The sequence below is a fragment of the Scyliorhinus canicula genome, chromosome 3 (genome assembly GCF_902713615.1).
Source record: "Scyliorhinus canicula chromosome 3, sScyCan1.1, whole genome shotgun sequence".
In the NCBI taxonomy this organism is placed as follows: Eukaryota; Metazoa; Chordata; class Chondrichthyes; order Carcharhiniformes; family Scyliorhinidae; genus Scyliorhinus; species Scyliorhinus canicula.
The window spans coordinates 261,353,569-261,497,747 of record NC_052148.1 but is presented as its reverse complement, the minus strand read 5'-3'; the positions used below and the strand labels follow the sequence as shown (position 1 = coordinate 261,497,747).

Genomic DNA, 144,179 nt, shown 5'->3' with positions numbered 1-144,179 from the left:
TTCTATAGAATGGTTGAATCTTTTATTTTTTTAAAATATTTTTACTCAAGACATTTTACATTTTACACAACAAACACTCAACTTGATACAACTCGTGTCATAAAAAATCCCACCAACCCATCCCATAATCCCATATGTCCCTCCTCTATGCAAACCACACCCCTGTCTACTTTCTCCCCCCCCCCCCCCCCCCCCCCCCCACCCCCAACCTGCCATTTGCTGACAACTGCCAATTCTTAAAGAAGGGGATAAACAGCCTCCACCTCGAATAGAACCTCTCCTCCAGCCCCCTAACTTAATTTTCACCAGGTACAAAGATTCCAATAGGTGCCCCCTCCCAAACCGTCGTCCTATCAGAATCCTCCTCCGGCCTGTCAGGGAGGCAAAGGCCAATACAACAGCCCTTGTCCCCTCCTGCAGCCCCGACTCACCCAATACCCTAAAGATCACCACTCACAGGCACAGTGTCACCGCAACCCCCAAAATCTCCAACATAAACTTGCAAAGGGAAGCTCAGAACTTCTTCCATTTAGGGCAGGACCAAAACATGTGCAAATGGTTCGCTGTCCCCGCTCCACCCCCCAGAACAACATTCGCATCTATCCTCCACCCCCGGAAAGAACGCAGTCACAGAACATACAGTGCAGAAGGAGGCCATTCGGCCCATCGAGTCTGCACCGACCCACTTAAGCCCTCACTTCCACCCTATCCCCGTAACCCAATAACCCCTTTTTTGGACACTAAGGGCAATTTATCATGGCCAATCCACCTAACCTGCACGTCTTTGGACTGTGGGAGGAAACCGGAGCACCCGGAGGAAACCCACGCAGACGCGTGGAGACCGTGCGGACTCCGCACAGACAGTGACTCAAGCCGGGAATACAACCTGGGACCCTGGTGCTGTGAAGCCACAGTGTTAATCACTTGCGCTACCGTGCTGCCTCAAAACACTCATGCATGTCTGAGTCATGTGCGCTGTGTGCACCACTTTAAACTGGATCAGGCTCAGTCTCGCACACGGGGGATAGAGTTTACCCTGTGTAGGGCCTCACTCCACATCTTCCCCTCAAATGCGCAACCCAACTCTTCCTCCCATTTTCTCCTCCAGCCAAGCCCCCCCCCCCCCCTCCATCAGGCTGCACAGTGGCACAGTGGTTAGCACTGCTGCCTCACAGCGCCAAAGGACCTGAGTTCAATTCCAGCCTTGGGTGACTGTCTGTGTGGAGTTTGCACATTCTCCTCGTGTCTGTGTGGGTTTCCTCCGGGTGCTCCGGTTTCTTCCCGCAGTCCAAATATGTGCAGCTTAGGTGGACCGGACATGCTAAATTGTCCCTTAGTGTCCAGGGATGAGCAGGTTAGGTGGGATCACGGGGACAGGCGGAGGAGTTGATCTAGGTAGGGTGCTCTTTCAGAGGGTCAGTGCGGACCCAATGGGCCGAATGGCCTCCTTCTGCACTGTAACGATTCTACAATTCTATAACTCTATGATTCTAAGCTGCCTATAAATATCAGAGACCTCCCCCTATCTCATCCAAAGGGACTATCTTATCTATCAGAGAGGGGGGGGGGGGGCGGGGGGCCGGAGCCGGGGGGGGGGGGGGGGGGGATGAGGGGGGGGGGGGGGCAGCAACCAAGGAAACATAGAAAACTCCTGCCAAACCTAGTTCCTCGCATGTAAATACCTAAACCTATTTCCGCCTGGAAGCTGGAAACTCTCCACCAGCTCCTCCAGCTCCGCAAACCTACCCTCCACGAACAAACCCCTAAACCTCTCTACCCCTCCTGTTCCCCAGCCCTGTACGACGAGTCCATTCCCACCAGGATAAATCTATGGTTCCTTCATGTTGGCGCCATTAACGACATTGACTCCAGCTTAAAATGTTGCCTAAACTGGTTTCATGTTCTTAAGGAAGCTATTACCACCGGGCTCGTGGATTACCTGGCCAGTGAGAATGGAGGAGGATCCGTCACCAATGCTCCAAAACAGGCCCCTGTACAAGAGTCCACCTCCTTCCGCCTCCCACATCGACCTTTCCTCCACTCTAAGCCTTCTCAATATTCACCGCCCAGCAGTAATTCATGAAGTTAGACAAGGCCAACGCCCCTGACTGCCTATCTCTGTGTAAAAACAGCCTCCAGATACGAAGGATCTTGCCTGCCCGTACAAAGGTCGAAACCAGCTTGTTAATCCTCCCAAAAAATTACTTGGGTATAAAGATTGGAAGGTTTTTTAAATACAAATAGGAATTTTGATAGGACTATTATTTTCATCATCTGGACCCTTCTCACCAATGATAATGGGAGGCCATCCCACCTTTTCAAATCCCCCTTCACCCCATCTATCAGATTGGCCCAAATGAGCCACCTGTATTCCCAAATATCTAAAACTCGACCTGAACAGCTGAAAGGGCAATTTCTCCAGATCCGCACCCTTTCCCGGAGGGTTCACCGGGAATACCTCACTCTTGCCCACATTGAGGTTATAACCCGAGAAATAACCAAACTTACTTAATAACTCCAGAATCTTTCTCACACTAGAGAGAGGGTCCATTACATACAACAATAAGGTTTATATATGGAGCCGATACAGTTTCTCTATATTAACAGATCATGTAAGTTATGCCATGTCCTTTTAGTCCGTGTTGTAAAAATCACTAGAAATACTTTGCTTTTTAAAATCACATCAACGTACAGTTACTGCAGGGATAAGAAGTATGCATCTCTGCATCAGAGTCCGAACAATAATTTAAAGTATATTGCTTGGCTCCTTGAATGGAGGAACTCAGGAAGAGATCATAAATTGCAAGAACAAAGGCAGAATGGTTTATTCATGACATCTGAATCCCGAGATTCTATTAAAGCCTTGTAGCAGATTCTCAACCATCTGTTCTTTATAATATATATAAAATACAAAAAGTGTATTTATACTTTTCTTTGGAGAACACTTTTATTGTGTCTGCAATCTCCATTTATATTAACTCTTCAGTTTTCTTCCTCCCTGTCCTGATCAGGGGGTGTATTCTGTGGTACTGATCCATTGTGGTCAGTTGACATAATCTCAGAGTAAGGGGTCGCCCCTTTAAGACACAGATGAGGGCGAATTTCTTGTCTCAGAGGGTAGTGAATCTGTGGAATTCTTCACCTCAGAGAGGTGCAGAGGCTGGGTCGTTAAGTCTGTTCAAGGCTGAGATAGACAGATTTTTAAGGGAATCAAGGGTTATGGGGATAAGATGGGAAAGTGAGGTTGAGGATTATCGCATCAGATCAGTCATGACCTCGTTGAATGGCAGAGCAGACTCAATGGGCCGAATGGCCTACTTCTGCTCCCACATGTTATGGTCTTTGACCTTGTGCAACTCACGTGACCCAACACAATTTAGGTTTAAGCTCAGTCAGCTGAAATCCGCAGTCTAATCAAAGGCAGACATTGTCACAGTCAATACATTGCACAGTGGTTAGCACTGTTGCTTCACAGCACCAGGGATCTGGGTTCGATTCCCAGCTTGGGTCATCGTCTGTGCGGAGCGTGCTTGGTAGGTGAATTGGACATTTTTTATTCCCTCTCAGTGTACCCGAACGGGCACCTGAGTGTGGCGACTAGAGGATTTTCACAGCAACCTCATTGAATTGTTCATGTAAGTCTACTTGTGACACTAATAATAATCGCTTATTGTCACAAGTAGGCTTCAATGAAGTTACTGTGAAAAGCCCCGAGTCGCCACATTCCAGCACCTGTTTGGGGAGGCCTGTACAGGAATTGAACCCGCGCTGCTGGCATTACAAGTCAGCTGCTTAGCCCACTGTGCTAAACCATCCCTTAATAATCGCTTATTGTCACAAGTAGGCTTCATTGAAGTTACTGTGAAAAGCCTCTAGTTGCCACATTCCGGCGCCTGTTCATATATAAAGATGATTATTATTGCCATTACCTAACTGCTTTCCATGCAAGGATGAAGAAAATGCTATCGAGACACTCTGTAGCTCTCCTCGAAGTGCAGTAGCTTCGACAATAATGCCTGGGTGGAGCTGGCTACCAATCTTTCAAAATGGTGGCGACTTGTCCATCAAGCTGCCTAACGCTCTTAGCCACATCTTAATGATGGGGCGGAGTGGCGGCAGAGAAGGAAAGAAAAGGAAGCAAATCCTGGACTCTGGATCCCACTGCCTGATGGAACACCCTGCCCCATGTGACCAAAAGTCTGCGGCCGAGGAATCGCCAGGTCTGTGGCCGCGCATGCGTATGGCAGCGGCCTACAGCGGCCGCGCCGTGCAACATGGCACCGGCCGTGCATGAACCCGGCCTGCCCCTTTTGGCTAGGCTTGCCACCCCAGACCACACCCCGCCAGTGCCCCCTGCCAAAGCTCCCCTGCCCGCGGAACGGCTCCCACCTATAGAGCAGGTGGAAATTTGTGGCCATCATTGAATTTATCCAAAACTTCATCAAACCAATAAACTTGCCGAAAGAACATTCAATGAAAATTGCTTGGCAGTAGCATATATCGGGTTGTCGGTAAAGTTTAAAGTGGTGGTTTGGGGTGCAGTGGTTGGGATAAAAGTGGTATTAGAATTGGCCTTTAAGTGCCAGCAGCAGTCAAAGTAAACATATAGACAGGATGTGGTGTCCATGGGGAGGTTTCTGAGCTGCACAGCCAACTCGATGCAGACCGATGAAGTGATTTCCCTGTGTGCCCAAGATTTGGTATTCTAGCCTCCCCAAAGCGCAGTAAGGGTAATAGCTCCAGAGATAATCACCTTATTTTACTTTTACATTCTTCCTGTCATAATCCAGCTGCTCTCCAAGTTTTTTACATTCATATTCAAGACAGATTGCAATTCCTGTCGGACAAGCTGTGTTGAACACGAGCTGAAACTTACAATTTAAAGGCAAAGGTGAAAAAACAGTCACATGCTTCAGGTTTAACAATATACCTCTATGCGCAGAAAGTTGTTTAGGATGCCTGCCATGTGGTCGTGGTCTCTCTTCTAGGTGGAAAAACCTCCGTCTGCCATGCCATGAATTTCAGGCTAAACCAACAAATGCACTTTATTACAAAAAATAAATTTACGCCGAAGCCAAGTGAACTAGCAGATAAACTTTAATATCACACTGATAGCAACTGAAGAAAATACATGTGAATCCATGTCTCCAGTGGAAGGAGCCCTTGATAGTGGTGTAGGAAGATGGTGGAGGGGGGTTGGGGGCGGAAACTGATGATAGGCGAGGAAATAATTGGGCAATAGCAGCATTTCCTGCAGTTGTACTGCAAAGTGCCGGATAAGAACAGTTGCAAAATAGGGATTGTGGGAACAAAATAGGGAATACAGAGCAAACAATATCCCACTAGTTATCAGGGAGCAAAAAGCGGTGTAATTGTTAGGAATAGTGGAATGTCTTGGTGGCAGGATTGCATAGGAAATAGAAATGGTGGCGGATAATCGAGTGAGTATGGAGGTTGGTGGGGTTGACAAACAAGAGGCTTTTTTTTGCAATTGTCATCCAAATTCCATCTACTATATACAGTTGCCGCTCAATGTACCAATTTAGCTTGGAGGTAAAAGAGACCAGTGAAGATTATTCATCTGATGCTGTTGTAAATATTAGACTGCTGGAGGTTAATACCTGCAGACCAAACCAAGGCCTTTTCTCTATCATTGGGCTGGATTCTTCCGCCCCAGCCACCGCAAGAACGCCAAGGGCGAACTGCGGACAAAGGAGAAGTCTATTGACCCTGGGCAGGATTCTCTGGCCGCGTCCGCCCGGCGACCGGAGAATCCCGCCCATTGCCTCCCGACTGCAGCTTCCCCATTCCCTTCTCTCCGGCACATGGCCTTTTGTTCACCTCACATTGGCTGTGGCCTATTTTCTGCTCTGGAATGCATTGGTAGGTGGAAGGAACTAGATGAAGACAGCTAGATCGAAGGACTGATGTTGGAAGTAACAGGTCCCAACTGGCATGCACTGGGAGCAATCAAAGCGGCTGGGAAATCCAACAGGAAATCAGTTGGCACCAGATTTTTCAGCCGGTCTTTGCCGCGGCTGGTTGTGATTTACTGGAAAAAGTTGGCTTGCGAACGGGGTGAAGTCCGCAAACACTGTTCTCCATCCCTGTGCGTGGGTTCTGAGTTTGGACAGTTTGCATCATCTTGCCCGTGTGCTGGTCACAAATTGTGCCAAGTAACTTGTGGGTTCAGATTGTGCATGGGCTCTGCCAACTGTTCATGCTTGTCGCTCCTCCAGAGACCTGTCGCCCAAGCAGATGCCTCGTGGGTTTGCTGCCCTTACCAGCATTGGTGGTCCGGTTAAGACCCAGAGAATAAGGGAGGTAGTGAACAATGGGAAGTCTGAGGACTGTGTAACTGGAAGTAACTTTTCCTCCTGGTTCCAACCTCACTAAAAATGTAAGCTGCGTCATTAGGCAGATCTTTAACATATGTAAGGGGTCAAACAGCTGTATTAGGTGACCACCAGGGATGGCTAGCTTGAGAGACAGAACCATAAAACCACAACTTTAGGATTGTTATGGGCCAGGGTATAGAGAACCCCAAAGTGTATCATGGAGTTCACCTGACCCACAACTTTTAATAGATTGTTGTATGGGGAGCACACGGCCCACTTTACAGCTGTGGTACAGCAGAAATGGAAAAGTAATTTTTAAAGCAAAAAAATGTTTATTCTATGAACTCAAGTTAACCGTTTTAAAACATACAGTGAACATCTTAGCAACCATCAATTCAAATACAACCCCCAAAGAATACAACACTAAGTAATGCTTAATAACTTCCCAAACAACATCCAGAAGACAGAAGAAACACCTTTTAACAGAAGCACATTAGGTTTACATTCACTACTGAGAACATTTATAACTCTGAATTCACCAAATGATCAAGAGATAGTCTTTTCATGGCAGAGAGATCAACAGTGCACCTGCTCCGTCTGGCTTCAGCTCCAACACTGAAAACAAAACTAAAACACACCCTCCAGCAAACAGCCTAAAACGAAAGTATAAAAGCTGACAGACAGCCCAGCTCCACCCACTCTCTGATGTCACTGCAGTAATAAACACCCATTTCTTAAGGGTACTCTCACTACAGATATTTATATACACACCCATTTATAAACACCCATTTCTTAAAGGTACTCTCACATGACAGGATCTTGTTCTGCACCCGAGAAAACATTCCAATTTTCACCCTTCATTTTTTACAAGTTTCTCTCCTCCTCTTCATCTTCCACTTTCAATCTCCAGCTTTCCCCCCCCTGCTTGTGCATAGTACCCAGGATTATATGTGTCCATTTAAATTAAATGTACTGCTGTGTAAGAAGCCAAGCGATTGATGGAGCCTCATGGACTCCCCAAGGTTAATTTTTCAGGCCTTTGGTCAGAAAGCTGTCTTCTGCATAGGTTCTTTTACGAGGTAGCCTGTAGAGAAAAGATTTGAATTTTTATTGCACCTTACATGAACTCAGAATGGTCCAGCCTGCTTTACAACCAATAACATATTTTTGAAGTGTAGTCTCTATTGTAATATACCATATCCAACAGGCCTGTCTCAGTTGGCAGCTCTCTCAGCTCCAGAGTCAGACTTTTGTCGGTTTAAGTACCACCCCAGATACTTTAGCACTTGTCCAGGCTGCCACTCCGATGCAGTACTGGGGGAATGCCGCACTGTCAGAGGTAACCTCTTTTGGATGGAATATTAAACCAAGATCCTGCCTGTTCTCTCAAGTGGACGCCAAATGTCCGAGAGCACCATTTCGAAGATGAGCAGGTGAATTCTCTCCAGTGTCCTGGACAATATTTCTCCTGCAATCATCATCACTAGAATGTTTGTGGAAGCTTGCTGTGCACAAATTGGCTGCCGCATTTCCTACATTATAACAGCGACTGCACTTCAGAAAAATGTACTTATTTGACCGCAAAGCACTTTGCGACATCCTGGGGTTGTGAAGTGCCCGTCTTTCGCTCTCTTTTCACATAAATCTCCCACAAAAAGTAATGACATAATTAGACGGGATAAATGTGGTTTTTAGTGATTATTGGTTGAGGGATAAATATTGGTCAGAGCATGAGGGAACATCTTTTCAAAATGAGTCCCATGTTTGATTATATTTATGTTTCAGGCCATTGAAAATTATGGAGAGTGTTCCATCTGCCAGTCGAAATTTCACTGGTGTCTAATTATTTCCACTTTTCTTTCGAGAGCAGGCAAGCGCTCAACATAAATCTTAAAAGCTGTTTTCCAAGTATGAAACTTTGGAAGAGATCTGACAATTTTGAACCACTCCAGAGTACACTCACAGCAGTTTTTTGATCTATGCGCGAATGGCCAGGGTTAATTCTTCGGTTCCACTTTTATTCGTTGTTAATGCAGCCGCCAGCCTCGGCAGCTTCTTATGTGTACGCCTATTCGTAGGCAGCCTTCAAATGGCTGATAATGCTCCTGGCAACCACCTTGGGATGTCGTACTACATTAAAGGCACTAAGGTAAGGTAAAATCGCCATAGTCCCAGATGACCATGGGCTGCTTTCCTCTTCGGGGGGGGGGGGGGGGGGGGGGGGGGGGTGCTGACTGGTGGTGATTCAACCTGAGGGTCGCCGCACCTCAGGCGAGGTTGAGAAAGCAGGGCCTTCATGTATAATCTCAGCCAGTACGGGAATTGAACCCACGCTGTTGGCATCGCTCTGCATCAGCTGTCCAGTTCGCCGAGCTAAACCGGCACTATGTGAAAGTAAATTGTTGTTACGCTAATTCATATTATTTGGGAGTAAAAAGCCCTTTGAGCGAATTTCTCGGAAAAGCCTTGACTTTTCAAATCCATCCTTGATTTTCTCTTGTCCATCATTTTCAATTGGCTCCAGAAAAGAAATGTTTGAAACATTTGTGGATGGCCTGGCATCATCATCATTATCACCAACATTAATACCGGAACCTCCGGTGGGGTGATGTCATGGGAGGACGCACACGAGGTGGCTCCCACTGAAAGGCTGATCTTTTTGCCTTTTTTTTCTCGTGCCACAGACCGTTTGCTTTTATAAAAACGCTTGTAATAATAATAATCTTTATTAGTGTCACAAGTAGGCTTACATTAACACTGCAATGAAGTTACTTTGAAAAGCCCCTAGTCGCCACATTCTGGCGCCTGTTCGGGTACACCAAGGGGAATTCAGAATGTCCAATTCACCTAGCAAGCACGTCTTTTGGGAATTGTGGGAGGAATCCGGAGCACCCAGAGGAAACCCACGCAGGCACAGGGAGAAGGTGCAGACTCAGCACAAACAGTGACCCAAGCCTGGATTTGAACCTGGGACCCTGGCGCTATGAAGCAACTGTGCTAACCACTGCTACAGTGCAGCTCTGGTCATTTAGTGGAATAGAGTTTTCACCTTTCAGATATGCCCAGGAGAGACAAAACTAAGAAGGATTGGAGTCAAAATCTGTCAACGGGTTCTGAAACCTCACAGGATTCTTCTGGAAGTAAGATGGCGGGGGTACGTACTCCCTTTCCGACCACTCCAATAAGGGCCGAGGATCGTGTTAGCATTTTGGCAAGTAAGCTAGATTAACGCCGGCAAAGTTTGGCGGTAGACCTTAAAAGATCGATTGAAGAGGCCTTGGCCTCCATTTCGTTTGGCCTTCGAAAGCACTCGCAAGACCATTGGAGCTACAATTAAAGGCATCAAGGCAGCATTAAGAGGTCTTAGTGATTGGACCACCTCTCTGGAGACCGATCTTATATCGATGGCCGAAAGTAATACGTCATTAAAGGCCAAACTGAGTGACCTGGAGAATAGATCCAGGAGGCAGAACATTTGCATTGTGGAATTGCCAGAGAGGACGGAAGGCCACACCCCTATTGAATATTTTCTGAACATGTTTTACAAGGTGGTGGATGAGGGTGTATTTACATCCCCCACCTTCCCCCAGAGTCCATCGTTCACTGTGACTGAAACCTTGATCTGGAGCTCTGCCTCGCGCAGTGAGTGTAAGGTTTCATAGCTTTAAGGAAAAGAAACAGGTTCTTCACTGGGCTAGGGAACATCAGGATATCAACTGTGAGGGCCACACCATTAGGTCGAACCAAGATCTGAGTGCGGACCTAACAAGACAAAGAGCTGCTTCCAATGGAGTGAAAGCCATCTTGTATAGAATTGGAGTCAGAATTGGAATGGCCGACCCAGCTCGCCTTCGGGTGATTGTTGGGGGAAAGGGCCGCTTTTCCGATATGCCGGAAGATGCAAACTCCTTTGTTCGAAAGCTCAAATTGGGCACTGGTTAATTTATGGTTGAACTATTTTATGGTGCGGTGGGCGGGCACTTCATATTTTATGCATTTTCATGTTCGGGGTTTGAGTGTCCTCACAACATCTTTGGTTAAATTTGGAGGTTTCCTGCTATTCGGTCCTTTTTTAAAAAATTAATGTATTCTTCTCTTCCTGTTTTCATGGTTGTTTTTGGGCATGATAACTTAACGCTAATGTGGCAGGGTAAGCTAGACAAGGTTTTATTTTCCAATTGGGAGTCTCCGTGCTAATAAAGGGGTTAGTTAACAGGAGCGGGGTCAAAGGGTTTTCTGCAACTCTTCACAATAGGCTGTGAGAATGAGTTTAGAGCGTGGTAGTTAGTTTTGTTTCTTTAACTGTAGGTATTGTTTTTTACTAATTCAATAAGGCATGGTTGAAGTGGGGGGAGGGGGAAGGGAGGGGCTTTAGTGGTTGTTATGCTTCTTGAAAGAATGCTCGAAGTCGTCTTTAGGTTAAGGATGATTTATTGTGTCCCACAATAAATTACAGATTACACTTGAGAAAAGGCTGCTCTTCAATGTTCTGCAACTAGGCCCCAAACAGACTAGCACCCTTCAGTTTCTTGCACCTCTTGCCACTCCAACCCCTCCGGTTTCAAGTGGCGGAGGCGGGCCTTCGGCGTTCCTTTTATGGGTGTCCCCGCGCTGCCCCCTGGTGACTCAGGCGAGGATCACCACATCCCCCTTCTTCACTTTTTTTTTTTTTTTTTTTCGTAGTTGCAGAGCTGTAGTAAAACACAAAGGTAAAGAGTTAGGTTTATATATATATATACACAGAACAGGGCAGGGCGATGCATTTGTCAGTCCATGTTCACAGGTTCAGACGGTCAGGTGCACGTCTGATCCGTGTAGACCTCCTGAGTGGGCTTGGAGATCCAGGGTCGTTTGTGTCCGTGCGGACATCTGCTGCTGGGGTGTCAGGAAGATGTATGACCGTGTCCTGTGGATCCAGTGTGTCCTGCAGATCGAGTGTCGGAAGGACCCGTGGACGAGGTGTGACCTTCAGAAGGTCTCGCCGATTTCGTCGAACCATTGTTCCATCATCCGACTGCACGACGTAGGACCGTGGCGATGTTAGGCGGAGGACCACCGCCATTTTGGACCAACCCCCAGCTGGGTTTCGCAGCCTCACTGTGTCGCCGATGGCCAACGGTGGCAGTACCTTGGCCTGCTTGTCATAGTGCTGCTTTTGCGCTTGGCGCTGTTGACGCATTTGATCCAGGACAGGCGAGTGATCAGGATTGGTGAAGTGTAGCGCTGGTAAAGTTGTCCGCACATCCCTGTTGAAAAGCATCTGAGCTGGTGATAGTCCCGAGCTCAAAGGTGACGAACGGTACGATAGGAGGGCCAAGTGTACGTCAGATTTTGAGTCCGCAGCCTTGCTGATGAGTTGCTTGACTATGTGGACACCTTTCTCCACCCTGCCATTCGATTGCGGAAAGTGGGGACTCGACGTTATGTGCTGGAAATTGTAAATCTTGGCGAAGTCCGTCCACTCCCAGCTGGCAAAACAAGGACCATTGTCGGACATGACCGTCCGTGGGATGCCATGCCTGGAGAAAGTTTCTTTGCAGGCCTTGATGACGGCTGCTGCTGTGAGATCCGGGAGTTGCAGGACTTCCGGGAAGTTGGAGAAGTAGTCAATGATCAGGACATAGTTGCGGCCCATGGAGTGGAACAAATCAATGCCCACTTTGTCCCATGGTGACGTGGCCATCTCATGCTGCTGCAGTGGCTCCTTGCATTGTGCCGGTCGATGTCTTTGGCACGTGTCACAGGAGAGCACCATGTTGGTGATGTCCTCGTTAATCCCTGGCCAGTAAACAGATTGGCGCGCTCTCCTTTTGCATTTTTCGGCACCAAGGTGCCCTTCGTGAATCCTGTGGAGGATGTCCGCCCGGAGAGCCATTGGAATGACAATCCTGTCGTTCCGCAGTATAATGCCATCGACCACGGATAGTTCAGTCTTGACATTCTGGAACTGTGGGCACCGCCCCTTTGGCCAGCCATGCTGCAGGTTGTGTAGGACTTGAAGGAGGGTGGCGTCCTCCTGTGTCGCCTGACGAATTTGCTGCAGCCTCTCGTCCGTTGCCGGGAGCGTCTCCTTGCACCACTGTGCATGAGCTTCCACATCATTGATGGACGCCAGTGGCGGGTTGTCAGCGTCCATGGCTCGTGATAACGTGTCAGCTATCACAAGGTCCTTGCCAGGGGTGTAGACCAGCGTGAAGTCGTACCTGCGCAACTTCATCATCATGCGCTGTAGGCGCGGCGTCATATCATTGAGGTCCTTGTCAATGATATTGACCAGCGGCCTATGATCCGTTTCCACGATGAAAGTGGGGAGACCGTACACATAGTGGTGGAATTTGGTCACTCCTGTTATTAGCCCTAGGCACTCCTTTTCTATCTGTGCATACCTGCACTCTGTGGCGGTCATCGCCCGTGAAGCGTAAGCCACTGGAACCCAGTCCAACTGGTCATCCTGTTGCAGTAGCACAGCACCAATCCCATGTTGACTGGCGTCAGTGGAGATCTTGGTAGGTTTCACCGGGTCAAAAAATGCAAGCGTTGGAGCTGCCATCAGCTGGTATCTTAGATCATCCCATTCAGCCTGGTGAGCCTGGGTCCAGGCAAACTCCGTGTCCTTCCTTGTCACGTTCCTCAACGCCTTTGTCCGTGCTGCCAGGTTGGGTATGAATTTACCAAGGAAGTTGACGAATCCCAGGAACCTTAGAACCGCTTTCTTGTCCTGTGGTCGCTGCATGCTCTGAATTGCAGCGATCTTCTCAGCGTCCGGCTTCACCCCGTGCTCTGAGATTGTGTCGCCCAGGAATGTCAGAGAGGACTGTGCGAAAGTGCACTTGGCCCGGTTGAGCTTGAGTCCAAAGTGGTGTATCCTCTGGAAGACTTGCTTCACCCTCGCAATATGGTCTTTCTCCGTCGCCGACCATATGATGATGTCATCCACATAGACACGTACGCCTTCGATGCCTTCTACCATCTGCTCCATGATTCTGTGGAATATTTCGGATGCAGATATAATGCCGAAGGGCATCCGATTATAGCAGTACCTTCCAAACGGCGTGTTGAAGGTGCATAGCAGGCGGCTGGACTCATCGAGCTGCATTTGCCAGAAACCCTGTGAGGCATCAAGCTTGGTGAAGATGCGAGCTTTTGCCATTTCGCTCGTGATTTCCTCGCGCTTGGGGATCGGGTAGTGTTCCCTGCGAATGTTCTTATTCAGGTCTTTGGGATCTAGACAGATCCGAAGTTCACCAGACGGCTTCTTGACGCACACCAGCGAGCTGACCCAGTCAGTCGGCTGTGTGACTCTTGAGATGACGCCTTGAGTCTGGAGACGCTGAAGTTCGGCTTTTAGCTTGTCCCGCAATGGAGCCGGGACCCTCCGTGGGGCATGAACAACCGGTATGGCTGTCTCTTTGAGCAAGATTCTGTACGTGTAGGGCAGTGTACCCATGCCCGAGAAAACGTCGGGGTAGTCGGTGAGTAGCAGCTGTATGTCCTCGTAAATGCGTGATGATGCAGCCGTGTGCATGAAAATCCGCTGAATGAGCTGCAAATCCTTGCAGGCTTGAGCGCCGAGCAGCGAGGACCTGTTGTCTTCCACAATCTCAAAGCGTAGGCCTGTTACGACAGTTTTGTTGGCAACTTGTAGGTGGCAGGATCCCTTGGAGATGATCGGGTTGCCGTTGTAGTCAGTGAGCTTGCATGCTGCAGGTAATACCTCGTGCGTCCCTGGGACCGATGCGAGATCTTTGCTCGTTAGCAAGTTTGCTGAGGCTCCCGTGTCCAGTTTGAACGTGATGGGGAAGTCCTGTACGTGCACCGTGGCAGTCCATTCACTTGCAGAGTTGATGGCATGCACGTGTCGAGGTTGTGTCGTCAGCTCCTGTGGTCCCGCTGTGGCATTAATAATGCCAATGCTGTACGTGTGCTCCCAGGAGTTGAATTCTTCATGGTCGGAAAAATTGTCGTCGGGAGCCTGAGTGTTCGTGACATCAACTGTGCGGACTTTCAGGTTGCCATGCCGTTGAGTGGACGAGTGAAATTTAGCTGTGGATTGACATTGGGAGGCGAAGTGATTCATTTTTGAACACTTTCTGCACCTTTTTCCTTGGGCAGGACATTGCCCTTTTAAGTGGGAGGAGCCGCAGTAATGACACGTCATGACGTCATGCGTATGCTGCGTTCGCGCATGCGCATTGCGGTTTTCAGACCAGGGCCGGTATTGCGAGTAGTGCGCATGCGCGGACCGATCACTTCCGGGATCGCGTCTTTCAGGACGGTGCGCATGCGCAGACGGGCCAGAGAACGGAAGAGACGGCCTGGAAAACGGAAGAGACGACCTGTGAGGGGAATTCACCATCTTTATATCGTCCTCGTGGTGGATGTTTTGTAAGGAATGTTTTTCAAATAGCTCCTGTACCTGCTGCATTTTCTGCTCCTGTAACAAGCATTTTTCTATGGTAGTTTTTAGTGTTAAATCGTTTTGCAGTAATAGTGAGCCTCTTAGTTTTTTGTCAGCAAGACCATAGATTAGCTGATCTCTGATGAGTGAGTTTGTTAAATCACCAAAGTTGCAGCCTTGTGCCAGCAAGCGTAACTCTGTGACCAAGTGGGTGATAGTCTCCCCTTGTTTTTGGAGTCTGTGACGGAGGGTGAATCTTTCAATGATTTCATTGGATTGAGACTTATAGTGTTCATCCAATTTTGCCATTATCACTTGAAACTTAGTTTTGTCTTCAGTATCCGCATATGTGAACGAGTTATATGTGTCTACCAGTTGCTGGCCACACGATGTGATTAAAAGTGCAATTTTCTTTCCATCGGTGGCTGTATGTAAGTCCTGAGCTAACAAGTACATTTCAAATTGTTGTTTGAACATTTTCCAATTATAATTTAAATTACCTGTAGCTCTCATTGGCGCTGGAAGTACCGTGTGTTCCATTGTTGCAGAAAGTCGTCTGAAGTTGAGAGGCTGCAAAGTCTGGTGGCCTGCCTGTTGCTGGTGCTTCTTCTTTGTCTGCTGTCTTTTTCTTTCTTTGTCTTGCTGGTAGCGCTGGTTCCCTCTGTTCAGAGAATCCACTCCTGTACCATGTTATGCTTCTTGAAAGAATGCTCGAAGTCGTCTTTAGGTTAAGGATGATTTATTGTGTCCCACAATAAATTACAGATTACACTTGAGAAAAGGCTGCTCTTCAATGTTCTGCAACTAGGCCCCAAACAGACTAGCACCCTCCAGCTTCTTGCACCTCTTGCCACTCCAACCCCTCCGGTTTCAAGTGGCGGAGGCGGGCCTTCGGCGTTCCTTTTATGGGTGTCCCCGCGCTGCCCCCTGGTGACTCAGGCGAGGATCACCACAGTGGTAGTTCGTTGACTGGGTCTGTGGGTTTTTCTTTCTCGAATCATCTGACTTGGCCCAGGGGTCAGCTTGGGTGAATTTCTTAACTTTACCTATTCAGTGTCCCTTGGTTGGTATCTCTCTTTGGGAATGGCTGACTCCGGATTAAGGACTGATGGGAGACTTCCTATCTGATTGGTTACCTGGAATGTTAGGGATTTGAATGGCCCAGTAAACCGGTTGAGGGCATTCGCCCATCTTAAGAGCCTAAACTCCGATGTTTGTCTTCTTGCAGGAAAGCCACTTGCGTGTCAAGGACTGGCCAGGTTAGGCAAGGGTTGGGTTGGGCAGGTTTTTCACTCCAGTTTCAATGGCAGGGCCGGGGGGGGGGGGAGGGGGGGGGGGGGGGGGGGGCGGGGTGGCAACTTTAATGAATAAGAGAGTTAGGTTCTCCTCCTCTCAGATTATAGCCGACCCCAATGGTTGTTTGGGGTTGAACACACCCCAGTAGGCATGGTTAACATTAATGCCCCTAACTGGGATGACATGAATTTTATCAATTCTCTCTTAACCTCTCTCCCTAACCTTGGCTGGCACCAGCTGATTTTAGGAGGCGAACTGAACTGTGTTTTGGACCTTAAATTGGATTGTTCCAAACCTCGTGAGCCATCAGGGGTGCTAGGCTTTTGTCCTCTTTTATGGCACAGATGGGTGGGGTGGATCCCTGCTGCTTTTTGCACCCAAACGATAGGGACTTTCCCTTTTTTTTCACATGTCCATCATGCGTATTCCTGCATTGATCTTTTGTATTTTTGATAGCATTCTCCTACCTTCAGTAGTTGTGGCTGAGTGTTCCGCAATTGTTATCTTCGACCACGCCCCACATTTTGTTGATCTACCGTTAAGAGTCCAGTCCTGCGCAACACCCACCCTGGAGACTAGATACCACTTTGTTGGCAGATAATAAATTTTGTGAGTGTCTGTCCACCTCCACAGAGGATTATATTAAACAAAACAAGTCAGACTCAATCTCTCCCTCCTCATCATGGGAGGCTCTTAAGGTCATCATTGGTGGGGAAATTATTTCTTGTCGAAGGCAATGAGGTTGGAGCAGCCGAGGCTGGTGGATTCCATCTTAGAGGTGGATCACCAATACTTTCTCGATCCTACTCCGGAGCTATAGGCAAGCAGAAAAAAACTTACAGACCCAGTTCGAGCTAATGTCCGCTAGTTAGGCTCTATGTCGGTTACAGCGCTCCGGGGGTAGGTTTTATGAGCACAGGGAGAAGGCCAGTCATCTTCTGGCTCACCAACTCAAACGGCACGTGTACTCACGTGAGATCCTTCAGGTACGCAATAAGGCTCCTCTCCAGGTCAACGCAGCTTTTAGATCCTATAAGTCCAAGCCCCCTGCAGATAATTCGATCATGGCTAACTTTTTGGATGGTCAGCACAGCCCAACAGTTGGTGTGGGCAAGTGCTGCGAGTTTGATTCCCTGTTACGCCCCGACGAGATTTAGAAATCATAGAATTTACAGTGCAGCAGGAGGCCATTCGGCCCATCGGGTCTGCACCAGCTCTTGGAAAGAGCACCATGCTAAAGCCCACGCCTCCACCCTGTGCCTGTAACCCAATAACCCCCCCACCCTTTTTTGGATGCTAAAGGCAATTTACCATGGCCAATCCACCTAACCTACACGTCTTTGGACTGTGGGAGGAAACCGGAGCACCCGGAGGAAACCCACGCACACACGGGGAGAACGTGCAGACTCCGCACAGACAGTGACCCAAGCCGGGAATTGAACCTGGGACCCTGGAGCTGTGAAGCAACGGTGCTAACCACTGTGCTACCATGCTGCCCTATGTATTGGGCTGATGCAGCCTGGCAAGGCCCCAGGCCCCAATGGCTTACCGGTTGAGTTTTACAAATAGTTCTCGGAACAGATCATATTGGATATGTTCAATGACGTTCTGTCTCGGGGTTCAGTGCCTCCAACCTTCACTCAAGCCTCTACTTCCTTGCTCCTTAAGGGGGACAGGGATCCTGCCGAGTGCGGATCATACCGACCCATTGCACTTTTATACACGGCCGTTAAGCTGCTGGCTAAGGTTGGCGCTCCGACTGGAGCCTTGCCTTCCAGGTATAATTTTGGAGGGTCAAACAGGCTTTATGAAGGGCCGACAATGGCCAGCCAATATGCGGCGCCTTTTAAACGTTATTCCTTTCCCCTCCACAGCACCCGGGCCTGAGGTGATAGTTTCTCTTGATGCTGAAAAAGCGTTTGATAGGGTGGAATGGGAATGCCTATTCCAGTTTTGGATTCACCATAAATTTGCCCCTTTGGATTTGTTTGGTGTATAATGCGCCCATGTGCAGCGTTTGCACGAACACTCTACACTCCGTCTACTTACCCTTAAATAGGGGCACGAGACAGGGCTGCCTCTTTCCCCTCTTTTGCCAATAGAGCATCTCTCTATGGCATCGAGGGCCTCAGAGATGGAGCAACCTCCCTCTGTCTCAGGCGGGTAGGATCCAAACAATTAAAATCAATGTACTTCTTAGGTTTTTCTTTTTCTTTCAATGTATCCCGTTTTTTTGCCCAAATCCTTTTTTTGAATTAAGGTTAACAAATTTATTTTTGCTTTTATTTGTGTGGGTAAGAATCCCAGAATCCGCAGTGTTCTCCTGGAAAGAGATAGGCGGGCGGGAGGCTTGGTTCTCCCAAAGTATTATTTTATTATTGGGCTGCTGACATCCAGACGATTTGGCTGTGGATTAGTGAGCCTAATTCTATTGGCAGAATGGAAGCTGGCTCATGAACTGCCTGTACTCTTGATGCCAAAATTAATGCACCACTTCCCCTCCTGCTCGGTTTTCCTCAAACCCTGTATCGCTTTCCTGTCTCAGGGTTTGGAACCAGTTTCGGCCGCACTTTAAGCTCCTTCCCCTGTCTTCTTCAGCACCCGTTTGTAACAATCCCCTCTTCATACCTTCTGGTTTGGAAGGCAAAGGGGCTTGAGCATTTTGGGGACCTATTTGTGGAGGGGAGGTTTGCTAGTTTTAGGGAGCTGGCTGACAAATTTCAGTTGCCCAAATCTAGGGCGGAATTCTCCGACCCTCCGCAGGGTCGGGGAATCGCCCGGGGCCTGTGTAAATCCCGCCCCCGCCGTGGCCGGAATTCTCCGCCACCCGGGAATCGGCGGGGGCGGGAATCGCGCCGTGCTGGTCGGTGGGCGATTCTCCGGCCCGCGATGGGCCGAAGTCCCGCCGCTGTCAGGCCTCTCCCGCCGACGTGGTTTAAACCACCTCTGTGCCAGCGGGAGCAGGCGGCGCGAGCGGGCCTCGGGGTCCTGGGGGGGGTGCGGGGCGATAGGACCCCGGGGGTGCCCACACGGTGGCCTGGCCCGCGATCGGGGCCCACCGATCGGCGAGTGGGGGCACTCTTTTTCTTCTGCCGCTGCCACGGCCTCCACCATGGCGGAGGCGGAAGAGACCCCCTCCACTGTGGATGCGCCGGTGGTGATGTCAGCGGCCGCCAGAATGGTTGGCGCCACTCCGCTATGCCGGGACCCCTCGCTCCGCCGAGTAGGGGAGAATTTTGCCCCTAGTCTCGTTCATTATTTTCAGATTTGTGACCTTTCCCAGAAGGTTTTTCCTTCTTTTCCTCCTTGCGGAAGAAGGTTTTATCCCGGGCACAACCTGGCGGGCGTCAATTTCAGATCTATGTGGCTATATTCTCTCGTCTGATCCTGCCCCATTGGATGAGGTGCAGGCGAGATGGGAGCTAGGTCCGGTTCTTACTGAAAAGACCTGGAGAGAGGTCCTCGACAGGGTCCACTCCACATCCTCTTGTGGCCGGTGAGTTGAATTCAGTTTGAGGCGTTACACTGGATGTAGTTGACCAAGGCAGGATGAGTGTTTTTTTTTCCAAACGTGGAGAACAGGCGTGATCATTGTTCGCTTGCCCCACCTAACTCCACGCATGCGTTTTGGTCATTCCGAAGCTTGCCAGCTTCCGGGTTTCCTTCATCAACACTACATCGGAGAACCTTCAGGTTGCTTCCAGAGCCATGTCCATTGGTAGCCATATTTAAGGTCTCAGATTCACCGGCATTTCACGCTGAGGTAGGGGCAGATGTTTGCCTCATTGGTGGCTCGGAGGCGGATATTGCTTATCTGAAAGTCTCCCATCCTGCCCATTGCTTCTGGCTGGTTGGGCAATTTAGTAACATTCCTGCACTTAGAGAAACTTAAACATACCATCAGTGTGTCGGTGGGGAAGTTCTACCTGAGATGGAAACCTTTTATTTCCTTTTTAAAGAGGGTGGCGCAGTGGTTAGCACTGCTGCCAGTGTGTAGTTTGCACATTCACGCCGTGTGTGCGTGGGTCTCACCCCCACAACCCGAAGATTTTTAAAAATATATTTAGAGTACCCTATTCATTTTTTTCCAATTAAAGGGCAATTTAACGTGGCCAATCCACCTACCCTGCACATCTTTGGGTTGTAGGGGTGAAACCCACAGAAACACAGGGCGAATGTGCAAACTCCACGAGGAGAGTGACCCAGAGCCGGGATCGGACCTCGGCGCCGTGAGGCAGCAGCGCTAACCCACTGCGCTACCGTGCCGCCCCTCCCACAACCCAAAGGTGTGCAGAGTCGGTGAATTGGCCAGTCTAAATCCCCCCTCAATTGGAAATAAATAATTTGGCACTTTTAATTTTTTTTTAAATTCCTTTTAAGGATTTAGACATCACCAGCTGTAAGGGGGTGTAGTTTTTTGGGCGCAATCCTATTGGCACTCTGCGCCGGAAAAGCAGCCCACCACGGCGCAGCGTGGCCATTGAAAACCAGGAGACCCTGTCCCTGGGATCTATCCTGCTCGCAACGCCTCGAAAGATTCAACACGATCGCGCGAGGCGTTTTTGGCAAATCTGCATATTAAAGTGAGAAAGCTAGCCTCACTAATGTGCAGATTCCTGAGGTACCTGAGACCATGGGATTCAACCCCTTCACCTCAGAGACCTCGGGCGAGTGCCATTTGGTACTGGTCCCCACAATAGTGAACCAGATGGACTGGCACTCGTGCCGGTCTCCATTTGTAGGGTGATGCCTTGACACTCCTGATGCCACCTGGGTACCCTTAAGGTGCCACCCTGGCAGTGCCACCTGGGTGCCAGTCTGGCCCTGCCAAGATGCAAAGTTGGCATTCATTATGCATGTGCAATCAGGCTGGCATTTGGGCTGCGGGGGAGGGAGGCCGGGGATGGTTTTGTGGGCCTCGGAGATCAGGACACCAAATGGCGTCCCGACCTCTCTCTACAACGGGGAGTTCTGGCCAGCAGAGCTTCCCATTGTAAAAAATGGGGCTAAGTGTGGCCTTGGCTGTGTGTTCCCGTCAGGCCCCTTATTCAACGTAAGCCGCGTGGCTAAACGCGCTTGCTCGGGTACTTTGTTCACTTTTTGTTTAAGTTTCAGTTTGTGTTTTTATCGGGGTTTTGTTTACACTTTTTAACTTTTCACTCTTGCTTCTCCGTTGGTTAATTGTTCGTTATTTTGCTATTATGTAAAACTTCAATAAATATCCTTTTAAAATAACACTAATACCAACAAGGAACATGTATTTATGGAGACCTGATTGAAGAGTATTTTAAAATTCTGTAGGTTGAAAGGCTGGGAAGTTGATAAACTTGTCACTAAGAGTTGAAGGTGAGAGATTTGGAAGAATTACTTTATGTTGAGGTTTGCCAAGGCATGAAATTTAAAAATTGTTAAGGCAAAGATCAACGATGGTGTTGCCATCGCCGAATCCCCACAATCAACATTCGACAAATTACCATTGACCAGAAACTGAACTGGAGCAGTCATTTAAATACTGTGGCTACAAGAGTAGGTCAGAGGTTGGGAATTCTGCAGCAAATAATAATAATCTTTATTAGTGTCACAAGTAGGCTTACATTAATACTGCAATGAGGTTATTGTGAAAATCCCCTAGTCGCCACATTCCGGCGCCTGTTCGGGTACACAGAGGGAGAATTCAGAATGTCCAATTCACCTAACAAGCACATCTGTCTGGACGTTTGTGGGCGGAAACTGGAGCACCCGTAGGAAACCCACGCAGACGCAGGGAGAACGTGCTGACTCCGCACAGACAGTGACCCAAGACGGCAATCGAACCCAGGTCCCTGGCGATGTGAAGCAACAGTGCTAGCCACGGTGCTACCGTGCCGCTAACTCCCCGCCTGACTCCCCAAAGCCTACCTACTTTCTACGCAGCACAAGTCAGAAGTGTGATGGAATACTCTCCATTTTCCTGGATGTGTGAAGCTCCAGCAACACTGAAGAAGTTCGGCACCATCCAGAACGAAGTAACCGCTTAAGCGACAACTCATCCACAAACATTCAGTCCCTCCACTACTGCAGTACCATGGCTGCAGTGTGCACCATTTACAAGATGGACTGCTGCAACTTGTCAAAGCTCCTTTGATAGCATCCTCCAAACCCACAGCATCCATCACATGGAACAGTAGTGGGCAACCTGGAGCCCAGGCGTCACACGCGGCCCACAGGACATTTCTTGACTGTTACCCATGTGCAGTGTTGCCAGATTCCACTGATTTAATCCGTGTAGTTTTGTTCCTCCCGGTATGGCTGAAGTGATACACACAAATAGCACGGGAAAGTGAAGTGAGGTGCGTGCTGGTTGCTCACAACATTGACTGTGAGAGGCGTGCGTCCAAAATGGAAATATTTATTTTGATTTTATCATTTGAAGTTGATGAAAGTTCTATTAATATATGATTGTATAAGCATTTTCTGTAACTTGTTATGAAATATTCAGCGTGTATTAAATGTATTTAATTTTATTCATGGAGTCATGGTCAGTGAACAAGCTTGTGGCCCATTGAGGGGAAGGAGGGCCACTTATGCGGCCCACTCACAGCCTAGGCTGCCCATCACTGACCTGGAACAACAAGGGGAGCCCAAGCATCGGAACACCACCAACTGCAAGTTCCCTCCAAGCCACACACCTCCCTGACTTGGAAATATATCGCCGTTCCTTCACTGTCGCTGGGTCAAAATCCTGGAACTCCCTCCCTAACAGCACCGTGGGTGTACCTACACCAAATGGACTGCGGTTGAAGAAGGTTGCTCATCATCATCTTCTCAAGGGCAATAAATGCTGCCCTAGCCAGTGATGCTCACGTCCCGTGAATGAATGAAAAAATGTGGGTTTTTTTTACACCAAAATCATTTAAAGTAAATGAGAGAAAATAAATGCAGGAAAGGAAGATACAAGCCCATAGAAAGAAAAGAAGGCATTGGGATTATTTTTGGTTTGCTCTGGCAAAGAACCAGTACAGACACAATGAGTTGAATGGCCCCCTTTCATTCGCTAATCATCTGTGATTCTATCATCTTGATACCTTGGGAAAGCAAGGAGCTCTAAATTAAACACAAGACAATAACCGCAGCCTAACCGATGGTTTTTATATTTAGAATTATTTTAACTCTTGCATTACAGTGGTTAGCACTGTTGCTTCAAAGCTCCAGGGTCCCGAGTTTGATTCCCCACTGGGTCACTGTCTGTGATGTTCTCCCTCGTGGCTGCGTGGGTTTCCTCCGGGTGCTCCGGTTTCCTCCCACAAGTCCCGAAAGACGTGCTATTAGGTAATTTGGATATTCTGAATTCTCCCTCTGTGTACCCGAACAGGTGCCAGAATGTGGTGGCTAGGGGCTTTTCACAGTAACTTCATTGCACTGTTAATGTAAGCCTACTTGTGACAATAAAGATTATTATTATTATTATCTGTGTCATGTTTTAAAGTTACAATCTCAGGCGAGATCTTCCAGCTCTTCACACTGACAGGATCATCTGGTCCCACCCACAGCGCACCCCCACCGTGCTTTTCCTGGCAGCATAGGGGAGAATTAATCGACCAGAGCTCCCGGAGGAAACCCACGCATAAGGGGAACATACAAATTCAACACAGTCACCCAAGACCAGAATTGAACCAGGGTTGGATTGGATTCGTTTATTGTCACGGGTACCAAGGTACAGTGAAAAGTATTATTCTGCGAGCAGATCAACAGATCATTAAGTACATGGGAAGAAAAAGGAATAAAAGAAAATACATAATTGGGCAACACAAGGTATACAATGTAACTACATAAGCACCGGATGAAGCATACAGGATGTGGGGTTAATGAGGTCAGTCCGAAGAGGGTCATTTAGTAGTTTGGTAACAGTGGGGAAGAAGCTGTTTTTGAGTCTGTTCGTGCGTGTTCTCAGATTTCTGTATCTCCTGCCCGATGGAAGAAGTTGAAAGAGTGAGTAAGCCAGGTGGGAGGGGTCTTTGATTATGCTGCCCGCTTTCCCCAGGCAGCGGGAGGTATAGATGGAGTCAATGGATGGGAGGCAGGTTCTTGTGATGGACTGGGCGGTGTTCACGACTCTCTGAAGTTTCTTGCGGTCCTGGGCCGAGCAGTTGCCATACCAGGCTGTGATGCAGCCAGATAGGCAGCGCCGGCCCTAGGGTTGCTGGCGCCCCGGGCAAGCTGAACTTCAGCGCCCTTCGGGGGGGGGCGGGGCCGAGGCGGGGGGGGGGGGGGCCGAGGCGGGGGGGCGGGGCCGAGGCGGGGGGGGTTGAGGGGGGGGGGGCCGAGGCGGGGCCGAGGCGGGGGGGGCCGAGGCGGGGGGGGGGCCGAGGTGGGGGGGGCCGAGGCGGGGGGGCGGGGCCGAGGCGGGGGGGCGAGGGCGAGGGGGGGGCCGAGGGCGAGGGGGGGGCGAGGGCGAGGGGGGGGCGGGGGCTATGGGGGGGGGCGGGGGCGGGGCCGAGGGGGGCGGACGGAGGGGGGGCGGACGGAGGGGAGGACGGAGGGGGGGGCGGCCGGAGGGGGGGGCGGCCGGAGGGGGGGCGGCCGGAGGGGGGTCGGCGGGAGGGGTGGCGGAGGGGGCCGCCCTGGGGGAGGGCGGCCACCGCGCATGCGCTGGTTGGCACCGGCCCAACTGCGCATGCGCGGGACCCGAGTCTCTGGCGCCCCCTAGCACATGGCGCCCCGGCCGACTGCCCGAGTTGCCGGTACCTTGGGCTGGCCCTGCAGATAGGATGCTTTCTATGGTGCATCTGTAAAATTGATAAGGTTAATGTGGACATGCCAAATTTCCTTAGTTTCCTGAGGAAGTATAGGCGCTGTTGTGCTTTCTTGGTGGTAGCATCGACGTGGGTGGACTAGGACAGATGTTTGGAGATGTGCACCCCTAGGAATTTGAAACTGCTCACCATCTCCATCTCAGCTCCGTTGATGCTGACAGTGATGTGTACAGTACTTTGCTTCCCGAAGTCAATGACCAGTTCTTTAGTTTTGCTGGCATTGAGGGAGAGATTGTTCTCACAGCACCACTCCATTTGGTTCTCAATCTCCCTCCTGTATTCTGACTCATCGTTATTCGAGATCCGGCCCACTATGGTCGTATCGTCAGCAAACTTGTAGATGGAGTTGGAACCAAATTTTGCACGACACTCCCTGTCGTGTGTGTACAGGGAGTAGAGTAGGGGGCTAAGTACGCAGACTTGCGGGGCCCCGGTATTGAGGACTATTGTGGAGGAGGTGTTGTTGTTCATTCTTACTGATTGTGGTCTGTTGGTCAGAAAATCGAGGATCCAGTTGCAGAGTTGTGAGCCAAGTCCTAGGTTTTGGATCTTTGATATGAGCTTGGCTGGGATTATGGTGTTGAAGGCGGAGCTGTAGTTAACAAATAGGAGTCTGATGCAGGAGTCCTTGTTGTCGTGATGCTCTAGGGGTGAGTGTAGGGCCAGGGAGATGGCATCTGCTGTGGACCGGTTGCGACGGTATGCGAATTGCAGTGGATCAAGGCATTCTGGGAGTATGGAGGTGATGCGCTTCATGATCAGCCTCTCGAAGCACTTCATTATGACTGAAGTCAGGGCCACCGGACGGTAGCCATTGAGGCAAGTTGCCTGGTTCTTCTTTGGCAAGGGTCCCTGGTGCTGTGAGGCAGCAGTGCTGCTGTGCCACCGCCATTTCCTCCGGGTGCTTCGGTTTCCTCCCACAGCCAACAATGTGCAGGTTAGGTGGATTAGCCATGCTGAATTGCCCCGTAGTGGCCAAGGGTTAGGTGGGGTTATGGGGATAGGGCAGGGTTGTGAGCCTGGGTAGAATGCTCTTTCGGAGTGTCAGTGCAGACTTGATGGGCCGAATGGCCACCTTCTGCACTGCAGAGATTCTATAAACATTAATCAAAATAAATCAGATATTGCAAGGGCAGTGACAGCAAAAAGCCCTGGGACGCTTTTTAAATCTTATGACCATAATCTAAATTAAAACATACAAACATTTTTAAGCATGCCTCGCATAAAATTATACAATAATATATTGCAGATTTAAATAGTTTCATAGATTTAAAACAAATAACCAAAACTATGTTCACTTATAAATAACCTATAATCATAAAAAATAAAAATTACTTTAAAAGAATCAACAACAATAGTACTGCCTGTTTAAACAAAAGAGCAAAAAAAATATTTTTAAAACATCCACATACCTTTAAAACACTTGTTTAAAAAAGTTGCCTGTTGTTTTCCATCTAAACCCATTGTTAAAATGCCTACCCACAATGGGCGTTCCTAAGATGGCTGCGTCATAATGGGATGGGCTGCACTTCTCCTGCACCGTGCTGGAGCCTGCGCAGAATGGGGCCCTGGAGACCCGAGGCTGCTGAAGGGAAAGGAAGGTTCATCGCATCATCGGAGTGCAGGTAAGTGTGCAAATTTCTTTTTTAAAATCGGTGGCCCATGGCTTCCAGTCGGTAGGCAGACGTAACAGGCCATCGTCTCATATATCTCTGAACTAAATCTCAACTGGCATCTATCTGCCCAATCTACTTACGGTTCAAATGAAATTTCCATTCCTGCTTCTCTGAAAGCGAGTGCTTTCGAAGCATAATCATTGTCGCAATATCAGAAACATGGCAGCCAATTTGCACACAGTAATGATGCACAGACAGCAATTTGAAAAGAACCGAGTGTTAATCGACGGACAAACATTGGCCAGGGCCTCAAAAGAACTCCGAGCTCTTTTTCGAAGAATTGCCGTGAGATTTCATACATCTGAGAGGGTGGATGGAGTCTTGTTTTAATATCTCAGTCAAAGAGATATTAAACTCCTCCGACAGTGCGGCACTCGGTCAGTACTAGGCAGGAGTGTCAGCCGACATGACATGGGACTGGAACCTGCAACCCCAGGAAGGGGAAAAGCAAATTACTGCAGATGCTGGAATCTGAAACCAAAGAGAAAACGTCGGAAAATCTCAGCAGGTCTGGCAGCATCTGTAGAGAGAGAAAAGAGCGAACGTTTCGAGTCTAGATGACCCTGTGTCAAAGTTAAAAGAGATAGAAAGTGGGAGATATTTATACTGTAAGGTGGGGGAATGATTTGCGCTCCTGATTCATGGCTGACAGCAAGGCAAAATATCAGGAAAACCACAATACCCAATAATTAATTTCCTCGGCATTAAGTAAACTTAATGTAATTCCCGTGCGTAGAGAGGTACATCAAGATATCTGAATCAACTGCCAAAAACAATTTACCTTTTTTATGAAGCCAAGCAGGTGAACAAGGCACATTTCCCAACATGGCTGTTGGAATTTTGGCTGAGGTCCTACAATTGGAATTAATTGGAATTGGCCTGTGGGTATAATACAGATTGGTGTCCTGCCCTTTTCTTAAGAATGTTTGAAACGATGCTAGGAAGTGTCCTGTTTCCATGGCATGATTAAATACTCTGACAACTGAAGCTATCATTGTGGTCACAGTTTGATATAAAACTCAAATGAATCAATCAAAGATCAGGGCATTCGTGTTGGGAATTCTTTGAACGCCGTCAATTTTCACACCATGCATCCTTCAATCTGCGGGTAGTCATAAAAAGCAACTATTCGGCGTTAAATTTCCCTTTTGACTTTAGGGAAAGTGATTAAAAGTGGAAATTTTAAAGAATATTTCCTGAAGCCTTTTAACTCGATTGTCTTCAATGATATCTATCCCACCGGTCTGAGCTTGATCCAGAAGTAAGATTCGTTTCATGCAATACTCTCACCTCCGAGACAGAAAGTTGTGTGTTCAAACCCCACTCCAGAGATCAATTATTGAATGAGATGTTGAACCACGGTCCTGTCAGATCTCTCAGCTGAACGTAAGATTCCCCGTGACACTATTCAATGTAGAGCCAGAGACTGGTCCCAATGCCTGGCCCAACATTCGTCCCTCAAAGAGCACAGGAAACACGGTGACCGACTCCCTGGCATCAGCAGGCGGGTGCTGTCAGAGCTTCTCATGCCTCTGGAGAAGAGACTGAAGAGAAGAGGCAATTACTGCGCATGCGCAAAGCTCCAATAACAAAAGGACAGGAAAAATCCCAGCTTCAAACAACCCGGGACAGGAGACCACGTGCCTACTCACGGGATGATCCCATAAAATCAGCCGAGGTTGGTCACCTGCCTAAAACAGAGTATCTGGTGTTACGAATGGGGCAGTTTATAAGCCGGTTGTACTCTTTCATTTTAGATGTGTGATGAATGTTATCAGTAGCTGATATAATGGTACCTTACCTTTAATGCATTGGCCCTTTAAGACCGGGCTTGGAACCCTGGGGGACTCCGCCTCTGGCTACGGCCCCAGGAAACGGTATATAAGTTAAGGCTCACTCCGGCCACATGTGATGAGCACACTTCTCGGCTGCTGTACAGTTCTCAGGTGATTAAAGCCTTTGAATCATCTATCTCCTGTGTCGTGATTGAGGGCATCTCAAGATGAAAAAGAGTCTCCTGAAGAGATGGATGGTCATCCTCCTGAACTCTACCCAGAGACAGGCCCATGTGATGGAGAAAGAGGCTCAGGCCAGAAACGTTAGATTCCACACCTCAACAGAAAAGAGTTTGGATTTTAATAGCAAGTTTCACGAACCCAAGATGCCCCCAAAGTGCTTCACAACCAACAAAGTATTTTTTTTAAAGTGTAGTCAATTTTTTATTTTGGGTAACGTAACAACCAATCTCTGCACAGCAAGGTTTCACAAACACCAATGAGGTGAACGGCCAGAGCCACAATTCCCGTAGAGATAAATACACTTTTTAAAACATATATGAATTTTCCGGCGACCAAGCCACTAGTATACCTGGATGTAGGCTCTCAGACTCAGAAAGATGCTGCAGAGAAAGAGAGGGAGAGAGCAGTGCTGCAGGGTCCGCCCAGCAGAGAAGCTACAGCAGTGTGAGCAGGATGTTGGAGGAGCCACTTTTCTGTTCAAGAAGGAAAGGACAGAACAAAATGACTTTCGGAGGCTTAGGAACCAGGTAGATGAGTTTGAGGATTTTCAGAGGACTGACTGAAGGGAAGATTGTCCCTGACGCGGCAGGGAGAAGGGAGCCTGCTGAAATGCTGGAACAGGTTTGGGCTTGAATCAACAAGGCTACATATCTGCTGAAAACATGGCATAAAATATAAACAGACCGCGAAGCATTTTTGATTCTGTTAATTAGTTGCCTTTTAAGCAATGTTTTGTCTCTGTTGATTTTGGTGTGTTTGCTGCAGTAAAAGGCCTGCATTTCTCGTCGGTCCGGTGCACACACCTGGCGGACCCTGGAAACAGGCGTGAAACGTGTTCCTGCCCGTGGTCAGCCCCAGGACACAATTCCACGCAGACTGACCAATTAATGGGCAGCCAGTGTGAATTGTGTTCTATCAATGGCTGAGTGCTGTCAGAGAGGGTGGGAGAGGGCAGGCTCTGAGAAAAGGGAGGATGCGGGCTGGAGCTTCCATTGTGCCAGATAAAACTATGCAAAGAGTATCGAGGCAGCACATTTCAAACAGAAATGTCAGACCCGAGGCCGCTTCTTAAATTTGATTTAATCCCACCCTGAATCGAGGCGGCAGCTGAAACGTAAAGCCCGGCTGGCCAATCGATTCGCCCACCACTGTGAAAGCAGAGGGACCGCACAAAATGGTGTTTAGTTTCCCCCTTAATGGGCTAAGTTGCCGTCTTGATTGTCGGCTGCCAGGCTTCCAATTCTCGCCGCACATACCGACTGAAACATCGCGTGAGGATAGCGGGGCGTGCGCCCGATGTCTTTTCACACGATTCCTGTGCTTACGGGTCAGGTGCGCACTCAACCGAGCAACCATAAAATTCTGGCCAAAGTCTTACAACGTGAAATTTTGTCCCGGATTATCTCTGTCCATCTCTGGGAAATTCATGGGCCCGATCTAACGACCTTGTCGCGTCTGACACAGGACATGGCGAGACCGGTAACTCTCCCGCAAGGCCGCTCGCGAGATGTGCGATGCTCGTTACGTCTCGTGAGATCTAACAAGATCTCTCGAGGCGATGTGAAATGGGTTCCCCCCAATGGGCGGTATCCAGATTTGCATATTTAAGTGGGCAGTTAAACTCGCTTAAATCTGTTCCCGCCGGATCTACTCAGCACCTGTGGCCTAATGGCCTCACCTTGGAGACCCCGAGCAGGTGCCGTTTAGCACTGGTTTCCACAAGCACATGGGGGGGGGTCTCCCATGGCAATTGAGGGTCCCCAGATAGTCGGGCTCTGGGCAAGATGGTACCCTGGCACTCCCAATGCCACCCAGGTACCATGGCACTGACACCCTGACACCACTGCGCCACCGTGCTGCCCTGCCAGTTGCCCTTTCTAATGCACGGCCTCAACTGGAAATCTGTCCACAACCTACGTCCTTACAGCATGAGAGAAAGCGCAGACGTTACACAAACGAGGGAAGTTGAGATGCAGTAACGGGGTGTTATTGACATTTAATTGAGATCTCATTCAGCACATCTGCACGTTACATCGCTTTGGGGAAATGCCGGAGCTGTGGGACAGGGGCTTTTGTATTAGCGATTGCATTACAGTACGTGACATTATAGCGGCGTCCGGGTTAAGGCTAACATTATCCACAAAGATGTTTCAAAGGGTTTCTGAGCTAAAGACAAGTAGGATTTGTGGAGCTGAAGGAGAGTAGACAAGGTGTTGACTGCCTCGGGTTAAATGCATGATGGGCAATTAAAGCAAATGTCTCAATTGTACAATAGTTGAAAAGAAGGATTCAAGTTTCTTTTTGTTGTAGGATTAACAATCAATCATTCACTTTGCTGGGCAACCAGACTCCAATCAATTAGCTGAAAATGTTACAGAGAGGGAATTTTTAAATTGCCCCACGCCTTGTTTATATTGTGCAAAGCCTCTATAATTAGCAGCTTGGCTACGGGTGCCTTGCTTATGTATTGTGGTGGATTCCAGGGGCAGGACAGCAAGAACTTTAACTGTTATAATGTTGTGACGTTGACTTTTATTTTCTTATTGATTGGAGAATATTTGTGCAACAATTGAGGAGACATTCACTCTCTCACCGTAGTAGTTCTGCTGCACAGAGTAGGTAGTTTGGGCCTGTATTCTCTGGAGCCGGCAAAAGTGGGAAGTGATCTCAATTTCAAATCTTGGGAGGACGAGACGGGGAAGGAGGTGAGACCGCGGAGGCTAGAATGAGGGATCATAGTCTCGGGATACGTAGCCGGACATGGGTGTGTCTGTGAGAGTCCGGTTCCGAGAATCATCCTTTGCTCCCGGCGGCACCTCCACAATTTAGTCAACAAGTGTTTTTTTCAACAATTCTTTCCTTGCCTCAATCCTCGTCGCCAGTAATATTTCTTTGTCAGTCGCAAAGACAGAAGGTACAGAGGTGCCCACGCTCTGTATTGTTTCATACGCAATGAGAGGTACTATTAAGAGGTGTTGCTCATGCAATCTAAGGTGGAGAACTGCAAAACCCACCCAACACTCTGCCGACGTCACGACACATCACTGGACGTTTACTAGCAGGGATATATTCTCTGGTGCATAACAATGACGTTTGTCAAGTGATAAATAAATGTAGGTGAGGACGATGGGGATAACAACCCTGCTCCTCGGAAAAAAGCGGAATGGGGTCCTTTCTGTTCACCTGAGGGGGCAGATTGTCCGCGGTTGAACATTGCATCAGAGAGACAGCATCTCAAACAGTGCTGCACTCCTGCGGTATTGCATTAGAAGGTCAATTTGGACTTTTTTTGTCAAAGTCCTGGAGTGGGACTTGAAACCACCACTTTCTGGCTCAGGGGCATGACTGCTGCCATCAGATTGATAGTTGATCAGCCAGTAGGTGCTCCTGCAAATCTCTCAATATACATGACATCTCAGGTGACATTACTCAGGAACATAACTGAATTCACAGGCCAACAGTTGATTTTAGTGGAGCCATAATTCCACTCTGCTCCTGAGCAATCCCATCCATCATACCAATAGAATGGTCAGATAGTACAGTGCAGTCCAAGACAAATTACTGACTTGCCACAAGTGTGGCTACAGCAGTCCCACTAGAAACCGCAGGCTTTCATTAAGGAACATAAAGAGAAGTAGGAGTACGCTATTCAGTCCCTCAAGCCTGTTCCGCCATTCAACTACGGATGATCTTCAATGCCATTTACACATATTAGACCCATATTCCACACAATGCCCTAATATGTAGAACACTCCTTACACACCATCACACAAACTGGGCACTGTGCTTCGTACAATCACTACTGTGCAAGGGGGCTGGTTCAGTTGGCTGGACGGCTGGTTTGTGATGCAGAGCACAGTGTAGCCGTCTGGGATGGCCACTTCCAGACTACAAAATGGACGCTCACAGAGAATGTAGGGAAATGTGGACAATACTAGACAACAAGCAGACACAGAGCCTGAATGTATATTTGGGAAGCAGTTACCAGGTGGAATCGAAACTCTGGGTCGATTAGCATATTGATGGTCCATCTCTGAGGAACAAAGGACTAACACTCAGGGAGCTGATACTGACGCAGACATCCCGGCGCCAGTACCCCTAACTGAAAGACACAAAGCCAGGCCAACGGCCACCGAAGACATGCCCAGCCATCAGGGCACCCATCCCTTTATTGGTTTAGATCAATGACAATGATCGAGAAGCTGCCCAATTAATTGGGGCCAAGTTTAAGGCCCGCCTAAAAGCGCGCAAAGCCCCTCCAAGTATAAGAAGGAACCCCCCACCCGAGATTCAGCCTCTTGGATTCGGCTCTCAAGCAGAGAGACCCGTTCACCAGCATCACCAGAAGCAAGTAAGTCCAAGGTCAACGCTCGCTACCAGACGGACGACCTTAGCTGTTCTCCTGTACCCCTTTGAACCCAACAGCCTCATATCCGAATAACGGCCATTGTTCCTCTGACTGAGTGGGCACCCGAAGTTAAGTATAGGCGTTAGCGTTAGAGATAGCTTAGTTTGTAGTACTGCTGTGCATGAGTAGATCTTACTGTGTGTGTAAATAAATAGTACTGACTTTGAACTAACTAACTGGTGTATTGGCCCTTTGATCGATATTTGGGTTGAACCTTGTGGCGGTATCGAGAGATACATGGCGACTCTGAAAGTATAAACGTAATTAGGATTGAGAAAGGCAACCATATTGACCGCCATATTTATAACCAGATAAATATAGCAACAACAGCCAACAGGGTGGGTTCAATTTCTATAACGGCTGAGGCTATTCATGAAGGTCTTGCACCTCACCTGAGATGATGCTCAGGTTAAATCACCACCAGTCAGCTCTCCTCCTGAAAGGGGAAAGGAGTCTCTAGTCATCTGGGACTTTGGCTATTTTACTGTGTAGAAGGGGGCCATTCGGCCCATCAAGTCTACACCGACCCTCCGCAAAAACACCCTCCTAGGCCCATGCCCCCACCCTATCCCCGTAACCCTGCAACCCCACCTAACCTTTTGGACACGAAGGGGCAATTTAGCATGCCTAATCCACCTAATCTGCACATCTTTGGACTGTGGGAGCACCCAGAGGAAACCAATCAGACACGGGGAGAACATGCAGACTCAGCACAGACAGCGACCCAAGCCGGAAATTCAACCCGTGTCCCTGGCGCTGTGAAGCAACAGTGCTAACCACTTTGGTCCCGTGCCACCCGTATGTGGTTTTCAGGAACCAATTGTGTCATAAGTGCAAGGACTGCTTGTATAACAGTACAATAAAGTGAACTTATTCAGAGTGACATGAGTGGGGACCTGGTGTTCCACAAGAATCGCAACTGTTTACAACTTAGGCTAACGAATTGGACTTCAAATTTCTAAATTTGTCAATGTAAAGTTTGAATGGCGCCAAATTGGGCGGGATAGTCAATGCCGAGGAGGACTGTAACAAACTACAGGAAGACATTGATAAACTTGCGGAATACACAAATAACTAGCAAACCAAGTTCAACATGGATGAATGTGAGGTTGTACATTTTTGGAGGAAAAATAGTGAAGTCACTTATTACTTTGTAGGTGCCAATCTAAGTGGGGTAAAGGAACAAAGGGAGCTCGATGTACAAATACATCAATCACTAAACGTTGCTCCGCAGGCTAGCAAGGCCATAAAAAAATAAACCGCGCACTAGATTTGTTTCTGGGTGGATAGAATTGAAAAGTAAAGAAGTTATTTTAAACCCCTGTTGAACCTTAGTTACACTACACTGTGTGCACGTCTGGTTGGCACGTTATAAAAAGGACATAGAGACACTTGAGAGGGCACAGAGAAGATTTACAAAGGTTGTTGTGTTCTGTAGCTTTTTCTTTGCAATGATTTTCCAAAACTGCTGATGACTTAACTAGAATGATGATTTATTGATGTACACGTGGTAAGGTAACAATCAGACAGACAGACTGCCAGACGGACTAAGTTATTGATTGAGTCAACTAGACTCTCCTGGAACTACCCTTATGTGCGACTGTCCTGGCGTACGCCTTACAACCTTCTGGCGAGAGCCGGATGTCACATGGCTGATGTCTGACGCCACCTGCTGGTGGGAGGTCACATTGCTGACAGTGGACAATATTATTCGCAGGCATATCACCACAAAGGTGATACCCGCTTTGGTTATACAGAGCAGGAAACCATTGACAGGCTGAGTCTACTTTCTATTGAAAAAGAAGACTGAGGGGTGAAAAATGGAGGTCTTTAACATTATGAAAGGTTTTGATAGCACGGTTACACGCTTCCTCCTGTGGGGAGGAGCATAACCAGAAGCCATGCATGTAAGATAGTCACTGAAAATTCAATGGAGAATTCAGAAGAAACGTCTTCACCCAAAGAATGGTGAAAATGTGCAACTCACCACCAGCTGGCGTGGTTGAAGTAAAGCGTAGATGCATTTAAGGGGGAAACTGGACAAGTATATGAGGGAGAAGGGGTCCGCGAGTTACTAAGATAGATTCAAATGAAGCTCGGTGGAGCATAAACACCAGCATAGACTGATTGAACCAAAGGTCCTACATACATACGTATTAGGAACAGGAGTAGGCCACTGGGCCCCTCGAGCCTGCTCCACCATTCAATAAGATTCTGGCCGATCTTCTTGTAACCTCAACCCCACATTCCCGCCTACCCCCGATAACATCGAGGATCGATCTACCCCTGCCTTAAAGACAGCACGATGGCACAGTGGTTAGCACAGTTGATTCACAGCTCCAGGGTCCCAGGTTCGATTCCGGCTTGGGTCACTGTCTGTGCGGAGTCTGCACATCCTCCTCGTGTGTGCGTGGGTTTCCTCCGGGTGCTCCGGTTTCCTCCCACAGTTCAAAGATGGCAGGTTAGGTGGATTGGCCATGATAAATTGCCCTTCTGTGTCCAAAAAGTTTAGGTGGGGTTATCGGGTTATGGGGATAGGGTGGAGGTGTGGGCTTAAGTAGGGTGCTCTTTCCAAAGGCCGGTGCAGACCCGATGGGCCGAATGGCCTCCTTCTGCACTGTAAATTCTCTGATGATTCTGCCTGTTTCTCTATCTTACTTCCAATCTAACCCTATGTGGGACGCTGCTATATATTGCCCATCCGCTGATTGCCCGTGTAACTCATATTTCTATAACTTTTCAAACTGAATTTAAATTTTGGAACTGCCACGGTGGGTTTGAAATCCTGTCTGTTTGGATTGTCATTAATCTCTGGATTATCAGTCTAAAAACAGAAAAATGAAGAAAATCCTCACACCGGAATGATTGTGATTTACACACTCGAGGCACCGTGCCACTGAGAGCAAGATGACGACAATGCTGTGACGGAGAACTGAGGAAAACACAAGCAACACGATCTTAACTTCACCTTCTGACGAGCAAACGGCATTTCCCATTGATCGGTCCCTGGTTAAGTTCAAACTTCTCGCTGGAGCTCAGAAGAATGAGGGGGGGGAATCTCATAGAGACTTATATAAAATTCTAACAGGACTATACAGGGTAGATGCAGGGAAAATGTTACCAATGATGGGTGTGTCCAGAACCAGGGGTCACAGTCTGAGGATTCAGGGTAAACCATTTCGGACAGAGATAAGGAGACATTTCTTCACACAAAGAGTGGTGAACCTGTGGAATTCATTACCACAGGAAGTAGTTGATGCTAAAACTTTGAATATATTCAAGAGGCGGCTGGATATAGCACTTGGAGAGAATGGGATCAAAGGCTATGGGGAGAAAGCAGGATTAGGCTATTGAGTTGGATGATTAGCCATGATTGTGATGAATGGTGGAGCAGGCTCGAAGGGCCAAAAGGCCTCCTCCTGCTCCTATCTTCTATGTATCTATGTACCAGCAGGTCACCAAGTAGAAAATGACTTTATTAATGAAAAGACCACAGACAACTTCAAGCAGATGTTGTCCAGGGTCAGCACTGCGTTGCAGTAGTTAGCACTGCTGCCTCACGGCGCCGAGGGCCTGGGTTTGAATCCCGGCCCCGGGTCACTGTCCGTGTGGAGTTTGCACATTCTCCCTGGGTCTGCGTGGGTCGCACCCCCACAAACCCAAAAAGATGTGCAGGTTAGGTGGATTGACCACGCTAAATTGCCCCTTAATTGGAACAAAAAAAGAATTGGGTACTCTAAATTTATTTTTTTTAAATACAGGTGATGTCCAACATATCAGCCCCGAGTCATGTGTGGCTTATTGGGAATCCAGGTGTGGTTCATTGTGTTTCAGATTAGTTAAGAAAACACAAGTGACAGATTCTGTCATTCACAGTCAGATGGTGTTTGAGTGTGCAGTTAACCTTTCTGTGCATTGTATCAGATGAAAAGAAGAGTACAAGAACTATTTTGATTGTTGTGAATGCTTAACTTCCCTGGTTACTGAGTGTTGGTAGATGTTAGTTAAGTAAATATACCCATGGGTGGCACACTGGTTAGCACTGCTGTTTCACAGCTGTGTTGCAACACCTCCAGTGTTATTCTTGATTCAGTTACAAGCACTCACAGTTCTGAGTTGGAAGGTCACAACATCAGAACTCGATGAGCACATACCCCACGCCAATGTTTCGAGACGGTACAATGCTACAATGTCTGAGGCCCCATCGTCGGACATACCTTTAAATGAAAGCCCCTTAAAGCCCCTTACCTGCTTAAAGATCCCACAGGAGTATTCAAACGGGATGAGGGAGGATTTTCCCGCACTATTGCTTCACAGCGCCAGGGACCCGGGCTCGATTCCCAGCTTGGGTCACTGTCTGTGCGGAGTCTGCACGTCCTCCCCGTGTCTGTGTGGGTTTCCTCCGGGTGCTCTGCTTTCCTCCCACAAGTCCCGAAAGACGTGCTGCTAGGTGAATTGGACATTCTGAATTCTCCCTCTGTGTACCCGAACAGGTGCCAGAGTGTGGCGACTAAGGGATTTTCACAATAACTTCATTGCATTGTTAATGTAAGCCTACTTGTGACACTAATAAAGGTTATTACATTGTAAGTTGAAAGGTCATTAGTTGGAACAAATTTTTCCCAAAAGAACAATGGAATAAATGGAGGGTTGGTTTTAGAACCAAGACCAGGAAGCATGCACGGGGCGCCCAGTGGTGTAAAATGGGCTCAACACTTGCCCTCTTAAGTCATCAAAGCAACTGTTGATGCCTGCGCGCCTTAGCACAAGTTCCTCGGTTAGTGTGGGAATATGATGAAGCCATCGATCACCGTCAGTTGTCTGTTTAAGCTTGGAATTTGGTGAATCTGAGCACATATTAAATACAACATAAGCCAATAAATAGATTAAAATTGCAAGGGTTGTGCCAAAAGCATTTAACAGAATAAAAGACTTGATATAACGACAGCGCGACCAGCTGTCCCATCATACAGATATGCAGAACGTCAATGCGGATATATTGGCATCACGTTGTAAAGTCAAAAATAACGCTGTAAAGTCAAAATAGGGTGTCAATTTATAAACGTTGTAAGCGTCGTAACTCAAACATCGTAAAGTCGCGGACTGCCAGTATGACATAAATACACTGCTTCAATACAGACGTTTTCAGCTCCTTCAGGGAATAAATCCAAATGCTTAGTGAGAGTGGTAATCATCTGAAATCACAGGTAAAGAAAGACATCTGATTCAGAGTCTACACAGTGCTCCTCACACCAATGAATTCCTCAGTGATTTACAATGGGAGGAGGTACGTACAAAGCAGGAAAGTGAGGGGATTTAAACAGGGGCGGGGGTGCGGTAGTATTGGAATTGAAAGTACAGCCACAGGAAGATATGTTTGGGATACTTTTCAAGGTAGGGAGGGAATTTTCTTGTGGTGAAGTCAAGAACTGAAAGATCAGCATCCTTTGGTGGGATGACGAGGTGGGAAGACATGGAGTAGCTTTGAATCAGAAGATTGGATCATTTCAAGTTCTGGCTGAAGAAGAAGATTATCGAAACAGTTCTGCTTCCTTTCAGCCACAGACTGCCCATCCCTTGACTATTTTTATTGTGTCCGAAACCTCAGTAACACAGTGAGGGCTCTTCCCCATGACAAACTCCCCTGTGGCTAATTCAATTCCTTGTGACCACCATCTTTGGCTGCTTGGAGGAGGATTTATTGGGAAAAGTCGACTCCAGAATACAGAACTCAAAACTATCAAAAATAAATTCAGCCCCACAGCTTGCCCATTGGAGCAAAGATTTCGTAGGCAGAAACACCAGTTTTAGTCCTAAGTGTTATTAGATTTCAGTAGCTTGGATTAAAAATGGCAATCATTTAAGGATTGTGAGCCTGATACACTGGTGATTTACAGATGCTGGTCACTGAAATTAGAAAGGGTGAAAATCTTTCCAAAGTTACTATTCTGGTGTTAATAGCACCAAATGTTCATGAATCATAATGTTTGGATAATTATCTAAACCTCAAGGTGAGATTTAGACAGGGTGATAACTAGTGATTAGAGGTGGAACTTGGAAGGACAACAACTAGACCTTGCAAAACATCGCAAGGTGATTCACAAGAGGCACAATCAGACAAAGATTGGTGCCGAGCCAGAGGGAGAGATGTTAGGACAGCTTGGACAAGTGGCTAAAAGCTTGGTTGGCTTTGAGGATCAACTTAGGGAAGGAGAGAAAGGCAGGGTGATTAGGGGGCGCTTTCCAATGCTTAGCGTCTAGATGGCTGGAGGTACGTGACCAATGCTTAGTGATGGACGTGAGGGTGCACAAGAGGTTAGAATTGAAAGAATGCAAAAGTTTTAAGGGTGTAGGTTTGGGGAAGGTTATTGAGGTAAGATGTGACATGACCATGGGATTTGAACACGAGCAACATGGGCACGAGAATTTAAAAATTGATACACTGTTGGACCAGGAGCAAATATGGGTCAGCAGGTTTAAGATGAGGGAACAGGATAAGATACATCATCAACGTATCCTCCAATTCACACACCCATCCTGACTTGGAAATATATCAATGTTTCTTTACTGTTGCTGGGTCAAAATCCTGGAATTCCTACCTAAGGATCCTCACACTCAAGAAGCTTGACACCATCCTAGGCAAAATAGCCCATCTAATTGGCATCCCATCTGCTACCTTGAACTTACTCACCACACCACTGGTACACAGTGGCAGCAGTGTGTACCATCTACAAGATGTGCCGCAGTACCTTCCAAATCAATTAATCCACTTCTTGCAGACAGAAAATGCCACACTGTTAGTGTTACTGCAGATACTGTTACTCAGACCATTAAACTACCATTTTAGATTTTTAAAAATATAAATTGTACACGAGAAAAATAAAGCAACATACTACACAGCTGCTCGGGGAATCATTTTTATTGCAATGATCAATACCCTGCCTCACAGATTTCTAACTAACCTTGCTCATTAAGCCTGTGCCTTTCAACCTAACTTACAGCATGCAGAAATCCCCGCAAATTATGGGAAAATAGGCACATTGTATAAATGAATGATCCCTGCCGCTTTAAGAATTGGAAGTGCCTGATTTCAGTGTCAGTGAGCACGCCAAAATTTACAGGCTGTTCCAAGCTGCAATAACAGCAAATCTCTCAGCGTTTGCCTCTATTGGGAGTGCAAAGTCCGGGTCATTAATATATCTAGGGCAGTCACAAGAAACCATGAAGTCCAGGGAATCTTCACTAAGGAGCTAAGGATTAACAATGAAACCTGGAATTTCTATCAAATGGAGTTCCCCTGATGTAAACCTGCTTTTTGTAAACAAAGTACTAGGTGATAAAATAATTTTCATTGCGGCAGTGATGTTTTTACAGATTAACTGGTAAATTATATCAATGGTTAAAAAGTTGCTGTGACTTTTAAAGCTGTGAATAAGTGAAATCTTTACCAGCTATTGATTCTTGGGATAGGTGCTTCGCTGGCAAGTCAACATTTGTCTTTGAGCCTCTGCTCTCACTATCCACAGCTCCAGGCAACAACATGCATGTTAAAGCGCACGTTGCCAGAGCAATTCAGACTTCATAGAACAGTACAGCACAGTACAGGCCCTTCGGCCCACGATGTTGTGCCGACCATTTATCCTAATCTACGGTCAACCTAACCAACACCCCTTCAATTTACTGCTGTCCATGTGCCTGTCCAAGAGTCGCTTAAATGTCCCGAATGACTCTGACTCCACCACCTCTGCTGGCAGTGCATTCCACGCATCCACCACTCTCTGTGTAAACCTCTGACATCTCCCCGAAACCTTCCTCCAATCACCTTAAAACTATGTCCCCTCGTGACAGCCATTTCCGCCCTGGGAAAAAGTCTCTGGCTATCCACTCTATCCATGCCTCTCATCACCTTGTCCACCTCTATCAAGTCACCCTTCTTCGCTCCAGTGAGAAAAGCCCTAGCTCCCTCAATCTTTCTTCATAAGACTTCATAAGCCTAAACTTCCTGAGTGAACTATAACACACTGCCGCCACTTGCCTTTGAGAAAGCGTTTTTAAAAATTATTCGGCCATGGGGTGCGTCACTGGCAAGGCCAATATTCGTTACCAAGTCCACTTGTAGTTCATGAGGTGTAAGTGCATTTACAATGCTGTTAGGAAGGGGTTTGAAGATTTTCACCCCAAATGACAGGATAGAGCAACAGTTTACACCTTTTGGGATTAAGCACTAGGCTTAGGCTACACTAAATCAAATACGCAAGAGGATAAAGATGCAACTTTCAATTTGGTTCTTTGCAAAAGCTGTTGGCAAGTCATTTGCATCAGAAAACAATTGTGGGGTGAGCAGAGTAAGAAGTCTTAAAACACCAGGTTAAAGTCCACCAGGTTTGTTTCGCATCACTAGCTTTCGGAGCACTGCTCCTTCCTGAGCTGAATTCACATGAGGAAGGAGCAGTGCTCCGAAAGCTAGTGATTCAAAACAAACGTGATGGACTTTAACCTGGTGTTGTGAGACTTCTTACTGTGCTCATAGTAACCAATAAATGTTCAGTTATTTTTTTTTTTAAATTGAGAGTACCCAAGTCATTTTTCCAATTAAGGGGCAATTTAGCGTGGTCAATCCGCCTAGTCTGCACATTTTTGGGTTGTGGGGGCGAAGCCTACACAAACACGGGGAGAATATGCAAACTCCACACAGATAGTGACCCAGAGCCGGGATCGAACCTGGGACCTCGGTGCCGTGAGGCAGCAGTGCTAACCCACTGCGCCACCGTGCTGCCCTCAATGTTCAGTTATAAAGGAAAGTGATTATCTACAGGGCTCAAAACAACATTTTAGGGAAAGGATGGTTTTAGATGGCAATGACCCTTCAGATGGCATAATTTTGTTGTTAGATAAGTGGTTATTGAACATGATAAACTTGGAGTTGAAGAAGTCAAGACTTGCTTCCTAGTTCTTATTAAGAGTTACTACTGGAGCTTAAAATCCTGTCTCACAGCCCTCCGAGATCTCTGCATTCCTCACATTGGCTTCTTGCACATCCCTAATGTCTATCATTCCTTCATCCACTTAGACCCTATACTCAGCAATTCCTTCTCTTAAACTCTCTATGCCCTCTAAGATGCCTCTTACAACCTACCCCGTTTTACTGTTGCGTTTCTCACCCCACACCTAATGGTGGACAAGTCAGACTTTCATCTGTCCCCATAGTGAGTTTCTTCCTGGAACAGGTCGCAAGCCCCTTTTTAGCCATGACCTGTCCTAATATCTCCTTATGTGGCTTGGTGTTCAATCTTGTTTGGCAATCACTTCTACAAAGTACAATAAAACATTAACGACACAGTATCAAAATATGTTATTGCTGTTGTAGTCAAGAGCACCTCAATTATTTTTGGCTCAATTGCTTGGACCATGTTACCTTAACAATGTGCCCGTATGTTATTTGCCCTTTCATGCTGCCTAGGTCTTGAATCGGCTAACCTTGCCAACTTGAGGTTTTTTTTAATAATCTTTATTGTCACAAGTAGGCTTACATTAACACTGCAAAGACATTACTGTGAAAAGCCCCTAGATGTCACATTCCAGCGCCTGTTCGGGCACACAGTGGGATAATTCACCTAACAGCACATCTTCCGGGACTTGTGGGAGGAAACCGGAGCACGCGGAGGAAACCCACACAGCCACAGGGAAATGTCCAGACACCCCACAGTCAGTGATCCAAGCTGGGAATCGAACCTGGGAGCCTGGCGTTGTGAAGCAACAATGCTAACCACTGTGCTACCGTGCCGCCCAGGAGTCCCCCCTGGCAGACATCTAGACTCGTGCGATGCTGCCAGCCCTTCTTGTTGGCTGCTCTACAATCACAATGGATTGGTACTCTGTCTTTTGAGTACGAACATGCCCAGACCTCCACCATGTAAAAAAATGAATTGGTGACATTGGATCTTAGAGTTATGACCTGATGACTCAATGTCACCAATTCATTTTCATCTAAATAAACAATGAATCGGTGGCATTGCCAAGCTAGTTTGCCATCAACTCCCCAAAAACCCAACACATCTCTAACTGGGCTCTCTTGGCATCCACCCTTTCACTTTGGGCCACTATGGAAGGTCACACCTACCTTCTTGGATTCTCTTATTAAATCTTTCCGCCTCTTTGTCTCCATTGCCGCCTTTAGGACCTATCTTACAATGAAACTTCTCTGGCCAAGCCTTAAGTCGTTCTTCCACCTATCTCTGTCTTTGGCTGGGTATCCATTTTTTCTTCTAACTTTGAGAAATGCCTCAGTGCATTAAAGTTATTCTTCTATGACAGGTGTGCAGGAAAGGTAAGTTAAGGCACAACAAACTGATTGGACATCATTGAAAGGAATAAGCTGGCGGTCCATTGTTGACACAGACTGTTAATGGAGGAGAGGTGGAGTGTATTCTCAAGTTGGATGGGTTCCTAGCTGAAGCAATAATGGATCCATCTGCAGTTTAACCATCTGTCACTACTTGCCTCAGGCCCCAGTAAGCAGTGTGCCACCATAGATGCTCCACAAAGTTTAAGCAAGGACTATTATTCTTCTCATGCTAAAACTCTCGGCTTTGCATTACTCACATCCAAACTACCAGAGTTAGCTGGGAATATCCCATATATAATTAAACCTAATCCTAAACCGCAAAACAACCATTTGAGGCACTTGAAAAGCAAAAGTACCAAAGACCGATGCCTAATATAGTGCAGTCTGATTGAAGTGGTCACCTTTATTCTAATTTCAATGTTGAGGAAGAGACTTTGTTCGACTGTGACATTATTTAGCGGATGTTGTACGACCAAAATCATGAGAAAAATGTCAGTTCCATCTTCGTGTTCAAGCTAAACGGATCCTTCTTCCCTCCCCCATGTGGAGTCAGTTAATGTAATTTAAACTGGAAACATTAATTCTCTACTTTTCCCACAGTTTTCACTTTTTCTGGAACCCAGCTCCAATAAGGATTATAAATGGGTGGTCTTGTATGAGAATTGTTTGAACTCACTGACTTTTGCTTCTGTTCAATATTTAGGGATTACTCTTCAGGATATTTTCACATTTAGCTCTCAATGCTATGGCCCTGGTTAACTGCTAATGCGCCGGATCAGTAGAATGGGCCTATATTCTCTGGAGTTTAGAAGAATGAGTGTTTTTAAGAGGGTTAGGCCGCGAGAGGTTGTTTCCGCCTGACCGGGGAGTCTATATTCGAGGTCTTCAAGTTAGACACACTTCTCTCAGGTCCGACTGCAGTTTTTTTACTTCTTCTTTCTGAGGTGATTTGGGGTTCCTCACCTGTAGCCACAACGTTACATGGTCATATGTTGCCTCACGAAGAGGGCTAGAGGTTGGACAATAATTAGAACATAGAACATACGGTGCAGAAGGAGGCCATTCGGCCCATCAAGTCTGCACCGACCCACATTAAACCCTCACTTCCACCCTATCCCCGTAACCCAATAACCCCTCCTAACCTTTTTGGACACTAACGGCAGTTTAGCATGGCCAATCCATCTAACCTGCACGTCTTTGGACTGTGGGAGAAAACCGGAGCACCCAGAGGAAACCCATGGAGACACGAGGAGAACGTGCAGACTCCGCACAAACAGTGACCCAACGGGGAATCGAACCTGTGCCCCGATAGTTATGTGTTATTAATTGTTTATTAATAACACATAACTATATACAATTATACAGGATACAGTCCTGACTAGGTGCCACCTTCATACTTTCTTCTATCAGGCTCACTCCTAACACTCTACTACTCCCATGCTACTCTCTAGATCATCACGTGTTCCTCGGCCAATCCGGGCGTTATTTCCTTAAGGATTTATTTTCTTCTGTTCATTTGGGTGAGCAGTGTGCTGTTCAGTGGGGAGATCCATTGCCCTAGGTGTGATTGAGGAGGTGCAGGACCGACTGGGGTATAGGTTTTTTCGGGATATGCTGGGGTACTGATTGTTGTGTGTCATGGGGTGCCAGGCTAAGAGAGGTCTAGTGCTGTGGTTAGCATCCTGTTACCCCCTGGAGCTTGGGAGGTCTCTTCTTGAAGGCATGTGTTAGGGACACCATGAGAGGACACTTCTGTGACCAGGGTCCTGGGGTTCAGCTGAGTTCTGCACTTTTGTTGATATCCTGTTGCCACGCCCCCAACCACCCCACCCCGCTTGTAGGCAGGATGCTTTTTTATTTGACCGAGCTGTTTTCTCTCTTTCTCATTAAGGGCTTTTTCACCTTCTCTTCATCTGGGTGAGCAGTGTGCTGTTACAAATCTTTGTTTGGTATGGTTGTCTACAGTGGGGGAGGGAGGGTCCTCTGATTGTACCAGGGAGGATGGGGTTGGACCCCCTCCTGGGGCACCCAATTATTGGGTGTCTTGACACTTCTTCTTCTCTTCAGTGATGGGGTCTCCCTAGTTGATACGGGCGAATTTCTTTTTAGTAACAGTGGTTGGGGGAGGGGGCGGTGTTGGGAGGTGCACTGACCCGGGTGTGGTTGAGGAGGTACAGGACCAGCTGGGTATAGGTTGCAGGGGGCTGGATTCTCCACCGCCCACAGCAGAGTCCGCGATGCGGCAGAGAATCCTGAGTCGAACAAAAAAACTCTGCTGTGAAGCTAACCACAATGTTTATAAACATTTGTGAGATAAGTGCTTTCACTTTCTCTTTTTCTCAGCAGAAAGCACTTAACTGTGTTTTTATGTGGTGGCGACCTGTCAACCATAGCTAGATGAAGAGCTTCAATTGGAAAACGCTATCAATATTTGTCATGCCTGCGAGCTAGCTGCACAGCAGATTAGCGCGCTCAATCTGAAACATTTTGGTGCCAATATGGAAGAAGACACCAACGCCATATACATTATGACACAGTTGAATAAGAAACGTGGTCTCAGTGTAGGCGGCCAATTTAAGCAGTCGACCCAATGCGCCATTTTAAGCCAACGATGCAGCAATCGACATTTGTCACGGCAATGTCCAGTATTTAGGAAGGTGTGTTTCAAATGTGGCAGAACAAATCACTTTGTGAGGCAATGTTTTCCCCGTCCAACAGTGGGCCAAACAGGATCAGTCAACGTGTTTGATGAGGTGTGCATTGAAGTCCTGTTTTTTGTTGATCTTATTTTGACTGAGGACACGATGAGTCTGAATATGCAGAGTGAAGAAGTCTTACTCACCAGTTGCAGCAATAGTGATGGAGGTGCTGATACCATTGAAGACAGATGGACAATCCATTGATGCTGAATGGCACATTGATCAAATGCAAGCTCGATACGGGAGCCATGGCCAACCTTATCAGTTTGTCTGATTTGAACGGGCAGCGAGTTAACCCGAAAGTCGTCAATCAAACAAGACTACTGAAAGGCTACAATGGGAATGAGATTGCAACATTAGGTGCATGTGAGCTGCATTGTGATCCATTGTGGACACAGAACGGGAATCCATCACAGGAGCGGAATTGTGTGAGGCACTGAACTTAGTTGAGCGGCAGCACATTCCAGACAGTGCTACGATAGAGGATTATTGCAATGGCAATGAGAAAAACTGGAGCAGTTGTCCAATGAGATAAAAGAAAAAGTCAAGGTGGAGGAAGATAAACCAGATGAAGAGATGGAGGAGCCACAAGGAATTCCAGAATTCTGGTTGACAGTCTTCAAAAATGTGGATTTGCTCAGTGACATGATACAGGAGCATGGTGATGAGCCCATCTTAAAGCATTTGCAAGATTTACAGGTGAAACTTTCAGATCCTGGACAGCCATTGTGTTTCACTCTGGAGTTTAAGTTTGAGCCAAGTGACTATTTCACAAATGAAGCAGTGACAAACACATACCAGATAGAGTTGCAGCCGGATGAGTCCGATTTTTTTCTTCTTTGATGAGCCAGAAATCACGGGATGCACAGGATGCCAGATCGACTGGAAGAAAGAAAAAACACCACATTGAAAACCATTAAAACTAAGCAGAAGCATAAGGGTCGGGGCACCAGTAGAACAGTCATGAAAACTGTCCCAAGTGACTTTTTCTTCAATTTCTTTAATCCTCCTGAAATTCCACAGCATGGAGAGCTGGATGAAGGTCCTGCAGCAAGACTCACTGCTGACTTTGTAATTGGTCACTTCTTGCAGGAGCAGTGTTCTACTTCGCAGAAGTTATTGCAGACGATGATGATTACGGTGATGATGATTATGATGAGGAAAGTGAAGAATCAGATGATGCACCAGAAGCGGAAGACTATAAAAGTTTATGTAGTGTAATGGGAGGTGACAACAAGTAGCATCCAATCTGTGCAGGACAACGATGAGTGTGAAAGCTCCAAGGTGAAGTGTGCAGAAGCTGAAAGTGAGATTGCAGCAGCAGACAAATTAGCTCAGAGCAAATCAACTGTGAACAGCCAACTGTTAACTGAAAAGATAATCCCCTTTTTGGAGAAATTGGGTCCAGAGAAGTACGATGAATTATCCTATGCCCACGGAATGGTTCCTGCAGTGGATTCCCAAGCACTCAACGCCAGTCCATCAAAAACAATGCAGAAAGAACAGATGGATACATATTTGTGTAGCTCTACAACAGCAGACAAAGCATGTATCATTATATCAGATGAGAATAAGCCACTAATGTACATCAAAATACAAAGTGAAGAAGTAATGCCTAATGTTGAGGACATTGATCTACCTAAGATACTGGAATGCAAGAGTTTGCAGTTCATTCCTGAAGTCCCGAACTTGCCAGCAACTGTAAAAGCATCCAAAAGAATGCCGATACTAGATGCCTCGACAGTTGATGGGCATGAGGACAGCAATCGAACGCAAGCACCATGGATCAACCAAAATCCTCAATTGCAGCAAAGGCTCCAGAATCAGCTTTACAACAGAAGATCCAGAGACAGCTATTATAGCAGAAGGTCAAGGGACAGCTATTACAGCAGAAGGTCCAGAGACAGTTATTATAGCTGAAGGTACAGAGACAGCTATTATAGCAGAAGGTCAAGGGACAGCTATTACAGCAGAAGTTCCAGAGACAGCTATTATAGCAGAAGATTCAGAGACAGCTATTATAGCAGAAGGTCCAGAGACAGTTATTATAGCAGAAGGTCCAGAGACAGCTATTATAGCAGAAGGTCCAGAGACAGTTATTGTAGCAGAAGGTCCAGAGACAGCTATTATAGCAGAAGGTCCAGAGACAGCTATTGTAGCAGAAGTTCCAGAGACAGCTATAAAGCAGGTCCAGAGACAGCTATTATAGCAGAAGGTCCAGAGACAGCTATTATAGCAGAAGGTCCAGAGACAGCTATTATAGCAGAAGGTCCAGAGTCAGCTATAAAGCAGAATGTCCAGAGACAGCTATTATAGCAGAAGGTCCAGCGACAGCTATTACAGCAGAAGATCCAGAGACAGCTATTATAGCAGAAGGTCCAGAGTCAGCTATTACAGCAGAAGATCCAGAGACAGCTATTAAAGCAGAAGTTCCAGAGACAGCTATTACAGCAGAAGATTCAGAGACAGCTATTATAGCAGAAGGTCCAGAGACAGCTATTATAGCAGAAGGTCCAGAAATAGCTATTATAGGAGAAGATCCAGAGACAGCTATTATATCAGAAGGTCCAGAGACAGCTATTACAGCAGAATGTCCAGAGACAGCTATAAAGCAGGTCTAGAGACAGCTATTACAGAAGAAGATCCAGAGACAGCTATTATAGCAGAAGGTCCAGATACAGCTATTATAGCACAATATCCAGAATCCGCTATTATAGCAGAAGGTCCAGAATCAGCCATTACAGCAGAAGAGCCAGAGACAGCTATTATGGCAGAAGGTCCAGAAACAGCTATTATAGCAGAAGATCCAGAAACAGCTATTACAGCAGAAGGTCCAGAGACAGCTATTATATCAGAAGGTCCAGAGACAGCTATTATAGCAGGAGGTCCAGAAACAGCTATTATAGCAGAAGATCCAGAAACAGCTATTACAGCAGAAGGTCCAGAGAGAGCTATTATATCAGAAGGTCCAGAGACAGCAGAATGTCCAGAGACAGCTATTATAGCAGAAGGTCCAGTGACAGCTATTACAGCAGAAGATCCAGAGTCAGCTTGTTCTTGAAAATACAGAAAAATGTGTCATTTGAAACATGGAAGTCTGGCAATATCTGGTTTGAGAGGGTACAGGGAAAGATCCCACAAAAGGTTATAACAGCAGCTGCAAAGAGCAGGGTTATAAAATGCAGATTCTTGCTCACAAGCAGGTTTCGCAGATGCACAGGTTTCATGTGGTAAGCTAAAACAATGGCTCACACCTTCATGGAATGTAACTATCTCAGGAAGCATCTGAAAAAGCATGGATGAGAGTTTCAATTGCATTAAGTGACGAATGTTTAAAACAGGCAAGTCTTTCAAGTCATAACCAAGTTAAATTTTAGCATACAGCTAAAAGCAAAGTTTCACACCTTAATTGAAATAAACTCTCTTAGTAAACAGCTGGAAAGGATGGAAGATGCCCAGTCGAATTTGGTGTCAATTTTAAAGTGTAAAATTCTACGAACATCAAGACAATTAAAAGAAAATTGGAGACGACCTGTCTACGAGAAACATCATGTAAGTCAAAATCAAAGGCAAAGTTATGAGCTGGGGACAATTGGAAAATTAAACGATTCGAAATCACAGAAATAAAAGTTAACTATTGAAACCAAAGCATTTTTTAATCAGATCTGAGAGGAGACGATATGCCCAAAATGAATAATTAGTTGTAGTAAAATGTTTACATCAAAGATACTTTTAAACTATCAAAGTGAAACAAGCCCATTTACAATAAAGTCGTTAAAACTTAATAACTCTCAGAAAGAGAATATAAACCCAGGGAGCAGAAACAGAGGACAGAGAACAGCACCAGCAACAGGAGAGAAGGGGAGGAGAACTCAGAGAGAGAGAGAGAGAGCTCGGTCATGGGAAAGACAAGGCAAGCAGCCGAGTTTAAACAGTTATACATCTAAGGAAGACTAGAATTTAAACAGGAGTCAGAGTCAGCTTAGAGATAGCTAGCAGAGCCAGCTCTCACAGCTCGGTGCATGGGAAGAACAGGACACAGCAACCAAGTTCACCAGCGAATACAACTCAAGAAGACCAGATTTTAAGAAGATCGATTGCCAAGGTGGGCCTGAAGCAACCAGCAGCCAGAAGCAAGATCTTTTTTCCTTTCTGTAAAGAAAGTGTTTGCAGCTTTTAAAAGAAAAAATATAATAATAAAAATAACTTAACCTGAAAAAGTGGTTATGAGCTTACTTCACTTCCTTAATAACGCAGGACCCAGGACATCAATGCTATTAAGGGGTAAGTAGGTAAAATTCTTCGGTGAAGGTATGGGTTATACCGGGGGATAACTTGAAAAGATAGTTTGACCTGAATAGCACCCACAGAAGCCTGCACTGGAGTCAGGGAGTGAGAATCCCTGTTCACCATTTAGAATATCAACCTTTTTTTTTGGTATAGGGGGAATTCTAAGAATAGTGGTGAGTTTTAACTTCAAGCTATTGCAGCAGAAGTTCCAGAAACAGCTATTATAGCAGAAGGTCCAGAGACAGCTATTATAGCAAAAGATCCAGAAACAGCTATTACAGCAGAAGATCCAGAGACAGCTATTACAGCAGAAGAACCAGACACAGTTATTAGAACAGAAGATCCAGAGACAGCTATTAAAGCAGAAGGTCCAGAATCAGCTATTAGAGCAGAAGGTCCAGAAACAGCTATTATAGCAGAAGGTCCAGAGACAGCTTGGACAGCAGAAGGTCTAAAACATCTATTATAGCAGATGATCCAGAGACAGCTATTAGAGCAGAAGATACGGAGACAGGTATTACAGCAGAAGATACGGAGACAAATATTACAGCAGAAGGTCCAGAATCAACTATTACAGCAGAAGATCCAGCGACAGCTATTACAGCAGAAGATCCAGCAACAGCCTTTATAGCAGAAGGTCCAGAGACAGCTATTATAGCAGAAGGTCCAGCGACAGCTATTACAGCAGAAGATCCAGCGACAGCCTTTATAGCAGAAGGTCCAGAGACAACTATGACCGCAGAAGGTCCAGAGGCAGCTATTGTAGCAGAAGATCAGGAATCAGCGATTATAGCAGAATGTCCAGGGACAGCTATTTTAGCAGAAGGTCCAGATATAGTTATTATAGCAGATGATCCAGAAACTGCTTTTACAGCGGTAGATCCAGAAACGGCTATTACAGCAGAAGGCCCAGAGACAGCTATTACAGCAGAAGATACAGAGACAGATATTACAGCTGAAGATACGGAGACAGATATTACAGCAGAAGGTCCAGAATCAGCTATTACAGCAGAAGATCCAGAGACAGCTATTACAGCAGAAGATCCAGAGTCAGCTATTGCAGCAGAAGTTCCAGAAACAGCTATTATAGCAGAAGGTCCAGAGACAGCTATTATAGCAGAAGATCCAGAAACAGCTATTACAGCAGAAGATCCAGAGACAGCTATTACAGCAGAAGAACCAGACACAGTTATTAGAACAGAAGATCCAGAGACAGCTATTAAAGCAGAAGGTCCAGAATCAGCTATTAGAGCAGAAGGCCCAGAAACAGCTATTATAGCAGAAGGTCCAGAGACACCTTGGACAGCAGAAGGTCTAAAACATCTATTATAGCAGATGATCCAGAGACAGCTATTAGAGCAGAAGATCCAGAGACAGCTATTATAGCAGAAGGTCAAGTGACAGCTATTAGAGCAGAAGATACGGAGACAGATATTACAGCAGAAGATACGGAGACAAATATTACAGCAGAATGTCCAGAGTCAGCTATTACAGCAGAAGATCCAGTGACAGCTATTACAGCAGAAGATCCAGCAACAGCCTTTATAGCAGAAGGTCCAGAGACAGCTATTATAGCAGAAGGTCCAGCGACAGCTATTACAGCAGAAGATCCAGCGACAGCCTTTATAGCAGAAGGTCCAGAGACAACTATGACCGCAGAAGGTCCAGAGGCAGCTATTGTAGCAGAAGATCAGGAATCAGCGATTATAGCAGAATGTCCAGGGACAGCTATTTTAGCAGAAGGTCCAGGGACAACTATTATAGCAGATGATCCAGAAACTGCTTTTACAGCGGTAGATCCAGAAACGGCTATTACAGCAGAAGGCCCAGAGACAGCTATTACAGCAGAACATCCAGAATCAGCTATTAAAGCAGAAGGCACAGAGACAGCAATTACAGCAGTAGATCCAGAAAGAGCTACTACAGTAAACAATCCAAAAGCAGCTACTACAGCAGTAGACCTAGAAGCAGCCAGTGCAGCAAGCAATTCAGAAACAGCTAATCCCTTGGCCGAGACCAGTAGCAAGAATGATGCTCCAGGTGCACAGAGAGATGTGTGTGTGAATCGCACCAACTTCATGGGTGATGTCACTAAAGCCAATAAGAAAAGAAGGAAAGAGCTGATTATAAAAAAGGGAAGGAAGGATAAGAGAAGAGTCGAGGACACAGTTGGTCGTCCGGGTGGGAGCTGCAATAGTGAAGACACATGCATCGGCAATAAGGCAAATATACAAGAACATACACGCAAGTAGACAGCATTGCTTCAAAAGTCTGAAAGAGTTGGTGACTCAAAGACCAGCCAGAAAACCGGTCTTTCGAAAGATGGAACAGTATCTCGTATTCGGTGAGGGTTCAGGAGACCAACAAGAAGAGAAGATGTTGTTAACCTGAAAGACTGAACGTGTAATGAACTGTGTAAAAGGGACATGTTTAAAATTGTTATCCATATCATGTTTTGTAAAGCAGTTAGATTTGTATCTGTGACATGTTTGAATTTATCATGTATATCACGTTTGTAAAGCATATTTGTTAAACATTCACATTTCCAAAGGAAGGGGGATGTAGTGATATGCATGTGCATAGCAATGTACATAGTCGGATGTACAACCTCCGACCAGCAGGTGGTGACAGAGATCCGCCATGTGACTCCAAGGATCTGGCAGTTGGTAGTAAGTCATACTAGAGGACAGTCGCATTAGAAGTAGCTCCAGGAGAATTCATTATTCATGTATCATAGTTTGTATCATAGTTCATTAGTTATCTTTCCATGTGTTCATTTGTCAATAAACTATCTTACTCGTCAAAGAACTAGGTGTCCTTTCTGCATCTTTACCACAGCCACAACACAGAAAATAACAATGGGGGTCATGGGGAGGGAAGGGTCACCCTCATGCTCGCAATCCTGCCCATATGTGGCAGTGGGAGGGGGCAGGATTTTCATTCTGATGGGGAGGGGGGCCAGTTGCCGGATCGGGGTATTGGGCTATCCGCTAAAAATGGTGGCCCAATAGCGGGATTCGGTATGGAAACCTGGGAGCTTCCCGTATGCATAAATTTGCATGGTAAATGTGAGTGAATCACTCCAGGACCCTGCTCCAAGCACCAGCGCAGACCAGGAATCATTCTACTCCGGCAGGAGAACGTAGTCTCCTCGGTGGAGCGCTCTTTCAGAGGTTCGGTGCAGACCCGATAGGTTGAATGGCCTCCTTCTGCACTGTAGGGATACTATGAAATGGAAAATTCCATCCGGGGTGTGCTGGAGGTCCTAGGGTTGCTGATGTTTGTGTATCGGAGTGTACTGGGCCGGGCCATGCCAGGTCCGGAGCTGTGGTTGGAATCCTATTGTCCCCTGGAGCCTGGGATGCCCCTTCTCGAAGGCACTTATTAGAGATATCCTGAGACGGCGCTTCTTTGCACAGGGGCCTGGGTTTGAGACACATTCTTTACTTTATCCTGTTGCCCCCTTGTGGTTGGGATGCTTATTTGACGAGCAGTTTTTTTTTTCTCTTTTTCATCAATGATGGTGGGCGTGTGTTATCCTCTGATCCATTCCTGGTAGTTCTCTGACCCTTTTGTTGGGAGAAGTTGACAGCACTGATCATAATCCGAATATACAGCTGCTGGCACAAAGTTATGTTGGTTCTGTACTGGGCCTGAGATTGGGGTTATGTTGCGTTGTGTGGTTTTTGTGCAACATCCTTTTAGAACTGGGATTCTCGTGAATTTTTATTTATTTTACTTTTTTTCTTTTCATGCGTGGTTGGGGATGATGAATCTGTGACTGGATCCTGAAGGGGTGCAGCCGGGTCTGGTATTTGAGGGAAGGAGGTGGCGGTGTGGAATTGGGGTTGAAGGAGATGTATACAGAGGAGCCTCTGCATGGAAACAGCACCGCCTCCAGGTTCCGCATGCACTGTCCTGGCATGGAACTACATTGCTCTGTTCCTTCATTGCTCTTGGGTCTCGAACAATATCGTGGATGCACCTGGACGACAGCAGTTCAAGAATAAAAGCAAAATAACATGCAGGAAACTGAAACAAAAACAGAAAATGTAACGGCTCAAGAAGTTGGCTCACCATCTTCTCAAGGGCAAATAGAGATCAGCAATGAATGCTGGCCTTGCCAATAATGTCCGCATCTCATGAATGAATTTAAGTGAGTGCATACCAGTAAATTTGGAAATCCTTCATAGGTCGAGTGTATGGATTTCACTGAATCTCGGTTCTCTATTCTGTGCTGAAATTGTCTCTTCTGTAGTAGACTGTATGATTTATTTTCGCATCGTGAATGATTCTAAGCAGCATGAAGCTGCACAGGGTCATCTGAGGATTGATGGTTTCCAGTGATGGGTCGCCTGAAATCTAGTGGAGGCAGCTGGTGATGATTTCCTGTCCAAACTCTCCTCAATGGGTTTTTTTTTACATTTACTCTCCCTCCTGGGCAGCCTCTTCATTACTCAGCAATGAATGGCCTCGGACTTCTCCCTCTTCATCGTCTGTACATGGAAGGACCATTCCTTTCTAAATTGCACAAAATATGGACAGTCTTGATAGACCATTTGGAAGGCTTCCTCAGAGCAGACCAAGTGCCAGATGTGGTGCCTCAGAATGGCAACTATCACATTGCTGAAAAGAGACAATGACTTGAACTGATACCTTTTGTTTTCAGAAAACAGTTTCCTGTGTATGAATGTATGTAATTTCTCGCAAGCGTAAGTGAGCCATGTTACGAGCTCAACTGATCATCTCATTCCAACTATCGGCTTATGGATTGTGCTTGTGACTTTGAGTAAGTCCCTGCACCAGTCACCCTTTGCTGCAGACACATTTAAACACATGCCTCTAGCTCATCAATATAGGTGTTATGTACTGGGGTCGAACAGAAGTATCGTGACAGCTTCCATTGATCTGTTAACCCTGGCGATTGGCATAACACACAGGATGTGCATTCTTGTTGATAATTTTAGGGGGTTGTTCGTATAATGGCGTCTTCAATGGGCGGCGTGGTAGCACGGTGTTTAGCACTGTTGCTCCACAGCCCCAGGGTCCCCAGGTTCGATTCCCAGCTTGGCTCACTGTCTGTGCGGAGGCTGCGCGTTCTCCCCGTGTCTGGGTGGGTTTCCTCCGGGTGCTCTGGTTTCCTCCCACAAGTCCCGAAAGACGTGCTGTTGGGTGACTTGGACATTCTGAATTCTCCCTCTGCGTACCCGAACAGGCGCCGGAATGTGCCGATTGGGGGTTTTCACAGTAACCTCATTACAGTGTTAATGTAAGCCTACTTGTGGCAATAAAGATTATTATATTACTATAATGCCAACTGACATTATACTGGATCCTATGATACTGGACATGAGGGAATACTGTTGCTCATCACGCGCTCTCTTGCTGGATCCATGCAGAAAGCTATCGGGTGTCCAACCCTGAACACAGCATCAATGACATGTCAATGCAATGGTGTACTGCTCATTGACTAAGGTAACTGAGCTGGCCTGATTATCAATTGTACAGCAGGAAAATACAGAGTAAAACAAAGCCCAGCCTCATCATCATTTGCACAGAGCAAGACAATTGGTAATTTCCCCAATAGCTGGAGTGGAGAGAGCAAACTACATACATTTTTAGGTGGAGTGAAGGGGGGGGGGGGGGGGGGGGGGGGGGGGGGGGGGGGAGTGTTTCACTGGGGAGGATCCCACAACTCTGAGGAAAGTTCAATCCAAGATGTCCCGTGTAAATAAAAACAGGGTTGGCGGCATGGTGTGGTTCAGTGGTTAGCTCTGCTGCCTCACGGCGCCGAGGACTCAGGTTCGGTCCCGGCCCCGGGTCACTGTCCGTGTGGAGTTTGCACATTCTCCCCGTGTCTGCGAGGGTCTCACCCCGCCCCCCCCCCCCCCCCTCCCCACAACACAAAGATGTGCAGGGTGGGCCACACTAAATAGCCCCTTAATTGGAAAAAGAAATTGGGTACTCGAAATTTTTTTTAAAAAGTAAATAAAAACAGAAAATGGTGGAAAAGCTCAACAGGTCTGGCAGCATTTGCGAAGAGAGAAACCAAATAAATCATTCAGAGGAAGAGTGATATTGGAATCAAAACATTAACTCTGTTTTTCTCGCCACAGACGCTGCCAGGCCTGTTGAGTTTTTTTCCAGCATTTTCTGTTTTTATTTCAGATTCCCAGTATCCACAATATTTTGCTTCATTTTAAGGCCCTATGTAAATGTCCAATGCAGAAATAATAGACTAATCGTCATGGCTGATCATGAAGCGACACAGTGGCACATTGGTTACCAGTACTGCCCCACAGCGCTAGGGGCCTGGGTTCAAATCCAGTCTTCGGTGACTGTCTGTGTGGAGTTTGCACGTTCTCCCCGTGTCCGTGAGGCTTTCCTCCGGGTGCTCCGGATTCCTCTCACAGTTCAAAGATGTGTAGGTTAGGTGGGGTTATGGGGATAGGGTGGGGGAATGGGCCTAGGTAGGTGTCATAATATACACATCAGTATATGATGGTGCAGAGACACACACTGACTGACACACTGAAAGACCAATCGACACACAGCAGCCAATCACCAGACAGGGCACGGTCACTAGAAAGCCAGAGGGCACTAGTTTTCCCGCTCATTCGGGATGCAGCCTCTGAGACAGACAGAGCCCGTAATCAGTAGCACGAACATCTACCATGTGCTAGCAGTATAGGCTGGTCAGGTTAGCCATAGTTCTTCAGTCAACCTAACATAGTGTCGACCCACAGTGCAAGTATGTTCAACAGCTCATAGTTAAATAAAATAGAGTTGTACTTCTACAAGTGTTGGTAGCCTGTCTCTCTCACTGCTCTGGTAAACGCAGTCATCACAGACCCAGCATATCCAACACATCAGTCGGGTGCTCTTTCAGAGGGCCGATGCAGGCATGATGGGCCGAATAGCCTCCTTCTGCACTGTAGTGATTCTATGGTTCAACTATAATAAATATTTTGATGGAATCATGCCAACAGCAGGATATTATACCTGACAGAAATTATTGATAGACATCTTTAAATCTTCAATTGTTTTAGCACCCGTAGCCCTGAGTTCCAGGTGTACGAAAAAAGTGCTTCCTGAAATCCCTACTAAATGACCCTGCTCCAATTTTGAGGTTATGCCTCGTTTTTTAGCAACCACCCATCATAAAAAGTAGTTTCTCATTCTCTACTCTGCCTAATCCCATTATAACTTCATTTCAGAGATTTAGTGGACACAAAATTCTCCGGAGAGTGCATGTTCCCTATGGGCTGAATGGCCATTTTTACTTCTACACCTCTTAATATTCTTAATCAAATACAAGCCCTAGTATTTCTGAACTGCAAGAGGTCCAAACTTTGGATGCGTTTTTGTTTTTATTCTATCAAATAATTTTGAGATTGAGGTGGGAGATTTTCACAGCAAATGACAGTATTGCCCAACACACTACAGACCTTCCCAATTATGGAGTCGTGCCTAACCTGGTTAGGTCGGTTTAGCTCAGTTGGCTGGACGGCTGGTTCATGATGCAGAGCGAGTCAACTCATGAAAAGGCCCAGCCTTCTCAACCTTGCCCCTCGCCTGAGGTGTGGTGATCCTCAGATTAAATCACCACCAGTCAGCCCCCCCCCCACCAAAAGGGGAAAGCAGTTTACGGTCATCTGGCACAATAGCGACTTTACTTCCCAGTGCCTAACCTTCACCACAACTGAAGTCTGTTTTGAGATGGTTTCCCTGGTGTTTTTTTTCATGGATGCATTTCAAATCATTTTCACCAGTGGCAGATGGTGGTGAAGCAATGGATTCAATAGCCAGGATTCCATGATAAATACAATGGCGAGCTGTGAAAGTAAATCAGAAAAGACCACCATTTCACCTCCTGGAAGATATGGATGTCAGAGAACAAAAAACAAGTTCTGCAATTTGTCTACTTCCGCACACAGGATCTTCTGATTGGTGACAGAACGATGGCAGCGTGACAAGATTATGCGAAGATTGACCAAACTGTCAAAGTACATGCTCCCCCTTGAACTCCAAAAAAAGGATCAGATTTCCGTGGAGGTTTGTGCAGTATGACGTTGTGCAAGCAACACAGCATTGTGAGGACAGAGGGGGAAACTAAATAAGACCTGAAGTTCTGTTGCTGATCTCTTGTTTGGGGAAAGTACATATGGTGGCCTTCCAGCGTAGTCAAAACATCTGTCACCTGCTTTGTCAAATCTAATCTAGAGAACTGTCGAAGGTTTACAGTCATACCTTCAGGGACTGGAAATGGGCTGGAAATGTAACGGCTGAGTGAAGCTATCACCCTCAATGTTATCAACAAGATTGTGCTCATTGCAGAATCTGTTTCTAATCCAGGCCTCAGCTCCGAGCTGACAGGGATCAAAATATTGTTTGCTCTAACAATCGTGAACCGCTCGTGATGTTGGCTGTTTGTCAAGGATAATCAGAGATGAGATCGTCTCACAGGAGAATATCTCTTCCTCCTTTGCTTAACTATCTCAGAGAAGGACTAACACATGACATAGTGCTTTGGCCAGCGTAGGAGTTACTTTTACTTTGCATGCATTTAGGCCTGGACGTTTGCAAAGTCGGACTGACTCCAGAGCCATTCCAAAATGGCAGGCGGGGCCCAATTCTGGGACTCCCTCCCCTCATTCCTGGTGCCCCCAAGTTTTGCTGGAGCTGGATAAGGGCATAGGTTTACAGGGCAGCACAAGTGAATAGCACTGTGACTTCACAGCGCCAGGATCCCATATTCCATTCCCCGCTGGGTCACTGTCTGCGTGGAATCTGCATGTTCTCCCCGTGTCTGCATGGGTTTCCTCCGGGTGCCCCGGTTTCCTCCCACTGTCCAAAGACGTGCAAGTTAGGTGGATTAACCATGATAAATCGCCCTTAGTGACCAAAAAAGGCGAGGAGGGGTTATTGGGTTACAGGGATGGGGGGGGGGGGGGGGGGGGAGTAAGGGTTTAAGTGGGTCGATGCAGACTCGATGGGCCGAATGGCCTCCTTCCGCACTGTATATTCTACGTTCTAAGTTGTGAGTTCACAATCTGCATCCCCATCTAGTTCCATTGCATCTCTTAGAACCCCCCCACCCCCACCACCCACCCAATCCCCATCCATCCACCCACCCACTGCAATTTGCATGGAGTTGGCCCAACTTCTGCATGACTTCTAGTTCACAGCCCCTTAGAGGAGATATGAACCACAGTCTGGAAGTTGAAAATTGAATTCCACAGGTCTTACTAATGCCCTCTTCATGGTAACACATACTTGCCCCCCCATGCCAACCCAATCCCACCTCATGCCTCTTCCATGGCAACCTAATCCCACCTCATGCCTCTAACATGCCTATTGATCCAGCACGCACTATGTACACAACCAACGAGCCATATAGTAACGGGCAAGGGTGAACCACTGACAAAATAAACCCATTCAAAAATCAGTTTTAAAAATGCTGTTCCTATAACCCCATAAAAATGTAAATCAGACAGTCTAAGTATCAGTAACAGAGGCCTCAAATCACCACATCTCTTAATCTTGTCCAAATGGGTGGCACAGTAGCACAGTGGTTAGCACTGTTGCTTTGCAGTGCCAGGGTCCCAGGTTCGGTTCCCGACTTGGGTCACTGTCTGTGCGGGGTCTGCACATTCTCCCCGTGTCTGCGTGGGTTTCCTCCGGGTGCTCCGGTTTCCTCCCACAAGTCCTGAAAGACGTGCTCGTTCGGTGAATTGGGCAATCTGAATTCTCCCTCTGTGTACCCGAACAGGCGATGGAATGTGGTGACTAGGGGCTTTCACAGTAACTTCACTGCAGTGTTAATGTAAGCCCATTTGTGACAATAATAAATGAGTTGTGACAATAATAAAAGATTATTATAAACATGGAGACAATGACAAAAAGCGATCACAGAAAGAACTTAATATAGGCACTTAAAGATGTTAAACAAGCAATGTCAACAATTCACTTCAGTTGTCAGAACGTCCTGCAGAGACAACGCTTTTATTGATTTGAACTCAACAGATACAATAACTAATCGGAAAGACCAATGGAATGTTAACCATTATCTCAAGCGGTCGAGAATGGAAAGTGGTGGAAGTTATATGACTGCTGTACAAAGCTCTGGCAATACAGCATCTGCAGCACTGTACCCAGTTCTGGGTGCGACATCTGCACCTCTGCTTTGGAAAGATTCACCAGAACGTTATTATGGCCAAAAAGATTACAATTGTGAAAGCAGATTGCATCGGCTAGACTTGAATTTTCGTTGATTATGAAATATTAAGCAATTGAGATATTTTAAGAGGGTTTGATAGTGGGTGGGTAGAAATAATTTCCTTTGGGGGGTGGGGGGGGGGAAAGAGTCCAGAACAGGGGAGCATAATTTTAAAATTCAAACTTGGCCATTTCAGAAGCGCTGTCAGGAAACACCTCTTCACACAAAATGGGACTTGAAATCTGCAACTCTCTCCCGCCAAGAAGCGGTTGAGGCCGGAGGCCAATTGAACATTTCTAAACCGAGATTGATATGTGAGGCAAAGGTATAAAGGGTTGCAGAACCAAGGCAGGAAGATTGAATTTGAAAGTGCAGAGCAGCTTTGGTCTAATTGAAAAGGGGAACTGGTTTCAGCTGCTCAATGGTCTTCCTCTGAACATTGTAAAATATTATATTATTCACCAACTAGTTGCCTTTGTTAGATATCCAAAACTAATCAAATAGTACCCGTCTCAGGGACATTTAACCATCTCCTGATCCATTAAATTGTGAGAGGCAAACATGTTTTGAACATATTTAAAGAACAAAGGTTTATCATTAATAACCCTGATGCTTGCAGCATTATCTTAGGCTGTTTCTTTAGTCTTCAGTGCAATTTCAGCAAATACCTATCCAACGGGAAGGTGTTAATTGGCACAGGATCAATTGCTTGCGCTTGGAATCTGCCACACATATCCACTCCTCCCCAGGGATCGTCTTCTCAGTTCTAGTCTTGCCTGAAATGTTTAATTTTAAACCTCTGCCTCTCGCTATGTGAACTGTGAACCAAAGTGCCGGCTCACATCTCCATCATCTTTGTCTCTGAGGATTCAAAAGACCTGGATATAGTCAAATACTCTGGAGACGTGTCCTAGTATTTGATTCATTTTGGATATTTAGCAAGTTGCTAGAGGCAAGTAGTGATGGAATCCAGTGCTCTGAAACAGACTCCCACAAGACACAAAAACAAATCTGATTAAACCATGACAGCTTGATTTTGCTGGCTTGTGGGATGTGACTGTGCTCTAAACATTCTACCATTTCCTGAGAAAAGGTTTATTTTGTTCCTGAGGAAGGAGCAATGCTCCGAAAGCTCGTGTTTGAAACAAACCTGTTGGACTTTAACGTGGTGTTGTAAGACTTCTTACTGTGCTCACCCCAGTCCAACGCCGGCATCTCCACATCATATTTTTTTCCTGTAAGACGGTCCACCGTAAGAAGACTGCATCCCACAGAACGGCTAAAGGCACGTCTAAAGAGTAACTCAAGGTTGGATATGCTCATCAATCACAGAACCAATCCTCCTACTTTCTCACTTGCAGCCAGAAACAGGTGCTTGGCTGGTCTTTGGTCCTGGTGGAGTTCTGTTGCTGATGATCCGGTTTCATTTGAGCAGCTTACGAAAGGGCTGTATTTTGACCGGCTAATCGTTGCACTCTGAAAGCTCGTTAAGCACCAAAGAGTTTATCAGAAGATGTTCCAACATCGGATGGGAGAGATATAGAGAAATACAGCACAGAACAGGCCCTTCGGCCCACGATGTTGTGCCGAACTTTTGTCCTCGGTTAATCATAGAATTTTGGACACCAAGGGCAATTTATCATGACCAATCCACCCAACCTGCACATCTTTGGACTGTGGGAGGAAACCGGAGTACCCGGAGAAAACCTACGCACACACGGGGAGGATGTGCAGACTCCACACAGACAGTGACCCAAGTCGAAATCGAACTTGGGACCCTGGAGCTGTGAAGCAATTGTGCTATCCACAATGCTACCGTGCTGCCCTTAAAAAGAAATTAATCTACACTCCATTATTCTACCCTAATCCATGTACCTATCCAATAGCCGCTTGAAGGTCCCTAATGTTTTCAACTCAACTACTTCCACAGGCAGTGCATTCTATGCCCCCACTACTCTCGGGTAAAGAACCTACCTCTGACATCCCCCCTATATCTTCCACCATTTACCTTAAATTCATGTCGCCTTATAACGGTTTGTTCCACCCGGGGGAAAAGTCTCTGACTGTCTATCTATTCCCCTGATCATCTTATAAATACAGAACAATCTACACGTCTTCAGCAACACAGGGCTGACTGCCTCATCCTCTTCTTTCCCAATCTCACTGGAAATTGAGGAAATCCACTTGTAGGAAATGATTCATGGAGGATTTTTTAAAAATCTACTTTATATTGTTCACTTTGAACAGAAAACATATTTGATTCTACAGATTTTATACAAGATATATTACAGAAAGACAAGGATGCAATTGGTTTGAACATCTCCCCTGTTGAGACTTATGTTTGAATCCAAGTTGATGATTGTCTGCTACAAGTGCTAATTGAAATGAATTTGGATAATCCCAAATCCATTGCTGATTATCATGTGCTGAGTGGAGTGTCCTTGTAGCATCTCCTCTGTCCTCTTAGAGATTATTTGCCGTTGGGGAGCTTGGAGTAGAGTACGTGTTTAGGGAGTCATGTGTTGGGCATGCAAACAATGCCCATCACAGTAGAGTCTGACCAATGCTGGAGATATTGGCCTGGGGAAGGTAGTCAGATTGGTATGCTAACCTGCCAGTGGCTTTGCTGGATTGAGCAGAGGCAACGTTGGGGATATCTCACCAGGGATTTGAGGTGTCTGCTGTATATTGTCCATGTTTCTGACACATACAAGAGGGTCGGGACCACGGTTGCTCTGTAGACTGAGAGTTTGGTGCTGGACTTGAAATTTCAGTGTTCAAACACTTTGTTCCTCAGGCATCTGAAGGCTGTGCTGCCGCATTCATGGGGGGCTCCCAGTGATCAGATGCCTCCAGCTGCATGCCCTTTGGGCAGGGTGGTGCCCTGGCATTACTGGTGCCAGCCTGGCACTGCCAAGGTGGCATCAGTACTGGCCGGGTACCAGGTCAGCAGTGTCAAGCTGGCATGTTTGGTGTGCACGCAATCAGGCCATGGGTACCCTGCACGAGTGTTGGGCAGGGGGCTGGGGAACCCTGCCATGGTACGTCCGGGCTGGGGGATTGAGAATTGCTTTGGGGCCTCAAAGATCGGGACGCTATTTATAAATGGCATCCCGATCTCTCGCTACACTGGGGCATTGCGGCAAGCGGAGCTCCCATGCACAGAACAGTGCTTGTGCGGCCTTGGCCGTTCACTCCCCGCTGAGGCCCCTTACACAATGCGAGTCACATTGAATAGCCGTGTGACACACGGCCAAATGCGTTTGCTATGAGACTTTGTTTCCAATTAGTTGAATCAAGCCCACTATTTTTGACTAATTATGACTGCAGAATTTCTACCCTGCGTGATGGAGCCATGAATAATGCAAAATTATTTTCCAACATTACAGAAGCAGTTAGGTCTCTGGTATTTATCTTCAAGCATTTATAAGCTCCTCTCTTCAAAGTGAATGAATGCAGACTTCACTAGAGTATGCAGTCCACATAGAGTTAACACGAGCACCTTCTAGCATTCATTTCCTATTAATCAGTAAGAATTTCCATTGCAGATACGGCATCAATCCGTGAGTTTGCACTGAACCGTATCTTATATAATAGGATTTGATTACTTAATGCTGATTTTACAAGGGACCTCTGGTTTTAATTTATTGGCATAATCCCCACTTTATGCTATTGGTCATGTCTGCTGCCCACTTTCTTTTTCCTTATTCTCCAGCAAACAAAGAGATGGCAATTTATCTGCATCACAAAGCAACATTTCTTTTATCTGAGACATTAAAAGTTCTCTTGGATCCGAATGGAAAACAGATGGTTACGTTACAGAGCTTTAGCGTAAATGAAATCTGAAAACTAAAGGCTTCAACTTTAGACCGCATATAAAATATCCTCTCGTCAATCCTGGTCTGAGCACGGTTCTACTCTGCAGTAACATGGCGATCACAATACAATCATCAAGGTTAATAGGAGTAAAATACTTCCACATTCCAAAATTGGAAGAAATTGCTTTATGGCAAAATCCTTCAAAATCGATTATTGTACAGCTGTTTAAAAAGAAAACCCGTTATGTTTGCATTGCTGCCCAAGAGTGTTATTTAACTATACTGATCAAATAATTCATTGCAATGAAATTGCATTTCATAGCACGGAGTCACCTAGTAGATGGAACACTGCTAACCTCGTTAATCTGGGAAAATTTAAAACGTCAATACAACTCAACACATCCTACTGTGACCCAAAGATGGGAGTACATTTAGATTGAGCCCTATAAATACTTTGTCTATATGAATAGCTGGGCCTATGTACCAGTACCTCTACCTGTTAGACCTCTACCTTAATTAGGAGATGAAGTACAAGATGATCACAGGCTCTCGTGAGAACAGTTGTTTCAACAGGGGGAGTATCAGTGCACCGTGGAGGCAGGAGACACATGCAAACTTCATAAGAAGCTAAACGTCCAGGGATAAGAGTTGTCAGGCAGTGCAAAGCTAGAAATCTTTTTGGAAGAATGCTTACTAAGGCAATTTTGGTTAAAATTTTAATTCTTTCCAAAATGAAGGCCAACAGGAGGACTCTGTGGTGGATACCAGTCAATGTAGTGCTGCGGACTCAATCAGCCACCTCTACGAGGCAAGTTTATTTAAAGGATAGTGGGTGCCTGGAACTCGCTGCCAGAGATGGTGGAAGCAGAGGCGATAGTGACATTTAAGAGGCATCTTGACAAATACATGAATAGGATGGGAATAGAGGGATATGGACCCAGGAAGTGTAGATTTTAGTTTAGACAGGCAGCATAGTCGGCGCAGGCATGGAGGGCCGAAGGGCCTGTTCCTGTGCTGTACGTTTCTTTATTCTTTAAGTGGCTGGGCTTTGTGTGGATGACACCAGATCCAACTGAACGGGGTCTAACAAGGCTAAATAAAAAGAAATGGTGATAACCTTGCTTGGCCAAGGCAATAATCACCATATTCTTCAGTCTTAATTTGCTTGAAATCTCTGGAATGGTTATGGATGAGACTAGCATCTAGAGAAATCTCTTGGTGGAAGCAGGTTTGTCAATCTGGCATGGAATTTTTGATGGAGCTATTTCTGTGAAAGGACAGATCACAGGAATTAATTATCTATCTGACGATGAAAGTTACCCAACGAGTGTTTTGCTTTTTTCTCTCAGAGGATGGGCAGCACGGTAGCACAGTGATTAGCACTGTTGCTTCACAGCTCCAGGGTCCCAGGTTTGATTCCCAGCTTGGGTCACTATCTGTGCGGAGCCTACACGTTCTCCCCGTGTCTGCGTGTGTTTCCTCCGGGTGCTCCGGTTTCCTCCCACAAGTTCCGAAATATGTGCGGGTTAGGTAAATTGTACATTCTGAATTTCCCCTCTTGTGTACCCGAACAGGCGCCTGACTGTGGCGACTAGGGGGTTTTCACAGTAACTTCATTGCAGTGTTAATGTAAACCTACTTCTGACACTAAAGATTATCGATCGTTCTATTCCATTCGGAAAGATATGGGGAGGGATTCTCCACTGCCCGACACCAAAATGGGGAATGGCGAATGGGCGGAGAATAGTGTCCGACGTCAAAACCGCGGCAGGCGCCGCATCACAATGATCCGCCCCTTCCAAATCAGCATTGTTGCAACCGCGTTCGCATCTCATTATTGGGCCCACCCATGATGCTCTGCCTCCGATGGCCCGAGCTCCCGATATGTAGTCTCAACAGTTGAGAGTCTGGCATGGTGGGAGAGAGAGAGAGAGAGAGAGGGTGGGGTGGATGGTTGCGCACAACCGGCGCTAACCTTTCGGACGTGATGGGTGTGTGTGTGTGGGTGTCCGCGCAGCTGCAGCTGGTCAGCCTTGCACATGTCAATCACAGGACTCAGCAATTCCCCCACCATTTTTCCAGTGTTCCGCAAGTGTTTCACCCCACGCTGGTGCTAGCCCCAGGCGAATCGGTGTGGGTGTGGAACCGACTTTTCCATCTTGGAACTCCACAGATCCCTCATTGGCGTCAGCACTTATGCAGGAACGGAGAATCCAGCCCATGGATTTGTTTAAACATGTATTTAATTTTTGAATTGAACAGTTGTTTTTGGTTAAGTATTTCTCAGCCTGGCTCTTTCACATTGCCTGTCTGCAACTTTTTAAAAAAAAAATCCATTTACAGGATGTGCGCGTTGCTGGCTGGGCTCATCCCTAACTTGGGATTTGAACTTGTCCCCAAATGTTGCCCTGGGTCACTGGATTACTAGCCCAGTGACAATACCACTGAGCCACTGCCTCAGCAGGAGGAGGAGGAGTCAAGCTACACAGCTTCAACAGACCGTGAGAAAGAGAAACTGACATAAAGATAGGATAGTTTAGTGCAGAGTTTGCAGCACTTTGTTACAGGTAAGAGAGGGAGGGGGAGAAGAGAAAGGGAGAGGGAAGGAACGAGAGGGAGGGGACAGAGAGGGAGGGGGGTAGAGGGAGAGGAGACCGGAATGGCTTGGCTGCAACGATCTCCACGATTCCAGAGACAACTCAAAAAGGTTAGCATCCAATATGACTTTGAGGGCTCTTTTCAATCATTCCCTAGTGTGACTCAGTGTCTGCATGAGGGATAGGGAATGGGGACAGAGCGGACAGCGGGCCGTGGGAGGGAATACAACATTGAGACAGGTTAGAAAGGTTTCAGTGGAATCCAAAGTGGTCGGTGCTCTCAAACCCTCAAACACAGTCAAAACATTTGAGAAGCTGAATCCAAACCAACAGAAGGTAAGTTCTCATGAGACTTTTAATGATTTCACCTTCAAAATTTAAATATGAATTTTAGAATTAAACCTGAATACTGAGCAGGTCCCAATCAAAGATCCTTAAATTGAATGGAACAAAATCTTTATTTTGCAGGCATAGACAGACATCAAGTGCACTTTCTTATATCAACGGATGCAACAAGGCAATTGTAACTAGTAAGTCTACAAATTACATCACCAATCATGCCACACGCGTACCACTTGACTTTACTACACTCATAATTCAGCATTTTGTAGGTTTGGAAGTCTTGCGAGTTTTCCCACCGCACTCCCACCTCTCACTCATTAAAAATGAGACAACCTTTGAACTTCACTGGGAATACCGCCATTCGCTGAGCTTCACAGGAAGTCAGCCCAAGTAGCTGGCCCAAAGACAACCCACCTGTAAATTTCACTGGATATAATAGGAGTTCTAAATCCGGCTTCCATCGCCTGCTGATCATATTAACCCAGGCACCGAGGCAATCTCTGGATGTGACAACTATCTGATTTGAAGTGTTAATGACAAATATAGGTCCAGCAAGCAGGACCGCCACTTGTCAGCTGATTTGCTGTTCTTGAAGAACAGAAAGTATACTTATCATTAGCCACCTTCTTCAGACCTTTGTGTAATCGTATGCATGTGGAGTACATGTCGGAGAGCCTGCCCCTCCCCCCCCACCCCAAAGTCAAAAGCACGAAAGATTAAATAAACCCCCAAATACAAGATCTGGAGCCGAGGGAATTGGGGGTTCAAAGAAATCCAAACCTACCGATACGGTGCACCCAGCGACCAAATATAGAAATGCAATTAAAACTTAAGAATAGTTAACCAAAAGCTAAGCCATTTGTGTTAATAAACAACCTTAAAATTGTCCCTATTGTAAACACAACCCATCGAAAGCCCCTATGAAATTTGCTCGGCCGGCGTGGACTGGAAATGCCAACCTTTCAAATAAAGGAATAAAAACATGTCCCTGCAAAGAAAAGCGAAATGGTAGAAACAGCAACTCTCCACGTCCTGAGGCATAACAAAGCTCATAAGACTTGTGCAGACAGTGATGTAGCTTAAGAAAGGACACGGATTCCTAACTAACACCAGTGAAGTTGCTGGAACGCTTGCCATGTGTGTGGTCCCCTGCTACCAATTAAAAGAATTGTTGCGTCTCATTGTTGCTCCCATTTAGGCCTTCTCCATGGACTTGTAGTACTCAGTTAGGACTGCCCAAGCTTTCGCTGCCATGAAGCCTTCTGGCGGATTCACTCCTTCCTGCGCTAACTTGCGCATGCGTGTCCCAGAGATAAATTCAAAATCTTTGTGGCTTTAAATTAGAAAACAAAATGCAGGAATTAAAGAGAAAAAGGAACTAACTCACTCAATAAAAAAATGCATTCGCACCAAATTCTTTATTTTTTAGTTCTGGCATATTTATTTACTTTATTTTCAAACCAAGAAGGCAGTAAGCAATTTATATAAAAGGCTGGATGAGACCATAAGCTTTCATAGCATGCAGTGAAAATAGTAACGTCTTTACAGCTAATTCACTGCAGCCCTTTCTAAATCATCTCTGATGTGATCACTTCCCTCTTGAAGCATCTTTCTGAAGACTTTTTGTTTTGAGGGTTTGTTAGCCTCTAATTTCTTCTCCTCTTTCTCCCCTTGTGGTAAACCCTGGCTTACAGTTGAGATGGTGGGTGGGCAATCTGTTTCCAGAGCTCTTCCAATGTGACTCTAAGGTTGCCAGCTAGGAGGCGTGCAAGAGCAAACCGCTAAGGACTCTCCTTCTGACCCTCCTGTTGTGAAAGTACCAGGCCTGCAGCACCCATCTGCATTTTAAAAAATTTTAGAGTACACAATTCTTTTTTTCCCCAATTAAGGGGCAATTTAGCGTTGCCAATCCACCTAACCTACACATCTTTGGGTTGTGGGGGTGAGACCCATGCAGACACAGGGAGAATGCGCAAACTTCACATGGACAGAGACCTGAGGCCGGGATTGAATCCGGGTCCTCAGCGCTGTTAGACAACAGTGCTAACCACTGTGCCACCATGTCGCCCCGCCCTCATCTGTATAAAGTGACGCAGCAGAGGTAGGAAATAATAATCTGTATTCATCACTGCTTTCGTGCTTTAATCAGTTTCAAATTTACTAGTTTATTCATTTTAACCTTTTGTAAGATTGTTTATTTCAAAAAGAGTCAAACTTGAGAACATTAAGATGTGCATTTATCTATCAGAACCCTCCAAATTATTTACTCCCAATTATCTGCATAGGCAACCATTAAACTCAGAAAATGTTTTGGATTACAACCACACTATTTGCATTCCTTAACAGTTTTACAGAATCTGAGGGGGGTCATTTTGCTCATCCTATTTGTTCTGGCTTTGTGAAAGCTATTTGATTCATTTAACTTCCCTGTTCTTTCCCCAGTATTGCAAACTTTTCCTTTTCAAATAGATTTCCAATATTGTAAATAAATAGTAAAAAGTAGCACATGTTGTATAGATCATAAAAAGGGAAATTTTTACATGTACATACTGCTAATCCTGCATCTCCCCATCCCCAGAAACTGGTCATTCCCCTAACAAGCATTCTGGAGATTGTACTATTTAAATAGATTCTGCCAATATACTTTGTTAGCTTTTGTGCTTCCCAAGTAGAAACGGTGTTAAAATATTATTTGACAGCAAGTCCCGACCCATCTCCAAAATATTGGCTGCAACAGTGGTGTCAATAGATCATAGAATTTACAGTGCAGAAGGAGGCCATTTGGCCCATCGACTCTGCACCAGCCCTTGGAAAGAGCACCCTACTACAAGGTCCACACCTCCACCCTAGCCCCGTAACCCAGCAACCCCACCCACACTAAGGGCAATTTTGGACACTAAGGGCAATTTAGCATGGCCAAGTCACCTAACCTGCAGATCTTTGGACTGTGGGAGGAAACCGGAGCACCCGGAGGAAACCCACGCACACACGGGGAGAATGTGCAGACTCCGCACAGACAGTGACCCAAGCCAGGAATCGAACCTGGGACCCTGGAGCTGTGAAGCTATTTTGCTATCCATAATCCACAATCCGTGCTGCCCTAATAGACATGAGGCATAATTTTTTTTAACTCTCCATGATCACAGAGGGATTTCGAGCATGAATGGTGCCATCTTTCCTGTACTCCACTGCCAACATGGGGCCACTGATCATAGAACTCCAACTGGTACCTTTGTGGTTTAGAATGTTACTGTGTACAAAAATGTACCTGCACCTACAGCACCTTGACTCTCATTGTAGCCACTTGGGGACACAGGAATGGGGAGTAGGTCATTCATCCCATTGAGCCTGTCTGGCCATTCATTTGGATCATGGCTTATCCTAAACCTCAAGTCCATTTACTCACCTTTGATCCACATCCCTCAATTCCTACCAAAAATAAATATCCACAAAGATTTGACTCACTCTACATCCACTTAACTGCAAGTGTCTACCACTGCAATAAGCAGAGAGATGATGCCTCAGTATCTGCCATAAGAAGCAGGGAGATGATGCCTCTGTATCTGCCATAATAAGCAGGGAGATGATGTCTCAGTATCTACATAATACTAGGTTGTACTGGACCCCGAAACGCAACTATTTGAGTGCAATGTGATAACGAGGAAGAAGCATGTGCATTTCGGCAAGATGCTCTGGTTTTAAATTCAGTTCAAAGCTTGTAATAAAGCACATAATTGCAGTGCTCCAATTTAAAAAAAATTATATATTTAGTGTTAGTTATTTTCAGCTGGCTCAGGAGGTTGAATGCTTTAGGATGTTTCCACTATTAAAGTTATTGCATTTTTCTCAATTAGATCTCCCTATACCAGCCCAAGAGAGGAATCAGTGACGCCTGAAACAAATTGCACATGTCACGCACTAAATCCCATAGTTCATACTTACCATTCAGGATCATAATAGTCCATGCATTTCTTCACCTTGTTATAGGCAGCGACGCGAAATGGGATGATTTCCAGGGACAGTAGGCCTGGGGCCATGGTCAGGACTTTTGCTCCATGTGTTGGTTCGTACAGGTCCTTCTTAGTCTCCGGATGAGGCATGCCTGCCGGGTCTCGGCCCACAATGTAGAAATTAGCACCTGCAATCATGCGGGATCTGCAGTGCCATTGGACCTGTGATGATAAACATGTGAGGAGTGTGAATTAGACAACATTTTATTACTGCACACGGAGAAAAAAAAAACAAATTTTAAAACTTCAAGCCTCTGCGGTTTTAGCTTTCCCTCGTGATCCGGTCGCAGATCCACTCATTATTCATACTGTACAAAAGTGCCACTCAATGACCTCAATTTCCATCAAGTATACTTTCATAACTTCAAAGTACTACCGATTCTTTAAATTTCCCAAAACCAAAAGAGGGAAGTGTCCTGAAGTGTTGCTATGTCGGTGCTGAACTTGGTCACACTCCATGGAGGGGACATCTATGAGTAAATTGTTCTTAAATATGAATTCAATCCCCCCGTGTCTTTCCTGTCTCATGGCGTGCGGCTTTTATTTCATTCATTAATGAGATATGGGCATTGCTGCTGGGCTCAGCCACCATTTGTAGCCTTTCCCTAATTGCCCTTGAACTGACAAGCCTGCTGGGACATTTCAGAGGGCAGTTAAGACTCAACCACACTGCTTTGGGTCTGGAGTCACATTTAGGCCAGATCAGGCAAGGACGGTATATTTCCTTCCCTAAAGGACATTCGTGAACCCAATGAGATTTTACGACAATCGTCAATGGTTCCACGGTCATGCTCAGTCTTTTAATTCCAGATTTTTATCGAATACAAATGTCACCATCCATCATGGTGGGGGTCAAACACGTCCCCAGAGTATTACCCTGGGTCTCTGGGTTACTAGTCCAGTGCCAATACACCGCCACCCTGACCTACAACTAGAAAGATAACCAGTGGTGCTTCTCATAGGACGAGGAAACAAATGCCGAGAGCAAAGCGAGCATGCTCCACAAAGCACAAGGCTCTCAATCTACCAGCCAGCATCAATTCTTCTACTTGCCCATTTGCACCCCATGGAAAGGGGAAATAGGTCTTCACCAGTCACGTCCGACAACCCAGTATTCAAGGTGTAGTCTGACCAGACAGCTGTAGCTTTCTGAAGAAAAGCAAATTACTGTGGGTGCTGGAATCTGAAACGAAAGGGAAAATGCTGGAAAATCTCAGCAAGCCTGGCAGTATCTGTAGGAAGAGAAAAGAGCTAACGTTTCGAGTCCGATGACTCTTTATCAAAGCTTTGACAAAGAGTCATCTGACTCGAGACGTTAGCTCTTTTCTCTCCCTACAGATGCTGCCAGACTTGCTGAGATTTTCCAGCATTTTCCCTTTTGTAGCTGTATCTTTCTCTCGGCTTCGTCTGACTCGTACTCTAGCTTTGCCGTTGCGGTTTATTAATAATAATACTCTATCATTGTCACAAGTAGGCTTACATTAACACTGCACTGAAGTTACTGTGAAAATCCCCCTTAATGGTTGTTAAATATGAATTCAATCCCTCCTGTGTCTTTCCTGTCTCATGGTGTGTGGTTTTTATTACCTTGATTCAGGTGGTCCCTGAGCCTAGCATTACTGACAAAAATTAGGATATATGACAAAATTGTTTCTAGTCACAATTCAACAGAAAAAAAATCTAGAGCAGTTCAGCACCCATGTAGCAGAATTAAGTTTCTATAAAATAGAATCAGATTTTGCAGCACAGCAAGAGGTGCTTTGGCCCACCATGTCTGTGCCAGCCATCAAAGACCTATCTATTCTGATCCCATTTTCAAGCACTTGGTCTGTAGCTTTGTATGCTGTGGTGTTTCAAGTGCTCATCTAAATGCTTCATAAATGTTGTGAGGGTTCCCGTCTCTACCACCCTTTCAGGCATCGAGTTCCAGGTTTTCATCACCCTCTGGGGGAAAAGGCTTTTCCTCAAAGACCCTCTAGCTCTCCTGCCCCTTACCTTAAATCCATGCCCCCTGGTTACTGACCCCCTCAACTGAGGGAAGTTTCTTCCTATTTATCTACTCATGTTCTTCAGAATTTTGTACAATTCAATCAGGTCCCCCATTGTCTACTCTAAGGAGAACAACCCCAGCCTAACCAGCCTCTCTTCATAGCTGAAATGCTGCAGCCCTTGCAACATCCTGGTGAATCTTCTCTGCACCTTGCTAACGCAATCACATACTTCCTATATAGTGTGGTGATCAGAACTGTACACAGTACTCCAGTTGGGGCCTAAGCAACATTTTATACAGCTCCATCATAACCTCCATGCTCTTATATTCTATACCTTGGCGGGCAGCACGGTGGCCTAGTGGTTAGCACAACCGCCTCACGGCGCTGAGGTCCCAGGTTCGATCCCAGCTTTGGGTCACTGTCCGTGTGGAGTTTGCACATTCTCCCCGTGTCTGCGTGGGTTTCACCCCCACAACCCAAAAATGTGCAGAGTAGGTGGATTGGCCACGCTAAATTGCCCCTTAATTGGAAAAAATAATTGGGTAATCTAAATTTAAAAAAAAAAAAAAAAAAAATATTCTATACCTTGGCTAATAAAGGCAAGTATCCCATACACCTTCTTAACCACCTTATCTTTATTTTAAAATACATTTAGAGTACCAAATTCCTTTTTTCCCAAATTAAGGGGCAATTTAGCATGGTCAATCTACTTACCCTGCACACCTTTCAGTTTGTGGGGGTGAGAGACACACAGACAAAGGGAGAATGTGCAAACTCCACACAGACAGTGACCCAGGGCCGGGATCGAACCCAGGACCATGGCGGCTTGAGGTAGCAGTGCTTAACCAAATTATTTATCTATCCTGCTGCCTTAAGGTACATATGGACATGTACCCCAAGATCCATCTGGTCCTCTGTACTTACTAGCATCCTACCACTCATTGTGTATTCTTTTGCCTTGTTAGTCTTCCCAAAATGCATCATCACACAATTCCCAGGGTTAAATTCCATTTTCCACTGTTCTGTCCATCCAGCCCATCTGCATCATCGCCTATCGCCCTGAAATCTGAGGCATTCCTCATTATTTACCACACCACCAATTTCTGTGTGAGCTGCGAATCATACCATCCATCTAGATCATTAATGTATATTACAAACAGCAAGGGAGTCAGCACCAATTCCTGCGGTACACCACTGGACACCGGCTTCCAGTCACAAAAACAACCTTCGATCAACACCTTCTGCTACTAAGCCAATTTTGGATCCAATTTGCCTAATTGCCCTGCATTCCATGGGCTCTTACCTTCTTGATCAATCTCCCATGCGGAGATTGCACTACCCTCATCTACACACCTAGTCATCTCCGCCAAAATGTAATCAAATTTGTTAGACATTGTCTCGCCTTGACTAAGCCATGCTGACTATTCTTGATTAATCCTTGCCTCGCCAAGTGGAGAGTAATTCAGTCCTTCAGAATTTTTTTTCCAATAACTACCCTACCACTGATGTTAGACCCACTGGCCTGTAATTACCTCATTCTTCCCCTACTTCCCTTCTTGAATAATGGTACATTAGCTGTCCTCCTATCCTCCGGCACCTCACCTGTGACCAGAAGGGATTCAAAAATTATCAGAGGCCCTGCAATCTCTTCTCTTGCCCACACAGCAACTTAGGATACATCTCATCTGGGCCAGAGGATTTATCCCCTTTTAAGCATGCTAAAACCACAAGCATCTCCTCTCTCTCAAATGCTAATGTGTTTAATAATATCACAGTTCCCCTCCCTGCTTTCTATACTCACATTGTCCTTCTACATAATGAACACAGATGCAAAATACAAATTTAGTACCTCACCCATGTCTTTCGGTTCCAAACATAAGTTGCCATTTTGGTCCCTAATAGGCCCTACTCTTTACCTGGTTACCCTCTGGCCCTTAATATACTTATAAAACAGCTCGATGCAGTACTGAGGGGCGTGCTGCACTGTGAAAATTGTCATTTTTTGGATGAGACATAAAACTGAGGTACCCCCGTGCCCTTTCGGGTGGGTCTAACAGATCTCCTGAAACTATTTGAAAACCACAGGCATTCACTTGGTGACCTGGCGAACATTTATTCCTTAATTAACACAGCTGACTACATAAAAAAACAAAGTGCTGGAAGACATTCAGCAGATCAGGCAGTATCTGTGTATGGAAACCTGTTACTATTTCAATTTGATGGCCTTTCAGTACTGATATCCTGAGTCATTACTGTTTGTGGGATCTTCCTGTGTGCAAATTGGCTGCCACATTTCTTACATCACAACCATGACTACACTGCAGAAATACTTTTTTTTTTTTTAAATAATTTTTAATGAGAAATTTTGATTTTATACAACAATAACGCACCTTAGTAAAATACCGAAAATAACAATAATATTAACAATCATATACATTCGCCCCATCCCCATGAACAACCCAGCATTTTAACAACAACGCAAATTAACACACTATAAAGTTACAGAATAAACACTACAATAATGCACCCCCCCCCCCCCCCCCCCCCCCCCCGGGTTGCTGCTGCTATTGACCCAGTTACCTATCTCTGAGCCAGGAAGTCCAGAAAAGGCTGCCATCGTTTATAGAACCCTTGTATTGATCCTCTCAGGGCAAATTTGACCTTTTCCAATTTTATAAATCCCGCCATGTCACTGATCCAGGTCTCCACGCTTGGGGGCCTTGCATCCTTCCATTGTAACAGAATCCTTCGACGGGCTACTAGGGACGCAAAGGCCAGGACACCGGCCTCTTTCGCCTCCTGCACTCCCGGCTCCACCCCAACCCCAAAAATCGCGAGTCCCCACCCTGGTTTGACCCTGGATCAAACCACCCTCGACACCGTCCCCGCCACCCCCTTCCAGAATTCTTCCAGTGCTGGGCATGCCCAGAACATATGGCCGTGGTTCGCAGTACTCCCCGAACATCTGGTGCACCTGTCCTCACCCCCGAAGAACCTACTCATCCTAGTCCCGGACATATGGGCCCGGTGCAGCACCTTAAATTGGATGAGACTAAGCCTCGCACATGAGGAAGAGGAGTTGACTCTCTCCAAGGCCTCCGCCCAAGTCCCATCCTCTATCTGCTCCCCGAGTTCCTCCTCCCATTTAGCCTTCAGCTCCTCCACTGACGACTCCTCCACCTCCTGCATTACCTTATCCTGCAGAAATACTTAATGGTAAAATACTCAGATGATCTGGGCTTGTGAAAGGTGCTCTATAAATAAAAGTTCATTCCATCTTTACTCATTTTGCATTAGAGAGGGGCAGCTGCATACTTAGGCTGTATAGTTCATCTGCTCTATAAATGGGATATGGCTTTTGTGCAATATAGGCACACATACGCTGTACCGTCAGTTTTCACAGGATGGTTCCTCAGTAATTATAATTGTAACAAATTACTAATTCCCTGCCTTACCCCCATCCATAATGCAAAGACATAGATAGGAAGCATTTACCCATAGCACTTTAAACAGACTGAATTTTCTACAGTATTGCACTCTAGGTGTGAAATGTCCTGTTCTCAATATGCTGTTTTGTTGTTCAGAATGCCAGGCACACTGGACCAATCTGCCATCTGTACAGCCTACCAGCACAGGATGTGAAGACTGCCAAACCCACTTATTTGGCAGCGTCAAGAAAGCACTACCACAAACTATTCTGGAAATGGGATTTTACGGGCAGATTCAACAACAAAAAAAATAGACAGCAGATTGCTTTGATTAATCAAAATCTGTGCTTGGATGCAGCGACGTTCTATAGCAGCAGAGATTGTATGCCCAATGCAATAGCAGTTCACACATGTAACCAGTCATCTAAGGGCTGGCAGCCTTGGGAGTCATTCCAGAATGTGGCAGCTGTGTTCTTAATTCTAGTGTTTGTTCACTCCTATAGGAGAAGCATATAAGTGAGGCGAGATAGTGCTTTGAGAAACTACAAGGAAGTGATCTAGTCAAACATGCCGTTTGTATTCTCTGCTGGTTTCTTAAATTACCCAAGAGGACACTTGTGTTTAGGGGGTGAAATAGAAACCAATCACATTATCTGAGAATCCATAGGAAAAACATCAAACCATCCCAGCACGTGATGTCTACATATGGGTCAGTCCACTGGTTAACTGGAGGTGGTTCTTTAAGAGAAGCCCAAGAGCTGGATTGTTTATATTTGAGACGGTTCTGGTGTAAATCTATTGTGATATCACTATTACAGTATCAGCGTTGACACCCATGGACTGCAGTAAGGGTTTGCCTTATAGCTCCAGGATTGAGTGTGGGGCCAGCCAAAGATTGTCACTCCAAACCATCTATAGCTCCATTTCAATCATCAAGCAGCATCAGTTGACTATGAGGAGAAACTGATGGAAAACTGGGTGATTTTAATCAATGTAAAAGATGCCTCCAAGTTTGATCTCGTTTGAAAGCGACTGCTGGATTATTCGCCAAGACAGTACAAGTAAGGCAAGTAATAATTTTCTCAAGAACTGAACAATAGAACAATGCAATGTTCCTTCAGTATTTGCATCACCATTAATCTGACCGTGCCCAACCTCAATATATATGCATTATATGGTAACAAGTTTACGTCGGCAGATTCTAAATTCTATCGAATACAGAACCAGAGTCCTCAACCTCGGAACTCCTCTGGACCCTCTCTAAGGCTAGCACATCCTTCCTTAGATACAGGGCCCAAAATTGCTCACAATATTCCAAATAGAGTTGACCAGAGCCTTATATAGACTCAACAGCACATCCCTGCTCTTGTATTCTAGCCCTCTCGACGTGAATGCTAACATTGTCTTATTAGAAATGTTAATTTAGGAATTTAGTTTGAAATACATGAAATAAAGATAGAAGACATGACTTTAAACTGGAGACTGAATTACATCCACACAACCCTGAACCAATTATTTCCTGTTCTCTAACTCTATTTCCTTGGTTTTAACTACCAATAACACCATGGGAGGTCAACTAATATCATACAGCATACAAAGTTATTCAGCTTATTGTCACTATGCCTATATTTGAAAGAACTACCCAGTTAGTCGCACCACGCCCAGCTCTTTACCCTGCTTTACTCCTGCTAAATTTTCCTATCACTTTTTGTACAAAGGTTTAAAGATTCACATCTAGCATTAAGATCAGATAAAGGAGCAGAATCAGGCATTCGGCCCATCAAGCCTGCTCCGCCATTCAATCATGGCTGGGATGGCATGGTAGTACAGTGGTTAGCACCGTTGCTTCACGGCGCCAGAGTCTCAGATTCGATTCCAGATTTAGGTTGCTGTCGAGTCTGCACGCTCTCCCCGTGTCAGCGTGGATTTCCTACCACAGTCCAAAGATGTGCAGGTTGGGTGGATTGGCCATGATAAAATTGCCCCTTAGTGCCCAAAGGTTAGGTGGAGTTATGGGGATAGGACGGGTGATTGGGCCGAGGCAGGTCAGTGCCGACTTGATTGGCCGAGTAGCCTCCTTCTGCATTGTAGAGATTACACATCACCAAATCCCGAATTGCCTGTTTCCTAGCAGGCTCTACTACAAGCTGCCCAAAATTCTCTCCCGGTGTCTGTGTGGGTTTCCTCCGGGTGCTCCGGTTTTCTCCCACAGTCCAAAGACGTGGAGGTTAGGTGGATTGGCCATGTTCAATTGCCCTTAGTGACCAAAAAGGTGAGGAGTTGTTATTGTGTTCCGGGGATAGGGTGGAAGTGAGCGTTTAAGTGGGTCGGTGCAGATTTGATAGGCCGAATAGCCTCCTTCTGCACTGTATGTTCTATGTTCTAAAACCAATCTCATAAGACATTCCACAAATTCCTTTTCTTGGGATCCGCTTACCCAATCTACACGCATATTGAAGTCCCCCATGATTATTGTAATATTGCTTTTCATATATGCCTTTTCTATCTCCTGATTTATTTTCTGCCCCACATCCTGACTACTGCTTGGGGGTTTGCGCATAACTCCCATCAGGCTCTTTTTTCCTTTGCGATTCCTCAACTCTATTCCCGATTACTACTATATTTCTTTCTCTCTCCCCACTTGAATGGCTCCCTGTACCACAGTGCTGTGGTCAGTTTGCTCATTCTCCACACAGTCCCCGCTCTCATCCAGACAGGGAACAAGAATCTCAAACCTGTTGGACAAGGACAAGGGCTGACGCTCCTGCAGCCCTACCTCCCGATCCCTCTACCTATCTCGCTCATAGTCACACCCTCCTGTCCCTGACCACTGGCCAAATTCAAGGTACTTAATCTGAGGGGTGCGAGTGCCTCCTGAAACACAGGGTCCTGGAACTCTCCCCCACCGATGAGTCGCAGCATCCGAAACATATTCCTTTAGACCACTGGGACAACTGAGGGTAACAAATTATCATTATATATGATAGAAAAACATACATTTAACTAAACACTAGATTTAGAATACCACAAATTTACCAAGCATGTATCTATAATAATTATGACATAAATCAGTAGACAGTCTCCATTAACGTATATGCCTTCCAGCTGCTTTATGACTGCAAAAATAAGTTTTTTTAAAAAGTAAACACTACCACTACTGTGTACAGTTTAAATTGCTCATTTAGCTTATTTTGTGGTCTTTCAGTAAATGTTAAGGCCCTTTTCCTCTGGGAACCACTTAAGTGCATCTTAAGTTGATTGCTTAGAAGAGTATCAAATGAAATAATCCAGGGTCTCGAACGCCTGGTTGCCTTGGCAGGTGAAGCAAAGCAAATAAAAAAAAAATGTTGGGACACATTTTGGCAGAGGGTTTAAATCGTGCTTTTGATGCTTTACAAGAGTGCCTAATGTAAATTGCTAAACTTCACTGGTACACCACATCTGGTCAGGCTCATGCCCTCACACATAGCCTGAGGTCAACATTGTGGTTAGGGTTAGTCAGTGAAATCTTGGGAATGTAATGATTTGACTGAGTCCTCCTTCTAGAACCTTCTAAAATTAATTGCTGGTGCCCGTACCCGCAAATTGATCTGGAGGTGTTTTAAAGGGGAAAATTACTCGCCTTATATAATACATCTTAAATACTGCAGAACCAAAATATTTATCTGTCAAATGAGAATTCAACCTACTGGACTCCTGCAGAGTTGGGATAAATTTACAATTAACACAATATCTGATGTAAATGCAAGGACTTTGTAACTTATAAGAAGGCTACTGAATTGAACAGACAAGCACAGAGGAAACAAGTTCATGAAATGTTTTCTGATCAGCTTTACACAAACCCAATGATGGGAAAGCCCACCAAAGAGTTAACACAGGCTGGATGGACAGAATATTCTCAGTCTGTATTGTAAGATTCTGAGTATTTTAAACAAAAACAATGAACTGCCCATCAGGCAGTTATATGTAGAGGCTTGACTAACCAAAACATCTGAAAAAAATATCAATCATCACACATCAAGAGGCATGATACCTTATGATCTTATACCTGCGACTGCAGACAACATCTTGAAAAACTAATTCCCTTTCCTGTCCCCAATTTGTAATGATAGAGAGGAGAAAGGTCACCTCGGTTGGTCCTGCATACATCATGGGAGATGGGAAGATGGCCACGACAGTAGACTCTTGTTTAAGTATCCTCTCTTCCAACACGGCAGCATGCTGCTTCATTCTCCATATTAAAGGTACATCATCATCTTTCGTCCAACCGCCGAGAGGGTGCAGAAGAAGAACTGGACGCCTGTAGCCACGTTCAATCAGCTGCTGGAATGTGTCCTGCATCAATAGAGCATGCCCATTGTGCACTGGATTGCGTAGTTGAAATGCGAAGACAGCATCTAGAGGATTAAAAACAATTAGGACACATTTACCTCACCTGGAAAGATCTATTGAATTAAAAAAAAATAATCACTGCCACTCCCTGCAAACAGTCGCCAGGGTGGTCTACAGCAGAAGCAAACCAGTAAAGCTCCCTGCTTTAGTACATCACGCAAATAATTTATTAATTCATGGGATGCGGGCATCAATGGCACGGTCGGTATTTGTTGCCCACCCTTAATTGTTCATGAACTGAGTGCTTTGACACACCATTTCCTTTTATTTTTAAATTTAAGACAACCACATTGCCAAGAGTCTGGAGTCACATTTAGGCCAGACCAGGTAAGGGTGGCAGAGTTCCTTCCCTCAAGGGCATTAGTGAACCAGATGGTTTTTTTTTTACGACAATCGTCAATTGTCCACAGTCATCATTAGATTCTTAATTCTAGATTTTTATTGAATTCAAATTTCCCCATCTGCCATGATGGGATTTGAACCTGGGCTCCCAGATTTCATGGTCACTTTTACTATCTGTATATTCCAAGTTTATTAACGGAATTATAAATTCAAAGCTTTGGGATTTGAACACTTGTACCTCAGAACATTAGCCTGGGCTTCCAGATTGGCAGTCCAGTGACATTACCACTATGCCAGCATGGGTGGCACGGTAGCAGTGGTTAGCACTGTTGCTTCAGATCGCCATGGTCTCGGGTTCAATTCACGCTGACGTCACTGTCTGTGTGGAGTCTGCACGTTCTCCGTGTCTGCGTGGGTTTCCTCCGGGTGCACCTATTTCCTCCCACAAGTCCCGAAAGATGTGCTGTTAGGTGAATTGGACATTCTGAATTCCCCCTCAGTGTACCCGAACAGGCGCCGTAATGTGGCAACTAGGGAATTTTTACAGCAACTTAATTGCAGTGTTAATGTAAGCCTACTTGTGACACTAATAAAGATTATCTTCTTTGAGGCCTGGAGTTTGCATTCAATTGCACTTTTTTAGCACAATCCTCTTCTATCAGCAGAAATGACTGAGGAATTTTAATGCAAACTCCATTCAATGCAACTTATGTTTCGAAGATGACTTTACTGTAGTTTTAAAAGCATCCCGTTGTCCCTCACAGATTGAATGAAGCACCATTTGGAATTTCCACTCACTGTGCTGATTTGAAGGCTTTCAGGAGGCTCCAACAAATAAGCTGGATTTTATTTACATTCTTTCATGGGATGTCGTCACTTCTGGCTAGGCCAGCATTTGTCGCCCACCCCAATTGCCCTCGAGAACGTGGAGATGAGCTGCCTTTTTCAACTGCTGCAGTTAATGAGGAATACGGACACCACAGCGCTATTAGGGTGGGAAGCATTTTGACCCTGTCGCAATTAAGGAATGGTGATACATTTCCAAGTCTGGATAGTGAGAGACTTGGGAGGGGTACTTGCAGGTGGCAACGTTCTCATGCATTAGCCACTCTTGTCCTTCAATGTGGTAGAGGTTGCAGGTTTGGAAGGTGCTGTTGAAGGAACCCCGCTTGAGTTCCCATTGTACATCTTGTAGATCAGGTTTTTAAAAAAAATATTTTTATTACATTTGTATAAACATGAAACACTAACCAACAAGAACAAACAGAAACCCCATAATAAATAAATAACTAGCCGAATGTTCCAACCTCCCTGCCCCTCCCATTCTGCCTTTCCCATTTTACCCTCTTTATCCCACCCCCCCACCCCCCCCGCCGACACCTTAATTTTCATTGAAAATGTTGATAAACGGCTTCTATCTCTGGGCAAACCCGTCAACTGACCCTCTGAAGCCAAACTTATTTTTCTCCAGTCTTAGGAACTCCGCCAGGACGCTCACCCACACCCCACAGCTTCGGTGGCACCAGGCCCCTCCACTCCAGCAAAATCCGACTCCGGGCTACCGGGGAGGCAAAGGCCTTCTTAAAGAGGGCAGCCTTAACTGGATTAAATCAGGCACTCCCCTTCGCCAGTTCAGCACCCAGGTCCTGGTACACCCGGAGCTCATTACCTTCCCAAGTGCACCTCCTTGTCTGCCTAGCCCACCGCAATATATTTCTTTGGCGTGGAATCAGTGGAGCCGCACCACGATCGCCCTTGACGAAGCCTGCAGCTTCCTCATCGGCGCCCTATGTGCCCAGTCGACCTCCAGGGGCCAGTCAAGGCCCCTACCCCCCATCAACTGCTGCAACATCTTGGCTACATATGGGCCAGCGTCCGCTTCCTCGATGCCCTCGGGTATCCCTCCGATTCATAAGTTTTGTCTCTGGGGACGGTTCTCCAGATTCTCCACCTTTTCCTTTATCCATTTCTGGGCCTCCCGCATCATTCCGATCTCAGCCACCAACGCGGTAAGCTGTTCCTCGTGCTCTCCCACTACCTCCTCCATTTTCCGAATAGCCTGGTCCTGGGACTCCAGCCTCTGCCTCACCCAATCAATCCCTGTTTTTAGTGGTTCCACCATCTTGGCCAGGTCCTCCTGGGCATCTGCCCTCTGCTGACTGAACTTCTCATTTATGAAGTCCACCAGCTGCTCAATCGACCACTGGGCAGGCAGGGCTGGCCCTTTATCCTCCGCCATCTGCACCTGTGGCGCACAAGTAATTTCTTGTTCCAACAGGTCCTTTCCTCTTAACCACTTCTGGTCCGTGGATCCATCCACCAGCGGAGATTAACATTCCTCAATCACCTCCACACCTTTTTCCACCAAAACATCCACCCGCCAAATGGAGAAAAGGACCAAAAGAAAACACCTGAAGCGGGAGCTGCCACTCACTCCATGGCTGCCCCGAGGTCCTGTCGATTAGACTTGATTAATCTTTTTGCGTGGCGGGGCCACATTTCAAATGTTTTCTTACTCAAGTGGCCAATGAGTAAATTTTGAAAGATCAGGGGCTGGATTCCCTGTAGTCTGACGCCAAAATCGGGATCGGGCAGAGAATGGATTTCGACAGTGAAATCGGGGCTGGAGCCAGTTTGATGCTGGTCTGCAATGCTCCACCCCCTCAAAACCGGCGTCATCGTGACGCGCTCCACTTCACTGTTGGCGTGTCATCGGCTGGCCTACCCACGATGCTCCATGTGCCGAATTCCCGAAGGCACATGCCACATGTAGTCCCAGCGGTAGGGAACTCGACGTGCTGGCTGTGGACAGTGCCGCCAACCTCGGCCAGGATCAGTGTCGCAGGTCGGAGGGGCTTCTGCTAAGGCTTTCAGGACTGGTGGGAGGTGGTGGGCTGTGGGATTGCAGTTAGCAGGTTAGGGTTCCGCACAGCTGGCGCCATATTTTACGACGGACCGGTGCAGGTTGTCAGACCTGCGCATGCGTAGCCCAGTATCCGACCATTCACCGCGATCTGCAGGAGTTTCACTCGCCGCTGGTGCTATACCCTCACCGGTACCGGAATCGGTGAGGGGCGCATGCCTATTTTCCTGTGTGAACCTCCCACTGATTCTCCGTACGCACCGGCACTTAACCTCAGAAACAGGGAATCCAGCCCAAGATTTGGCACAGCATTAAACATTAATTTTTTTTAAAAGCTGAGGTATGAAGTGAAACAACTTGCTCAGTATTTAAAAAATCATAGCTATGAATTGCCAATTTTAAAAAAGAGTAATAAATGAAGATGCCCATTAGAGTGTGATAGGGTGCGTGTGTGTGTGTGTGTGTGAGGGTGCGCGTGTGTGTGTGGGGCACACTCCCAGTCTCAGTGTGCTCATTCACTCACCCTCACGCTGTGGGAGTAGGTGAGTGTGTCTGTTGATGTGAGAGGCGAGGGTTAATGAAAACCCCATGACTGTGAGCCAGACTCCCACATTCAGTCTCCACTCGCACACTGCGGCTGTTTAGCACATGGCTAAATCGTTGGCTTTGAAAGCAGACCAAGCAGGCCAGCAGCACGGTTCGATTCCCGTAACAGCATCCCCGAACAGGTGCCGGAATGTGGCGACTAGGGGCTTTTCACAGTAACTTCATTGAAGCCTACTTGTGACAATAAGCGATTTTCATTTCATTTCATACTCAAATGGGCCCTGATCCGCCTATCCTAGGCCCCGCTAGTGAGCCTCTCAACATATACAGAGAAGAACCAACTTGTGATTAGATGCAGACCGTTACAGCATTTTACAAATAGCCATTGAGTACCCAGGAAGTTTAGCAGGCTGATTTCAGTGGGCCTGGGGACTGCAGCCCACGGGTTGCACAAACCCACTGTAGATGGTACACACTGCTGCCACTGTGCATCGGTGGTGGAAGGAGTGAATGTTTTAAGATGGTGAATAGGGTGTCAACCAAGTAGGCTGCTTTGTCCTAGAAGATGTCAAGCTTGAATGTTGGAGCGGCATTCACCCAGGGAAGTGGTGGGCATTCCATCATACTGCTTACTTGTGCCACGTAGATGGTAGGCAGGCTTTGCAAAGTAAAGTGGTGAGTTATTCTCTGCAGAATTCCCAGCCTCTGACCTTTCCTGTATTTATGTGGCTAGTCCAATTCAGTTTATGGTCAATGGTAAACCGCAGGACGTTGATAGCGGGGGATTCAGCGATGGTATTGCCACTGAATGCCAGAGGAGAGTCAGAGTCTTTTGTTGGAGGTGATCACCTGGCATTTGTGTGCCGTGGTTACTTGCCCCTTATCAGCCAAAGTCTCGCTGCATATGGGCGCAGAGTGCGTCAGAATCTGAGAAGTTGCAAATGGTGCAATCAGCAGCGAATATTCCTACTTATGACGGAGGGAATATCATTAATGGAGCATTTGAAGATAGCACATTGCCCTGAGGAATTCCTGCAGCAATGTCCTGAAACTGAGATGATTGACCACCAACAATCACAACCCTTTGTGCTAGACTCCCAACTAGGAGAATTTTCTGCTGATTCCCAATGACTCCAGTTTTACTAGAATTCCTTGATACCACACATGGTCAAACGCTGCCTTGATGTCAAGGGCAGTCACTCTCATCTCACCCCATGAGAGGGGCAGCACGGTAGCATTGTGGATAGCATAATTGCTTCACAGCTCCAGTGTCCCAGGTTCGATTCCGGCTTGGGTCACTGTCTGTGCTGAGTCTGCACATCCTCCCAGTGTGTGCGTGGGTTTCCTCCGGGTGCTCCGGTTTCCTCCCACAGTCGAAAGATGTGCAGGTTAGGTGGATTGGCCATGATAAATCGCCCTTTGTGTCCAAAATTGCCCTTAGTGTTAGGTGGGGTTACTGGGTTATGGGGATAGGGTGGAGGTGATGATCTTGGGTAGGTTGCTCTTTCCTAGAGCCAGTGCTGACTCGATGGGCCGAATGGCCTCCTTCTGCACTTAAATTCTATCTATGTAAACCTCTGGAGTTCAGTTCTTTAGTCAATGTTTGAACCAAGGCTGTATTGAGATCAGGAGCCGAATGACACTGACAGAACCCAAACTAAGTGTTCATAAGTAGGTTATTGCTAAATAAGTGCTGCTTGATAACACCGTCAACACCCCCTTTCATCACTTTGATGATCACCAGTAGGCGGTGGTAAATGGCCAGGTTGGATTTTGTCCTGCTTTTTGTGTACATGACATACTTGGGACAATTTTCCACATTATTGGGTATATGCCAGTATTGTAGCTGTACTGGAGGAGCTTGGCGAGGGGTACGGCTACCCCAAGTTTTCAGTACAGTTGCCAGAATATTGCCAGGGCCCAAAGCCTTTGACTAATCCAGTACCTTCAGCCATTTCTTGATATCACGTGGAGTGAATCAAATTGGCTGAAGACTATCAGTGATGTTGCAGACCTCAGGAGGAGGCCAAGACAGATCATCCTCTCAGCTCTTTTGGCTGAAGATGGTTGAAATGCTTTAGCCTTGTCTTTTGAACTAGTGTGCTGGGCATCATTGAACAGAGGATATATTTATGGAGCCTTCTCCACAAAGCACAAATACACCAACAGATATGTCTCAAACGTTTTTCCAATTAGTTTGCTTTACAATTTAGTCAAGAACTAACAACTGTACCCCAACCTAACCAGAAAATATTTTTAAAAATCATTTTCATTATTTTAAAATGGGTTGTGGAATGACGCTGTGAATTAAAAAGCTTATTTCGTGATAGACCCCCATTTTAAGCAACATCAATCAAAATTTCCGATACAGGGTTAATATCCAGTGGAGGGGTCCTTTCGTCCAATTAATACAGGTAGCCCGTACTCTTATCATAAGGGCCGTTTAACCTTGGTTGCATCTCTCCTAGCAGGTACGCCAGACATTAAAAACAATGAGGAAGGGAAGGCGAAACTAGTTCAGTTCCTCTTTCCTAGAAAGTGGTTCAAGAACCATGTGAGAGAATCGAGTTAGGACTGCCCATGGGTATAACAAAACTGGTAGATGGACTTCCTTAGCAAAACTCTACGAGATGACTTCGCAAAGCCTTTTTCCCTTGCAAAGACACAAACCTCTCACATCTTTTCCTATAACTTTGACCTTCAACACTCCAGACTGACCACATGTGAAGACCCTCTGTAATCTGAATGCCCCATTTGTCCCAGTGGATGTACAGCGCGTACAATTTGAACATGACTTGGTCTACTTTCTGGCTATATACTTCAATATTTTACTGGCTTTGTTGATTGTTGATCCGCTCTAGTTGGACAAATGCACTAACTGTTTTAAGTGTCAGCCTGCCTCACTGTCCTGGAAAGGACAAGGTTTTCTGCCCCACTCCAAAAATTAAAGCTTGGCAATGCAGTGAAGCAGCACTGGTAATTTTTCGTATTGCTGTTTGTGGGAGCTTATTGTGTACAAATGCCATGTTTGTCTACTAAACAGTGACAGCACTTCACAATTAATTCAGTGGCTTTGACTCACTTTAGGATGCCCCAGGGACATGATAAATGTCTCATAATGCAAGTTCTTTTATTTCAACTTCCTTAGCTACTCTTACATCATTTGTGGGTTTATGTGTTGCCAATTTTCCCCTCCCATTTGCAGTGATTTCCACTTGTCTGTATTAAGTTTTGTTTACAATGGTTTTACTTACTGGCATGTTTTGCCCAACTCTTTTTGTACTTTGAGGTATCACCAGAAACCATTGTCTAACTTGAGTTTTTGAATTAAAGTCAATTAAGTAAAGGTAACAGTCCCAAAATTAACCTTGGATGTGCCACTCCGCTCTCCCCACCCAACATAATGAAAACTTTCTACCCTTCAGCCAATTTTTCAATCTTTCCCAAGATTTAACCTGAATCTATTACTTGGAATTTTCATGGTCATTTCATCATAGAATCCCTACAGTGCAGAAGGAGGCCATTCGGACCCTCGGGTCTGTACCAACCTTCTGAAACAGTACCCCACCTATGCCCCTCCCAATCCCCATAACCCCAACTAACCTTCTTGGATACTTACGGGCAATTTTAGCATCGCCAATCCACCCAACCTGCACATCCTTGGTCTGTGGGAGGAAACTGGAGCACCCGAAGGAAACCCACGCAGACACGGGGAGAATATACAAACTCCGCACAGACAGTCACCCAAAGTCAGATTTGAACCAGAGTCCCTGGCGCTGTGAGGCAGCAGTGCTAACCACTGTGCCACCCTAAATGTGGTGTGGAGCAGTCTTGATGGCAGAGCTGGTCTGTTCCTGTCTGTCAGTTTCATAACTTTGTCAGTGCTACAAAAAGCCGTGATTCCAGTTCCTAAGCAAGTCCTCTCATCAAGAGATGAAATATCTTGCTTCTCTTAAGTGGCCCATCCAGTGAGCCAGTGCAAGATACTATCCAATTTGAGACCGGTTTAGGGTCCAAGCACTCAACTAGAAGACTCAACTTCCTATTTGGCTTCAGGCAATATTATTTTGTAGCTTCATGTCGAATAATGAATTCTGTAAAGGTACTTGTGAGGTCCAGTTATATCCTGGTATGATTGCTTGTGAGAACCAACACTAACCAGGTTCCATGTCAGGTTTACACAGCCAGAGGATAAAATCAAGCATCTAAGGCCTAAAGGTCTGTAAGAAATTAACATTGCCAAGAACACCAAAAGATCAGCTTAATCAAATGAATGGCTGAAAAGCAATCAGCAGCCAAAGGGGCTCATCCATTTCCCAAGTTTCGAAGACCATTAACCTCAAACAAGCTTGTCGCTTTTTCAGGAATCAATGAGTCTTAGCACTCATATCCTGTAGTTGGCTTCTCTCTTTAAAAATGCAATTGTTACGTGAGGTAATTCATTATGTCCGCTTCAAAGATCTCTTTTGGTAATTTCCTGCACAACTCCATTGGTATTTCGGTGAAAATGCGGTTTCATTTCCTTCTTCACTCGACTTCCCAATTTATTTGCTCTTCATTTGCCACCTAGTGCATGAAACTTTGGCCATGGTAATCAATTTGTACAGAATTATCATAATCTCCTCCGTCAGTCAATAGTATAAATCTTGATATCACTGTTGGCCCAATCACAAATTGTGCCAACATTTCTAGCCTGGTCATGAGTAATGGGCATATGTTCCTGTTCAATATGACAGCTGTTGGCAAAATAAGCAAATGGAAAACTATAAACCAGGACATGGAAAAGGAAAGAACATAATTCCAGGATGTTACGAGGCAATAATAATACATCAAAGATGTCAACAAATAGCTTATGTATTCTGATGCATGGGAGACCCAGTATAGTTTCCAGAATGGGAAATATTGAGACATATGGTTAGCAGGTAGATAGTCTAATTAAACCCAGAACCTAAGCAACATTAACTATGTAACCTGGCTTGCCAAGAAACTAATTCTTAATTACAAGAACAATAAGCTCGGAGGAGGAATACTGGCGACTGAACGAGAGCGCCAAACACACATTCAATTTTTCTAGAATGCAGTCACATCAAGACTCTGCAAAACTCAATAGAAAGTCTGTGTCCAAAGTCACAATTAAATTTCAGCTGAGTAATATTGCATGGCGTCTCTGCACCATGAAGAGACAATGGAATCAATGTGAACAATCAGATTGATGGGAGTTTTTGCAGAAAAGGAGACAAGCAGCGAGACATTAAAAAAAAAGACTGGATTCAATGATTTACAAAATTGTTAAATCTAGCTAGACTAAAGATACTTGCCCCCAACCATCGTGTGGAGTCATCTTTGCACTCCTTTTAATCTTACTAGCCATCCAACCAGCTTTCTCAGTAATAGAAAAATTAATGCAAAGATCACTATTATGGTAACCTGCCGTAACTCTGAGATGAAGCTGATGCAGTTGTTGCAGTACGCAGACTCCATGTACAGCAACAGGAGATGCATTTTGTACATTAATTTGTATAAAACTCAAGCACTGCTGAAAAAGGAGACAGGTCGTCAAAGCTTTTCATCTTGCACTCATCAGGACAGACACATTCTCCATGGCTATGCCTCAGCCAGAGTCTACTTGTCAACCAATCAGCAGCTTTTTCTCATGCAGGATAAATTATCACTCCCTTTGAAATTTGGAATTTGTGTGTCTTTCCTGAAGACTGCAAGACGAAAAGGTTTGGCGAAAACATTTATTTTCACCGCCCAATAATTTACAGCTGGTAATGGCAAATATTGTTGCTACTATCCAGCTGATGGGGCTTTAGAAAAATAACGTGATACAATATCCAGTCCCCACCTTCTGACATGCAAAAGGAATAACTGAGCAAAAGCTTCATTAGAACCAAATGTGGCTATAAATAGCTACAAATTGTTTCCCAAATTAGGCACGTGTAAATATTCACACATTTGACATCTTCAGTGAAACTGAAGCTGGAGTAAAATAAACCTCAATATTTTATATTTAGACCCATTCATTGCAAAGAAAGCTGCAAGATGCAAGTTCAATGATGTCCCAATCATACTTGCTTTCCATATTCTAAAATCAATTATATCAACAACAAAAAAAAAACTTTGTAAAGTTACCTGATTTAAATTAAGTATTTAATGCGAGATTAGATAATGAGCGAGTTAGTAATTCTCTCCCCGCTCCCCCCCCCCCCCCCCCCCCCCCCCGGCTAGGTTTTCAATCTAACAGAGCATGATTGGGTAGAGTCCTATGCAAAATTGTTTAGCCAACGTTAATGCGGTACTCAATTGTCATTAGCCCCAGCACTAAACCAACAAATCTCATTCAGCAGGCTCACACTAATAGCTCATTTTAGAAGCAGAAAAAAAAATCAGTAAGCTAATGTGACAATCTTCTACGTTTGGGATCATGACAAAAATAAAGCACGTTTGTCCCATTTTTGTGATACTGTCCCCTTTAAATTCAGTCAGAAAACTGAGGGAGTTTAACAGCTAAACCGTGTTGAATTCCACATTCCTAACCGTGGTCAATATAACGGAGGTGAGATTTTTGTCAGTTATCTATGTGGCCATGCTTAAGAGGGCAAACCAAATAATTCAAAGATAAATAATGCTGCTGTTTGTGGTTAACTTTCGAATCAAAGAAGGCCAAGTAAATTTTTCAGGGCTATTTAAGTAAGCTAAATTCTTCAAATCAATGAGAAACAGTTTGGGAGCTTTGAGCTCAGCACAAGACAGTGTAGCTCCCTCACAGGCGAGAGATTTTACACAACGCAGGTACATAAAATGAGAATTGAAAAGAGGGAAGAGAGCAAACGGAGCTTTACTCTATTGTGCCATTCCAGACCTAGGAGCACTCAACGCTGCTAATAAATCAAAGCGGAGACTGGAAAAATGACATCACCGCTGTAAAGAACATTCATCTGCTTACTGCTTCCACCATACTTTAAGGTGCTCAGCTTTGATGGAAGAAAGACGGTAACTTGGAGGGGGGGTTGCTCAGTTAACTCATTTGGCTGAATGGCTAGAGTGTAGCACAGAATAACAAAAAACAAGGGCCAGGATTCTACAATACGGTGGGCAAGTGTTTCACGCGGGCGTCAACAGGCCTCCTAGCCCAGAGATTGCGCGGCCCACAGGGGGCCAGCACGGCGTCGCATACTCCATATTGCACCATCGCCAATACGCAGCCCTGCACTGCTGACGGCGGATCCACTCGTGTGCGCATTTCGCTTCCGCGCCGGGTCCACGCAACATGACCGAACCACACAGCGGGCAGGTGCGGATGAAAGTAGGCACCCCCTGGGTCGCGCGCGCCTGCCGATGGGTGGCCCCCGATCGCGAGCCTAGCCGTCGTGGTGGACCCCCGGAGTCTGAACTCCACCCCCCCCCCCAAAATCAGGATGGCCACCGCGGCCACGGGCCCGAGCTCCCGCCAGGTGGAACCATGTTAGAACCACGCCGGCGGGAACTCGGCCAGTCGACCACGGTGAATCGCCACAGGGGCCTCTTTGAATGTTCCCCGACCGGCGCCACGTCGGGCGATCGCGCGTGGCTGGCGATGATTCTCCCCGGCACCGCGGGTTGTCTTGGCGTCAACTCCAAGCTGGGGGGGGGGGGGTTTGTGAATCCCGGCCAGGGTGTGTGGCCTTAACTGGCTAAGGTAGTTCATGGGGCTTTGTTCCTTACCTGGCTCCATAGTGATATCATGGCATGACAATGAGGGCATTTCATGCAGAGAGGAGTAAGACTGGTATAAGTCAGTACCAGGTAATTTTCAGTGCAACATCATTGATGTGATTGTGTCCCAAGGAACTCAAGAAAGAGTCATCTCCCAAAGAGTCCAATGGAATTCACAAAACGTGTAATCTGCTCTCACAGTCACGGTCATAAAGATGCCAACAAATTCACCCGAAAATTCTGGTGAGAACTCGATGTTCCTGAAGGAACACAACCAGCAAGTGTGCAGCATTTAAGGTGCAAGAGGCAGCAAAGTCAATAGAAAGTAACTCATTGCCAAGCAGATTTATCCATCTGGGATGCTATAAGCAGTGTAAAATCGGAGATCTGTGGAGGATTTCAGCTCAGCATCAGCACGAGTATTCTGATGAAAAGTCACAGGCCTGAAATATTAACACTGTATCCCTCTCTGGAGATTCTGGGCATTTCCAGCATTTTCTGATTCAATCATTCATAATGGTTAGTGTTTCCAGCTTTTCTGTTAATATATCTTAATAATGCTAATTGCGACTTTGTAGGTTTCTGAAATAACCTCTGTAATTGAATAGACAATAAATGACACCAAATTGTGCTCAAGTGATGCTGAACTGAAGAAATTCTATTTTGAAAAGTTCAATGCCGAGAAAACGCCAAGAGAAAAGGCGGAAATTACAAAAAAAAGTTCATTGAGAGAAAATCAAAGACTGACGAAAGAAGAGAACCAAATTATGGGAAAGGATAAAAACAGTATTTTCCTTTTCAATTTATTTTAATTCCCCACTCTTAATTTTCCTATGTTTTGGAGATTCTCTGTCTCCAATCTCTAGTTCTTTGGCCAACATTGAGGAAGTAACTGAGTTTTTGCTTCCACCTTGTGGAGAATTCACTGATCTCCAATGAGGATGGTACCTTTTGACATCAGTAGCTCATTGTGTAGCGAATAAGTGTAGAACATACAACTTGCAGTTTCAGAATATTTAGCCCCAAATTTTTTTATTTTTTTTATACTTGTTCTCAAATCACGGGCAACACTGGCAAATCTCCATATTGCTAATCCCTGGCTGTCGCATTCCCAAAATTGCTGCTGCTTCATCGACAGGTGATTCTAGGGTCCTGACCCATTGACGATGAGGAAATATTGAGGAGTGTCCAAAATCAGGGTGGTGGGTGAGCTGAAGGTTACTGGCCCACGAAGTTAGCCATTCTGTCACAGAATTGAAAAGTGCTGCTAAATTGTGAATGCCAAGGAACCAAGTAAATGATAAGTCACAGAAGACACATGATGATAAGGTTCCCATTGCAGGCTCCGAGTGTGAGAAATGCCAGGTTGTGGCATTATCACGTGGAGCAAGATGAATGGGTCACAATAATAGCTGCTGTTTAAGTGTGGCTATCTTTAATTCATATCTCCCGCCTTATGCTAATGCTCAAATGTGTTGTCTGCCATTTAGCATGATGATTGAGAATGTATCCTGAATACATAGTTAGCCTCTTGTGACATTGTCAATGGAGAAAATGTGGTTGGGGAGTGGAGAGGGTAAGAGAGAGAAAATCTCCCAGCCGATTGAAGTTATAGCCATGCTTGTTTAATCGTCTTCATAGTAATGTGGTGGCCAGTATGGACAATTTGACCATCTCCTGTACAGTTTCTTGGGCCAAGTCAAGGTTCTTCAGGTGTGAACTATTTAAACATTTTTGATAAGTTACACATGTAAAGGTTCAAGTCAGTCAGAATACAAGTGGCAGGCCTTACACTAACAAGCCATTCTTTAAAGCATCAACATGGGCTTGGAGGTGCTTGGGGAGAATATACAGAATATTTATTGCGAAAGCTTATTTACTAAATTGTACCATAATCCATAAACACCAGCTGTACCCAATTTCAAGTTACAGAGTAAACAACTGAAATTGCATTTAAATAGCACCTTTCACGTTCTCAGGATGTCCCAAAGTGCTTTGCAGCCTATCAAGTACTATTGAAGTATATGATGTGGAGATGCCGGCGTTGGACTGGGGTGAGCACAGTAAGAAGTCTTACAACACCAGGTTAAAGTCCAACAGGTTTGTTTCAAACACGAGCTTTCGGAGCACGGCTCCTTCTTCAGGTGAATGGAAAGGCTTGTTCCAGAAATGTTTATATAGACACAGTCAGAGATGCCCCGGAATGCGAGCACCTGCAGGCAATCAAATCATCAAAGATGCAGAGAGAGAGGTAACTCCAGGTTAAAGAGGTGTGAATTGTCCCAAGCCAGTTCAGTCGGTAGGCCTCTGCAAGTCCAGGCTTGTTGGTGGGGGCCGAATGTAATGCGACATGAATCCCAGATCCCGGTTGAGTCCGCATTCATGCGTGCGGAACTTAGCTATAAGTTTTTGCTCAGCAATTTTGCGTTGTCGCGTCTCCTGAAGGCCTCCTTGTAGAATGCTGACCCGGAGATCAGAGGCTGAATGTCCTTGACTGCTGAAGTGTTCCCCAACTGGAAGGGAACAGTCCTGCCTGTTGATAGTCGCACGATGCCCGTTTATTCGTTGTCGCAGTGTCTGCATGGTCTCGCCAATGTACCACGCTTCGGGACATCCTTTCCTGCAGCGTATGAGGTAGACTACATTGGTCGAGTCGTACGAGTATGCGCTGCATACCTGGTGGGTGGTGTTTCCACGTGTAATGGTGGTGTCCATGTCGATGATCTGGCATGTCTTGCAGAGATTACCCTGGCAGGGTTTTGTGGTGTTGTGGTTGCTGTTCTGAAGGCTGGGTAATTTGCTGCAAACAATGGTTTGTTTGAGGTTGCGCGGTTGTTTGAAGGCCAGTAGTGGGGGTGTGGGGATGACCTTGGCAAGATGTCCATCCTCGCTGATGATGTGTTGGAGGCTGCGAAGAAGATGTCGTAGTTTCTCCGCCCCAGGAAAGTACTGGACGACGAAGGGTAATGAGGTATGTAGTCTACCTCATACGCTGCAGGAAAGGATGTCCCGAAGCGTGGTACATTGGCGAGACCATGCAGACACTGCGACAACGAATAAACGGGCATCGTGCGACTATCAACAGGCAGGACTGTTCCCTTCCAGTTGGGGAACACTTCAGCAGTCAAGGACATTCAGCCTCTGATCTCCGGGTCAGCATTCTACAAGGAGGCCTTCAGGAGACGCGACAACGCAAAATTGCTGAGCAAAAACTTATAGCTAAGTTCCGCACGCATGAATGCGGACTCAACCGGGATCTGGGATTCATGTCGCATTACATTCGGCCCCCACCAACAAGCCTGGACTTGCAGAGGCCTACCGACTGAACTGGCTTGGGACAATTCACACCTCTTTAACCTGGAGTTACCTCTCCCTCTGCATCTTTGATGATTTGATTGCCTGCAGGTGCTCGCATTCCGGGGCATCTCTGACTGTGTCTATATAAACATTTCTGGAACAAGCCTTTCCATTCACCTGAAGAAGGAGCCGTGCTCCGAAAGCTCGTGTTTGAAACAAACCTGTTGGACTTTAACCTGGTGTTGTAAGACTTCTTACTGTATTGAAGTATAGTCATTGTTGTCATGTAACAAATATAATCTGGATGTAGGTAGATTCATGAATAGCAAACAGAAAAATTACTTTTGATGGTGTTTATGAAGTAAACACTGGCCAAGAGACCAGGGAGAACCCGCCTGTTCTTCAGAGCCATGGAAACTTTTACATCCAGCAGAGGGGACTGGCTGTGCTTCAGTCTTGGGTCTCACATGAAAGACAGCACTTCCAACACTGCCGCACACCCTCAGTCCTGCATTGCAGTGTCGGCCAAAGTTAAGTCTAAGTTTCTGGAGTGGGGTTTGAACCCATAGATCCAAAGTGCTGCCCAATGGGTTAAGGATGAAACAGAAAACCACAAGGAGATCTGGCATAGGTCTCTGTTGTGCAGGGGGTTGTGCCAAACTTAACATGAAGCCTTGGCTGCCAGCACTGAAGAGCCAACATTAGGACTTGCCTAATTCCCGGGATTCATACCATTCACTAAATCTATAGTGAAAGGGAAGGTTGGTTGTGCATTTAGTCCCAAGCGAAATAATTACAAGAACCATAAATTAAATGTTAAAATATCACAAGGAATTTGAACTCTAGTCCTGGAGTAAATCTGCAAGCAGTTGATTCTACTCACCTGCATTCATTGCCTTAAACTTTTGCTTTAGCTCCCGTGGGGTAAGGCGATAGTGATCAAGGCCATCATTCCAATAGATACGATCGAGAACTTGCAGGTCCCCACCTACCAGCCAGTTGCCACTCTGGATTACCATCTGTGAAGGGCGCAGAACCGGAAAAAAAACCCTTTACATTTTAAAGAATCAATGGAAAATAACAGGGAAAAAAACCTTGAAATTAAAACAGAAAATGCTCAAAACATAGAACATAGAACAGTACAGCATAGAACAGGCCCTTCGGTCCTCAATGTTGTGCCGAGCATTGTCCGAAACCAAGATCAAGCTATCCCACTCCCTGTCATTCTGGTGTGCTCCATGTGCCTATCCAATAACCGCTTGAAAGTTCCTAAAAAGTGTCCGACTCCACTATCACAGCAGGCAGTCCATTCCACACCCTAAGTTCTCTGAGTAAAGAACCTACCTCGGACATTCCCCCTATATCGCCCACCCTGAACCTTATAGTTGTGCCCCCTTATAACAGCTATATCCACCCGAGGAAATAGTCTCTGAACGTCCACTCTATCTATCCCCCTCATCATCTTATAAACTATTAAGTCACCTCTCATCCTCCTCCGCTCCAAAGTGAAAAGCCCTAGCTCCCTCAACCTTTCCTCATAAGACCTATCCTGCAAACCAGATAGCATCCTGGTAAATCTCCAGTGCACCCTTTCCAATGCTTTCACATCCTTCCTATAGTGAGGTGACCAGAACTGCACACAATACTCCAAATGTGGTCTCACCTGGGTCATGTACAGTTGCAGCATAACCCTGCGGCTCTTAAACTCAAGCCCCCTGTTAATAAATGCTAACACACTATCGGCCTTCTTCACGGCTCTATCCACTCGAGTGGCAACCTTCAGAGATCTGTGGACATAAACCCCAAGATCTCTCTGTTCCTCCACATTCCTCAGAACCTTGCCGTTGACCCTGTAATCCGCATTCAAATTTTTTCTACCAAAATGAATCACCTCGCACTTCAGGGTTAAACTCCATCTGCCATTTTTCGGCCCAACTCTACATCCTATCAATGTCTCTTTGCAGCCTACAACAGCCCTCCACCTCATCCACTACTCCACCAATCTTGAGGTCATCAGCTAATTTACTGACCCACTCTTCAGCCCCCTCCTCCAAGTCATTGATAAAAATCACAAATAGCAGAGGACCCAGCACTGATCCCTGTGGTACACCGCTGGTTACTGGTCTCCAGAGTGAAAATTTTCCATCCACCACCACCCTCTGTCTTCTATGTGATAGCCAGTTACTTATCCAATTGACCAAATTTCTCTCTACCCCACACCTCCTTACTTTCTTCATAAGACGGCCATGGGGAACCTTATCAAACGCCTTACTAAAATCCATGTATACGACATCAACTGCTCTACTTTCATCTACACAATTAGTTACCTCCCCAAAGAATTCAATCAAATTTGTGAGGCAAGACTTACCCTTCACAAATCCGTGTTGACTATCCCGGATTAAGCTGCATCTTTCCAAATGGTCATAAATCCTAACCTTCAGGACCTTTTCCATTAACTTACCAACCACCGAAGTAAGACTAACAGGCCTATAATTACCAGGGTCATTCCTATTCCCTTTCTTGAACAGAGAAACGGGCGCGATTCTCCGCTCCCCACGTCGGGTGGGAGAATCGCGGGAGGGCCCCCCGACAAATTTCACGCCCCCCTGGCGCCCCCAGTGATTCTTCTCTCTCCCCCCCCCCCCCCCCACCCCGGCACGGAAGAATCGCCGCTCGCCGTTTTTCACGCCGAACGGCGATTCTCCGACCCAGATGGGCCGAGCGGCCTGCCGTTCGCGGCCGTTTCACGACGGCGGCAAACACACCTGGTCGTGGCCGTCGTGAACCGGGAGTGAGAAGCCCGTTTGGGGCTTGTGGGTGGCCTAGCAAGGAAAGAGCACCACGACTGTGCTCGGGAGGGGACAGGCCCGCGATCGGTGCCCACCGATCGTCGGACCGGTGTCCAAATCGGACGCACTATTTCCCCTCCACCGCCCCGCAAGTTCAAGCCGCCAATCTTGCGGGGCGGCTGAGGGGAAAAGACGGCCATCGCGTATGCGCGGGTTCGTGCTGTCAGTGTCATGATGTCAGCCGCGCATGCGCGGGTTGGAGCCGGCCAACCTGCGCATGCGCGGCTGACGTCATTAGGCGCGCCGGCCGCGTCATTCTTGGCGCAACGCCCCCGCGGCCGAGAGTTACGGAGCACCGCTCCTAGCCCCACCGGGAGGGGAGAATAGGGGGCGAGGAGTGGCCTCCGAGGCCGTCGTGAAATTCGGCCGAGTTCACGACGGCCCTCCCAATTTTTCCCGGGAGCGGATAATCCCGCCCAACATTCGCCACTCTCCAGTCCTCTGGCACTATCCCCAGGGACAGTGAGGACTCAAAGATCAAAGCCAAAGGCTCTGCAATCTCATCCCTTGCTGCCCAAAGAATCCTTGGCTATATCCCACCTGGCCCAGGGGACTTGTCGACCCTAAGGTTTTTCAAAATTGCTAATACATCCTTCCTCAAAACATCTACCTCCTCCAGCCTACCCACCCGTATCTCACACTCATCGTCAAAAACATGGCCCCTCTCCTTGGTGAACATTGAAGAAAAGTATTCATTCAATGCCTCCTATTTCTTCTGACTCCATGCACATATTCCCACTTCTGTCCTTGACCGGCCCTAACCTCACCCTGGTCATTCTTTTATTTCTCACATAAGAATAAAAAGTCTTGGGGTTTTCCTTGATCCGACCCGCCAAGGACTTCTCATGCCCCCTCCTAGCTCTCCCAAGACCTTTTTATTAAGCTCATTCTTTGCTACCTTGTAACCCTCAAGCGACCCAACTGAATCTTGTTTTCTCATCCTTACATACTCTTCCTTTTTCCTCTTGGCAAGACATTCAACCTCTTTTGTGAACCATGGTTCCCTCACACTGCCATTTCCTCCCTGCCTGACAGGGACATACCTATCAAGGACACGCAGTATTTGTTCCTTGAACAAGCTCCACTTTTCATTTGTGCCTTTCCCTGACAGTTTCTGTTCCCATCTTGTGCTCCCTAATTCTTGCTTAATCACATCATAATTACCCCTGCCCCAATTATAAACCTTGCCCTGCCGAATGGCCCTCTCTCTCTCCATTGCAATAGTGAAAGATACCGAATTGTGGTCACTATCTCCAAAGTGCTCTCCCACAAACAAATCTAACACTTGGCCCGGTTCATTACCTAGTGAGGTAATATGGGCCGAAGTTAGAAATAGGAAAGGAGCGGTCACGTTGGTAGGAGTTTTCTATAGGCCCCCAAATAGTAATAGAGATGTGGAGGAAGAAATTGCAAAACAGATTATGGATAGGTGTGGAGGTCTCAGGGTAGTTGTCATGGGTGACTTTAATTTTCCAAATATTGATTAGAACCTCTATAGGTCGAACAGTTCGGATGGGGCAATACCAAATCCAATGTGGCCCCCCTCTTGTCGGCCTATCTACATACAGTGTCAGGAAACCCTCCTGGACACACTGTACAAAAACTGCCCCATCCGGAAAATTAATGTAATCCATGACAATTACCCTGAGACCTCAACACCTATCCATAATCTGTTTTGCAATTTCTTCCTCCACATCTCTATTACTATTTGGGGGCCTATAGAAAACTCCTAACAACGTGACTGCTCCTTTCCTATTTCTAACTTCGGCCCATATTACCTCACTTGGCAGATCCCCTTCGAACTGCCTTTCTGCAGCCGTTAAACTATCCTTAATTAACAATGCTACTCTTCCACCTCTTTTACCACCTTCCCTACTTTTACTGAAACATCTATACCCCGGAACTTCCAACAACCATTCCTGTCCCTGTTCTAACCATGTCTCCATAATGGCCACAACATCGTCGTCCCAAGTACCAATCCACGTTCCAAGTTCACCTAACCTTATTCCGGATGCTCCTTGATTTGAAGTAGACACACTTCAACCCACCTTTTTGTCTGCCGGTACACTCCTGCGACCTTGATACCCTCCTCAGTACCTCGCTACTCTCAACACTGGCTTCTGGACTACAACTCGTTTTCCCAACCCCCTGACAAATTAGTTTAAACCCCCCCAAAGAGCCGTAGCAAATTTCCCTCCCAGGATACTGGTGCCCCTCTGGTTCAAGTGCAAACCATCGTGTCTGTAGAGGTCCCACCTTCCCCAGAATGTGCTCCAATTATCCACGTAACTGAAACCCTCCCTCCTACACCATCCCTGTAACCACGTGTTTATCTGCACTCTCTCCCTGTTCCTCACCTCGCTAGCACATGGTACCGGCAACAAACCAGAGATGACAACATGGTTTGTCCTGGCTCTCAACTTCCACCCTAGCTCCCTAAATTCCTGTTTTAAATCCCCGTCCTTTCTTTTACCTATGTCGTTGGTACCGATGTGTACCACGACTTGTGACTGTTCCCCCCGCCACCTCCTTAAGGATTCCGAACACACAGTCCGAGACGTCATGGACCCTGGCATCCGGGAGGCAACATACCATCCGTGAGTCTCTTTCGTTGCCACAGAACCGTCCATCTGTCCCTCTAACTGTCGAGTCCCCAATAACTATTGCTCTTCTGCTCTCCCTCCTTCCCTTCTGAGCCACAAGGACGGACTCAGTGCTGGAGATCCGTTCACCGTGGCTTACCCCTTGTGGGTCGTCCCCCTCAACAGCATCCAAAGCGGTAGACTTGTTACTGAGGGGAACGACCACAGAGGATCCCTGCACTGACTGCTTCCTCCCAGCCCCTCTCACCGTCACCCATCTATCTTGATTCTTTGGAGTAACTACATCCCTGAAGCTACTATCTATGACTACCTCTGCCTCCCGAATGATCCAAAGTTCATCCAGCTCCAGTTTCCTAACACGATTTCTGAGGAGCTGGAGATGGGTGCACTTCCCACAGGTGAAATCAGCAGGGACAATGACGGCGTCCCTCACCTCAAACATTCTGCAGGAGGAACATTGCACTGCCTTCCTGGTCATCCCCTCCAGATAAAACAAGAAAAATAAATAAAGAGTTTACCTGTTATTAACTCTACCCCTTAGGTTAGAGGAGGTGGAAGGGTGGGGGACACTACAAGTGTAGTGTCTAGGGTTTAGGAACCACCCAACTTAACTACAGGTAAAAATAAAACACAACCAGCAACCACTGCGCCCCGCACGAGAGCAGCAATCAGCTGTTATGGGCCCGCACAAACAATTTAAATCTTTACTACTTATCCAGCAGTCACTCTGTCCTCACTCCAACCGGATTCAGCTGGAAACTCCCAACAGTAAGTTTTTTTAAAAACACTTGAAACACAAAATGTTTGAAATTGTCCACAGTTCAGGCAACACACGTAGAGGTAAAAACAGAGTTAATGGTTCAGGTCGACGCTGACACAACCTCTGGACACATCTTTTGTTTCTCTCATTATCACCACCTTTTGTCTTGCATCATCACTTCTGTCATTCAATCATCATCCTCCCTCCATGGAGTCACAGCCCTTCCTTTTCCCGCACCCCCCCTTGTCCCTGGTTCTGTTCATGTCTGTGAACCGTTTGTCTGTGGAATGCCTCAGTTCCAGCAGAAAGGGTAAACACCCCTAATATCTATCTCTCCTCGGATGCTGTACAACGGGATTTTCCAGCACTTCTACTGGGAAATATGGGCCCAGCCGTATAAAAACACCAACCGAGGATAGGCACCTTACCCCAATAAAATGTCAGTGGTATAGTGAGGACACTGAAAGCAATTGTAGGTAAGACAATACAGTAAGTAACAGGGCAAAGAATAAAGATATAGTCAGGAACTCAAATTCAGAAATTGCAGGTAATGGAAAAGCTATAAGTAGTATACTGGTTAAACCAGAAGAGAGAAATAATAAACAAGCAAATAAGGGACAGGTTAGGGGGTATAGTCCAAGTTAAGAGTTCTATCGCACTATCGCACAGAGTGGAAGGAATAAACTGGATGAGCTGCGGGTGTAAATTCAAATTGAAGATTTGTGATGTAGTAGCTATTATGGAAACGTGGCTGCAGGATGTTTGGGACTGGGAACTAAATACAACTGGTTGTAAAGTTTACAGGAAGGACAGGAACGATGGCAGAGGGGATGGAGTAGCTGCACCAAATTAAGGGTGTCACAGTGGCTAGCACTGCTTTACAGCGCCAGGTGAATGCTAAAGCAGTAATATTTTTCATGATCTCTGTCTAGATTGGTCTCTAGCTTCCAGACAAGGGTCACTCTTCAGGGGGCTTCCTGACTGGGGTCTCATTTCTGGCATCTCTGTGGGGAAGTCTCTTTATTTAGGGGGGACGGGGTCTGGTAAGGGGAGATGGGGGCACGTCTTGAATTGTAAGGGGGAGTAGGCTGGCCTCAGATGGACTTTGGGGGAAACTGAGTTCACCCATTGTGAGGTCCAACGTGTCAGGGCCACATCTGCCAACGGTGGCATAGTGGTACTGTCACAGGACTAGTAGGCCAAAGACCCAGGGTAACACACTGTTTCAAATCCCGCCACTGCATATGGTGCAGATGGTGAAATTTGAATTCAATAAAAATCTGGCATTACAAGTCTAATGACCATGAAACTACTGTCGATTAGACTTCTGGGTGGCGGCTATGAAGGAGTTAAGTCGCGCATTTGGTGGCTCCCGCTCTGGTCGGACTTTTGGACCTTTTCCCCCGATTTTCTACCGGACTTGAATTGTAAAACTGATGGCAGAGGCAATTGTGTACTGAATTCCCACATCGGTGCATGGAGAGGAGGACTAGAAGTGCTCAAAGGCAGAAACAGAAAGACAGAGAAGGCTTGGGCTGAAGCTGCAGCAGGAGACAGCATGGCGGAGGACCGGACCTCTGGTTTGTCGACCCAGCGGTCAACGGAGCATTCAGGAAAGCTTTGCTAAGCTTTGACAAAGAGTCATCAGACTCGAAACGTTAGCTCTTTTCTCTCTTTTCAGACTTGCTGAGATTTTCCAGCATTTTCCCTTTTGTTTCAGATTCCAGCATCCACAGTAATTTGCTTTTCTATAATCTCTCAGAGTTCTCTAGATTCAGGAGTAGTCCCTATGGATTGGAAAATTGCACATATCACTCCACTTTTTAAGATGGGTGAAAGGGACCAAGGAATTATAGAGCAGTTAGCCTAATGGGGATAGGGTAACTGACCACCTCGAAAAATTTTGGTCATCAGCGGAGAGCCAGCATGGGTTCATGAAGGCAAAGGTCAAGCCTGACAAATCTCATTGAATTTTTGAAGTGGTTACTAAGATTGTGAACAGGGGAATGTCTATGGACGTCATTTATATTGACTTCCAGAAGGTATCTATCTGATAAAGTCCCACATAAGAGACTGTTAAGTAACGTGGAAGCCCACAGAGATGAGGGCAAATTATTGACATGGTTACGAAATTGGTTGAGTGGCATGCGACAGAGTGTGGGGATAATGGGTAAGTACTCTAATAGGCAGGAGGTGACTGTGGTGTACCACAAGGTTTTGTGTTGGGGCCTTAACCATTCACGTTATTCATTAACGACTTGGATGATGGCATAGAAAGTCATATATCTAAATTTGCTGATAATACAAAATTAGGCAGCATCTCGGCAGTCTAGATGATAGCATAAAATTGCAAGAAGATATTGACAACACTATGTGAATGGGCAAAACTGTGGCAGTTGGAATTCAATGTAAGCAAGTGTGAGGTTATCCATTTTTGACCAAAGGAGGATAAAGCAGGATACTTTCTAAATGGCAAGAGATTAAACACAGTGGATGTCCAACGAGACTTAGGGGGCTCAGGTGCATAGATCTTTAAAATGCCACAAACAAGTGCAGAAAAAAAGGAGTATAAAGACAGAAGTTATGCCGCAGCTATACAAAACACGGTTAGATCCCACTTGGAGTACCGAGAGAAGTTCTGGCCACCATGCCGTTAGAAGGATAATGGCCTTGGAGGGAGTACAACGTAGGTTTACAAAAATGTTACCTGACTACAGGGGTTAAGTTAAGAGGAGGGATTACACAAATTAGGCCTGTTTTCGCTAGAATTTAGACAGTTAAGGAGTGATCTGATCAAATTCTTCAAGATATTAACAGGAAAGCACAGGTTAGATAAAGATAAACTATGGGCGGCACGATAGCACAGTGGTTAGCACTGTTGCTTCACAGCTCCAGGGTCCTAGGTTCAATTCCCGGCTTGGGTCACTGTCTGTGCGGAGTTTGCACTTTCTCCCCATGTGCGCATGGGTTTCCTCCGGGTGCTCCGGCTTCCTCCCACAGTCTAAAGATATGGTTAGGTGGATTGGCCATGCTAAATTGCCCTTAGTGTCCAGAAAGTTTAGGTGGGGTAGCTGGGTTATGGGTGGAAGTGTGGGCTTAGGTAGGGTGTTCTTTCCAAGTGCCGGTGCAGACTTGATGGGCCGAATGGCCTCCTTCTGCATTGTAAATTCCATGATTCACTGGTTGGAGATTCTAAAACTAGGGGGCAGAGTCTAAAGGTTAGGGCTAGACTGCTCAGGAGAGATGATAGGAAGCACTTCTTCACCCAAAGGGTCGTAGAGTTTGGAACTCTCTCGCGCAAGCAGTTGAAGCTAGAACGGTTGTTAATTTTAAATCTGAGTTAGATAGATAGATTTTTGTTATGCAAAGATATTAAGAGATATGGGCCAAAGGCAGGTATATTGAATTAGGTCATAGATGAGCCAAGCCTCAGTAAATTGTGGGACAAGCTGAAGGGGCTGAATGGTCCACTTCTGTTCCTATGTCACTGAACTTGTCTTCAAAATAACAAATGTTATATTTTTAAATGGTAATAGAGAATAAAAGTAAAGAAGCAGATTGTGTTGTGTAAAAGATGTGCCATGCAAGTAGATTTACACTCCTCCGTAAGGTAGGTATAAAGAACCTCTGTAGTGAGCTGTTGTAATCTCTTATATTCCAAATTAAAACTAAACGGCTCACAGCTGACCAACATGCAGTGCTACAGAAATGACTGCTGGGTGGAGGGTATTTACAGTAACATACTCCCAATAACCACTTCTTTAGCTGACACTAATTTAATTGACCAGATCAAAATAAGACTGAGCTCCTACATCGCCTCCAGTTTATTTTCATGGTGCTATAGGTACTGTTATCCAAATGCAATTCTGATCTTAGAGAAAAAATTATTTTGACAAAACCTTAATGTAAGGATGTTCTTTGCAAGTTGTTCCCCACTGACGTGCACACCGCTCCTCTTTCCGGTGCTCATAGAATTCCGGATTGCGAAGGATAGCCACCCGTTGCCCATTATACACCAGAGCGAAGGCTGTGTAACCATCCAGTCGCTCTTTGTCTTCATTTGTCGCTGTCAGGACGATGGGCACCGACAGGTTAATGAGGCCTCCTGTAGCGCAAAACAATATAAGAGCATTATTAAGAAATTATAAATTTGCTAGGTGCGCACAAGCAAATAAACAAATGAAAAATTCAGACAGTTACTATGCTCGATTGAGATAATCTCACATGGGGTGGACCACCATCTCCACACACCTGCACCAACCCGCATTAAATAAATACCATTTAAAGCAGTGTTCTTCAAAGTCGGGGGCACGACCCGCAGGTGGGTCACGGGCGGGTGTTGGGAGGGTTGGGGAGCAGTCCTTTGTAGCGCACCCGATCGCGTAAATCCCCGCGCAGCAGCCGGCTTTTAATAACACCGGCTGAAAGCAGCCTTTAAAATGGCCGCGAACATGTAAAGAAAATTTGTCCGCATTGCGCATACGTTCATCGGCTCGCATGTGCAGAACTATGCGCATGCACATCGATGATCGGGCGCGCATGCGCAGTGCGGACGCTATTTTTTTTAAACGGTCGCAGCTTTGTGTTTTACAAGTGCGGGGTTTTTCATTCATTTTATTCATTTATTTTATTTTTATTTTTTTCATTTATTTTATTCATTTTTTTTACAAGTTCGGGGGGGGGGTTATTCATTTATTGTATTCATTTTTTTTACAAGTTCGGGGGGGGGGGGGGTTTATTTAATAAAATTTCACGGGAAAAAATGCAGAACTCTGGACAGATGGATACTCCATACTTTCCAACACTGGAAGGCTTCACCTTCATCCAACAGGTTCCATTCGAGGAGCGTGTACGAGGGCCAAAGGGACCCAAAACCATTTCCTCCTTTTTTCTCAGCAGCAAACAAGGTAAGAGAAAATGGTGGGTAGCTCAGGTCGGCCGGCGTGGGTCGCGAAGGTCAGCCGGCGTGGGTCGCGAAGGTCGGCCGGCGTGGGTCGCGAAGGTCGGCCGGCGTGGGTCGCGAAGGTCAGCCGGCATGGGTCGCGAAGGTTGGCCAAGTTGGTAAAAATAGGTCCCCGGAAAAAAAGTTTGAGGAACACGGATTTAAAGTACCTTTCCCACCCCGAATTGGAGGGATTAAATAGGATCATGTTTCCATGGGAGTGAGCTCACTGGCAACTGAGCTAAGATTGGAATCAAGGCTCCTGTGGCTATCTAAGCCAAGTGCATCTTCAATTCAAACAACTGAGACAGGTTGCTGAAGTGCCGCATTCACAATTCTGGCAGATATTGTCAGACCAGGTGAGAGGTTGGAGGACCTGAGCCATCACATCTGCTGTGGAATTGTTACCCATCTATATTTATAAATGCTTACAGCATACTCCACCAGCACACCACACAAGTGATAGTGAAAATTGTCCCCAATATGCTTTAACTTAACATTTTCATTAACTTTTATTCAAAGTGCCATACTTTGATTCTTAGTAACCTAAGCTTTGGAAGGAAGGAAAAAAAGCCATATCAACTTTTGTACGGTTTATCCAACATTACAGAAAGAGAGAAATCAAAGAGGAGCTCAGGTACCATCTATAAAGTGTGATCCTACTAAGGGTCAACGTTCAGGTTAACTTAGGCTCCAATATATATATATAATAAATGAAAATTGCGTATTTGTGCCACACTTCCAGTCAACATTTTCCAGTATAAATTTGTGTGTCGCATCTCTGCAATTGAAACTGCCTATGTAAAGTTGCCATGCTGCCATTACACTAGGTCTTCACTGCACTACCTGGTGAGAATGTTCAATTACACAATGACAAGTTCGCAGAGATAGTTTTCCATTATAAACATAAACAGAAGGGTTGATAATTTGAATAAAATAAGTTCGCAGAGATAGTTTTCTATTATAAACATAAACAGAAGGGTTGATAATTTAAATAAAATACAAGGACAAAGTGGAACTTTCATAAGGGGACATATATACATCTAGATTGACTAGTCCAACTATCCCCCATTCTCTTATCTCAGTTAACCTGAGTATTACAACTTCACATTGAATAGCAAAGCAAAACACTGAAAACGGTGGAAAGCTGAAAGGTTATAGACGAGGGGTGGGCAAACTTTTCCGTGCAAGGGCCACATTCAGAAATTCACAATTTTATAGGGCCGCATAGTATATTAAGTAAAATAATTACTTCACCCGGTTATGATTCTGGGCGCCTCATATAGAACATAGAACAGTACCGCACAGAACAGGCCCTTCGGCCCTCGATGTTGTGCCGAGCAATGATCACCCTACTCAAGTCAACGTATCCACCCTATACCAGTAAGTAACCCAATAGCTTCCCCCCCCCCCCCCCCCCCCCCCCCCCCATTAAAAAAAATTTTTAAATTTTTTTTTTTAATGACTTGGTGGGCCGCATAAAGACCTTTGGCGGGCCGCAGTTTGCCCACCCCTGTTATAGACCTTAAACGCCATTCCTCGCTCCAAAGATGCTGCCAGACCCAAGCATTTTCTGTCTTGACTCTATATGCAATTCCACCTGGTTTTAAAAAAGGGTGCCTCACGATGCTGCTGGCTATGAGCTTGACTTCACTGCTATCAACGATCTACAAAAGCATTACGATCATAATCTCCCAGCTACACTGCAAATGAAACACAGTTCCGACACAAGGCTGTACAGAAATGTGGTTGCGACACTTTTTAAACTGGCCTCACCCGGATATTATTCAGTTCTTACCATCCAACAAGCAGCTGAAATGAAGGCATTGCAAGAATTCCCGTTCTCTCATGAAGCCATTGAGTGGAGTAGCCCAGCCCTCAGCCAGAACTTGCACCCACTGCAAATCCACCTAGAAAGATGAACAGAGGCATAAGTTTCATTTTTAATTCTAATAATTAGGCTTTGTTTTTAATCAGCGTTTTTGCAAACCTCTTAACTTCATAACTCGTGCTTGAGAAAATAGTTTGGGTGTTGGATTATATTAAAACTGTAGACAAATGTAAACACTTGGTTGAGTCGTAAACAAATTTAAAGTAAGTGCAAAAAGACCTGGATTAACTACAGTTTAAAAAAGTACCAAGTGCTTTTTCACAGGTCGGCGCAACATCGAGGGCCGAAGGGCCCGTACTGCGCTGTAGTGTTCTATGTTCTATGTTCTATGCTCCTTTTACAAGGACAGAGTTGGAAGTGGGAAAACCCCAAAGAATGGATGACCCAACACCGAACTCTTGGCAGGGACAGGATGCCTACACTTATTTCAAAAAAGAATTTAAATTATTCATGTAGTTCCCAGATTAAAGAATCTAAAAGAACCTTGCAAACTAGTGGGTTCCTGCCCAAATCAGCAATCTCCATTAAAGATACAAAAGATTCATGTGAGCCCGAGAATTAAAGGACTGTTTTGAAGGTAAAAGATAATTTGTTCAAATTTCTGTTCGGAACATCCCAGAGTATGCCACGTTGCTAACGAAATAGGCCATGCAGGGAGGTACACTTTTGTCTGAGGCTTTTTATATGTGTTTTTCCTCACAGAAACAGACAGTGAACTTGATTACAGCTTAGAGAAAGCTGGGATAGAGGGTTGAATTCTCCGGACCCCCAGCCACATGATTCTCTGTTCCCACCTCATCAATGGGATTATCCATTGCAGCCATCCCACGCCTCCGGGAAATCCGATGGGTGGGGTTGCCCTGTGAGTGGGAACAGGGAATCCTGACGGCGGAGAATTCAGGCTAGAGTCTGCCAGGAGCAGAGGCTTCTTAGAAACCCAAGGGGGTTTCTGATGTGCAGTCACTAAACAAGATGAGGTCTCAAGCTTCAGCTGAAGGGATGTATTCTCCACCACTGGTAGCGAAGTTCCTGACGCGGTGGAGAATCTAGCATTGTGAAAAAATGGGACTGGCGCTCGATGCTCCGATCCACTGCTGGCAGGGAGGTTCACACCCCATCAGGACGATGTGAACCATATTAACGGGCTGGGCACCAGATTTGCCAAGCCACCCTGATTCACCAGTCCTCTGAGCCAGGATTCACGTGGGTGGGATTTGGTGCACGTATTTCCCAGCATGGCTGGCATTGGACCACGCGGTGGGATAAGGAAACTCTTTCAGGGAGTTGCCCTCAAACAGTATCAGAGGGCACATCCCCATTAGAAACCCCCCCCACAACTGAGAACCCCACTAGACACACCCTTCCACCCCCGACATACCTCCCCCGTCAGACACACCTTCCCCCCCTCCTCAAGACACACCTTCCCCCCCTCCCCAAGACACACCTTCCCCCCCAAGACACACCTTCCCTCCCCCCCCCCCAAGACACACCTTCCCCCCCCCCCAAGACACACCTTCCCCCCCCCCAAGACACACCTTCCCCCCCCAAGACACACCTTCCCCCCCCAAGACACACCTTCCCCCCCCCCCAAGACACACCTTCCCCCCCCCCAAGACACACCTTCCCCCCCCCCCAAGACACACCTTCCCCCCCCAAGACACACCTTCCCCCCCCCAAGACACACCTTCCCCCCCCCCCCCAAGACACACCTTCCCCCCCCCCAAGACACACCTTTCCCCCCCCCCAAGACACACCCCCCCCCCCCAAGACACACCTTCCCCCTGCCCCCAAGACACACCTTCCCCCTGCCCCCAAGACACACCTCCCCCCCAAGACACACCTTCCCCCCCCAAGACCCACCTTCCCCCCCCCCAAGACACACCTTCCCCCCCAAGACACACCTTCCCCCCCCCCAAGACACACCTTCTCCCCCCCCCAAGACACATCTTCCCCCCCCCAAGACACACCTTCCCCCCCCAAGACACACCTTCCCCCCTCCCAAGACACACCTTCCCCCCTCCCAAGACACACCTTCCCCCCTCCCAAGACACACCTTCCCCCCTCCCAAGACACACCTTCCCCCCCCCCCAAGACACACCTTCCCCCCCCTCAAGACACACCTTCCCCCCCCCCCCAAGACACCCCTTCCCCCCCCTCAAGACACCCCTCCCCCCCCCCTCAAGACACACCTTCCCCCCCTCAAGACACACCTTACCCCCCTCAAGACACACCTTACCCCCCTCAAGACACACCTTACCCCCCTCAAGACACACCTTACCCCCTCAAGACACACCTTCCCCCCCCCTCAGACAAACTCCACCCCCCCCCCCCACAGACAGCCTCCCCCAGACAGACTGCACCCCTCCACCAAGACAGACCTCCCATCCCTGACTGACAGACTCCCCACCAGAGAAACCACTCCACCAGAGATCAAAATCCTCATAATTCCTAGAAAACAAAAAACACATCAGCTGGGAATAATGCCCCTCAGATCTTTGATCTGCAAGGCTTTCATTCACATCAATGGGAAATTTGTTTTATTATGCTGCAATTGACAGCTTCCATATAGCCAGCTGTCTGGATTGTTTAATTTTATTTACCTTCACTTTTGGATGGATCTCAAGTACCCAGGTGTGAACTAACCACAATGTTTAGAAACATCTAGCAATGATTGACAGCTCTTGTACCACATCAAACGTGGTTAAGTGTTCTCAGTGCCTCTTTTTCTCTGCAGAAAGCACAACTGCATTTGATGTGGTCCATCAATTGTCAATCATAGCTAAATCCAGCCGATGTCATTTTCGCATTCTAAGAATTTACAGGTGCCGCTTCCTCTGCCTGAGCCAGAAGGTGTAGGGCACAGGTGAGTTTTAAAGCAGTGATCTTTCTCACTGTCTTTTCTAGACTTATCTCTAGCTTCCAGGCAGAGGTCTCTACAGTGGGGAGGTCACTGGTGGGGGTCTCTGTAATGGGGGGGGGGGGGGGGTTGTTGGAATTGTGTTACGGACAAGGCCCAGACTCCTGACCTCGCTATCAGGTCGCCCACACAACATGACGGCACAATGCTGGATTCGCAAGAGAGAATTTAGCCTGAGGAGTCTACAACCATGAGGTCTCAAAGAAAGTTTGAAGGGCCGCCTAGCCAAATGCTGGTGGAAGGATTCCCTGAAATCTCAAACTTCAGAATAGCTGGAGCACTAAGGAGAATCAATGTGAATACCGGAGAGCTGTGGCATACCTTGGTTTGGTCCCAGGAGAAGTGAATGAACCCTCAATTCTGTAACATATAAGGAAACTCTTGGGTGGAAGCAAAAAGTAGAACAGAGTTTAAAACTTAATTACAAAATAGTGTTAATTTTGAAGTGCTTGCTTTGTTTAATTTTGGACAGTAATTTTTTTGTTTAAAACTTTAAATCTGGCATAATTTTTTTGGGTAATAACTGAAATTTCAAATTACTTTAACCATTAATGGTCCCTCTGGGTATTGCAACAAAGAAAAAGAAAACATGTGTACAGTGTTCATCAAGCCGTTGCACATTCTCAGGGTACCCAAAAGCACTTCAAAGCCAATTTATTACTAAGTAAAGTCATCATATACAACTACAGCGGCCAATTTACATATTGCAAATTCCCACAAGCTGCAATGGGATAAACAACCAGATAGTCTGTACCCAGTGACTTTTATTAAGAGATAAGTACTAGTCAGGACACTGGGACAAATTGATGGTCCCTGGATGGGCAGGCAAAATAAATCAGCAGGCCCTATTCTGGCCTTGGACTATGTATATTAGAGGAGTTTGAAGCTATTTCTCTCACTGGTGGCAAACAGTCCTCGTCCAGGGACAATCACAGTAGTCTATATTGCTGCACTGGCCTGGAAGGAAGCAGACCTTCACTCAAGGATTTCCAGGAAGAGTGATGTTTCCTGAAGGATGGCTGAAAAATGGAAGTTAAATTTCCAACTTTTCCCTTATTTGGAAGCATTCTTTCCTTCCCCATTAACTGTAAGGAATAATTAAGTAAGTTCTGCAATTCAACCTTTGGTTGTTTTCTGATTTCTTAGCAACTGGAATAAACTTTTCTTACTTTTGTTCTTTAAAGGGTGTATGTGCAGTACACTAGTCCATCTGTTAGTAAATTCACTTACTAATTTGAAACACTACTCTAGTTGTTGGCAAAGTACAGGGACAGAACAGCCAATGACGACGGCAGCAGCTATAGCTCAGTCTGGGAGCCAGCGAGACAGGCTCCAGCACACTTGTTATTTACTGTAATTTAAATGAGTTGCAGACCCGGATTCTCTGAGGGGACTTAAAATTAGCCATCTTCCCTGGGGTGCCAGTAGGAGGGAGTGTTAGAGTAGGGGATTCGGAGTTGAGCATTTGTTTAAAATGCAACTATATGCAAAAGGAACAGTAACTATCTGTGAAATAAATTATATATAATCAACATCTTTCTCATACTTAAAGCTCATCAAGCCAGGCATGTGCTGTGGCGTAAACACACAAACAAATAATAAAACACAAGTCCTTAAACTGTTCTTACCCTGGAAAATGTGCTCTCTTTCTCCGTGGGCTCACTTTAGTTGGTGGGGTGAGGGAACAACTCAACTAACAGAATTAGGATTCTAAATCTTTGCAGTTTTACATTAAAAAGTACTGAAAGAATAGGCATCGCTATTACCACTGCAAACAGCATCACTGAAACGTTCAGTTTGCTACAAAGAAGCACCCACAGTTTCATTGAGGCAGCACATTCCTGGAATTTTGGGGTTTGATTGAGGAGGGTGGGGGTGGCAAAAAAAAAAAGAATCAGTGTATTTGAGCCTGAACTTTGCATAAAACCTTGGGTTGCGAGCAGTTTACTCAGGAGCCATCTCAATCTATCCATCTGCTACTGGATTCTGACCTCGTTGTGTGAGTGCAAAGCCAGGAATTAGCTTTCATGATATTTGCATGAGAATCATCGAATCTTAGAATTCCCACAGTGCAGAAGGAGGCCATTTGGCCCATTGAGTCTGCACCGACCCCCTGAAAGGACACGCTACTTAGGCCCACTCCCCACCCTATCCTCATAACCTAACCTCTATGTTCCTGGACACTATGGAACTATTTTGCATGGCCACTCCACCTAACCATTAATGCTCACTGCATTGCAATATTAATCTGGTAATCTATTTTAAATGGGTTAATGCCTCTAATAAAACTATAAATATCACAGCTTTTAGGCTTATTACATGATTATGGTGCAAAGCAGACTTGATGTCAACAAAGATGCGCGACAACTCCCCAATGAACACACCTCAAAAAAATGCATTTGAATTGAGAAGTCAAGTTCCACTTCAATGGAAGAAAAGCCCCGCATTTATATAGTGCCTTACGCATCCACAGGACTTCTCAATTGGCTTCACAGCCTATGAACTACTTTTGAAGTGTAGTTGCAATTATTGCACAGGGAAATGTAGCAGTCATTTTGCGCAGTCAGTTCTCACAAAGATCATAGAACATAGAACAGTACAGCACAGAACAGGCCCTTCGGCCCTCGATGTTGTGCCGAGCCATGATCACCCTACTCAAACCCACGTATCCACCCTATACCCGTAACCCAACAACCCCCCCTTAACCTTACTTTTTAGGACACTACGGGCAATTTAGCATGGCCAATCCACCTAACCTGCACATCTTTGGACTGTGGGAGGAAACCGGAGCACCCGGAGGAAACTCACGCACACACGGGGGGGACGTGCAGACTCCGCACAGACAGTGACCCAGCTGGGAATCGAACCTGGGACCCTGGAGCATGGCAAATAGCCAGCTAAAATATTTTTGAAGAGTTAAATAAATATTGGCCAGACCGCCCGGGAGAACTTGCTGATCTTTTTTCAAATAGAACCATGTGATCTCTTACATCCACCCGAGACTGTTCTCCCGTCAATGGAGCACTCCCTCAGTACGGCACAGGAGGGCAGGCCTCGATTATGTGCTGAAGTCCCGGACTAGATCCTGAAACCCACAACCTTCTACCACTCAGCAACCTGCCACAATGATTCACACTACTGCATCCTGTTTAATATGCAACATGCTCATCATGTACAAGATTATTTCCTGAAACCTACGAAGCATGTTGCTGGCAATTAAGTGTTTTGAAACTGCTGCGCAAAAAACAAGACTGGTTTAGTTCAGTTAGGAACATTGAGTAAAACACAGGATGATCTTGTCTTCTGGATGTGGAGATGCCGGCGTTGGACTGGGGTGAGCACAGTAAGAAGTCTTACAACACCAGGTTAAAGTCCAATAGGTTTGTTTCAAACACGAGCTTTCGGAGCACTGCTCCTTCCTCAGGTGAATTGTCTTCTGGAGCCAGTACGGTGTAAACCAGAACATACCTAATTAGTAAGTACGCGTAAACCAAACAATGCCAATCTCAACAATGTGAAATAATATTTGCATTCATGCAGTACTCATCATTTAAAGGTTCACTCAGTGAGTGACAGACTGGTAAGGTGCAGTAGGGGATATTTTAGTACCACTGGGTGAGGGTTGAATATTGGTCAGTAGACGGACTTTTTACAAATACTGCCTTGGGATCTTTAACATCCACCTCCAGTGGCAAACAGGGGCCCTGAAAGATAACGCCTCCAACGTTAAGGTCAACCTAGATCTTGAGAGCTGGAATCCTTTATTGAAAATTTAGAGTGCCCGATTCTTTTTTCCCCAATTAAGGAGCAATTTAGCACAGCCAATTCACCTACCCTGCACATCCTTTTGGGTTGTGGGCCGAGACCCACGCAGGCACGGGGAGAATGCGCAAACTCCACACGGACAGTGACCTGTCTTCCACAGTTCAAAGCGGTTATGAGGGGGAAAATAAAAGCTCATACCTTATTAATTTCCAGGGCTGGCAAAGTGTCTGCATCGGCTCTGGCTAGATCAACCTTGTTTTCCGGGACGAACAGTTCCTTTATCTCAGCATACGCATCCACAGGGACAATGTCCTGTTTGAAACAATGAATAAAACCCTCAAAGATTCAATTTATTGACAACACTGGACCATTGGTCAACTGTGGGCAAATTTAAGCTAATTTTCATTGCAATGGAGGCATCCTACAGAGGAGATGAGGGGGAAGAATTAAAAGCTTGGTCCTGGAATGCCATCTTGTGTTTATAATCTGTAAAAGCAACATGGTCAGAATGAAAGTCAATTGATTCCAGAGTTAATTAAACCATTTTATTACAAATACGGGATTAAAGGGGTATATTTCATCAATGAAATACATGACAATTCACAGGAGGTCTGTGCAAGGAGGTGCTTTAATCTACCATTAAGGTGACTGCACAAAAATGATTACTCCATAAACCATAGCCAAATTCATGGTCAACCTCAACGGAAATAAAACAAAATCACAACCACGCAGACCTCCGTGAAGAGCTCTATTTAAAACATCTGTTTGAAGCGTCGATTAAAAAATAACGCTCATTTTTGGGGGTCTGGGTGGTAAACCACAAGCTAACGTCACTTTGTTATCCAGTAGGTGCAGACACAGAGTTTTCCCGTCCTGGCGTTGCTAGTTAACAAAATAAATATCTCCACAAAGTGATGACAGGAGTAGAGACTGCAGAGAATTCACTGCTTGCTTTAAAAAAAAAATCCACTTTATAAATCACACATGAGCAGTCTTGAAGATTTGGTGTTAAGTTCCCATTTACTATATATAAACTGGACCTTGTGGCCAGATGGCAGAAGTAGTAACTGAAATGCTTCTCCAAAAGTGGACAGAAATTCTCCATTTTCAAACTTGCAACATCCTGCTTATTTTTTCTTTAAACGCACACTACTGCAGGTCAGTTATTCCTGAGAATTCAGAAGGTCGGGGGGTGGGGTGGTGGAGGAATCCAGAAAAAAAAAAGGGCACGATCTTACAATTAGGGTCAGAAATATTTTTTACACAGAAAGCGTAGTGGAAATCTGGAACCCTTCCCCCATCAGGTTGTAGATTCCAGGTCAATTGAAATTTACCCAGAGAAAGATCAGCAGATTTTCGTTAGGCAAAGTACATCAAACAATGCTTCCCGTCAGCCGCACAATCTGGAAGATACGGCATAAGCTGTCCCCTTTAAGATAATGCGCTTCCACAAACATCCCTCCAAAAATTAAAGGCTCTGCCACTGAGATAAACAGCTTGCACAAAGAAAAAAACTTAAGGGGGCATGGGTGTCAAGCAATCTGGGCCAAATAGAGTTGAGGTGCAGATTGGCCATGATCGGGCAGAATGGTAGAACTGGATGGAAGGGCTGAATGGCTTACCCCTGATCCTGCTTTGCCAAATTGGAAAAGACGTAATAAAGACTATGCTGGCACGGGACCTCAGGTAAACAGTGTCACTAGATTGTTTCAAAAACATGACCGGTCTTTCCTTACTACCTAACAATAAAAGGAATTGCACTTATATGGTACCTCTCACTTCCTAAGGACACCCCAAAGGGATTCGTAGTCACTTGAGTATTTTTTTTTGTAGCGAGTCACTGCTGCAATGCAAGAAGCTCGACCGACAATTTGTCCACAACACACCTCCGCATCGAACTGGAGTGTCCACCTATGTGCTGAGATCTATGGAATGGCAATGGAAGCCACAGTTGTCTTGGAGCACCCTGAAGTTGTGAAGAGCATAATACAAATACAAGTATACTAATTTCTTTTAAACTGCTAACAGTTCGAAAAAGCGGTGCACTACCATCTCTTTGGGTTAAGTATGGGCAATAAATGCCAGCTTTGCCAGTGACTTCACGTCCCAAGAATTACACTGTTTTTTTAAAAAAGTCAATTTGGATATCACTTCCTCCAAAAAGGGTTGTTCCCTCTGAATCCATGTCGGCGAGTATTTACAAGTTAATCATGATGGCTTTCTTCACGTTTATACAAAGTACTGAAGGAAGATTAATAGGTTCACAGTTGCACAGAGTTAGCCAATGTACTTTTGTGCTGTACCTACCACTTATAGGCACCATATAGCTGGTTTAGCTCAGTGGGCTAGACAGCTGGTTTGTGATGCAGAATGTTCAATTCCCATACGAGCTGAGAATTCTGAATTCTCCCTCCGTGCGTCAAACAGACGCCGGAATGTGACGACTAGGGGCTTTTCAGAGTAACTTCATTGCAGTGTTAATGTAAGCCTACTTGTGACAATAATGATTATTTATTTATTTTATTTCCAAAGAGCCCATGTGACAAACTTGGCTTACTGAAACTACTTTAGAAACTACTGTGGAAAGAGGTAAAGAGCTAAAGTTTCAGGTCGATGACCTTTCATCTGAACAGAAAGATCATTTGCCAGAAATAACTGCTTCTCCCTCCACAGATGGACCTGCCCTGCTGAGTATTTCCATAATTTTCAGTTTTTATTTCAGATTTCCAGCTCCCACAGTATTTTGCTTCTGGCTTAAGCAGGATTTGTTGAGGTGCGGTGAGGTTTCCTTGGGCTGCTTGATTTTGTGAAACCAGGAAATTTACTTCAGGGTTACCACTGCCAACGTTGCACTTTGAGATATCCACCAATCCCCTACAATCCTAACAAACCCAATACTGTACAAAAGACATTGTGATTCAGGACACAGGTGAACCCTTACCCTCTCTTGGAGCAGTTCAATCACTTGCTGGACACATTCATTTACAGAACAGACATCGGTCTTCAACACTAGCTCAGGAGCTTCTGGTTTCTCGTACTCTGAATCAATACCGGTGAACCCTATAAGATGATAAAGGTAATGTGTTCTTTAGCCAATAACTAATTGTGCAATTTAACAAAAGGATTTTGTCACCTAACTTACTAGAACATTTTTAAAACAGTGCTACCAGTATGGAATTCACAGACTAATGGTTTACTAATTTTTCTGTGGTGGGTTACCCGATTCCAGTATGGCCAATAGTAGCTAGGAGTGGAAGTCTCCTTCCTCACTCTCAGGTGAGGTGGGAGAAAATATAATCAGCCAACATTTCTGAATGTTTTCCAAGTGGAATATACGCATATGTGCAAATGAATGTAGAATCTGCATCAGCTGAGATGCTTCTCAACTCTCCCAGTGAACAAGTAATCCAGCTGGCAGAAGCAGGAGAAGGCCGCCAACAGAACCTGACTCCAACATGAGTGAAGGCCAGACCGGGTAAGAGGCAGATTTCCTTCCTTTAACTCCAGATTTCTTTTCATGAATTCAAATTTCATCATCTACTGTTGTGGGATTCAAACCTGGGTCCACAGGGCATTACCGTGGGTATCTGGACTGCTAGACTAGTGACAATAACACTACCACTGGACAGAAAAAAGGAGAGGAAACTCAAAGGGAAAAACAACCTTTACTAATCATAAAAGCAACAACTTGAATTTGCAGTGAAACATCCCAAAGATGTGCGGGTTAGGTGGATTGGCCATGTTAAATTGCCCGTAGTATCCTAAAAAGTAAGGTGGGTGGGGGGGGGGGGGGGGGGGGGGGGGGGGGGGGGGGGGGTGGGGTGGGGGGTTGTTGGGTTACGGGTATAGGGTGGATACGTGGGTTTGAGTAGGGTGATCATTGCTCGGCACAACATCGAGGGCCGAAGGGCCTGTTTTGTGCAGTACTGTTCTATGTTTCATAAGTGCATTATTAAACAATATCTGACACTGAGCCACCAGAAGAAATAGATATGATAGACTTGGAGACTGGAGCTTCAGCCAAAACATACGTGAATGGACACATGTAAAACATATTTAACGGTTAAGTCGATAAACATATCGGGAGCAATTACATCACACTTTCCAAGGGATACTTCTCACTTCCACTATTATTTGTAAGGATTACCAAAGGGAGTTCAATCTTGCGCCACATTAAATGAATCATAATCACTGGAAATCTTTACTGCAATTTTTCCCCACACACTAATGTTCTTTATCATATCAGTAAAACCAATCTGCAAATGTTTTGAATAATGAACACACGTGCCTTTCATCATATGGCCTTCTGTCACTGTATGTAGCAGACAAGAAGCTTAAATCCATACATCTGAAGATTAACTAAAGGCAAGTCATGAAGTCACCTTATCTGGTCTAGGCCTGTCAGCCATGGTTCAGTGAGTGGCACTCTCGCCTTCCTGCCACAAAGTTCCAGGTTCAAAAGTCCTCTCCAGGGCCTGGACACAAAGATCGAGGCTGACACTCCAGCACAGTACAAATGGAGCGCTGCTCTGACAGAGGTGCTGTCTTCCAGGTGAGATACTAAGCCCAGGTCCCATCTGCCTGTTCGGGTAGGTGCAAAAGATCCCACGCGGCTACTTCGGAGAACAGCAGGAGAGTTGGTCTCTGTGTCCTAGCTAATATTTATTCCTCAATCAACAGCACAAAGAACAAGATTATCTGGTAATTTTCACATTGCTGTTTGTGGGAGCTTGTTGTGCGCAAATTGGCTGCTGCATTTCCAACATTATAAGTGATTACACTTCAAAAAGTACTTCATTGGCTATAAATTGCTCTGAGACATCTAGTGGTACTGAGAAGTCTTTCTTTTTTCTATAATTTGAAATTTTGCCAAAGAACACACAGCACAGTAGGCAACTCAGCCCATTATTTACATTTATGATCCCACAAGTAAATGATCTAGAAGTGAAGTTGTCCCAGTCCCAGATGACCATTGGAGAGCTGACTGCTGGTGATTTAACCTGAGGATCACCACACCTCAGGTGAGGGGTAAGATTGAGACGGGCGTTCATGAATAACCTCAGCCGGTATGGGAATTGAATCAGTGATGCTGGCTTGCTCGGCACCACAAACCAGCTGTCTAGCCAAGTGAGCTAAACCGACCCCACTAGAAGTGATACAGCAAAGTGATGTTCAGCAAGAACATTCTGACTTTCTAATTTTTTTTTAAAATTAAGGAGCACATGGAAGGTTTAAGATTTGCAGATTGCCACAAGGTTCGGGATAAGTCTCATATTCCCTATCCCTCAAAGATGCTCGCTGTTTTATAAATTCAGATCCGCAACAGCTACCCACCCATTTAATCCACCAGACTGCCAGGAGTGAGCAGCCACACACAAACCCTTGCCGGGCACAAGAACTTCAAGAATCAGGCTGTGGTCGAGAGCTGATTCTGAAGTGGGACTTTCGCAACAACAATCAGACTAAGCAGACTCTAAGATTATATAACTGCACACCCGAAAAAAACCAATCGACATTTAAAGAGTGACTCATTAATTCCTCAGGATGTCCTACCTAAGGCAATGCATATCCAAATGCATTTTAAAATGCTGTCACCGTTACATGTACAAACTCAGCAGATAATTTGCATGCACTCAAGAGCTAGCAATTGAGATGAGTGACTAGATAACTAGCTGGTGTTACGTTTCTAATATATGCATCTGACTTTTGTTAATCACTCATATTTTAATTTCTACCAAATCTTTGTTGATTGCCACAAGCCACTTGATAATGAATGGGTTTTGAATATGCCTTAAACTTTAGTTTCATCTCTTGAATTTTAAAAATACACATCAAATCTTAAGAATAGAGGTTAACATGAGATTTACGTACCTGAGCTGGTCACAGAGGACCAGACGGGCATTGTCAAGGGTAGACAGCTAACTGCGAATATCAGGCGGCTGCTGAATGTAATAATGACCCCATTCGGTGAGAGAACACAGAAAGGGCCTTCGACAGAGTCGAATGGAAGTAAGTACCTCATTGAGATACTGGAGCGGTTTGGGCTAGGGATGGGGTTCACCTCATGGGTGAAACTACTGTACAACGGCCCCAGGGCAAGCATTCGTACCAAAACCACCAGCTTTGAATTCTTCCAGCTACACAGAGGCACAAGGCAGGGATGCCACAGTCCTGGCAATCAAACCCCTGGCGATCGCTCTGCAAGAGACGAAAAGGGCATACAAAGAGGGGGCAGAGAGTACAGAGTGCAGCTCTATGCGGATGACCTGCCTCCACATATCTCGAACCCACAGAATGGCCTGATAGCAATCATGCACGTTCTGAAAGAGTTTGGAGACTTCTCGGGCTACAAACACCACCTGGGCAAGAGCAAGGCATTCCTGATGAACCCGAATGGGGGAGGAACAGAGGTGGAAGGACTACCATTCAAAATAGCCCAAAACAAATTCCGCTACGTGGGGATCCAGATAGCCCATGACGAGATACGGATTCACAAGTGGAACCTGACCAGTCTGGCATTGGAAGTTAAGAAGGACCTACAGAGATGGGACGCGCTCCCACTTTCCCTGGCGGGGAAAGTGAAGACGATCAAAATGAACGTACTGCCGAGGTTCCTCTTCCTGTTAAGATCCACACCGATCTTCATCCTCAAGGCCTATTTCCACAAAGTAGATAAAACAATTATGTTGCTTGTATGGGTATGGGTGTGTGTGTGTGTGTGTGTGTGTGTGTGTTGGGGGTGAGGGGGGGCATAGGAAACCAAGGATCCTTAAATCGGCACTGCAAAGGAGGAAAAAAATGGCGGTCTGGCCTTGTCAAATCTACTGTACTACCACTGGGCGGCTACAGATGAGGGGGTGAGGGAATGGATATGAGAACTGAACATGGAATGGACGAGGCTGGAGTCCTCCTCCTGCAAGGGAACACCCTCCAAGCTCTCACCACGACAGCGCTCCCAACTCCCCTATCAACGTACATATCCAGCCCAGTGGTGGTAGCCACACTGAAAATGTGGACAGGGCAAGACTACCACTGGACAAAGCCAGACGGAAATGGGAGGATGAATTGGGGACGCAAGTGGGTCGGGGACTCTGGAGCGAAGCACTGAGGAAGGCCAACTCCTCCTCCTCCTGCACTAGGCTAAGCCTCATGCAGTTTAAAGTGGTGCACAGAGCCCATCTAACCAGAACCCTAATGTGGAGATGCCGGCGTTGGACTGGGGTGAGCACAGTAAGGAGTCTTACAACACCAGGTTAAAGTCCAACAGGTTTGTTTCAAACACGAGCTTTCGGAGTGCAGCTCCTTCCTCAGGTGAATGGAGAGGTATGTTCCAGAAACATTTATATAGACAAAGTCAGAGATGCTGGACAATGCTTGGAATGCGAGCATTTGCAGGTAATCAAATCATTACAGATCCAGGGAGAGGGATAATCACAGGTTAAAGAGGTGTGAATTGTCTCAAGCCAGAACAGTTGGTAGGATTTGGCAAGTCCAGGCCAGATGGTGGGGGGTGGATGTAATGAGACATGAATCCAAGATCCCGGTTGAGGCCGCATTCATGCATGCGGAACTTAGCTATAAGTTTTTGCTCGGCAATTCTGCATTGTCGCGTGTCCTGAAGACCGCCTTGGAGAAGTCTAATGAGCAGGTTCTTCCAGGAGGTACAGGACAATTGTGAATAGTGGGAGGGAGACCTGGCCAACCACACCCACATGTTCTGGGCCTGTCCCAGACTTGTCAGGTTCTGGACAGACTTCTTCGAGGCGATGTCCAAGGTTGTGGGGGTATGGGTGAAGCCGTACCAGAGTGTGGCAGTCTTCGGGATATCAGACCAGCCAGAACTACATGTGGGAGAGAGGACCGACGGCCTGGCTTTTGCTTCCCAAATCACACGATAGAAAATCCTGTTCGGCTGGTGATCGGCAGCACCACCCACAGCTGCAGACTGGCTGGCAGACCTGGCAGAATTTTGCCACTGGAGAAGATCAAGTACACCATCCAAGGGCCGGACGAAGGTTTCCACAAAGCATCGGGGGCATTCATCAGCCTGTTGCAAGACTTATTGAAGGCCAACAGCAACTAAGAAGAGGGTGGGGTTGGGGGGGGGGGGGGGGATAAGAGAGAGGGAAGGCACACACAAGAGAAAGATGCGGGGGGGTCCAAGGGAAGCACAGAGCGAAGGACAGGGGTGGGAGGGGGGGTTCCACACAGGGCCTCGTCCCGACAATAAAAACTAAGAGCCTCAACAGAAAAAAGCGGAGCACAGTACATGTCGCCCAGGGCAGACGGCAAGACCAAGAGGAAAACTAAACTACCCGCGAGGGAAAGTGGGGGGGGGGGGGGGGGGGGGGACCTCATGTAAAAAGCATTGCAAATAAGAAACAAACTTGTTTGTATATACCAGAAGCACCTGAACAGTTACTCTGTAAAAACTGATGGCAGTGATTTAAGATAATTGGTAAAAGAACTAGAGGCAAGGTTAGGAGAATTTTGTTTGAACCGCAAATTATGATGGTCTGGAATGCACTGTGTGAAAGGGCAGTGCAAGTAGATTCAACAACAACTTTCAAAGTGGAATCAGATACATGTCTGAAAAGGAAAAGATTGCTGGGTTATAGGAAAGTTGGGGGGGGTTAATTCTTAGAGAACTCTTTTAAAGAGCTGCCGCTGTCACAATGGGCCAAATGGCCTTCTGTACTGACCAGGGAATGGCCGGATATTAAATGCCCAGATCCCAAATTCAGCGGAGTGGGCAGGGGACAGACAGAATGGTGAAATTCTGAACTCGTGACCATTAGCTATTCAGGGTCCATTCAGAAAATCAATGTGATTAGCGTGAACATTTTATTCCCCCAAAATAAAGTTGAAAGAAATATGATCATGTCTTCCACAAGCTGCTTAAGGTACTTATACCACCCTACTACCCCCCACCGTGCATGTTCTATACCCATCAAAAAGCCCCTTTGTACTCTCACGACATTTACCTTTTATTTCACCAGCTCTGGCTTTTTTGTACAGTCCCTTCACGTCTCTTTCCTCACAAACGTGCAGAGGCGCATCAACAAATATTTCAAAAAATGGCAGACCAGCGGTTTCGTGAATAGTTCTGCCATTCTTCCGATCCTGCCAAAAGTGAAAGCTTAGATATGAAAGATGAGAAACATCAGCAACGTCCACCCCAACAACGATATAATTAGAACTTGAATAAAAACAACAATGGCGAAAGAGAGAGAGAAAAAAACACAATTATGTAACTCTTGTCTTCAGATTATTTTGTTGTTTTACTAATTATACCTATTTTCTCACTCTCTCTGTATCAGGTTTTCAGTTTCCCTTCCTGAAATTACACTTTTAAAAATAAATTTAGAGAACTCAATTAATTTGGGTTGTGGGGGCGAAACCCACACCAATACAGGGAGACCATGCAAACTCCACACGGACAGTGACCTAGAGCGGGATCAAGCCTGGGACCTCGGCGCCGTGAGGCAGCAATGATAACCACTGCTCCACCCTCTGAAAAGACACTCGAGACACCCGGGCTCCTGCTCAAGAACCAGTCAGTCACTGATTTATGCACGAAGATGATCGAGGTGGCAAGCTCCAATTAAGAAAAGCTTGGCACCTCCCTGATATTCTAAGATTTAGAACTCAGCTCTCACATGGTGATTTGCGCAGGTTGCACACATCTTCTCGGGGAAAATGATGCTGTGTGTCAATCCACAGGCATCAGTAACTTGTTTAAAAGCTTGAATTTTGCACATACACATCTTGCGTTCATAAAAACGGTGCCATGACAATTCACAAAGAGAAATAGGCAGGGAAAATAGAACAGGAGGGTGCCTGAAAACCTGCAGGACAGAGAAGAGTGGAAAATACTTTCAGGAGCTACTTTTATAGAAGTGAGTTAAAAGTTTGCCCTCAAATTGGCTTTTGGAATGGGGGGGAGAGGAAATAAACACATGAGTGTAATAAGAGGTGGTGATGAGATAACAAAATTTATTACAAACATAATTAGGGCAGCTAATATAGTGGGCCTGCTTAAACTTTGAAGCATTGAGGTTGTATCTAGATGGAAGCTAATCTCAGACTGATAGATGTCATAACATTCAAATGGCCATCGTATCAAATTGTGAAAAGTTACACCTCTATCACCATGAACAAATTCCAATTCAACAGTAGTTTCTGTACCTCGTGTTTACAAATTTACTATTAAGAGATTTTAAAAATGCTTTAATTGGTGCTTATTGGTGTTCTAAGTTATACTTTATTTCACATCCAAATCAATAAATTATTTGCAAAGTCTTAATGAATACCTTGATATCAAGGAGGATGTTAAATTACATCAAACACAGTGCAGTGATGTACTGACTCCAAAACATGTGATAATGACCAAAATATAGTTTAAACATCAGTAAAGTATCCATGGTCTGTTGAAGAATAGAGTGATTTGAATATATATATTAAAGAAACTTATTTGCAGATGACGCAAGTTCGAAGACCTGAGAAAGTCTCATGATTGCACCATCTACTGGCCAAGAAATTGTTACAAGTGACTGTTTACAGAAAGGGTTTCCATTCTAAATATTAACATTTGTACTTTCGTGTTAAATGTGGATAAATGACCATAATGCAAAATCATGACTAAAAGAGTATCCCTTCACAAGAATTTTAGTAAACAGTGAAAGGCCGGAGGTGAGCACTGACCACAACGTAGCTGATGAATACTATGGAATGAAGTATGGCTTGAAGTTGTTAAAGGTTAAGTGGCCCACTTGCACTTGAATGGTGCTAACAAAACATCCCACGCACTTCTCATGGATGGAGAAGAGTTGAGTACCTTTGTGTATGGAGAAATAAAGCTGGCCAAACACACAAGTCCAGCATCCGCAAACAGCTTGGCCACTTCAGCAATACGTCGAATGTTCTCCTCACGGTCCCCTGGGCTAAAACCCAAGTTTTTGTTCAGACCTTGTCGAATGTTGTCACCATCCAACGTGTAGCAGGGTATGCCATGGCAAACTAAGTACTCCTCCAATGCCATGCTAACCGTCGTCTTACCAGCTCCAGACAAGCCTGTAAATACAACAAAATCAGAGTAAGTTGGGCATATTTAAATGAAACCACCTTCAGCAAACATTCTGTGCAGAGTTAGAAAGGGTCAGCTTGAATAAGAAAATGTGTGGGCTCAAGACACACTCTAGAAATTGAGCCATAGTCCACGCTGATACCCTAATACACTCGGGTAGGACTTTCAGGTGACAAATTAAACAAAGGCCCACCGTGTCCTCTTCAGGGACCATAAAGATCCCATGACATGATCTGGGGAAGGTGACTTGTCACCTCCTGATAAATCCTCAAACAATAAACACCTCTGCGAAAGCAAGGCTTAACCATCCATCGCCAGATCTGGCTGGCCCATATAAACCATCACAAACTTCCTTTTCAAAATGCTGTTTCCAACCTTGGCAGTTGTCTTAAACTGAGCAAGGCAGTCAGCAATCTTGGTGTTGTGTTTGACCCCGAATTGGAAGGTGCTGTTTCTGATCCCGAGCTGAGATTCCCACCACCATCAAGGCTGTCTATTTCCACCTCCATAACATCACTCGACTCCAACCCTGTCTCAGCTCATCTGATACCCTCATCCATATCTTTGTCACGTCTGAAATGAAATGAAAGTCGCTTATTGTCACAAGTAGGCTTCAAATTAAGTTACTGTGAAAAGCCCCTAGTCGCCACATACCGGCACCTGTTTGGGGAGGCTGGTATGGGAATTGAACCGCGCTGCTGGCCTGCCTTGGTATGCTTTAAAAGCCAGTGATTTAGCCCAGTGAGCTAAACCAGCCCCTAGGCCTGACTATTCCAATGCTCCTCTGGCCAGCCTCCCATCCTCCAGGAAAACAGTCGAAGAATTTAGAAAACGGGGCAACAATTGGAAGCCGGGGCAACAATTGGAAGCCGGGGCAACAATTGGAAGCCGGGGCAACAATTGGAAGCCGGGGCAACAATTGGAAGCCGGGGCAACAATTGGAAGCCGGGGCAACAATTGGAAGCCGGGGCAACAATTGAGAAAACGGGGCTACAATTGGGAAAACGGGGCTACAATTGGAAAACGGGGCTACAATTGGGAAAACGGGGCTACAATTGGAAAACGGGGCTACAATTGGGAAAACGGGGCTACAATTGGAAAACGGGGCTACAATTGGAAAACGGGGCTACAATTGGAAAACGGGGCTACAATTGGAAAACGGGGCTACAATTGGAAAACGGGGCTACAATTGGAAAACGGGGCTACAATTGGAAAACGGGGCTACAATTGGAAAACGGGGCTACAATTGGAAAACGGGGCTACAATTGGAAAACGGGGCTACAATTGGAAAACGGGGCTACAATTGGAAAACGGGGCTACAATTGGAAAACGGGGCTACAATTGGAAAACGGGGCTACAATTGGAAAACGGGGCTACAATTGGAAACGGGGGGTGTACAATTGGAAAATGGGGGAAGGATCGGACAGTCAGTGTGGATTTACGAAGGGAAAATCATGCTTGACAAATCTACTGGGTAAGGATGTAACTAGTAGAGTTGATGAGGGGGAGCCAGTGGATGTGGCGTATTTGGATTTTCAGAAGGCTTGCAACAAGTCCCGGAGATTAACGTGTAAAATTAAAGCGCATGGCAGTGTATTGAGATGGATTGAAAACTGGCTGGCAGACATGAAACAGAGTAAAAATAAATGGGGCTTTTACCGAATGGCAGGCAGTGACTAATGGGATACCTCAAGGATCGGTGCTAGGATCCCAGCTATTCACAATATATATTAATGATTTAGATGAGGGAACTAAATGTAATATCTCCAAACATGCAGCTGACACCAAAGCTGGGTGGGAGGGCGAGCTGTGGCGAGTATGTAACGGTGAGGAAGCGGCACAGTGGTCAGCACTGCCGCCTCACAGCACCAGGGACCCGGGTTCTATTCTGGCCTTGGTGATTGTCTGTCTGGAGTTTGCACATTCTCCCCATGTCTGTGTGGGTTTCCTCCAGGTTATCGAGTTTCCTCCCACAGTCCAAAGGTATGATTTATTTATTTATTGTCACGTGTATGAGGTACAGTGAAAAGTATTCTTACAATTCAGGCTCCATACATGAAAACATAGAACATACCATAAATAAGTTATAAAAGATGTAGGATGGGGATTTGTTGGGGAGAGCTCGCGGAGTCGCCATGCTCCGGCAACATCTTGGGAAAAGAAACATTTTTGATACCCAACTGCAGCTTGTTGTTTTTTTTCCCTTTTTTGATCTTAGTCGTATTCATCACCGCCTTTGGTTTCTCCTTTTTCATATTTCTCTGCCTCTGCTCCTCCAGCTGTTCCCGACTCCTCCGGCCCCCGGGCCCAGCCTGCTGCTGCTGGGGGAAGCTGGGCCGCTACCGTGGTGAATGAAGATGTTCCAGGCGGCCTCACTTCCTTCCATAGTGTCTGGGCCTCGTTGTGCCAACCCAACCCCTGCCCAGTTGGACTGTCTCCCCACCGGCACCAACACCAGCAGCCCCACCAATGTGGGCCTGCTGTTGCCCCATCCCAGCCTTTCCAAGAGCGTCTGCCATGAACCCCGCTCTTTCGGAGCTGTTTCATTTACATCCTCTCTCGCTGTCCATAAAACCTGCATCGCCAGCTCGGCTTCATCAGCCTCTCACCGCTTCTCCGGTCCTTTGGCCTGGTGTCCAGCTCCGCTCCAGCCACGGTTCAGTCTCCTGCTCTTTCTCTCCAGCCGCCATGCTTAAAATCATGCTTTCCTCACAGACACAGCTTGCTGGGAATTAAACCAGTTATTCTTACTGTTGGCGGAGGTCTCAAACAACTACATGTGCAGGTTACATGGATTAGCCATGATCAATGCGCGGGGTAATGGGGTAGGGCTGGGGCAATGGGTCTCGGTAGAGTGCTCTTTTGGAGGGTCGGCGCAGACTTGGTGGGCCGAATGGCCTCCTTTTGCACTGTAGGGATTCTATGGATTCTTCTCTGTAGCCATAGTCATGTTTCTGTAATGGCAATTAGATCATGTTTCAGTGTGATTTGGACAAGTTGCGTGAGTGGGCAGATGCAGTATAATGTGGACAAATGTGAGGCAACAAAAACAGGAAGGCAAATTATCATCTGAATGGCTTTAAATGAAGAATGGGGAAATGTGCAACGAGACCTGGGTATCCTCGCACAGTCATTAAGGGCAGGCATGCAGGTGCAGGCAGGTGGTAAAGGCAAAAATATCTGCCCTTTGTGGCAAGATCCAGTCAATTAAGATGAACATTCCCGCATGAATTTTTTTCCTCCCAGTGTCTACTGGTATCCCTTCTTAAATCTTTTCTTGGGAGGGTTGAGAAGTTGATATGGGGAGAATGGGGATGAGAAAAATACCAGCCATGATTGAATGATTGCGTGGCGGAGCAGACTCAATGAGCCAAGTGGCCTTATTCTCTGCTCCTATGTCTTATGGTCTTCTATCATCCTTTTATATGGGTGGGCATGGCCTCTAGAACTTGTAGGGCAGCCCTTCAAAGGGATAGATATTCAGGGGGCCAGGGGTTGCCGAACCGGATATTTTATTACTGGGCAGCTAATGCAGAGAAGGTGTTGGGTTGGTGTAACGAACTGGGGGCTATGGGCGTATAGATGGAACCGAGGTCATGTAGGGGGTCTGCACTGGGGCATTACTGACGGCCTCGCTCCCGTTCTCACTACCAAAGTATTTATCAAATCCAGTGGTTGTTTCCACGTTGAAGATATGGAACGATTTTGACATTTTAAATTGGGGACAGTGTCGAAGCTGGCTCCCATCTGTGCTAACCATCTGTTCGAGATTAGATGCCACATTCAGGAGGCTAGATGGGAAGAGGCTGAAGAGAGTGGGAAATTTGTTCCTAGAGGGCCAGTTTGCCTGTCTTGAGGAACTGACGGCGAAGTTTGTGCTCTCGGGTTCAATTCATTCAGATATCTCCAAGTTTGCAACTTTGCGAGATGGGGTTTCCCCACATTCCGTGGCACGACCAAGATCTCTAATGGAAGGGGGCACTTCCGGTACGTATTGACGGATTTTGTCGGGGGATTCAGTGTCAGTGGAGGGGGTTACGGGTAGGTGGAAGGAGGATTGGGGCCCATATTGGATGGTGTGGTGCGGAGTGAGGCCCTTCTCAGAGTGAACGCTACATCCTCATGCGCAAGACTTGGTTTGATCCAACTTAATTTGTTTTTAGGGTACACCTGACTAAGTCCAGCACAGGTTGCTTCTTTTTCGGGGTGGAGGTCAGGTTTGAGCTGTTCAGGAGGTCCGGCTAACAACGTGCACACATACTGGTCTTGTCTCCAGTTTGTGTGTTTTTGGGTCTCCGTCGTTAGCACCATGTCGGTGATTCTGAAAACTGAGCAGGACCCTGCCCTTCAGTGGTCAGATTTGGGGTGTCAGACTCGTCAGAACTGCAGACGGATGCGAGGACCCTTGTCCAGGCCTTTCGCCTCGCTGATTGCCCAGAGGTGGGTATTGCTGGGGTGGAGGTCTCCATTTCCACCAATGCCTCAGTGTGACTGGAGGATCTGAAGGAGTTCTATACTTCAAGAAAGTTAAGTATACCATGAGGGGGGAGCAATCGAGGGGTTCTATAGGAGATGACAGCCTTTTATTGTTTATTTCAAGTAATTGGTCACTGCTGGTTGTTAAAGGGGGGTGGGGCGGGAGAGAAAGAGATTAGGCTTTGGGAGGGGTTATTCTTTCCTTTTCTGCTTTTTATGGTTGATATATGCAAATGTTTATTTTTTCTATTTTGTATTTTGTAAATTGCAATTTGTTAATAAAATATATTTTTTTAAAAGGCAAATTGTATGTTGGCCTTCAAAGTGAGAGGGTACGAACACAGGAGCCGGGATGTCTTGCTGCAATTAGACAGGGTCTTGGTGAGGCCCATATGAAATATTACGTTTTGTTCCCCTTCTCTGAGGAAGGATGTTCTTGCTATAGAGGGGGTGCAGCGAATGTTACCAGACTGATTCCTGGGGGGGCAGGACTGACGTATGAGAGATTGAATGGGTTAGGATTATATTCGCTGGACTTCAGATGACTGAGGGGATCTGATAGAAACCTAGAAAATTCCAACAAGACTCGACAGGGTAGATGCACGAAGAATGTTACCGATGGTGGGGATGTCCAGAACCAGGGGTCATTTTGGAAAAATACAGTAGTTGAGGGCAAAACAATGTATGTTTTCAAGGAGTAAAATATAGCTCTTGGGGGGCTAAGGATCAAAGAATATGGGGGGAAAGCGGGAACAGATTACAGAGTTGGATGATCTGTCATGATATAATGAATAGTGGAACAGGCTTGAATGACCTACTCCAACTCCTATTTTCTATGTTTCTTCCACCCTTCATAAATATACTCATTGAAGATCTGAAGTCTTCATCTTAACTCACTCCTAGTTCAATTCAACCATTAGCACCGTGCTTGCTGACCTATTTCTATAGCCTTCTTTAGCCTAAAAGGACTCTGCCCCCCTTCTAATTCTGGTGTCTCTAGCAACAATGATTTTAATAACTTCAATACCTGAGGCCATGCATTCAGCTGCCTGGTCCCTCCCCAAAATCTGTGCGCCACACTCTCCCCTTTCAAGATCTGCCTTAAGCCCTCCCTCTTTGGTTAAGGTTTTGGCCAATCTGAACTGATCCCCTCCTTCTGTAGCTCAGTGTGTTATGAAAAGTGCCTTTATTGATATTGCTCTGATTAAGTGCTTTGGAATATTTTACGACATTAAATGCATATGTAAGTTGTTATCAGAGTGTCTAGAATTGAGGAGGGAGGGGGTTCTTAAATTTCAGGATAAGATGCAAGTCATTTAAGGACTGACATGAGGAGAAAATTCTTCACCCAAATGGTTCAGCATCTTTTGAAATCTCTAACCCGAGAGTCGTGGATATTCAGTCGATGAATATATTCAAGACTGAGATCGGTAGATTTCTGGGCACAAAGGAAATCGAGGGATATGAGGATACAACAGGAAAGTGACAATGATGTAGAAGTGAGACACGATCTTATTGAATGGCACAGAAAATTGAAATGGGTGTATGGCCTACCCCCGCTCCTTTTCCTCATGTTCTCATCACGAGGAAGGTGGCGAAAAAAGGGAATGCAGAACAGCCCTGCGGAACTGGAATACAACAAGAGCTTTGGTGTACATGAGATGAGGCGGTGAAAAATAAGAAAACAACAAAACAATTCACGTGGAAATTGAAGGTAGAGTTCACCCTTTCCATTTGTCAATAGCCAGAGCCATGATTTGTGTTTTTTTTTAAAAAACCTTTAGACATGAGGAGTCAAAAGATCAAATGTAGTCAACAACTTTAGAGAAGATGAGAGCAAACAACAAGTGGAAAAAAAACATTCAAATTTCTCACATCTCCACTTTTGTCACCTCTTATCCACACACAATTACTAAGCAGATAGAGAAACGGAAAACATGTTTCTTCAGTCAATAAATTATTCCAATTCGGACTTCCGGTAACGGCGGGCGGGAGGTAGCCACGTGTTGGAGGGCTCCCGGTCGGGAACGGCATTGTCAGGAGTTAACGCCCGGTCCAAAGGGCAGCGGAGGCAGCAAAAGTCGGGAGGCAGCACAGGGAAGGGAAATGTCGAAGACCAGCAAAAAAAACGGCCGTGAAAAAAGCAGCTGAAAGTCCGTCAGGGAGTGGAAAGGTTACCGTGGGGTCAGTAAAGAAAATGGAGGCTGGAGCACCGGGGAGGCCGCATTGCTTACGGCTGAAGAAATAACTAAGGTGATGGCCGTGGAACTCGAAAGGCAGTTTACAAAACTATGGAAGCCAATGAGGAAGGAGATGGGGGCGGTTGTGAAAGTGCTGGTGGAGGAGGCGATTACCCCAGTGAGGACGGCGGTGGCGAGCGCAGTGGCGGAGGTGCGGGAGCAAGGCGAGGCGCTGAAGGAAGTGGAAGAGACATTATTGCAGCACAGTGATCAACTTACCTCGATGGGGAAGGAGATGCAGAAGGTGATAGAGATCAACAAGGATCTGCGAGGCAAAATGGAAAGACCTGGAAAACAGATCCAGGCGACAGAATTTGAGGGATTGTGGGGCTGGCCCGAAGGAGTGGAAGAGTACCGAGGCCGACTGAGTATTTTGCCACGATGTTGGCAAAACTATTGGGGGAGGGGGAGGATCCCTCCCGATACGAGCTGGATCGGGCTCATCGGTTGTGGAGGCCTGTACCAAGGCGAGCGAGCTGCCAAGAGTAGTGACTCTTTGCTTCTGTAGGTACAGTGTAAAGGAGAAGGTTCTGTGCTGGGCTAAGCAGAAGCGGGTTGGTGCAGTGGGCTGGAGCTGGTATACACATATACCAGGACTTTACGGTGGAGCGGGCGAGGAGGGCGGGCAGCCTTCAGCCGGGTGAAAGAGGGCACTGTAACATAGCAAGGTTGCAGTGCGGACATTGTATATCCAGCGAAGCTGAGGGTGACATAACAAGTTCAAGGACTTTTATTTTGGGACGGCGGAAACAGCGGAGGCAGAAGGACTGTGGCAGAATTGAGAAAGGGTCATGTACCGATGTTACCTCATGACTATTTTTTCTCTTTTGTTTCACTGCGTGCTGGTGTGTGGGCTATAGGAGCCAACGATGTATATATTTGGACAAGGGAAGAAATGGGACTTTCAGTCGGAATGAGGGTTCTTTGGGGTGTGGGTGTATATGCGGGGTTTGTGTGCTAAAGGGGACTTCTGGGTTTTTCCTGGAGCCGGGCAAGGGGGAAAGAGACTCGGGCAGGGGCCTCCACGCTGGCTGGTTTAAGCCGGCCTGCGAACGGGGGTGAGGTGGGGGGGAGGGGCTGCGGACATCGGAGCCTGGCAGAACAGGGTCCGAGGGGTCTGGCCGGGGTGGAAAGTTGGGGGGAAGGAACCGAGGTTGGGGAGAGGAGTTTTACAAGAGGAAGTGGAGGGGAGGAGTTGGGGCGGGGGTTACAACTCTTGGGTGTCATTTATGGTACTCTTTCGAAGGTTGGGTAGCATTGGGTGTCGTCCGGGGGGGTGGGGGTCAAATTCCACCACAGCATTTTGTTTCTTTTTTTTGAATTTAGAGTACCCAATTCTTTTTTTTCCAAATAAGGGGCAATTTAGCGTGGTCAATCCACCTAGCCACCACGTCTTTGGGTTGTGGGGGTGAGACCCACGCAGAAATGGCACCACAGCAGTTTATGAATTTGAATCTAGCTTTTAAAATCTAGAATAAAAACTGACATATAAACGAGCTAGCAGATTGTAATAAAAACTGAAGACATTGGGGGAAGGAAACCTGCTGCCTTTGTGCGGTCTGACCGATATGTGACTCTAGTCTCAGGAGCTTAACACTTCACTGCCTGGTGAAATGGCCAAGCAGGGCACTCGGTTGCATAAATGAGGGGTTCAAGAAGATGACACCTCGCCATCTTCTCAAGTCAACTAGGTGAGGCTATAAATGCTACCTTGCCAGTGAAGCCCACAACCTGAGTGAACATAAAAAAAACCTAATCTGATCAATGCCTGAACCTTCATCTTCAAGAACTGCAAAAAGTAGGAAAAGGACACACAACAACAATAAACCCATTTAGATACTCGAAAGGGGCTTCACAGATGAGCAAAACTGGACATCAAGTAAAGAAATTTGGCCAACTGCATGGACAAATAGGTAGGTTCAGAGAGGGACGATAAAAGCAGGGAGGAGAAATTCAAAGAGTAAGCTGCAGGCATGCGCTGAACTTAAATCTGACATCAATTGAGGAAGGAGTGTGCTGTACAAGGTGTCTGAGAAAGGGGAACAAACCAGTAAATGAATTCAGTTCTCAGCAGAGTTAAAGGAACACTGGGCATAAGGTAAAGGAGGTCTCGGATTCAGGGCAAAGGTCTGTAGGTGAGGGCAATGATTTTGAAATAAATGCACTGAGGGAAAGGGAACAAAGATAATCTAACATGGACAGGATGACAAGCAAACAAGCAAGACTGAGATCAAGACAGGAGGTGAATAGTGAAATTTTAAGTGAGTTAGAGTGAATGGAGGGTGCAACATACGAGGAGGGTTTACGGCGTTGAGGACCAGGGTTCGATCCCTGCCCCGGCCACTGCCTGTGTGGAGTTTTCTCATTCTCCCCGTGTCTGCGTGGGTCTCGCCCCACAACCCAAAGATGTGCAAGTTAGGTGAATTGGCCACGCTAATTTGCCCCTTAATTGGGAAAAAATAATTATTATTAATTTATTTTTTTTAAGTACGAGGGAGGGAATCAGCGTGGTGGGAAAAGGGTATGGATTAAAATTTCCATTGTATCATATGTTAAGTAGAGCAGAGGTGGTCAATGCTACAGAGTTTAGAGTGCAGAGTCTCGGGAACATTCAAAGGAAGAATAAGCGGATGTTACCTGTAAGCCAGACGGTGCATCCTCGGAACCCACCTCTGGTTCCGACAACTTGTCCACGCTTGTTTCTGCTGACATGGTGCGCCTGGAAGGTTACATTGGTTGCCCTCTGTTTACCCTGCAAGATACATGATCACAGCATGAGAAATTAATGGTATACAGGGCATAAGGAACATTACTTAAACAACAGAAAAACACTGCACTTAGCTTTGCACTACTTACTCTTTCAATGAATCGGGGACCATAAACATTGGATTTAGAGAGTGGTTAGGATGTGGAATTTTCTACCACATGGGATAATTGAAGAAAGTAGCATAGATGCACTTAGGAGGAGCTTGATAACTAACATGAAAACAAAGGGATGTCAGGCTGAAAGGATTAAGACAGTCGCAAGAGGCATAGACTACTATTCACCCGTTGGTCCCGATTGCCCATTTCTGTGCTTAAACCTGTCATTTTATACAATTCTCAGAAGATTGTTACGATCCCAGGAGCGATGTAGATCTCAACCAACTGGTCTCATCACACCCAATTTTGGACACGTCGAGGCCATTAAATCTCACGAGCCCCCCCTCAGAGATTTAACATCCTCGTTATGCCTCCCAAGATCTAATGAGATCTCGCAAGGCATCGCAATCTGTATTCAAGTGTGCAGTTAGTCTCACTTGAATATGTTTGCACCGGAGTTATCCAAGGCTTGGAATCTAATGCCCGAACCTTGGAGACCCCGAGCAAGCGTCATTTACCACTTGTTTCCACCAATGTGTACCAGGCGTACCTACACTTGGAGGGGGGGAGGGGGTGTCCTAGGCGATCAGGGGCCTGGGTGGTCAGGCTCGGATAAGGCTGGTGACCTGCCAACCCTGATGCCACCAGGCACTGTCATCCCATTCGGGTATCACTCTGGCACAGCCGGACTAGCAGGGACAATAGCTGCACACCAGGTGGCTCCTGCCAGAGTACCCTGATTTTGACCCTTTTCACCTGGTTTTTGGGGGCGACTTTGGGAGGAGCTTGGTTAGTTTGATAAGATGAGTCCCAAGTTAAAGGAATGTCCAATAAATATAAAATCAGAAGAGTAAAGATTCGTCGTCAAGACTCAGGAGCTTCGAAAGCTACATATGCTCAGAAAATGGCAGAGGCTCCAGCTGTGTCTTTGGCGACTCCGCTAACCGCTGAGATGCTTATTGGCATCTTGGCAGAGGAACTTAAAGAGCTGCAACAGGCCATATTTGAAGACCTAGACAGAGCAATCAAAGGGGCCCTGTCCCCTATTCGATCAGTCCTGAAAAAACCCAGGACTGTAAAGGTGCATGGCGCAGTGCTAAAGGATGTGGAGGTGGCCCTTTCCAGGCAGAGTGACCAGATCACTTCCCAGGAAACAGAGGTGGCACGGGTGGCTGAGGACAACAAGGCACTCAGGGCGAAAGGCGATAATCCGGAATTCGCACCAGATGGCAGAATCGGAGAGTCGTTGGGCTGCCGGGGCCTCGGGAAGTCCGAACCCAATGGAATATATGTTTGGGAAGATGGTGGGGAGGGTGGATTGGCAGCCTCACTTTTGAGTTGGATCAGACCCACAGGTCACACAGACAGAAAGTCCATTCTGGTGAAACACCACGTGCGATTATCGTGCGTTTTCAGTTACCAAGAAAAGGGTCCTGCGGTGGGCAAACGACCACCAGGACTATAAATGGGAGGGCCACGTCATTAGACACTACCAGGATGTGGGGGCTGAACTAGCTAAGTGTGTAGCATTCAACAAGGCCAAGGTTGCATTGTACAGGAGCAACATTCAACTTGGTGCCTCCGAGTAACTTCCGAATCGACAGATTACTACTTTCATGCACTGGAGAATGCAGAAGTGTTTGTACAGAAACACTGACAGGGTCAAGCTGCATGTGAACTGTATCTGCTGTGGTATTTTTTTTTGGAGGGTGGACATGTGATATTTCGGATGTCGGTTGGACATTTTGGAGATTGCACTTGTATTTTAAACTTGTGTGTGCGCGTGGGGGGTTATTGTTTTTTCTTGGTCTTTTTATTTCAAACTATTAACGTTGAATACGGGTGGGGGAACTGGCTGATGTTATGGTTATTTGTTCTGTTCTTTTGAGCAGGGGTCGCCCTGCTAGCTGCATAGTTAGTTAATGGGAACAGAGTGGTGAAGGTAACTGTGGGTTTCTTTGAAGGGTGAGCTTAGGAGTTTTGTTTTTGTTTGGGGTTAAGCTTGTTTGGGGGGGGGGGGTGGCTTTGTTTACCTTATTCTTTGCTAGTTGATTTGGGTGTGGTATTGATGGGTAACAGGTTGTGTGGGTGGGGGTAGTTCTTTGATGGTGTTCTCTTTATTCTGTTTGGAGGGGGGGATTTGGTAGCCATCTTGGGTGGGCCTGGTGTGAGTTCTCAGAGTACTTGCTGAAGTGTCCCACACGAGAGGAATGGCAGATTCTGATTCGGGGGGGAGGAACTGAGCACACCACGCTGCACCTCCCCACCCCCAAGGGAGTACATTGATTTTATTAGAGGAGTGAGACTATCTCGCCTTCCATGCTGTGGGAGGCTCTGATGGCAGTCTAGGGGGTTGATAATCTCCTATAAGCCACATGAAAAGAAGAGTGAAAGGGTGGAGAGGCAGATGGTGGTGGATTCCATCCTCAGGTGGACCGCCAGCATCAGCTTGCCCCGACAACCGAGTTGCTGGCGAGCAGGAAGGATTTACGGATGGAGTTTGGCCTGCTCTCAATGGACAAGGCGGCAGTGGACCAGCTGCGGTGCTCGAGGGGGCATTTTATGAATATGGGGAGAAGACCAGTCGCCTGTTAGCGATGAGCTGAGTCGGCAAGATGCCTCCCAGGAGATAGTACAGAGGGAGGACTCGAGCGGCAGGTTGGTCTCCGCCCCAGGGAAGGTCAGCAAGGCTTTTGAGGCCTTTTACTGGAGACTTTATAAGTCGGTGACCCCGGAGGATAGGTTACCCATGACAGAATTGTGGATGGCCTGCCTAGCTATCCAAGTGGTAGAGCAAAAGAAAAGGAAGAATATCGTGAATGTATGGGTCTACTGCAGTCTTGTAAGATTCCGAGCCTGGACGGGTTCCTGGAAAAGTTTTACAAGAAATTTGCAGGTCAGCAAATATCATTGTTGCTAGATATGTTTAATGATTCTTTGTCCTGGGGGAGATTAGAACACACATCAAAGAAAAGTACAGCACAGTAACTGGCCCTTCGGCCCTCCAAGACTACACCAACCATTGTGCCCGTCTAACATAAAACCTTCTACAATTCTGGGGTCTGTATCCCTCTATTCCCATCCTATTCAAGTATTTGTCAAGACGCCCCTGAAACGTCAATATGGTACCTGTTTCCACCACCTCTTCCGGCAGCAAGTTCCAGGCACCCATTACCCTCTTGTGTAAAAAAAACTTCCCTCGCACATCTCCTCTAAACTTTGCCCCTCGCATCTTAAATCTAGATCCCCCTAGTAATTGACTCTTGCACCCTGCTAAAAAGCTCCTGACTATCCACTCTGTCCATGCCCGTCATAATTTTGTAGACTTCAATCAGGTCACTCAACTTCTGTCGTTCCAGTGAGATCAAACCAAGTTTATCCAGCCACTCCTCATGGCTAATGCCTTGCATATCAGAAAACATCCAGGTAAACTTGCAACATCCTGGTAGATTTCCGGCGACATTGGCACAGGCGTCGATCTCTTTGATTTTGAAGGATAAGGATCCAACAGTGTGGGTCATATCGCCCTATTGAACACAGATGCTAAGCTGTTGAAGAAAGTTTTGGCACTGTGCTTGGTGCCCTGCCATCCAGGGGCAATTTCAGAGCAACAGACTGGGTTTGTTAAGGGCAGGCAGCTTTCAGCCAACACACGACTGCTTAATATTATTTTGTCCCCCTCTCAAATCCCTGAACCATAGGTGATTTCACTAGATGCTGAAAATGTTTGGTAGCGTGGAATGGGGGTATCTGTTCGAGATCCTTGGGAGGCTCAGGTTTGGGCCTATATTTAGATCTTGGGTCCATCTTTTACACAGAGCTCCCACTGCGAGTGTTCATATGAATGCCGTGAGCTCGGAATATTTCCAGTTAGAGGCACAAGGCAGGGTTGCCCATTGCCCCCCTCTATTGTTTGCTTTGGCAATCGAGTGCCTGGCATTGAGGTTGTCAACGGGGTGATGGAGACTAGAGAGGAGAGGGTGCTTAGGGCTTCCTTGTATGGAGATGATTTGCTGTTGTATAGAACAGATCCTCTCTCCAATGCAGAGATAATGAAGCTACTTTGGACAGAGCTGCCAAATTATTCCCATAGTATTCCAGATACCAAAATCAGTATTTTGGCAGTAAAATTTGGATTTTCATTTCAAAGGAAAAATCAGTATTTTGGCAGTAAAATTTGGATTTTCATTTCAAAGGAAAAATGCCCAATCTGAAGTATGGCTTTACACCTTTATTGCACAAATCTAAAACACAAATGGAAAATGCAAATCCAATGCTTCATACAGGTACATCATCATGTGCTTCAAACATTCAGCAAATCGAAGAATGAAAAATGTGAACAAAACATTTGCCTTTTTACATGAAGTTTAAAATTATCTTTCCACCAATATCAGAGCTCAGTTCAACCTTACTGATGCAGCTCTTTTGCATTTGTCAAGATAGTGCTGCAATCACCTTTCATCTCAACTTCAGAGTTAACCTCGGGCTTACTTAGGGATGCACATGCAGCTCTTTTACACTCACAAAGCAGTTTTGCACTGAATTGCATTTTATGACAGCACTGTCCTTTGGCTGGAGCAGAGACTTTCTGGGTTAAGAAGTCAGCAAGTGTCTCAGTTCCTACACTGAGCCGAAACACAGTGGAGTTCTTCCTGACCACTGAAGATTTGTTCATCTTGGCGTTACTATGTGCGATTGAACAGACTGTCAGCATGATTTTTGGAAGATGGCACTGCAACTCACCGGTTGATTTTCCCCTCAGCTGGGAGATATCCACACAAGCTTCATCTGATCATCTGTCTAATGCAATACTGTCCAATGTTTCAACCTGGAATTGAGCAAATTCCACTTCTAAATCATCTAGAACATCTTCCAGGACGTGGAATTGCTTTGCAAAGTAACAAACTGGTTATGGGGCTGGTTTAGCACAGCGGGCTAAACAGCTGGCTTGTAATGCAGAACAAGACCAGCAGCGCGGGTTCAATTCCCGCACCGGCCACCCCGAACAGGCACCGGAAAGTGGCGACTAGGGGCTTTTCACAGTAACTTCATTGAAGCTTACTTGTGACAATAAGCAATTATTATTGATTAATTAAACTGATGTAAAGTTTCCCACCGCCCTCCCCCTTGGATTTGTCACTCTTGCATGTAGCAGCAATTTGTCCTGAAGGGGGAATTTGGTGGTGACATAGTCTCTCACTGCAACATAGTACTTTCGTACTGATGAGTTAGTTACTCCTATCTCACGAGGGGAGGTGTCCCGTCTTGAGGAACTGCCTGGCTTGTTCGCCAATGAGGTGGTCTTCATTGGACTTTTGATTGCATTTGGCCTTGTGCATGCAATGGAACACTGGCAATTGCAGGTTTCACAAAGCGAAGCAACAAGTCCTGATGAAAGTCAAGCAACTTCTGATATAGAATCTGTATCTTGGGAGCTTGATTTTGGAGCTCTAGATTGAGCCTGTTGAACACAGTAAGTGTATATTGAGGAAGATAATAGTTTGTTTCTATCACAAACTTTGCATAAATCCCAGCAGCTTTGCCTTGAGATAGCTCTGTCGTATTAGCAACGGGGTTGCTAGCTGTGGGAGACTTCTTCTTGCTTCCAGCACTTGAACTGCTGTTTTTTCCATCTTTCTTACTATTGTCAGTCTTGCTACCTTGCACAAGAACAGCAGTTTCTGAACAAATCCTGCACTGGTCTTTTTGGGTCTGACTGTTGCCAGTTTCCTGACAGCAGCTGAAACCAGGCATCCACTCTTTGCTTTCACAACATGAATGCTGGTTTTTGTTCCTGCAAACAATGTTCTTGTTGTCGATGATATAATACATGTAACACTACCTTGTGTGTGTGTATGTGTTTGGTTGAGGTTGAGCATTCATTTTCGTTGGTCTCTGCCGCTGGGGGTTTGGTGGAAATATTTCCAGAAATGTCAACCTTCATTCTTTTTCCTTTCTCTGACTCTGCTTCTTGGGAGAAGTACTCTTGTAACGCAGAACATCGTTCCAGAAATCTGTCCAGTGCTCTTTCCAAGGACAACCATCTCGTGCAGACATGTTGTGATTTTCTAGATTGCTCAATGTTTGTATTTCCTTGAACTCTTTGTGGCACTTGCTAGACTTCTCATAGTAATAGACTATGAAACTGCTTAGGGTTCACTACACTGACTCCTGGACAGAGAGGGCTATCATACTAAGAGAGATTGTGCAGAACAGCCCCATCTTCTCTTGGGTTTAAAGAATGAGAGATGATCTTATTGAAACATAAGATTCTGAGAGGTTTTGACAACGTAGGTGCTGAGGAAATGTTTTGCTGCACTGGAATCTAGAACTAGAGGTCATAGCCTCGGGTTAAGAGTCTCCCATTTAGTACTTAGACAATGAGATAAGCCTGACCAAGGTAAGTGTCTGCTGGACACTTAATTGGCACTCACATTTAATCCCTGAGCCACTATAAAATTCCATTGAGCCCTGTGATAATTGGAGTCAACTGCTCAGTAATTGACATCCTGCCATGAGTGGGTAGTTTTCCCACATTGGCCTGTTCCCAGTTCCAACTCTATTGCAAGAGTTTTTCCCACCGCTGGGAGGCTGACGCACACCCTCTGCCCCAATTAAATGGGCTCAGCTGCCATGTCTCCAACCGCGATTAAATTCCACAATCTTATTGAATGAAGGAACAGGCTTGGGGTTCATGGCTAATTCCTGTTCCTATTTCTTATGTTGAATTAATGACTGGATCTCAGTAACAATTACCACTGGGGCCCAATCCCACGCTACAGGAATAAAACGCTCCTGTGGATGTACCTGGAACACATATGGTTCAAGGCAACGCACCACATTAAGGGCAAATAGGATAGGCAATAAATGCGGGCCCTGCCATTAATACTGGCATCCCAAGAAGGGCTAAAAAAAATTGCAGTAAGAACAAACAGATTTGCTGGGTTTTTTTGCCAGAGATGGCGCACAAAGAGGCTCTCACTCAAAAGACAAAATCAGAAAATGCTAGAATCACATAGCATTTGTACACCAATTTTGGTTTGAGATACTGATGGCAGTTTGATTTACCTTTTCTCTTTGCAGATGTCAGCTTGCCTACTGCATATTTCTATTACCTCCCATTTTGAATGAGCCAGTTTTGTTCTTCCCTCTTCTTCAGAAACATCTTTGCTTAGATCACTTGGACGGCAACAACTGCAATTTGCATTTTTACAGCACCTTTAACATAGTGAAACATCCAGGGATCCGCAATGAGCAAAAACAACGATAAAGGAATGGCGGTGGGTCATGCTGCATTTTCAACTCAACTACTTAAACCAACCTCAGCAGTGATCCATGGAGCATTGCCCAATGGCACCACAATTGTGAAGTACAACCTTCAATTGCTCTTGTTTAGACTGAACAAGAATCATATCCCCTTTTAATAAGACTGCGGTGCATCCTGATTGCCTGCTCCATGATTGAAAGAAGCAATACTGTCAGTAATCAACAGCTGCAGGATGTCCTGTATTCAAATGTACATAAGACCCAAATATCACAAAGTGAACAGAAGTGAATATTTTTGCATCAATGGGCAGAAGACTCTGGTAAGAACGAGATCATTGGCCTTCTGCAGTGAGTGGATTAAATTCATATCTGAAACTTAAATAAATGCCATTCCATTATAGCAACCAAAGTTCCATGCATTTTCAACAGATTCTAAACACTCTACTTCTACTGAAGTTTATTCACAACCACGGTGTTATATTTGATCCGGAGATAAGCTTCCAACCACATATCCCTGCCAACACTAAAATTGCCTCTTTCCACATCCATAATATAGCCGCTGCCTCATCTAATTTGACCACAACCCACGCTCAATAATTTGACTAGTCTAAAACATTCCTGCTCAGGGTGCCACATTCTACACTGTGTATACTTGAGATTTTCCAAAACTCTCCTGACTCGCGTCAAATTCCATTTGCCCAGCAGGCCTGTTTGCTGAC

At 46.0% G+C, this 144,179-nt stretch overlaps 1 protein-coding gene across 1 annotated transcript; it reads right to left on the bottom strand.

Moving 5' to 3' along the window:
* Positions 1 to 67,231: 67,231 nt before the first annotated feature.
* papss1 (3'-phosphoadenosine 5'-phosphosulfate synthase 1) lies at positions 67,232 to 136,422 on the bottom strand. Its single transcript, XM_038792987.1, has 12 exons — positions 136,381 to 136,422; positions 135,970 to 136,084; positions 126,368 to 126,603; positions 124,515 to 124,653; positions 118,472 to 118,590; positions 115,729 to 115,842; positions 108,756 to 108,867; positions 105,915 to 106,120; positions 96,687 to 96,822; positions 80,794 to 81,062; positions 71,179 to 71,408; positions 67,232 to 68,569 (listed from the first exon to the last, which is right to left on the bottom strand). Exons 1-12 carry the CDS (start codon positions 136,420 to 136,422, stop codon positions 68,431 to 68,433), a joined length of 1,857 nt encoding a protein of 618 aa, XP_038648915.1. The 3' UTR covers positions 67,232 to 68,430.
* Positions 136,423 to 144,179: the final 7,757 nt, after the last annotated feature.

Bases quoted from the DNA above. Each gene is read 5' to 3' on its own strand.
- papss1 (XM_038792987.1), bottom strand. From the start codon at position 136,422: ATGACAGGTTTAAGCACAGAAATGGGCAATCGGGACCAACGG. The intron at 136,085-136,380 runs GTGAATAGTAGT...TGTATCTTGCAG, and splicing joins TGGGCAATCGGGACCAACGG to GGTAAACAGAGGGCAACCAA. The intron at 68,570-71,178 runs GTAAGTATGAAC...TCTAATTTAAAG, and splicing joins GACTATTATGATCCTGAATG to CCACAAAGATTTTGAATTTA.